Source organism: Phoca vitulina, unplaced genomic scaffold (genome assembly GCF_004348235.1).
Source record: "Phoca vitulina isolate PV1807 unplaced genomic scaffold, GSC_HSeal_1.0 scaffold92, whole genome shotgun sequence".
NCBI lineage: Eukaryota > Metazoa > Chordata > Mammalia > Carnivora > Phocidae > Phoca > Phoca vitulina.
The window spans coordinates 699870-837073 of record NW_022589795.1 but is presented as its reverse complement, the minus strand read 5'-3'; the positions used below and the strand labels follow the sequence as shown (position 1 = coordinate 837073).

The following is a 137204-nucleotide window of genomic DNA, read 5'->3' as shown; positions in this document are numbered from 1 at the left end:
TAACCTGGATTATGCCTTGTAATTTATTGTAATGGAATTTGCTGTAACAGAATTTTAAGTCAATTTTGAGAATACTAAAACATAAAGAGAAATCATATAGTACTTTTTAGTGCTTTGTAAACCTAAATCCATAAGTAGTTAATTCAGATGTATAAAAATGAATAAATATTTTCATGTATTAAAGATAAAACCATAAACATATATTGCCCAATATGCCTTCATAAATAAATCCTGCTGATTTTCTTGTTCTTTTTTGCTTATTACTTCTTACCTTCTCTGCCTCCTGAAAATGTGATCAATCTCATTTAATCCAAAATTATGTTTCCGTTTAGCTTCAGTGTATTTATCATTGCTGATTTTCTCTCTAATCTGTTTTATCACTGTGATATTGTTATGACCAGTTAGAATAATCCCCTTTCTTCTTTTTTTTTTTAAAGATTTTATTTATTTGTTTGAGAGAGAGAGGTACGAGCAGAGCAGGGGGGACAGAGGGACAAGCAGACCCCTGCTGAGTGGGGAGCCCAACGTGGGTCTCCATCCCCGGACCCTGAGATCGTGAGCTGAGCTGAATGAAGTCAGATGCTCAACCTACTGAGCCACCCAGGCGCCCCTCCCTTTCATCTTTTATGTACCTGAATCATATTTATCAAACCGAGATATTTAAAAAAATCATATAAATTTGGGGCCTCAAATTTAACATCATATATTTTATAACATGGCATCAGTAAATTATAGGATATATTTTTAAATTAAGATATAAAATGATTTGTTGCTTTCTTAATTTAGAACTAGTTACTTGATTGTGTTCTAATCTTTATCTGATTTTGGAGAACTTGGTTATTCTTACAAAGATAAGTCTTTCCCAAGTCTGTAAATCTTAAGATGATCTCTTTAAAGGAGCTCAAATATATGTAACATTCAAAAGACAATAAAAAAGATTACTTCTTTCAAAAGTTAACATTATAATTTTGTTTGAAACTCTTCAGTCTGCTTTTTTTTTTTTTTAAGATTTTATTTATTTATTTGACAGAGAGACAGCGAGAGAGGGAACACAAGCGGGGGGAGTGGGAGAGGGAGAAGCAGGCTTCCCGCGGAGCAGGGAGCCCGGTGTGGGACTCGATCCCAGGACCCTGGGATCATGACCTGAGCTGAAGGCAGACGCTTAGCTACCAAGATGCCCGTCTTCAATCTGCTTTTTGTTTCTTAGCTGCCAGAGGGCTTTTGGGGTTGTGTATGTATGTGTATTTAAAAATACTTCCAAAGTGAGTAAAGAAATTTATTTCAAAATTTTCCAGTAATTGGGCTACCAATCAAGGTAAGACTTGGTTAATATTTGTTGACTGGTGAATGAATGGGCTGTACAATCACATATACTTCTTAAGGCCAAATTAGATAACAACTTGCCCCATTAAACTATATTTGCCAGTGGTTCTTAACCATTTGGGGATTAGGGGACCTCTTGAGACTCTAATGAAACCATTGACTCTCTTCCCAATAAAATACACATACACATAAAATTTTGCATACATTTCAAGAGGTCCATGGACTCAAGGTTACAAACCCCTAAAATAAACAACCAGCCCTCCATTAATGCAGTAGTGGAAGTGGGGGGATATGGAGAAGAGATAAATAATCCAGATTTACAAAATGTGGACTTATTTAAAAACCTTTAGTCTGATCTTGTTACCTGAGGGCTCAGGAAGGACTTATTCCCCCCACCCAGGAACTCACTATCAGTCTATCTCAACATTTTAAGGTCTGTATTTCATTGCATAGCCCTAGCATAATTTAGTTAATCCACTAATATCTATTAGTGGATATTTAAGTTGTTTCCAGTTTTTCTCTTTTATAAACAACACTGGTGCAGATTCTTAGGTTGAGTGGGTTTTTTTGCATTTACTGGACCATCCTCTTAATGTAAGTTCTAGAAGTAGAGTTGCTGAGCAGTTTACATAGATAGTGCACCCTCCAAAAAGATCACCCCAGTCAACATGCCTACCAAGAACTAGTGTATGATAGGGATGGCATTTCCCCACATCTTCTGTAACTGAGTATTGATAACCTTTATATCTTTGCTAGTCTCTCATATTTATATTTCTTTGATTTCTAACAAGGTTAGTGTTTCACATGTTTATTGGCCATTTTGTTTCTTCTTGTCCTTTGCCCTTTTATATAATTAGCCTTTTTTCTATATAGCTGTTTGAGTTTTCCCAAAGATCTTTCTGTCTTACGTATTACAAGTAATTCCCTCCCGGTTGGGGCGCCTGGGTGGCTTAGTCCTTAAGAGTCTGCCTTCGGCTCAGGTCATGATCCCAGCGTCCTGGGATCGAGCCCCGCATCGGGTTCCCTGCTCCGCGGGAAGCCTGCTTCTCCCTATCCCACTCCCCCTGCTTGTGTTCCCTCTCTTGCTATGTCTCTCTCTGTCAAATAAATAAAATCTTCAAAAAAAAAAAAAATTCCCTCCTGGTTTTTTCTCTTTTCTTGCCTTTCAACTTTGTGTATTATTTTTTTGCAGTACCAAATGTTACATTTTTATGTTGTCTAATAGTTTTTTCTTCTCTGGTCTGGCTATTAAGACATGCTTAGAAAAACCATTTCTACACAAAGATTATAAAATTTTCATTTGTATTTTCTTTTAGAATATTTTGTGGTTATTTTTTTGCATTAAGTTTCTCCATCCATCTGGAATCTGTTTCTATGTAAGAAGTGAGGTGGGAATGTAGCTTTGTTTTTCTAAAAATAATACTAGTTATTGATCACTCACTATGTGCCAAGCATTGAGCTAAATGTTTCACATGTATTAACAGTTTTAACCTAAATCAATTCCAAATGGTGAGCCAGTTATCAAAAGAAAAAAAAAATCAACTATTTTCCACCAGCTCCCTCTTTCTCTACTGATACAGTACATGTTTAGCATATATTCTAAGTCCTCATATCTGCTCAGATCCACTGCTTCTCTGTTCTGTTGCAGAGATCAGTGTGTCTCTGAATATTCCCCATTGTTTTAATTATTGGACATTTTATTTGGATCATTACAATTTTTTCAGAGAATAATAAAGGTGAGAATTTTCATGGACTGCCTCTGAAATATGCATTAGGATAGATTTTTAATCTGACTCAAAATGAATTTCACATTCTTTGAGCAGATGGTAGATAATCACCAGTAGTTCCATTAAAGATACACTAGATGTAGTCTTAAACATGTGTTCCTATAGAAGTAGTAACAGATTGGTAATTTTTAAAAACAATAATCTGTCCACTTTCAACTCCAATGGTGTAATTTCATTCTCACATTTCAGTAAGTATAGTAAAACTTTATTTCTTTAATTTAAAAGCTTAGGATTGCTTTCAGAATGTTCTTCTAAACAAAACAGAAGGAAAATTATTCATGTTACAGATAAGACATATATGAACTAGAAAACTGTACACAGGAGTTACAAAGGGATATGTAAAATATTTATGTTACGGATAAGCACTGTCCACATAAAAATATAAATGCAATTTTCTAGTAGCTAGCTTTATTTTTTTTAAATCACCAATCTTCATTGAGAGGAAGAACTTCTGTTCATCAGAACCACCAATGAGGGGCGTCTGGGTGGCTCAGTCGTTAAGCGTCTGCCTTCGGCTCAGTGTCCTGGGATCGAGCCCCGCATCAGGCTCCCTGCTCTGCGGGAAGCCTGCTTCTCCCTCTCCCTCTGCCCCTGCTTATGTTCCCTCTCTCGCTGTGTTTCTCTGTCAAATAAACAAATAAAATCTTTAAAAAAAAAAAAAAACACCACCAAAGAAAAAAGCAAGCTACTGAGAAGATATTTGCAACATGTATAACTAGTAGCTACCTTTAAAAAAGCAAAGAGAAACAAGTGAAATCAATTTTAAAATATATTTTCTTTAACCCAGTATATTCAAAATATTGTCATTTCAACATGTAATCAATATAAAAACTAATGAGGTATTTACATTCCTTTTTCTGTGCCAAGTCTTTGAAATCTGGTGTGTATTTTATACTTATACCATATCTCAATTTGGATGCAAAATTTTCATCAGAAATGTATGAACTGGGTAAAAAATATATACACAAACTGTGTTCAGATTTCATAAGACTTTCAGTTAATGGAGTCACATACCCAAGTTGTCCCAAACATACTTGAAAGTTTTCCAATAACTAAATCGAGCATCAATTTTTTAAGTTTACATTTAAGTTTATTAAAATAAAATAACAAATTCAGGTCCTCAGTCATACTAGCCACATTTCAAGTACCAATTGCACATGTGGCTAGTGGCTGTCATATTGAACAGTACAGTTACAGGCCTAGTTCTAAAGAAATAAAATATAGGCTGGTCTCCGACTTTTAATATCTAGCCTGCAAATAACTCAAATACAAATAAGGTCTCTTGCCCTCTGGGAATTGAAGCCATTGCTCTATAAGGGAGCCAAAGCTACTCTTACCTAAAGAAGATGATACCCCTAAAATTTCCCACCAGACCCCCACCCCAAAATACACATACACAGATGCACTTCCTTTTTAAAAAAAAAACTGTTGCACTGGGATGCCTGGGTGGCGCAGTCGGTTAAGTGTCCAACTCTTGGTTTCGGCTCAGGTCATGATCTCAGGGTCGTGGGATCAAGCTCCACGTCAGGCTCCGCACTCAGCAGGGAGTCTGCTTGGGATTCTCGGTCTCCTTCTGCCCTTTCCTCCTGGTTGCGTGCACTCTCTCTCTCTCTCTCAAGCAAATAAATCTTAAACAAAACAAAACTGCTGCGCTGAGGTATGGTTGAAGCATTATCTACCTCCTGGAAGCCCTTCTCTTTTCTTAGGAATAGAAGACCAGTCTGTGCTGTGTGGCAGCTGGGATGGAGAACAGAGAGGGCTAGAGGGATTATTTGGTTACTAATGGTATCCCTGACTAGAAATTCTAACATCTTTTCCTTCAGAAACAAAATTATAAAAGGTAACTAGGTTTTGCAAGAATGTAGATCAGCTGAGGTTTTGGGGTTTACCTAGGTATTTTTCATCTCTTTATAACTTTGTTCCTATGGGAAAATATTCCATGTTCCAAACAACACATGTGCGAGTGCATTTTGGAATATGACTCCATTTTTAAAGTGACCAGGAAGAGGATATGGGGAAGATGTTTGAAGTTGCTTGTTGTTTTTATTACAGAAAGGTCAGGGGCTTGAGTATTGAACTTTGATGCATCAGCCTAAATTGTCTCTTGTCACCTATATGACCTTACTTACAACTCTGAAAACTAAAACATAAAACAGCCCATTCTGTTTTAGGTATAACTCAACTATCAAATCACTTTTAGGTAGATTTTTTTTGTTATTTTGTTTTCCTTCTGTGTGTGTTTTGTGTGTGTGTGTGTGTGTGTGTGTGTGTAAAACTGAATTTGCCTAGAAAAGAAGATCTTTTGATCTTAGCTACTATTCATTTTTATGGTATACATAAAGTTGATGCTTGGAATTTGAGATCTTCTGGTTACAGATGAAATTTTGTCCTTTCAAAAGAGATTTGACCCCCTAATATTAGTTTAGTCTTTGAAGATACTCCCCTAAGGAGGGGGGTAATTTTTAGTTCTCTGTAGATGAGGTGAGGATAACACCAACTAGGTGTGAAAGACTGAACAAATAGAGCTTCAGAAGACCAAATTGATAGATTTTGGAACCTAGGTAATGCCTAAGCCCCAGTTCCTGCCATTCTTCAGGCCTTTCTACCCTATCTATCTATCTATCTATCTATCTATCTATCTATCTATCTATCATCTATCTATCTATCATTTATTTTTTAAGTAGGCTCCACAGTGGGCATGGAGCCTAACATGGAGCTTGAACTTGTGACCCTGAGATCAAGACCTGAGCTGATATCAAGAGTCAGTTGCTTAACTGACTGAGCCACCCAGGCACCCCTCTACTTAATTTATCTTAATGGTCTTTTTAGATCTCTGATTCTAGAAGGAACCCTTGAAGAAATGGATAGAACTTCTATGTTGCTTTTTTTTTTTTTTAAGATTTTATTTATTTATTTGACAGAGAGCGAGCACAAGTAGGCAGAGAGGCAGGCAGAGGGAGAGGGAGAAGTAGGCTCCCCACTGAGCAGGGAGCCCGGTGTGGGGCTCGATTGCAGGACCCTGGGATCATGACCTGAGCCGAAGGCAGATGCTTAATGGACTGAGCCACCCAGGCGTCCCAAATAAAATCTTTAAAAAAAAAAATTCCTTTTTTTAAGAATATTAACAATAGGTGCCTGGGTGGCTCAGTCGTTAAGCGTCTGCCTTCAGCTCAGGTCATGATCCCAGGATCCTGGGATTGAGCCCCTGGTCAGTGGGGAGACTGCTTCTCCCTCTCCCACTCCCCCTGCTTGTGTTCCCTCTCTCGCTGTGTCTCTCTCTGCCAAATAAATAAATAAAATCTTTAAAAAAAAGAATATTAAAAATATTTCCTTAGAAATGAAAATTTAAGAGCATACAAGCAGTTGTTATGCTCCAGGGAATCTGATTCTTTTGTTTTAAAATTCATTATATTCATCATTATATTGAACAAAAGATGGTTGTGTTGAATTGAGAAACAGGTGGGGCATTTTCAAGTATTTCAAAATATTTTTGTTATACCTAGGTTTTCACTCTGATGGTACTTGTTATTTTAGTAGAATTTGACCTATATTTTATGCCATAGGAAAAGAAGAAACGAAGTGTTTGCTAGCCACCTACCACCTTGTGCTGCTGCTATGCATTGATAGGTAGAAACTTGAGTACCATTGAATTTTTAACTCTCTGCCCTGTATTTTTAGTACCTTGTAGAGATTGAATCTGCAAATCATCTTTGAAAGATAAATGACTTGATTTGAGTGTATCAAGCAGGAAAGCTATCTTCCATATAAAACTGTGTATCTTGGAAAAAAGCTAGACTAATACCACACTGAAATGATCTTAACTGTGGAATCCTTGATTAGACCTGATTTGTTTTGCACGTACTATATAGCTCCTTAGAGATGACCAGCTTTCAACGAGGATGAACAGATGTCCTGTTTTTATCAGAAATTGCTTTCACATTGCCATGCCTTTCTCAAAAGCCAGTCTTCACCCTCTCTGTTTGATTTTGTTGAGGTGCTTTTAAAACTTTTTTTCCAAATATTGGTTTGAATACACAGACTTTGCTCTTTACTAGTAAGATTCTCTAATAGGTGGTACCCTTTTCCCCCAACAGAAAAAAAAGGAAGAAAAAAAATTTTTTTTAAGATTTTATTTATTTATTTGACAGAGACACAGCGAGAGAGGGAACACAAGCAGGGGGAGTGGGAGAGGGAGAAGCAGGCTTCCTGCAGAGCAGGGAGCCTGATGTGGGGCTCGATCCCAGGACCCCGGGATCATGACCTGAGCTGAAGGCAGACGGTTAATGACTGAGCCATCCAGGCGCCCCGAAGAAGAAAATTAAAGGCAAAAATGAGAAAGTATAGCATAGTCTGTATTTATTTGAACTTTAAAGTGTTTAATACTAGGATCTAATTCTGTAAAATGTTTCTCTGTTTTTTTTTTTTTTTTTTTTTTTTTATAAAGATTTTATTTATTTATTTGACAGAGAGACACAGCGAGAGAGGGAACACCAGCAGAGGGAGTGGGAGAGGGAGAAGCAGGCTTCCCGCAGAGCAGGGAGCCCGATGCGGGGCTCGATCCCAGGACTCTGGGATCATGACCTGAGCCGAAGGCAGACGCTTAACGACTGAGCCACCCAGGCGCCCCTGTTTCTCTGTTTTGTTCACTGCTGTATCCTCAGTACCTAGAACAGAACCTGGCATCTAACAGATGCGCAGTAAGTATTTATCCAGTAAATACTTAACTGCTTCTGTGAGAGGGTTGATCCACTTTTGTTTATGGTAGGCAGTTACTCATCTTTGGTAATAAGCACTGGCTGGTGTTGAAGATACCTTAATTCCATTTATAATGGAATCTCGATACAGACGGTATATCCAGAGACTGCGTCAGCCTTCCAAAGGGCAGAAAGCATTGCCTTTTACTGTGGGAAAAACAAGAGGGCAAAGCCAATTCCCTTTGTTTCTTTTGCATTTTAGAGTTAGACCTGGAAGAAATGTGAGTTCACTAGGTGAGAACTGGCTTTTTATCCCCCATTAAAAAATGTGTGTGTATATGATAAATGTACCAGTTTAACCAGTGCCGTTCCATTAAGTACATTGACATTTTCAGTCAACTGTCACCATTCATCTCCAGAACTGTTTCATCATCCCACAGTGAAACTGTATGCATCAAACAGTAGCTCCCCACTCCCCTCTCCTCCAGCCTCTGGCAACCACCATTCTACTTTCTCGAAGTTTGACTACTCTAGGTGCCTCAGGTTAAGTGGAATCCTACAACATTTGTCCCTTTGTGTCTGGTTCTTTTTTCTTTTCTTTCCCCAGATTTTTTAGTTTTTGCTCTGTACCTAGACCTAGCCAGTGATGCATACAAAATAAGTATCCAAAGACAAGTTAATTCAGCAGCTTGTTGCATACCACTAGGGGGTTATTAAGGCTTTGAAAATGTGATTCCTAATCTTTATGTCTGTAGGCTTATCTCCTCCAGGTCTTGCTGATAAACCTGCACTGACAGTAATAGGAGAGATTAGTCTTTCTCCATGTTTCATAAAGCAAATTGTTCTCCTTCTTTTAGCCTGATGATGAACTGGAAAATTACTGGTACATTGTTGTAATTGTTTATACAGACACTAAGGCAAACTCTACATAAGGGACAACAACTGCAAGAGAGGAGGTTTTGATTGTAGCTTCATTAAGAAATTATGCTCATAACTTGTTTCTTTTCTATTTTCTTTTCTCATTATATCTTCCTTGTCCTTCCCTCCCTTTCCTTTCCTTTCCTTCTTTTTCCAGTCTATCCCTTCATCCCTCCTTTCCTTTCCCTCCCTCCCTCCCTCCCTCCCTCCCTTCCTTCCTTCCTTCCTTCCTTCCTTCCTCCCCTCCCCTCCCCTCCCCTCCCTTTTCTTCCTTCCTTCCTTCTTTTTCATTCTCATTTTTCCGAGTAGTTGCTACAGAGACAAGCAGACCCTATGGCCCAAGTATAAATAAAATAGTCACGGCTCTCTATCAGGCTACCTGGAAGGATAGGGAGAAAGAGAGTGAGAGAACTAAACCGAAGGAGGAAATATCCCTAATTTTTTTAAAGGACAGAAACTAACGTGTTGAGAGAAAAAAGATATATACTGTGAGAGCTGATGGGTAAGACGGAGAGCCTTGGAGAATGATTTGAAAAGCAACCAATGCAATTTAGATTTCAAGCAGGATCTTAATCTTTGGACTATTTTAGAGCCTCTTAATCAGAACATTAAACATAGGGCCAGTAAAGGTTTTCTAGCGTTGTATCCCTTGCTCAGTGACACTGGGCAGATGATTTCTGCTATCCTTGACTCCATTTTCTCACCCTGTAAAATGGAGGGTCACCAGTTAGGTTCAGAACTATAGGAGTTTGGGCCGAAGCCATTAGAATATGAAAGGCATTTTTTATTATTTACTTTTTAAAGATTTTTTTTTTTTAAGATTTTATTTATTTGACAGAGACATAGCGAGAGAGGGAACACAAGCAGGGGGAGTGGGAGAGGGAGAAGCAGGCTTCCCGCAGAGCAGGGAGCCCGACATGGGGCTCGATCCCAGGACCCTGGGACCACGACCCAAGCTGAAGGCAGACGCCCAACGACTGAGCCACCCAGGCGCCCCTAAGATTTTGTTTTTAAGAAATCTCTACACCCAATGTGGGTCTTGAACTCATAGCCCTGAGACCAAGAGTTGTGTGCTGTACTGACTGACCCAGCCAGGTGCCCCTGAAAGGTGTTTTTTAAATTCAATTTTTTTGATGTCTACAAATGCTGTTTGTGTTACTGTGCCAGAGACAGAAGTATTGACAATGAGAAATTACAAAACCAAGATTGATTTCTGTTAGAAAGGTGGAAGTAGTTGTCATGGAATTCAGTAACCTCAGTATTCTGGGATTTATATGACTTTCAGAATGTTAGGAGAATATTCCAGTCCTTGTTTAAATATGAATGGATATATATTGCAATTATTGCCCTGCCCCCACTTCTTCCAAATTTAGATTGGCAGTATTTATAAAGTTTACTGGTCACAAATAGCTTCTTACATCTTCCATTCCTTGTCATAGGGCCCTCTTGCAGTTCAATATGCTTTTATTGGCACTTACTTTGGTTTTCTTTACAGCAGCAGCTGCTAATTAGTGACAGCTTTTGAGCAAGCAGCTTGTCATTTTTGGCAGGGGTAGGGGACATCCATAAGAATTCAAGACTATATTTTCACTTACTAAATTTACTTTGCTTCATGGAATGACATCTCAAATAAAAAATAGTCTGTAGTCAAAGGTGGCTGTATTTACTGAAATATCTCCCTGAGTTGGCATTCAGTCCCATGGTTGAAGAACTCTCAGGAGATTAAAAAATAGGTTCAGTGTCTATCAGACCGATGGCATTAGTCCTGAGTCATCCTTCTAACGTTAATCTACATTCTGGATGTAGAACCTCATCATCTTGTTTTGGCACAATCATAAATCTTTCTGGATTGTATTTGGTAGTATGCATGGTAACTGAAGGAGTGAATTGTTGATAAATGTTGTGCTTTCCGTTTATACTCAGCTTCTTTTTTGAGACATAATTAAAGGAAAGAAACAGTTTAGTTTGCATAAAGGAGAAGCTTTCTTTGGAATTTCAGCTTGTATTAGCACCATCGTATTTCATGTAATTCTCCTCTTTGAAATTGCTGCGATGAGGTGTTAGCTCTATTTTACAAACTTGTCATGATGTTTATGGAATGGAACATGGCGATTATATTTGTCTTGATTAGCACCAATGATGAGTCAAAACCTCCGTCACAGTTTGTATAAAGTGTGATTCAGTCCCATTATTCCTGTAATAAGGATTCAAGTTAATGACTTCCACAGTGTCAAAAATAACATCTTGAAGAGAATAACTGACCTACCATTAATTTTCCCCAGTTTAGGTTCTTTTTGTAACATGGAGGTCTACCAAAATTATATTTAATTTAACACCCAATTATTGATTATGTACCATATATCAAGTACTGTGTTGAGGAAATCAAAATGAATGAGAAATGGTTCCTGCCCTGGGATAACTTCTAGTCTAGTAGTTGAGCAACAGATAACTCAAAATTGCTTTGGTTCTTATGCCCAGAGTGTAGTATAAATTCTAATTCCAGAGAGGTAAAGCATTCCATCTTCTAAAAATGGGATGTTTAGGGGTCTCCTGGGTGGTGCAGTCTGTTGAGTGTCCAACTCTTGATTTCAGTTTGGGTTGTGAGATCGAGCCCTGCATTTGACTATGTGCTCAGCGCAGTTTGCTTGAGATTTTCTCTCCCTCCTCCTCTCTTCCCCATTCCCCTCTTTCTCTCTCTCTCTAAAATAAATAAATAAATCTTAAAACAAATGGGATGATCAGAATGATAAAAGGCATGGGATACAAGTATTGTGTTGATTCTTTTTTTAGCTAGAGATATTAAAGATTGTATGAGTCACCTTTCATGAGAGTATGGAATGGCCCAGTGTCCTTGTCCCAAATTTTCCCTTTACATGTTGCACAACACTATTAAATTCAGAAGTTGTCTTCCACATATAGAGTAACTACTACTTAGTGGCATGGCTTAGTGAACCCACATGATCTCCTAATATTTGACTAATATTTATTCTGCATTGTGCACAGTAACATAATTATTTTTATATTTGTCATATTAGGGTGTATCAATTATCGCAGGAATTTATCATTCACACCTTGTCTGTAACTAAATATGCGCATCAGTGTTAGGCAAGTTGATGTTTAGTTATTGATGTAAGGTGAACAGTTATATTGAGATAACTGACTTTTTTTTTTTTTTAAAGATTTTGTTTATTTATTTGACAGAGAGAGATACACAGCGAGAGAGAGAACACAAGCAGGGGGAGTGGGAGAGGGAGAAGCAGGCTTCCCGCAGAGCAGGGAGCCCGATGCGGGGCTCGATCCCAGGACTCCGGGATCATGACCTGAGCCGAAGGCAGACGCTTAACGACTGAGCCACCCAGGCGCCACCGAGATAACTGACTTTTAAGAACCTATCTTACCCCCAGAACATTTCACTAGTTGTCTCATTTGTATTAATGATATTGTCCCTTTAATGAGAAATGTTTTCTGCCAGCAGAAAAACCTGAGTTTAGAATGATCTCTGGTGAATATTGGTGATGGACAGTAGTGTATCTAAGGGAAACCCAATAAGGAATTCAGGAACAAATATAACAAATGGAACCACTCTGCTGCTTATAGGAAATGTCACAGTGCTAATTCTGACCACAGGTGGTCAGGATCTAGGTTTTGGCCTCATTGGAAAGTTACCCACCTCTCGTTATTCTCCTCCCACTCCCTTTTACAATCTAAAGCGTTTAGCTGATTTCTGATTGATTTAGAGGAGTGAAGGTGAGCCACCAAACACCTTATATGGCTGGCTTCCTTTGATTGTGTTTGAAGGTTGGTCATCTGGATGATCTCTGACCTTTAGGAGAGGGGAGTCCCATTTAAAATATTTTTGGATTGTCAAATAATTTTTCATATCTATTTGTGAGTTGTACTTTGTGTTAATTCACTTTGTAGTTTTTATCATAAAGCAGTCTTGAGTTACAGATACCATGTCAGGAATTAGGTGAGGTGTCTTTGAGAGCATGAGCCCTGGAGGTGGATAGCCTGTGTGCTCATCCCAGCTCCTTCACTTACTTGCTGCAGGACTTCAGGCAAATTCCCTATTAAACCTGTTTCGTCATCTATTAGAAGGGGGATAATAATTGTGCTGCCTCATAGATTTGTCATGAGGATTAACTGAGGAAGCATATAACGTGCATACAACAGTGCATAATGTAGTAAGAGCTCCTTAAACGTTTACCATTACTAGCATTACTCTTATTACTCCTACTATGGTTTGTACCCTCTTTTTCTCCTTTCCCAAGCAAATTCCTTTCTTATTATTTAAGGTTTGATGATTAAGTATAGGAAAGGCTTGGAAATTTAATAGTTTATTTTGTTTCCAACATGAAACAGTTTCTAGTTGGGTAGCAGCAGTTAATTTAGCATATGTAATAAACTAATAAGTTTTTCCTTAAACCTCAGACTGTCTTCATTTCAAGCAAGGTATTCTCAAGAGTGGGTTACATACTCTCCATCATCAAAGCCTAGAATCTTTAGAACAAGAGCTTGTCTCAGAAAAAGCCTCCTGTCTCCATTGCCACCACAACCTGAAACTAAAGAGGTAGAAACCACACAGAGCCCTATGACATGCTGTAGGAGCCCTTGCGAAGGACCCATCACATTTTCTTTTAAGTTGTATGTAGGTAGCTACGCCAGAAATCCATCTGGTTGAGAAAACTTAAAAAGTCTTCATTTTGGGGCGCCTGGGTGGCTTAGTCGTTGGGCGTCTGCCTTCGGCTCAGGTCATGGTCCCAGGGTCCTGGGATTGAGCCCTGCCTGGGGCTCCCTGCTTGGCGGGAAGCCTGCTTCTCCCTCTCCCACTCCTCCTGCTTGTGCTCCTGCTCTTGCTGTGTCTCTCTGTCAAATAAGTAAAATCTTTTTTAAAAAAGTCTTCATTTTTCCTTCCTTCTCCTTTACTTTTATACTCAAAAGGACTAATTTTGTTGCCTCTAGAAAGATTGAATGTATGGATGCTTGCTTAATTTAAAGAAGTCTATGTGAGAATGCTGTGTTGTTTCTTTGGGGGGTGAGAGATCTTCAGTATTATTCCATAACTATTCAGGGTCACTACCTAAAGAAGATTTTAAATCTTATTTTCTATTCTCTTCTTTTTGTTATTAGTCATATAGTCTTTTTTCCATGTCTGATCTAAGAAACTATATAATCATTGTGTGCACGCTTGTTTATGCTACTGATTGTCAGCATTGAATCTGGCCGGTGTCTTAGCATGTTTGACGACTAATAGGACTTTAGTTTGAGAAGAGGAAGGCTAAAGGTTTATTTTTATATCAATCAACTGGGGACCTCATATGTTGTCACATTTATTATAGCCAAAATACCATTTTATTTTTAGGTGAACTCTGGAGCACTAGTATAAAATCTGGGATGGTTCCAATTCTGTTCTTTTCCTCATATTTAAGCCTCATTAAATCTGGTAGCTCTTAAAAGTTCCATTGCCATTTAAAAAATGTAGCTCCATGTGATCTTATTGTCTTATTGTCAAGTGAGACACTTTAGATTGCCTCGGTTCTGGGTCTCACACTTGCTTTGTTTTTCTCTGGAGCTTTACTGGAAACCAAATGCTCTTGCGTACTAGCTGCAGAAGCAGGAGGGGAAGTTGGCAAGAATTAACTGCTTTCTGTTTGGTCTGTCTGAGGCAGCTGACCTTTTGGAAGGAAATCGCTGCTCTTTGCTTCTTCCTGTAACAGTGCAGCCTGTGAAAGAACATACGCACCACCGTTATCCTGGCTGATGTCTTGAGGCGCAAGCTGTTAGTTAAGAGGCGGGAGTCTTTCACTGCCTCTGTTCTGTGGTGTAGGAACAAGCATTCAAGTTCACAGTGCTAAGTTGTGTAGATAGCCTGGTCAATATGTAGCAAGGAAGAACGTGTTTCTGGAAAAAGTAGTTTGTTTTAGCAAAAGTATTTGTATTGTATTGCAGAGTCCCAGTGTTAATGCTGTGGTAAACGTGGACAGTTACTTTGTGCACAATTTTAATTCATCTCAGTGTTAAACGTCTTGGTATCAGTAGTACCTCTTATCCTGGACAACCTTTTTTCCTGAGAGGCCAAACATTTTGATTTTCTAAGACGTGAACTTTTTATTTAAATGTCCTTTCATGGGGCGCCTGGGTGGCTCAGTCGGTTAAGCATCTTGGGGTCCTGGGATCGAGCCCCATGTTGGGCTCCCTGCTCAGTGGGGAGCCTGCTTCTCCCTCTCCCTCTCCCCCCACCCACTCATGCTCTCTCTGTCTCTCTTTCTCAAATAAATAAATAAAATCTTTTTTGAAAATGTCATTTCATCTCAGAATTAGCTTTTTTTTTAAGATTTTATTTATTTGTCTATTTGACAGACAGAGACCCAGCGAGAGAGGGAACATAAGCAGGGGGAGTGGGAGAGGGAGAAGCAGGCTTCCTGCCAAGCAGGGAGCCCGATGCGGGGCTCCATCCCAGGACCCTGGGATCATGACCTGAGCTGAAGGCAGACGCTTAACGACTGAGCCACCCAGGCGCCCCTCAGAATTAGCTTAATATGCCTGCTACCCATTGTTGGACCATCTTTTCTACAGGACTTGTTTTACTGAAACACAGTGAGTATTACACCCCACACATTGACATTATTTTCACGAAAGCTGCAGCTGGGCTTCACAAGTGGAGTATCAGCCAGTGAGTAACAAAGGAACCAGCTGATGGGATGGCTCTCTCTTAAAGAGAGGATTTTAGTCTTCCATTATTTTAACCAAAACCTATTTAGGTTCATATTTTATTTTATTTCTTTATTTATTTTTTTAAAGATTTTATTTATTTATCTGACAGAGTGAGACACAGCGAGAGAGGGAACACAAGCCGGGGGAGTGGGAGAGGGAGAAGCAGGCTTCCCGTGGAGCAGGGAGCCCGATGCGGGGCTCGATCCCAGGACGCTGGGACCATGACCCAAGCCGAAGGCAGACACCCAACAACTGAGCCACCCAGGCGCCCCTTATTTTTTTTGTTTTTGTTTTTTGTTTTTTTTTAAAGATTTTATTTATTTATTTGACAGAGAGAGACACAGTGAGAGAGGGAACACAAGCAGGGGGAGTGGGAGAGGGAGAAGCAGGCTTCCCGCTGAGCAGGGAGCCCGATGCGGGGCTCGATCCCAGGACCCTGGGATCACGACCTGAGCCGAAGGCAGACGCTTAACGACTGAGCCACCCAGGCGCCCCTTATTTTGTTTTTTGAAATGATTTATATTCAAGTAACTGTAAGCAAAAATGAAGTCGATTATGATAATTGGTAAATGCAGAGAGCACAGCTACATGAAAAGAGAGCAGAATACTGTGTTCTCCATTTAGTTGGGGTTCACTGGATAGGTGTGCTTTTCCAATGTATTATTGGTTTCTCTCCTAGTATTCACTGTTGATAGTAAAGGTTGTTGGGTGAGCATTAGTGTTGATGTGCAGAAAAGATATAGAGAGTAGCGTCGGGAGAATTATCTCGGGGTTTCCTTAGCAAGATTTCCCTACAGTATTTCTTTTCTGTTCTTGGAAACTGGTCCGATCTGTTCAACCTTCCTGAGATAGTAAAGAATCCCACAGGGAGTGCAAACCTTGCTTAGGCTTTGGGTATAGGTTCTTGGCACAAAATAAGTCGATATCAACATAACAGGAAGACTTTCCCCCAGTTCTGTTGGCCTATGAGCAGAGTGAGGAACCAATGGCTAAGGCTCTCCGGGATCTGATCTTCTAACTATAATCTTCTGTGGCCTTGAATTGTTACCTTTGAACAGGTAAAGGTAAAGGGCCTTTACCTGGGCCGGTTGTGTTCAGGTGCGTCATTAGGGATAAAGGAAGTATAGTTTTGAAAAGTAATTCTTGTGCTGCTGTGAGTGGTTTTCTGTGTATTTCATTCTGTTTACAATTGGTACAAGTTTGCAGGGACAGTTAATCATATCAAGGATGAAAAAAGAACCAAATATGAACCTAAGTATGTATTATTTCTTGTCTTGAAATATGACTTTCCCATTCTTCTTTTTTTCTTTTCTATTTTCCACATTTCTTTTATTTTTATTTATTTATTATTTTTTTTAAGATTTTATTTATTTATTTGAAAGAGACACAGCAAGAGAGGGAACATAAGCAGGGGGAGTGGGAGAGGGAGAAGCAGGCTTCCCGCCGAGCAGGGAGCCCAACGCGGGGCTCGATCCAGAACCCTGGGATCATGACCTGAGCCGAAGGCAGGCGCTTAACGACTGAGCCACCCAGGCGCCCCTTCACATTTCTTTTAGAAGTCACAATAAAACCTCCCAAATTCAAACTCCGTTACCCCTGAGATCACTAATCTTTAACCTGGTCTAAGTTCTGGTTTACCCTTTTTTTTTTTTTTACCCCTATTGGTATTCTGAACTTTTGGTATGAACATTTTCAAACACACACAAAATAAGAGAATAGTATATAATGAATATCTATAAATTCATCCCTCAAGTTCAAAAATTCCCAAAGTTTTGTTAATTTTTTTCTTCTACTCTCCACAAACACACTTTTTTGTTTCTTCTGAACTTCAGAAAAATACTTCAAAGTATATTTTTGTGCCATTTACTTTTATACAACTTCTAAAGAAAGGTTTATTAAACAAAAGAATAAAATGAACAGTTACTGAATGCAAGGCATTTTAAGGGATTTAAGTGAAATATAAATAGATGACAAAATTACAAATTGATCTTAGCCATTAATAGTATGAACTACTATTTTAAAACACCTTATGTTGCTATATATATTTGAAAGTGATAGAATTGGGGTGCCTAAGTGGCTCAGTCGGTTAAACGTCTGTCTTCGGCTCAGGTCATGATCCCAGGGTCCTGGGATAGAGTCCTACATTGGGCTCCCTGCTCAGCAGGGAGTCTGCTTCTCCCTCTGACCCCCCCCCATGCACATGCTCACGCTCTCTCTCACAAAAATAAATAAATTTTAAAATCTTTTTAAAAAGTTTTTTTTTTTTTTTTAAGAGATTTTATTTACCATTTGACAGAGAGAGAGAGACAGGGAGAATGGGAACACAAGCAGGGGGAGTGAGAGAGGGAGAAGCAGGCTTCCCTCTGAGCAGGGAGCCCGATGCAGGGCTCAATGCGGGGCTCGATCCCAGGACTCTGGGATCGTGACCTGAGCTGAAGGCAGACGCTTAACGACTGAGCTACCCAGGCGCCCCTGTACTTCTTTTAAAAAAAATTATGATTCTGGGGCGAGTCCCGCATCAGGCTCCCTGCTCCTTGGGAGCCTGCTTCTCCCTCTGCCTCTCTCTCTCTCTCACTGTCTCTCATGAATAAATAAATAAAATCTTAAAAAAAAAAATTGTTGCACAATATTCCATCAGATTAATAATATGTTATAGTTTAACCATCCTATTTTGGATTTAGGTTGTTTCTAGTTTCTTACTATTGTATATTATACAATCTAACTAATGGTTGTCCCTGGGAGTTGACCTAGTGCAAGGTGCTCTTCAAAGCAAATTTTGCTAAGTGAAAACTTGTTTTTTTTTGGAGTTTATTTATTTAGTTGACAGAGAGAGCACAGGCAGGGGTAGCGGCAGGCAGAGGGAAAAGCAGGCTCCCCGTGGAGCAGGGAGCCTGATGTGGGGCTGGATCCCAGGACTCTGGGATCATGACCTGAGCCGAAGTCAGCCACTTAACCGACTGAGCCACCCAGACGTCCCCGCTAAGTGAAAACTTAATAATGTAATTCTCAATGGCAAGAGGGAAGCTGTGAACTTGAATGAGGAAAATATTGGGAACATATGCAGATTTATTAATAACTTGCCTTTTTTATTTTATTTTATTTTTTTTAAGATTTTATTTGTTTGACAGAGCACAAGCAGAGGGAGAGAGAGGGAGAAGCAGGCTCCCTGTTCAGCAAGGAGCCCGATGTGGGACTCAATCCCAAGACCCTGGGATCACGACCTGGGCCCAAGGCAGCCGCTCAACCGACTGAGCCACCCAGGCATCCCAACTTGCCTTTTTTTTAAAAATCAAAACAAGAAGGAAGGGATTATCTTTCATCTAAATGGTACAGAGACTCAGTATATTGCAGTGGCTGAGGAATTTTTATTTCCTGAACTAAAGGATTCAAACTGTACAAAAGCCACATTCTAGGATGAGTTGGTGTTTTGTTTTTTTTTTAAGATTTTATTTATTTATTTGAAAGAGAGAGAATGAGAGAGAGAGAGAGAGAGAGCACATGAGAGGGGGGAGGATCAGAGGGAGAAGCAGACTCCCTGCTGAGCAGGGAGGCCGATGCGGGACTCGATCCCGGGACTCCAGGATCATGACCTGAGCCGAAGGCAGTTACTTAACCAACTGAGCCACCCAGGCACCCCTAGGATGAGTTGGTCTTGATTAACAGTATAAAATGGGTCCAGATATGAACTTTCATTAGAAATTCTGAGGCTAACATAGGGCTCCATGGCAGTCTCAGATCATTTCTTATTTTTCCATAATGCAGATGGTCATTATTTGTGGGCTATAGCAAAGGTTTTCGTTATCTGGAAAATGGTATTGATGTAGCTTCTTCCCAGATGGGTTGTTCAAGTTGCTTAATGGATTTCCACACAGAGATAATGCTAATGCATGTGTATTCAAGCTGCAGGCCCGCGTGGCATGAGGGAGCCCAGTTGGTTTAACAGTGTCCTACCAGCTTCAGCACAAGGTCTGAGAAGTCCAGATTTTTATGGACTGCCAGGGACAATTTCAAGATGGGACTCAAACCTCTACTCTTACTGTTTTTATTTGTTTGTTTGTTTTTTGCAATTTTTGCCCTTGATTTTGATTTTGAAAAACTTTTGAATTACTGAAAAATTGCAAGGATAGAACAAGGAATGCTCATGTACACCTTGTCTACATTGACCAGTTATTAATAGTTGTTACCTTTGCTTTATCACCCTCCCTACTACCACCTCCGCCTCTCTCTTTCCTTTGAAAGTAAGTTGCAGCCATCATGACCTTTTTTTACCCTTAAATACTTGAGTATGTAGCTAAGAACAGTCCTTTATAACCTCAATGCCATTATCAGTCTCAAGAAATTTAACATTGACGCAATAATATCCAGTATGTAGGCTATATTTAAATTTAATTTGAATTTAAAATTTTAATTTCTCATTGTCCCAGTAATGTCCTTTAGAGATGTAGTTTGTTTTATTTTTTAAATTATACTCTAGGTAGTTATTGTGTCTCTTTAGTCTCCTTTAATCTAGAATAGTTCCACATTTTTCTGTTTTTCATAAGAGTCTTATAATTTGGATTTGTCTGATTGTTCCATGAGTAGAGGTGAAACATTTAGTTTGTGTATTCTTTTCAGTAGATCACATTCGGAGGCATACGCAACAAGTGCCCCCTTATCCGCGGTTTCACTTTCTGGGGTTTCAGTTACCCACGGTCCTTCTGACATATCATCAGAAGGTTAATAGTAGCCTAACGCTAAATCACAATGCCTACATCATTCACCTCAGCTCATCTCATCATGTAGGCATTACCATCACAGGATGGATGAGTGCGGTACAATAAGATATTTAGAGAGCGAAAGAGATCACGTTCATATAACTTTTATTATGTATATTGTTAAAATTGTTCAATTTTATTTTTAGCTATTGTTTTTAATCTCTTACTGTGCCTAATGTATAAATTAAACTTTATCATTGGTATGTATGCGTAGGAGAAACATACTATATAGGGTTTGGTACTATCTGCGTTTTCAGGCATCCACTGAGGAGTCTTGGAACATGTGCCCCACAGATAAGGGGGGACTACTGTAATGTCAGTTTGTTCCATGATTGGGGATGTTTGATTATTTGGTTAAGGTGTTGTTCATCGGCTTTTCCACCGAAAATACACCTTTTCCCCTTTATGAATAATAAGTAATATGTGAGGTAATACTTCGAGACTGTGTGAATATCCTGTTTCCCAGCAAGTACCACCCATTGGTTTTAGTGGCTATGATGATCCTTGTCTGAGTCTACTCTCTTTATTTATTTATTTATTTTTAAAGATTTTATTTATTTATTTGAAAGAGAGAGAATGAGAGACAGAGAGCATGAGAGGGAGGAGGGTCAGAGGGAGAAGCAGACTCCCTGCCGAGCAGGGAGCCCAATGCGGGACTCGATCCCGGGACTCCAGGATCATGACCTGAGCCGAAGGCAGTTGCTTAACCAACTGAGCCACCCAGGCGCCCTACTCTATTTTTGAGATTGTGTTTTTGGCTAAGGTATCTTATATTTAGGTGAGAATTTTAAATATATGATAATCCACTGACTAAGACTTAATCTGTGTATTTAGCAGATAGCTCCCTTCCTCCCCTCTCTCTTTTTTCCCTCCACTTCTCCCTCTCTCCACCCCCACCCCCTTCCCTCTCTCTCTTCTTCCCAAAGTAGTATGTAATGATTTGGCTGTGACATGAAGATTTATGACTGATTGTCTTCCCAGAATATTATCATCTCTGTGTTGCCTGAGCAAATTTTTCCTTGTTTGTTTCTTTGTGAGCCAAATACTTTCATTCTTTCTGTTCTCTTCCCATCTGTTTAATAATCTGATTTTGTTAGAGAATTGCCTTTCTGATTGCTTATGAAGTAGTGTTTAGAGATTTTTTTTTTTTTTAAAGAGCAGATGGCTCTGGTATTGACCTACTTCTAGATAGGATAGTTTTACTCAAACCTTCTTACTTGATGTTAGGCCAGTTTTAATATGAGCAAAGTCTTAATCCATTATTATTGCTATTTAATATTTTTCTGTCCTTCCAAGTTCCTATTACTAGGTAACCACTAGCACTGAGTCTATGTAATAATGTTGGGATTGACAGTAGGGCAGTAAACATAACCAAGGAACTTGCTCTTTATAATATGTCCAAAGTCTTCAATCATTAAACGGTGCTGATATGGTTAACAGTTTTGAATCCTGGTTCCTTGCCTTAGACTTTTCTGATCAGAAGCAATGTTTATCTATCTTCTATTTCATTTGCCAACTAGCCTAAGCCTTTGCCCAAATCAGAGCCTTGCCATATTAGATTTCTTATTCTAATTTTATTCTTTTCTTTTTTAAAATTATGAAATAAACATATAGAAGAATGCAAAAAATAATATGACAACCACCACAAAGTCCTCAGGACAGAGGCCTCCTGAGACAGCGGTGGACTGCCCAGATCCAATGCAGACAGTGCCTCAGTAGGATGGGACCTGGAACAAATTTTTCACCCCCAAAAGAAACCCATACTTATTAAGAGTCACTCCCATTATTGCACCAACCTACTTTGTGTCTATGGGTTTGCCTATTCTGGACATTTCATATAATGGAATTTACAATACATAGCTTTTGTGTCTGGCTTCTTTTTTTTGTTTAAGATTTTATTTATTTATTTGACAGAGAGAGAGATAGCGAGAGCAGGAACACAAGCAGGGGGAGTGGGAGAGGGAGAAGCAGGCTTCCCACCAATCAGGGAGCCCGATGCGGGGCTCAATCCCAGGACCCAGGGATCATGACCCGAACCCAAGGCAGACGTTTAACGACTGAGCCACCCAGGCACCCCAAGGTGTCTGGCTTCTTTTATTTAGCATATATCAGTATTTCATTCCTTTCTATGTCTGAATAATACTCCATTTTATCCATTTTATTTTTTCTATTTATATCCATATTATCCATCCATTCATTGATGGACATTTGGGTTGTTTTTACTTTTTCACTGCCATGAATGAACTGCTTTGAACATTTGTGTACAGATTTTTGTGGACATACGTTTTCAGTTCCCTTAGGCATATACCTATGAGCAGAACTACTGGGTCATATAGTAACTCCATATTTAACCTTTTGGAGAACTGCCAGATTGTTTTCCAAACTTATACCATTTTACAGTCCTATTTAATTTGCTAAGCCTCGATTTCCTCATCTATAAAATAGGGATAATAATAGTGCCTACCTCCTAGTATTTTTGTGAGGATTAAATGAGTAGATTCATAAAAGCACTTGGTGTTATAAATAATATAGTAGATATTCAGTAAATGATAGTAAATTATAAATCTGGATGGTGGAAAATAACACTAATAAATGTTATTTAATTCATTTTTAATCATATTTCTGAAATTTTATTTTTTATTTTTTATTTTATTTTAAAGATTTTATTTATTTATTTGACAGAGAGACACAGCAAGAGAAGGAACACAAGCAGGGGCAGTGGGAGAGGGAGAAGCAGGCTTCCTGCGGAGCAGGGAGCCCAAATGTGGGACTCGATCCCAGGACCCTGGGATCATGACCTGAGCCGAAGGCAGACGCTTAACGACTGAGCCACCCAGGCGCCCCTGAAATTTTATTTTTTATTATTTTTTAAAAGATTTTATTTATTTATTTGACACAGAGAGCACAAGTAGGCAGAGCGGCAGGCAGAGGGAGAGGGGGAAGCAGACTTCCCGCTGAGCAGGGAGCCCGATGTGGGGCTCCATCCCAGGACCCTGGGATCATGACCTGAGCTGAAAGCAGATGCTTAACCAACTGAGCCACCCACGCGCCCCTGAAATTTATTTTTGTTTATTGGATGAATCAAAATATTTGTTAATAATTCATACTTTAATTAGTAGGAGTCAGTTGTGTCCTTGGAAGGAATAGGAAAAGGTACAGCTCCCTGCTGGCTTGGTCTTCTCTGTCAGAAGGGCACATTGGAATGGATGTTCTTTTTTTTTTTTTCTTTTAAAGTTTAGTATACTTAGACAGTCTTTCTCTTGTTATACTACCCTTCACAATTCTTGGCTCTCTCAGAAATGCGAGAACAGCCCTCCCAGTGCTTTCCCACCACCCCCCATCCATTCTCATCTATAGATGTCCGTCTGCCAGTTAAATTGACTAAGAAATTGGAATTCCATCTTTTAAAAGGAAGGTAAAGTTTATACTGCAGGATATTGGTTAAGGAGAGGGTAGCAAGAGCTCTTTATGGAGGGTTGACTTTGGAAAGGTTTATTGAAGTGAGTTAAAATTGGAGATGGGGAGAAGAAAGCCAACTTTGTAAGTTTAAGGTTGTAAAAGTCAGAATAATATTGAACAATTATGATGGACCAGGCACTGTTTTAAGCATTTATACAGATTAACTTATTTTTTACAACAACTCCCCAAGGGTCGTATTATTAGTACCATTTTACAAATAAGGAAACTGAGGCACAAAGGTGTAAGAGGTTAAATCGTATAGAACTCTATGTAGGTGAGTTCACCATTGTCTCCAAAAGTCTAACCTCATTTTAGAGACTTTGGTCCTAGGGTGTGATGGGATGGGGTAGTGGTTGTGGTTGAATGGAAAGTAGGAGTTACAAAATGCTTTATTTATTTTTTTTTAAGATTTTATTTATTTATTTGAGAGAAAGAAACAGATAGTGACAGAGATAGCGAGAGAGAGCATAAGCGGGGAGGAGAGGGAGAAGCAGTCTCCCACTGAGCAGGGAGCCCGACTGGGATCATGACCTGAGCCAAAGGCAGACACTTAACCGACTGAGCCACCCAGGTGCCCCCAAAATGCTTTAAATTATGCGCATGAGTCCAGTGAAACAAATCACTACACACATTTTAAACCCCCCACTCCTGCCCCGAGCTAGTTAGCATATATGCATTGGGAGCTTTCTGTTGTCATGTACTCTATACTTCCCCCTCAGTTTAACTATGCTATGACTTTGGCCACAGTGTTTTAGAAATCTTCAGAGAGAGAGATGTTTTTCTTTTTCTTTTTTTTAAGATTTTATTTATTTATTTATTAGAGAGAGAGCAGGAGCAGGAGGAGGAACAGAGGTAGAGGGAGAGGGGCAAGCAGACTCGCCGCTGAGCAGGGAGCCTGATGCGGGGCTTGATCCCTGGACCCTGAGATCATGACTGGAGCCGAAGTTAGATGTTTAACTGGCAGAGCCACCCAGGCGCCCCTAGAGTGATGTTTTTCTTGACAAAGGTTTATATTTTACTTTTAAAAGGGAAAGCATCTAATAAAAAGGTATCTATTATTGAGACAAGAATATTCCTAAATCCCACCCACTCCTACCATTTATTTGTTAGTGGACATTCATTTTTATAGTTTTCAATAAGCCTGTAACATTATACGCTTAGAATTTGGAGCTTTTTTAAAACAAGTGCCTGAAGGTCTGCTTTATTTGAGACTCCTAGGATTTATCCAGATATATAAGGTTGATTTCAGCACCTTGGGCTTTAGAAAGTACATTTGGCATCCAAGGCTGGTTTAGGTTGTTTGGAATGCTTATGAATACTAAGAATGCAACTAAGCAAAGCTCAGCTGGTTCTCATCTTTGGCTAAAAATAAGATTGTGCATCCATTTCCCAGTCTTTAGAGAAGCCCCTGTGAAGATTTACCAAAGATACAAACCACTTCCTTGTCAGAACATCATGCATTGAAGATGGAGCTGCCTGTAAATAAGCAAAAGAAAGTGTGTATTGAGGACAGAGGTGCAGTTACTACGTATGTGGAGTAGTATTCAATGGCAGGATAAATACAAATGTGAAAGGACAGGGACCCAGCTCATGCCAGGTGTAGGCATAGCTTAATAATGGGTGTGAAGAGTTTGGGCATGTACAAGGGAAAGTACTAGTTAGTTAGGTTCTCGCTTCTATTGATGCAATGGGGGTGGGGTGGTTTTTTTCTCCAAATTACATGTTTTCAATTGTTACGTGATAATTTCAGTAACTCATTTCATGTTCCATATGTATATAATTCTTAGTTAAAAACTAAAAGTAAAATGATTCTGTATTATTTACTGTACTCTTTTTATTTTTTACATTTTTGACTAGTAGTAGGTAAAATCTACTTTCCAGCTCTATCAAAGCATTTTTTTGTAGTGAAGTTAAAATAATTTGTGTTTTTCAAAATAAGGTGGTTACCACCTTATATTTACCAGCTGTTATTCCTCAAATGGCATTTTAGAAAATAACTATTACAACATGTTCATATTTAGAACCATAAAAAATATTCTGACAGATTCTAAGAGTTCAGCATTTCACTCTTTGTTAAAACTAAAAACTAGTAATAAAAGTTAAGACAAAATAGTGTGATTTTTTTTTTTTTAAGATTTTATTTATTTGACAGAGACACAGCGAGAGAGGGAACACAAGCAGTGGGGAGTGGGAGAGGGAGAAGCAGGCCTCCTGCGGAGCAAGGAGCCCGATGCGGGCCTCAATCCCAGGACCCTGGGACCACGACCTTAGCTGAAGGCAGACGCTTAATGACTGAGCCACCCAGGCACCCCTTTTTTAAAGATTTTTATTTATTTGATAGAGAGACCCAGCAAGAGAGGGCACAGAAGCAGGGGGAGTGGGAGAGGGAGAAGCAGGCTTCCCGCTGAGCAGGGAGCCCGATGCGGGGCTCAATCCCAGGACCCTGGGACCATGACCTGAGCCAAAGACAGACGCTTAACGACTGAGCCACCCAGGCGCCCCAGTGTGACTTTTTTTTTTAAGATTTATTTATTAGAGAGAGAGCGTGCGTGTGTGTGTGTGAACTGGGGGAGGGGCAGGAGGAGAGGGAGAGAGAACCCCAAGCAGACTCTGCACTGAGCATAGAGCCTGTCATGGGGCTCGATCCCATGGCCCGTAAGATCATGACCTGAGCTGAAACCAAGAGTCAGATGCTTAACCAACTGAGCCACCTAGGGGCCCCATATATGTGGCATATTACCATAGTACTTCTTTTTTAAAGCAATATTAGACACCTGTAATATGCTCAACCAGCAGGACATGTGAAATATTTACCAAATATGTATTTAGTCACTAGCATATATGTTTTGATTACTTACTTACCATGGTAAGCCACTGTACTAGGCATTAGGGACACAGTAGTAAATAAATGTGCTCTTAGAGTTCTTAGAGTTCAGTGGGGGGAGATAAACAAAGACAAATTAATAAAAACTAAAAGGAAAAATCGCAAATTGTGGCATATGTTATTTTTTTTTAAGATTTTATTTATTTGGGGTGCCTGGGTGGCTCAGACGTTAAGCGTCTGCCTTCGGCTCAGGTCATGATCCCTGAGTCCTGGGATTGAGCCCCGCATCGGGCTCCCCGCTCCGTGGGAAGCCTGCTTCTCCCTCTCCCACTCCCCCTGCTTGTGTTCCCTCTCTCGCTGTCTCTGTCTGTCAAATAAATAAAATCTTTAAAAAAAAAAAAAAAGATTGTATTTATTTATTTGAGAGAGTGAGTGAGAGAGCACGAGTGGGGGGAGGAGCAGAGAGAGAGGGAGAAGCAGACTCCTTGCTGAGTGGGGGAGCCCAGCCTGGACACAAGGCTCCATCCTAGGACTCCGGGATCATGACCTGAGCCAAAGGCAGCCACTTAACAACTGAGCCACCCAGGCGCCTTGTGGCATATGTTATTAAGGAACAAATAGAATATTGTTAATACAGACTCATCCAAATTATAAAATCTGTTCCATTTTCTTGCTTTGGTATTTCATACTTATATTTTCATACTCCATAACTTTGAAAAGACCTGATGGATTTGACCAAATTGTGTGTATACATTTATTTATTCAACATCAATAAAAAATTTACAGAATGCTTATGTGCCAGGCACTGTTCTAGGCCCAAGAGAAAGAGTGAACAAAACAAAGTCATTGTGTTCATGGTGATTTTACCCTAGTGAGAAGTCAGTAAACAAATATATGATAAATGTCAGGAAGTGATAAATGATGTGAAGAAAAGTCAAGTAGACCAAGAGGTTACAATGTGACCAGAATACAATTCTTTGCATGGACTGAGGGGTCTCTGAGGAGATAAACGTTTTCCCACAATTTTCCTTCTTTTGTCTCTTGGGTCAGTTCAGTTAATGAATGCAGGATTCAAGACAATTTTTGTATCTTTTGGTATTGTTCATATAATCATTAAAACAGCTATGGTGAGGTCCTACTTCTTTCCAGTTCCTTACCACTAAAAGAGATGAATGCCTGAATTATGTTCTTTATTCCTTCATTGCTCTTCCATACACTTAACTGCTTAAGCATCTCCACCCACCCATCCATCCTTTTACCTTTTATCCAAAAAAACATGCCTTGTATCTGTTCCAATTTTCCAAAATCTTGGGATATGATTCATTTAATTAAAAATTATATTGTACAATTAAATGTCTTCCAGATGTTAGGTTATAACGTGCGATTGCTTCTGGAGAGAGTTCTTTTAGCCAAGCCTCTCTCCTAGTAAATTCTCAGCCATTGAAATTTGATGTTTTGGATGATCTTACAGTGATCGCAGCCTTAATGCCCAAAAGCCCTAAATAAAATTGTACACTGCTCAAGTGTTCTATAGCATAGCACAAGTCTAAAATAGGTAACTGGCACCCACCCCATACCTCATTGTTGGCTAACTGACTTGTCCCATAAATAGCTCAGTGTTACACGATCGGACAACTACAACTAACAGAAGGGATTTTTGTTTCCCAACACACATGTGTAGTCTTTGGTAGTCCACAAAATCAAGACCTGATTCACTGAACCCTAATCGTAACATAGTTAAGAGACTGGTGCAAATCGGTAGCCAAATCATTTTGGATGGTTTTCAAGTTAGCCCTGCCTTCCACCAAATTTTACATTATGGATCCTAGTGTTAGAATAAGATTCAGTTTTTGTACCCTCTGTGTACATGAAAGTAATGTTGCTGCCACAATCAGGTTGATCCCAGAGAGTTTCTGCCAACTGAATTAAAAATTCTCAGGTAAATCTGAGAAGGCATCATGGTAGTTTTATAAAACTTTTTCTAGAATCAAGAGCATGTTGTTTTTTTTTTTTTTTTAAGATTTTATTTATTTATTTGACAGAGAGAGACACAGCGAGAGAGGGAATACAAGCAGGGGGAGTGGGAGAGGGAGAAGCAGGCTTCCCGCGGAACAGGGAGCCCGATGCGGGGCTCGATCCCAGGACCCCGGGATCATGACCTGAGCCGAAGGCAGACGCTTAACGACTGAGCCACCCAGGCGCCCCAAGAGCATGTTTTAAAAACCTACCTACTATTGGAATATAATGGTTCTTGTTTCTAACTCTTAGCTGGAATGTATTGTTTTTATGTCGGAGAGATTTTTTTTTTTTAAAGATTTTATTTGTAAGAGAGAGAGCACAAGCAGGGGGAGTGGCAGGCAGAGGGAGAAGCAGGTTCCCTGCTAAGCAAGGAGCCCGATGGTGGGACTCGATCCCAAGACGTTGGGATCATGACCTGAGCCTAAGGCAGACACTTAACCGACTGAGCCACCCAGGCATCCTAAGATCTTATTTATTTGAGAGAGACAGAGCAAGCAAGAAAAAGCACAAACGGGGAGGGCAGAGGCAGAGGGAGAAGCAGACTCCCCGCTGATCAGGGAGCCTGACACCGGGCTCTATCCCAGGACCCTGGGATCATGATCTGAGCCAAAGGGAGATGCTTAACCGACTGAGCCACCCAAGGGTCCCTGTCAGAGAGATTTTTAAATACTGTAATTTAACAGAAGATTGCTTCATAAATTCCTTAGCAGTAACTCAGAAGGTGAAACTTGGGGCATTTTTCCAGATAAATCTATGCCCTTCGTGTGTAAAGCATTGCAGCTTAGGTAACTGGAAATAATACATAGGGTTCAATTCATGTTTTAAATATTTTCACTTTTCTTTTACTGGGTCTTTTTCAAAATGGCAGCACGTTTATTGCATTTCTAGTCAAAATACCAAATCTAAAACAAGTGCTTTTTTTAATAGATTTTATTTATTTATTTGAGAGAGAAAGAGCACAAACAGGGGGAGCGGCAGGCAGAGGGAGAAGCCGGGAGCCCAATGCGGGACTCAATCCCAGGACCCTGGGATCATGACCTGAGCCACCCAGGCACCCTAAAACAAGTGATTTTTTAAAAAATTCCTGTGCTAATTATCTTACTGTTAAAATGCTCCTTATTGTTACTTCAAGTTTGGCACAAAAGTAAATATGTCTGTGATATCAGAGTTATAGGCAGTTCTTCCCCTAATTCTGGCTTTGTACTTTTACTCGTAGGATTTCAGTATGTTTTACAGTCGGCGCTTCATAGACCAAGTTATATACCTTTCCATGGCCACACTGAATGTGTACATTTTGAAACATTTTAAAGCTAAAATTCAGTTCCAGAATACTGATCTTTATTCTACCAAGAAGGGCTTAAAACTAGGTTTTTTAATTGTGAATATTTATTCTAGTGGATTTAAAGGGGGATAAAAAAAAAATCCCACCCAAACCACTAATCGTTTGTTTAACAGATTAAAACCATGGCTGTGTGGATACAAGCCCAGCAACTCCAAGGCGATGCTCTTCATCAAATGCAAGCATTGTATGGTCAGCATTTCCCCATTGAGGTGCGACATTATTTATCCCAGTGGATCGAAAGCCAAGCTTGGTAAGTGAACACAGTTTTTTCTATCATATTTAGTGAAGCACAAGCATATTGAAGTTTGATTGGAAGGATAACATGATGGAGGCTTTAAAAATTGTACATTTTTAAAAATTTATTATTTTTTAAAAGATTTTCTCTTATTTTTTATTTATTTGACAGAGAGAGACAGCGAGAGGGAACACAAGCAGGGGGAGTGGGAGAGGGAGAAGCAGGCTTCCCGCTGAGCAGGGAGCCCGATGCGGGGCTTGATCCCAGGACCCTGGGACCATGACCAGAGCCAAAGGCAGACACTTAACGACTGAGCCACCCAGACTCCCTAAAGTTGTACATTTTTAAAAAATGATGTGATGCAGGTTAAAAGTTATTTAACCCTAGCTTAGATTTTAGGGAGATGGAATAACTCTTGGGATTTTTAAAATAGGATTTTTTCCTATTTTATTTTATTTTTTCCTATTTCCCTTTAATAGTAAATTCTGGCTAAAAGCATTAGATCATTGCTGCTAATAAACAACAGTTGAAAAATATGTTTTGAGTGCCTATAAGGTGTAGAATTCATATGAACAGAGTAAAGCCCTTGTTTGTCCACAAAGAATTTAGTGCTTGGTGGGGCAGCTAAGGTATGCATATGCATATCATTTAATAAAATGTATTATTAACAAAGTTAACAATGGAGACATTGGTGTTTTTAAATTTATATATACACATAAAGACCAAAAGACAATACACCAAAATATTAACAATAATTACGTTCTTGGTGGCAGATTTAACAAGTGTGTTTTTACTTTTATTTTCCAAATTGCTGTTTGGAAATATACTCAGAAGGAAAATTATTTTTAAATTCTTTCAGAGTATAATGCAGTAGATTGACAACAGAGCTTTTGAATGGACATTACTGTGCACCAGGCTCAGGGCCTGCTCTGCTCAGGGCCTGGGAGCATGTTGGGTGGCCAGCAGCCTGTCCTTCTGATCGGACAGGCTCATCAGCTGCTTCAGGCCTCCATGGGGCTGGGGGGGCGGACAGGGCAGGGTCCACCCCAGCAGAGCCCAGGACCGGCGGCTGCTCTGCGACCGTCCGAGCAGGCCTGTGTACCTGTTAGGAAGGCCACCTTGCGGTAGTCGCAGTTGTGTGTTAGTAGCAGATTTCTGATCAGAAGCTAGGGAGCACCAAAGGAAGGCAATTTTCTGGGCAATTAAAAAAAAAATCTCAGCCTCGTGTAATGAAGTGAGAAAAAAAACCAAGCTAAACATAAGCACATCAGCTGCACCTTGCTTAGCGCTTTTCCATTTCTTTTTCATTTTATTTTCTGTTTTAATGATTTGGAGAGTTCAGAAAAACATCAGTAGGAAATTTCTGGTGATTTAAATTTTCATTTAGTAGATTCCCCATGTAGTTTCTTACCAAACGAATGTTAAAGGACTTGTGTTGATATCAAGGAAAACCTGAATTTTATTTAGCTTGGTTTTCTTAAGAACATAAAGATTTTAATTTAAAAAGATGTTCAGTTCTTCATGTTTAAGCTAAGAAAGCCTTTTTTTTCCTTTTTAAGTAGAGAATTAAGTTTTCAAGTGCCAGAACCAGTACTTGATTTCCGTGAGTTTTGCACAGAGACTGGATCTTCTCAAGAGTGGGTTCCTCAGATGAGGAGCATTAATGCCAGTGGAAACAGAGGTGCAGGGCTGCCCTTCATTCCTCCCAGGCTTTTATTTAATACACACTTTATTTAGTACAGAGAGGATACATATTTAAAATTTGGCTTTCTCCAAATAATGCAATATATGTTAAGAAAGAAAAAAAGAAGAAGAAGAATGTAGCAGGAGGGGAAGAATGAAGGGGGGGAATCGGAGGGGGAGAAGAACCATGAGAGATGATGGACTCTGAAAAACAAACTGACGGTTCTAGAGGGGAGGGGGTTGGGAGGATGGGTTAGCCTGGTGATGGGTATTAAAGAGGGCACGTTCTGCATGGAGCACTGGGTGTTATGCACAAACAATGAATCATGGAACACTATATCTAAAACTAATGATGTAATGTATGGGGATTAACATAACAATAAAAAAATTAAAATAAAATAAAATAAAATAAAATTTGGCTTTCTCTACTACCTTCTCAGAGTACAGATGTGGGCATATTATTGCTGAACTACATTATCATCAGTGTTTGGGCACACCTGCTTGTGCCTTTGTTTGAAATTAGTTGCTAACTGACTTCAGGGGTGTAGAGGTGCAGCCTTTTAGCTACCACTAGATCTCTTGTTTGGCTCCCGACCCGGTCAGCAGTAATTGAATGTTATTTCAATCTGACAGCTGTTTGGTTTCTTCAGTGAGCTGAGTTAAGCAATTTAATACTGCCCAATAGAAATTGTTGCCTAAATTGTTTGAAAAAAGAGAGTTGGTGAGGGGAGTGGGGGAAGGAGGGAAGGAAGGAATAAAGAAGAGAAGGAAAAGAGGGAGGGAAACTATCCAACCCTCTTGTCACCAGTTTAGTGGCTCTGAATTAATACCAAGTCCGTAGAGTGGTTTCTCTGCATCACTGGAAGAGTTAGCCTACAGGTCCCAGATCTGCAACCAGTAATTTGTATAAATACTTGCAGGCACCTTCTGTCTTAATATCTCATTTCCAGGGTTCCTTAGAAATAGCAGTAAGTGTGTTCCACCTGTCTTTACTTAAGAAATACTCTGTGAGGGGCGCCTGGGTGGCTCAGACGGTTGTGCATCTGTCTCTGCCTCGGGTCATGATCTCAGGGTCCTCGGATCGGTGGCATCCGGCTCCCGGCTCGGTGGGGAGTCTCCTTCTTCCTCTGCCTCTGCCTCTCCCCCTGCTTGTGCTCACTCTGTCTCTCTTTCTCTCTCTCTCTTAAATGAATAAATAAAATCTTTATAAAAAAAAGAAAAGAAAAAAGAAATACTCTGTGAAATTAGCAACACACAGAACTAGTCAAGGCTGGAAAAAGCATGTAGAACATTCTTGACCTTGTGCCCCCTTTCAACCCTTGAGGGGTAACTATAAATAGGAGGTTATCAGAGCCCTTGTTTCCTTCAGAGTACACGAAGCACTTTCCTTTTCCCTTCATTTCTAGAAGCAGATAGCATAAGCACCAGAGCAAGTCAGTAGAAGGAAGGAGAAACGGCAGTACATTGTAAAAAAAGGAAATATACAGTCCACTAAGCTAATTAGTGGGTTAGGGATAGATTAATGTAGGCATCTAGTCAGTTTGAATTGGACTGTTCCCTAAAATTTGCAGTGAGCATTATGAAGAAATCACTTCAGCTAAAGAAAAGGTTTGATGGGTTGAAGCTGCATTTATACGGGCTCATGTGCATGTATGTATACATATTGTGTAATTTTTTTCCCCTAGGGACTCAATAGATCTTGATAATCCACAGGAGAACATTAAGGCCACCCAGCTCCTGGAGGGCCTGGTGCAGGAGCTGCAGAAGAAGGCGGAGCACCAAGTCGGGGAAGATGGGTTCTTACTGAAGATCAAGCTGGGGCACTATGCCACGCAGCTCCAGGTGGGTGTGAATGCCGGGTCACACTTAATCCTTTTCCCTAGGAGAGACTCTTCATTTAGTACTTCCCTGGAGCTTTTCTTTCTCTGCTTCAACCCAGTGTTGTTGACTTAACCTGTTAGGTGTAAAAAGTTCTTATTGTCTGGCTTTGTGATTGTAGCCTTTTATTTTTAAACTTTTTATTTGAAAACAAGTTTGTAGGAAGTTGCAGGATTGATGCAAAGAACCCCTACATATGCCCAGATCCACCCATTGTTAATATTTGCTTTATCATATTCTGTCTCTGTACACACACATTTTTGTCACTTGAGAGTAAGTTGCGTACATCATGTCCCTTTGCCCCTAAGTACTTCAGTGTGCATTTTCTCTACATGGTTATAGTACAGTTTTCAACTTCAGTACGTGTCACATTGACAAAACACTGTTAGGTAATCATATCTATATTTCCATTTTGTCAGCTGACTCAATAATATCCTTTATGTCATTTTTTTTTTCCTTCAGCCCAGGACCACATATTGCATCTGGTTATCATGTCTCTTTAATCGTCTTTAATCTGGAACTGTTTCAACCTTTGTCTTTCATTACATTGGCTTTTTTTTTTTAAGATTTTATTTATTATTATTTTTTAAGATTTTATTTATTTATTTGACAGAGAGAGAGAGATAGCGAGAGAGGGAACACAAGCAGGGGGAGTGGGAGAGGGAGAAGCAGGCTTCTGGCAGAGTAGGGAGCCCGATGCGGGGCTCGATCCCAGGACCTTGGGATCATGACCTGAGCCAAAGGCAGTCGCTCAATGACTGAGCCACCCAGGCGCCCCTAAGATTTTATTTTTAAGTAAGCTCTACACCCATTGTGGGGCTTGAACTCAACCTGAGATCAAGAGTTGCATGCTCCACCAACTGAGTCAGCCAGGTGCCCCTGCCTTGAAATTTTAAAATAATTCAGCTCATCTATTTTTAAAGATAAAATGGGTTTGTGTGATGTCTCCTCCTCATTAGATTCAGGTTACACATCCCTGATCAGAATTTTGAGTAAGTGATGTTGTGTCCTTCTCAGGATATCACATCTGGAGACATACACCATCCATGTTCCCTGCATTGGTGGTAGTAATTTTGATTACTCAGTCAAGGTGGAGTCCAATTTCTCCTGATGTGGTCCTTTTGAAATTTATGTATCCTTTTTCTAGGAATGATGCCCGAGTACTTTAGGCATATTAAGAGGCAAGAAGTAAAATGATCTTACCTTCTCATTGTAATTGGGTTTCCTATGACATACTTTTCTTGCCCCCACTAGTATTAGAGGAGCAGCATTGCTTGTGATTATGCCGTCGTGTCTCCAGGAGTCTCCTCCATCATAAAATCTTACCCCTGCTCTGAGGTAGGGTTAGGCCCTATAACATGGTGTGGGACAAAGTGATGTCTGCTGTTGGATTCTTTCAGAACACGTACGACCGCTGTCCCATGGAGCTGGTCCGCTGCATCCGACATATTCTGTACAATGAACAGAGGCTGGTGCGAGAAGCCAACAATGTGAGTGTCCTATGGTGTGGAGAGAGGAGCTGGGAAGTCCTTCTCTCTGGACCCAGATTTCTTAAGATAATTCAGTGTGCATCTGTTGGTGTCTCTATAAACAGAGCACAAAACAGGGGCACAAAAGTAATTAGAATGGTCTCTGATCTTATTGATCCATAACCTTGATGAGATTATCACCACAAAACAATGTGGACAAGTGCAAAATAATTTAACCCCAACTGAATGGTTTTTGAGTAAAGGCATGCTCATATTCAGGTGAGATTACTTAAGAAGGATTTCTGCTGAGCCCCCTTTCAGCCAAGTGTTGAGGGAATGGCTGAGACCAGGTCACTTAAATGGCTGGATCCATAAAAGACTTGTTGATGCCTCCCCTGTAACTTCATTTTGGGGTCTCCAGGATGCTGTCTGTGAGAGGTTCAGCTTCTTCCCTCAGTTATGAGAAGGTCTTGAGTGAGGACACGGATGGTGTGTGTTCACGCAGCCTTGTTACACGCTGTGTCCCCAGCACCTCACATGGTCCATGGCATTGGATCGGTGAACGAATGTGGAATGAAGGGGTCATCATCTTTAGTAGGCAAACCCAGGTCACTCCTGGATGTGTTGAGTTCTAGTCTCTCCGAAGAGAGCTTAGGTGGACCCTGTTTGGGCAACTCAGGTGGAGGCCAGAGCTACAACAGAAGTTTCTGCTGTGCTTTATGAAGTTGTCCTAATCTGCCAGCTCACCTGTTTCCCCTCCTTCTTTCCAACTCCACACCAATTCTGGTAAATGACTATCCTTCCGACACAAGTTACCCATCTTACTCTAGATTTGGAGTTTGGGGTCTGTAGTATTAGTGTTCCCCAAAGACTGAGGTTGCCTTCCATCCTCACTGCTCAGCTCACTGCCGCCTGCACTCTCCCCAATCTGTTTCCAGGGTACTTCTCCAGTTGGAAGTCTTGCTGACACCATGTCCCAGAAGCACCTCCAGATCAACCAGACGTTTGAGGAGCTGCGACTGGTCACACAGGACACAGAGAATGAACTGAAGAAGCTTCAGCAGACTCAAGAGTACTTCATCATCCAATATCAGGAGAGCCTGAGGATCCAGGGTGAGGCTCGGGCGGCCTGGGCAGTGTATGTCATGAGGGCTAGAAGGAAGTTCAGGTCAGATTGGAAGAGAACCGGGTTTCTGTTCAGAGGCACTCCCCCTTCTCTGGAGTAGCAGGAATTTGCACTAACTTTGGGGCAGGGAGGAGGAGGCTTAGGAAGGGGAGAGGTCACAAGCTTGCCTTTGGGGAATGTGGGTCTCACTCAGGGTTCCCACACCCAGGGAGCTCCTGGTCTGTTGGGGATGACATTTCCTCCTGTGGGAAGAAGCTCATGGTCTAGTAAAAAACACTTTTGTATATAATTGGTGTTTCATAAATGCTGCTTTACTGAAATGTTAAATTCTCTATGCAGGCAAAGTATAAGGGCTAAGGGCTGTGTTTATGATGACAAATGTTTAATGTTTTTTGTGCGGTTATTCAGAGAGGTTGTCCTGGCACAGTGCATGCTAACGTGCCTCCCTTAGCCCTTATGGACAAAGCTCCCCTTCCTTGTGTAAATCCTGCAAGGTACTTGGGTACTGAAAACTTCAGCGTGAGGTTATGGAGCCCCACCGGTGCCCCGTATTGACCTTGTAAGAATTTGACAGGGTGACTTTAATTAATTTCTCTCTCCCTGCCAGCATGCCCAGCTGAGAATCTCAGAAAAGCCTCTACTTGATCAACTGGCTACAGACACATACTCACCTGTACACAAGTGCTCCTCTAATCCCATGCATGCGGCTCACACTTACAGCTGTATAGATGTTATTTATTAATCACTCCAGCTTCCTCACTAGAATATAAATTCATTGAGAAGGGATTGTGCCTTCTATCTCTGTACCCTGAGGCTGGCACATTGCCAGAATCATAGTAGGTGTTGAGTAAATGTTGGTGGGATGATTCTAGCATGTCTTCCTCTGAATCCATCTTGGACTGACCCCAGAGAAAGGGTGGCCCTCTTCCTAGATTAGGGAACAGGAGAATTTAGGCTGTTAGTTCTTTTTTTTTTTTTTTAAGATTTTATTTATTTATTTATTTGAGAGAGAGAGAGAATGAGGTAGGGGAGGAGCAGAGGGAGAGGGAAAAGCTGACTCCCCACTGAGCACAGAGCCTGACCCGAGGCTCGACCCCAGGACCCAGAGATCATGACCTGAGCAGAAGTCACACGCTCTCCTCCAGGCTGTCAGTTCTGCCCCAAGCCTTTGATGGTTGATAGTACTTCCAGTCCTATTCTTGGGTTTTCTGTTTCCGATTTATGGGTTTGGGTTAGGTTCTGCTTTGGGTTTGTACCCATCATGCAATGTCAGTTCAGTCTCATTTATCAAGTTCACTTATCAGAAACACAGACTATTGTTCTGTTTGTGCAAGAGAAGGCTCAGCTCCCTCCAGTGGAGCAGAGAATTGCCCCACACCTCCTGACCTCCCTCCCAGAAGCTTCTGCAAAGTGCCAGGAGACACGTAGGTGGGTCACTCACATAGGGAGGTGGGGCCCAGGTGGGGAATCACCGGCACCCCCGTGTGGGTGGCAGGATTTCTGAGGTGGCCTCAGGACCACTCTGCTGTGTGCCACGGCTGGACTGTAGTCTTCTCTCTCAGTCCCTGGCCGTGGGATCAGAACCTTGTATTTCCAGTTCTCTTCTAGTGCTGGGCTTTCCCTGGCTGTCAGGAGTTGCTTTAGTCTGTCCCAGCTTGTGTGTCCCTGAGGCAGGGCCTCGGTCGGTGTGACATGGCCCTCGACCACGACAGGCTGGTGCTCGCATCTCCTTGTCTCAGCCCAAGTGAGGACACGGGGATGTTCAGCAAGGTGATGGGCAGGCCGTCATAATCCCAGCACGGAGCATAGTGGTTACCTTTGGAGGCAGGGATGGGTTTGCAAGCAGGGAAGGATGTGCAGGTGACTTTCGCTGCGGCTTCTCAAGCTGGGTTACTGATACACGGGTGTTCCTTGCATCACTCTTTCTACCTTCCCTGGGTCTGAAGTATTTCATAATAGATTTTTTGTAGAAGGGTAAGGAGGCCTCCCTGACTCCCTATTCCTGCCGTGGAGGAGAGTCCCAGTGCTAGTGTGGGGAGAAACTGCCTCCCTCTCCCCCCCTTCTCCGTCTGTGCCTGTCTGTCCCTGTCTGTGCCTCTCTGTCTCCTTCGGTTGGTCAGCTGAGCTCACGGTCACCCGACCTGGACAAACCAACATGTTGGGCCCCCGCCAGCACCTAGAGAAACCCCTTGTTTCAGAGGAGAGGCTGCTGGGCTCCGGGGGCGGGACAGAGCGTGCGGGGCGGGGGCTCCCCCGAGGAGGCCCTGCCGTGTGGGGTGGGACTGAGCAGCTGCTGGTCTCTGTCACCCTTTAACCCGCCCTGGAAGCCACTCCCCAGGAAGGACTAACTCTCACCTAGAGCGCCCGCGTGCCGGGAGGTTCCTTGAGCCTTTTGTGGATCATCACTCCTTACTCCTCAGCGACCCACTGAGGCAGGGGCCGAGACTCTCCCCTTCTGCACATGGGCAGACTGAGGCCCCGAAGAGTGAAATGATTTGCCCGAGTTCCCCCAGTTAGTAAACGGTGAGGGCACACACGGAACCAGGCAGCGAGGCTCCGCGCTGGACCCCCGTGTGGCGTGGGCAGGTCTGGGCGGGCAGCTGTGCAGACTAAGGTGGGAGGGGAGGCCTCGGGGCAGGATCCTCCTCAGCTGTGCCCTCAGGCTTCCATCTGCACACTCCCTGAAGGGGAGATCAAAGTCGAGAGGCCAGGGCCCAGAGCCCGCTCACGTCTGGCACCCTTGGCTTCTAGAAGCCCAGGTTGCCGTTGATCAGATGTTGGGCAGCCCCCTGAGGGTCTTGCCTCCAGAACAGGTGTGTGTGTTCCGCTGGGCTTCGTGCAGGAAGCTGGGAGATGATGATGACAGGTGTCCCGTCCCCTCCTGTAGCTCAGTTTGGCGGGCTGGCCCAGCTGAGTCCCCAGGAGCGGCTGAGCCGGGAGACGGCCCTGCAGCAGAAGCAGGTGTCCCTGGAGGCCTGGCTGCAGCGCGAGGCCCAGACGCTGCAGCAGTACCGCGTGGTAAGTGGCATCTGCATCCTCCCCTCCCACGCTCGGAGGCCCACATCCCGAGCCGTCCGGGCAGCCCGAGAGAGGGCTAGGGCCAGGGAGAGAGCGGGACCCGGGAGAGCTGGAGGCCAGATCCTTCTTTCCTGTGGGGGGCACGGGAGGCAGAGCAGGTTTGGGAGAGGGGAGGGCCTGTGCCCGGGGCCTGGTCCCCAGCCCTGCCTCCCGAGTGAGGGCTGTTCTCTGGGAGCCCAGAAGGGCCTGCTGTCCCCGCCTGCCTTCAGGAGCTGGCCGAGAAGCACCAAAAGACCCTGCAGCTGCTGCGGAAGCAGCAGACCATCATTCTGGACGATGAGCTGATCCAGTGGAAGCGGCGGCAGCAGCTGGCCGGGAACGGAGGGCCCCCCGAGGGCAGCCTGGACGTGCTGCAGTCCTGGTAATGGTGTATGGGGGGCGGCCGGGGGGGCAGGAGTGCCGCCACCAGCTGCTCCTGCCGCTGCCCGCGTTTCCCCGAGCAGCCGGCTCGCGCTGGCCCGTAGCAAGGCTTCCTTCACCGGGGCTTCTGGCTCCTGACGCCGACCTGGGGCCCCCATCGTGTGCCACCTGCCCAGGAAGGGAGTCCCTGTGCTGGGGAGGGGGGCAGGGCTGGGTGTGCAGAGCGACCCTCGGGCGGAGTGGAGCCGGGTCAGGGGTGCTGCCCCGCGCCCCCGTGTTCCTGCCAGGCGGGGCGCTCTGCTCTGCTCCGTGGGCGGGAGCGGCGGCTCAGGGGCAGAGCCTTCCAGGGTGAGGGTGGAGCTGGGTCTTGGGGCATTCTCCCCAGACTGGAGCCCCTCGGCCTCGAGCCTGGGGGACGGGGTGACGCCGTTGTCCTCCCGGTGGCCTGGGCCTCCCGTGCAGGTGTGAGAAGTTGGCCGAGATCATCTGGCAGAACCGGCAGCAGATCCGCAGGGCTGAGCACCTCTGTCAGCAGCTGCCCATCGCCGGCCCAGTGGAGGAGATGCTGGCTGAGGTCAATGCCACCATCACAGACATCATCTCAGCCCTGGTGACGAGGTGACTGCTGCCTCCGGCCACGCCCGGCCCCCGGGTGGTTGGCATGGGGGGAGGCAGGGCTGCTTTGCCCACCGGGGTTGCCGCGGGCGGGGGTGGGGGCTCTCGTTGGAGTCCTTGTCTCCTTTGTCTCGGGCCCCCATCCCCCTCTGTCCTCAGTGGCAATGGCTGCTTGGTGTTGACCTTGCCCAGTGTGTGTTGTGGGCGCTCCGCGGACTGCCCTTGTCCCCCCGCAGCCTGTGCCGGCTGCCGAGTCATGTCACTGCCTCCCCTCCCACCACCTCCTCTGACTCTCGGTGGCCTCACTGGGCACAGGAGCTGTGCCGTGTGCCCTTCCTTTGCCTGCTGAGCCCCGGTAGCCTCCCCATGTGGGGGGACCAGGCCCTGTGCCCTGAGCCGGCATCATGTGTGGTCTGGTCACTTGTGTCCCCGCAGCACATTCATCATTGAGAAGCAGCCCCCTCAGGTCCTGAAGACCCAGACCAAGTTTGCAGCGACGGTGCGCCTGCTGGTGGGCGGGAAGCTGAACGTGCACATGAACCCCCCCCAGGTGAAGGCCACCATCATCAGCGAGCAGCAGGCCAAGTCGCTGCTCAAGAACGAGAACACCCGCAAGTACGTGGGCCCTCCCCCTCATGTCTGCCTCTTTCCTCCAGTCCTTACAACAGGATCAAAATGCTCCAGCCTCCTAGGCAGGACTCTGGATGCTGCTATTCATTGTAGGAGCCCCGTTAGACCTTCTGGCCTCTTTTGGATCTCAGAGAAAGAATGGGAGGCCTTCTGTGGGAAAAGTACATGATTTTCATTCATTTAGTAGGAATACATCCGAGAAAATTTCTTTTATGTAATGTATGTTTATATCTTGTATATTTTATGCAGCTAACATTTCCTCTAAATGACATCCATTTTTATAACCTTCTTTATTGGGTCCCCCCAATATATTTTCTACCCCACATTTACTGAGACACCGCATGGGTCTAGGGTCGAGTCTCTTTCTGTTCTGCAGTGACTACAGTGGCGAGATCCTGAACAACTGCTGTGTGATGGAGTATCACCAGGCCACCGGCACCCTCAGCGCGCACTTCCGGAACATGGTGAGGATGGGAGAAGAAAAGAACAAATCTTCCCTCGTTGTTTGAGGGGTCTAACCCCTTTATTTGTCTCCTTTGCAGTCCCTGAAACGAATTAAGAGGTCAGACCGTCGTGGAGCAGAGTCAGTGACAGAAGAAAAATTTACAATCCTGTTTGAATCACAGTTCAGTGTTGGTGGAAATGAGCTGGTTTTTCAAGTCAAGGTAAAGCCCTCCCTCAGCTGTGGGATGTTGTGTGTGTGTGCGTGCACGCACTTTGTATCACAAAAGAATTGTTTTGATCACCTAGTGTCTTAACTGTCAGTGGACAGAAAGTGGGAGACGTCATCCTTAAAACTATGTATCTTAGATTCTCTTAAGATCTATAATAACAAGCAATAGCAAATTGAAATAGCTGGAGATACAGGTAGGAACGAATCAAGGAAACATCACTCTGGATGAATTGAGTAACAGTTGTACTAAGTTTAAGACATTTGTTACTTGCTATTTTTTCCTAGAAATATCCCCATACTCTTTCTCTTTTCTCTCTTGTTCTCCATTTGAGAAACTTACTGCATCCTTCAGAAATATCTAAGCCACATCTCTTAAAATATCTAAAATTTCTAAGATTGCACCACTGTGAAGAGTCCCATGATTCCTGGAGCCATTCAGATTTTATATTCAAGTATGACATTTACTGAAACTTGAAGAGAAAATGAGTGTGTTGTAATAAAAAGAAGAGCAAGAGAGGAACGTGTCGCTCTTGGTGCTCAGCCTTTCTCTTTTGTCTTTCTAGACCCTGTCCCTCCCGGTGGTGGTGATCGTGCATGGCAGCCAGGACAACAATGCGACGGCCACCGTTCTCTGGGACAATGCTTTTGCAGAGCCTGTGAGTCGACTCCCTGGGCCTGTGGGTCTCAGGATTTTGATGCTGGTGTCATGAATCTCTTTCATGCGTTCTCCCCCAGAAAAGCATAGAAAAGTGTACTTTCTGGGAGGCAGAGAGCATGTGGAGAATGGAAAGAGCGTAGGCTTGGAGTCCGGCCAAGGGTTAAACTCACGTCCCGCCGTTTCCTCACGTTGTGACTATGGGAACTTCACTTTCTCTCTTTGAGCCTAAGTTTCCCTAAGTGTCTACACCACAGGGATAATAGTGCTCCTTAGCGCTGTTAGAAAGATGAAATTAGGTAACATTCAGGGACACCTGGCTGGCACAGTCGGGAGAGCATGCAAGTCTTGATCTTGGGATCATAAATTCAGGTCCCATTTTGGGCATATAGTTTACTTAAAAAAATAAATGAAATTAGGTAACATACAAAATACAAAATGCTTGTCACCTGGTCAATACTTAGTGAATATTCTTTTGAATCCTTGGGTCAGACCATGAATGGAATTTGGGACTCCAGAAGGTAGACCTCTCATGACGTTACTTATAGTTTAGCAGTTGCTTCCTGCCATCTTCCCTCCAATAAACGAGGGTGCCATTTAGTCTTTTCCAAATTTTAGGTTCTGTGATTCATGCCAACTCTCATGAAGAGTGAGATGCTTTGTCTAAGGGAATGAATATGATTTTGTGGATTTATGCATCAAATACTATCTGAATACCCCTAGTGTGCACTTGATGAGCATTTTCAAAACATTTCATCAGGAAGAGTTCTAGGTATTACACATTTCCAGGAGCGAGTACTCCATGAAAGCCTGGTAAAAGGTTATGGTTGGTATTCAGGGTGTAAAAGTATGTCCTCTCACATGACTCTAACGTGAAGAGTCTCACTGAGTTCTCTCAACAGTCCTCTTTACAGAAAATATTTTTGCTGCAAAGGTGAGATTTATAGCAGAAATTCTCCCATGCCCATTCTACAGATCCTGAGTTTGAGGCTTCTCTTAAAACTGTCTGCCTGCAGCATGTCCTGATAAGCCTCCTGGATAGGATTGCCACCTCTCCTCTCATTCCCCTCCCTGCCTGTCCACCGAGCTCATTCCTCATGTCACGTTGGCAGCTCTTGCAACATGTCGTTGCTAAATAAATTGCCTAAATTTAGGCAATGCCTAAATAAATAAGCATTTTTGGCATTTTCAGTTGTGTTCGTGACTAGTGTACATCTTAATGCTCTTTTAAAATAAGTACTTGTGGGGATTTATTCTACAGATATATTTCCGTAAGTGTCAAATGACATCAGTACGTTGCAGCATTGTTTGTAATAGCTAAAGATCACTAGGCTGATACACAGATGTCTGTCTATGGGGGCCTGGCTAACTATAGTATTGTTCTTCCATATTGTGGAATATTTAGCAGCCACAAAAGAACATGTGTTTATGTGCTGATGTAAGGTCTTGCAGATATTAAGTGAAAAAAGGGAGAGGTAGAACATGTGGATTTTTTGCTACCATACATATATATATATCATGACCTGAGCCAAAAATCAAGAGTCAGATGCTTAACCGAGAGAGCCACCCAGGTGCCCCCATTTATATTTTTAAACAGGAAAAATTATATATATTTCCTGGCATGCATAGATCTCTTTGGAGGCATACACAATAAACTAGGTTATATGCTCAGGGCAGAGGAACCAGGCTGCTGGGACACAGGGTTAAGAAAGCAACTTCAGAGGGCGCCTGGGTGGCTCAGCCCATTAAGCGTCTGCCTTAGGCTCAGGTCATGATCCCAGGGTTCTGGGATCGAGCCCCACATCTGGCTCCCTGCTCAGCGGGGAGTCTGCTTCTCCTTTTCCCTCTGCTGCTCTCTCTCAAAATCTTAAAAGACACTTCACTATATACCCTTCTGTGCTTTTAAATTTTATATTATGTGAAGCAATTGCCTATTCCAAAAAAAAATTTTTGTAATAATGAAAAAATAAAATGAAGTACCGTGGCTGATTGGGATGAAACACAGTTTATTAAAAATTCATATTGTAACCTGTTTCTCAATAACAAGTGGTCCAATTCAGTTTCCATCCTTCCACATGACATTTTTTTCACATTGAGCTGGAGTTCAAGGATCACACTTAATGCACACACACGCATGAGTGCACACACAATTCTCTCTGCCTGCAGCTAGAGACCCAGTCTTTCAGATTCCCGTTCCCCTGAGCTTACAGTGTAAGAGCCAGACCTTGGTCACGTTTTGTTTCTATGGCTCTTAGAATGTAGGATTAGACTGGAGGTTCAGCAGTTCATTTACAGAACACCATCGATAGCGCAAGAGTACCTTCTAAGTTGCGTGTGAAGAAGGTAAAATGGAACCTTCTCAATTTCACAGAGCTGCCTATTTCAAAAAAGTTAAAATTTATCCTCAGGCTCAGCAAGACAAATGTTTGTAACTGCATTGAGCCATCAGTGTTTTCATTTTGTGGGTTGAGTGAATATAAGTCATGCAACTGTTTTCTCCTAAGATTCTGGCTTCTCTCCGTCTCAGGGCAGGGTGCCGTTCGCCGTCCCCGACAAAGTGCTGTGGTCTCAGCTGTGCGAGGCGCTCAACATGAAATTCAAGGCCGAAGTGCAAAGCACCCGGGGCCTGACCAAGGAGAACCTCGTGTTCCTGGCACAGAAGCTGTTCAACAACAGCAGTGGCCACCTTGAAGACTATAATGGCATGTCCGTGTCCTGGTCCCAGTTCAACAGGGTGAGGGGCCCGCCACCAGCTGCCCTTAGCTCAGTCCCTCCAAACGGGATGCCTTCCAGAGACTTCCTGCCCTGGGCATTTGTTCTTCATGACTCTAATAAAATGTGCCCGAAGTAATAGAAAGCTCCTGAATAGATGGATAGGCACATACTTCTTATGTAGAAAATTAGGTCTTTGAATATTTAAGTGAACTGGGCTTTGTGTGCAACTAGTGCATTTTTTTTCCTTTATAAAGGAAACAGAGCAAAGCAAATGATAACCTATTTCACAAGAAGTAAAGCTTTTGTGATCAGAAGTCCATGGCTCTTTCCCATGGACTCTCTGATGCTCCCTGCTGTGTAATCCTGCAAGGCCAGGCTACCATGGGACCCTCAGCCCACAAAAGGGAATGCTGACGGAGGAAACCTCTCCTCCAGCATCGGGTAATTGAGATGTCACCCCGTCACATCTTTGACTTTAAACCCAACTTTGTTTCTTTGTGTACACCTCCATCCCCAGGTGTTTTAAATGCCCTAATTCAAAAACAGCAAAGAATGAGTCAGCCCAGATCCAGGTGAAGGTGTTTGTAGCAGGGGCCGCTGGGTTTGGCAATTGCTCTGTTGTATTTTTCCCCTCTTCTCTCTTCCTCCCTCTTCAGTTTTTTGACTATAGGACCTTTTGGTAAAACTCGGACAAGCATGTATATTTGTATGATTCTGACAATGTAGATGTTTGTTTTCCATTTAATTTTTTTCAGTTTAAGTATATGCAGGCAATATTCCAGGTGTTACTCTTGGCGTTCTTGTGTTCACTGTTCTATCTCCAACCAGGAGAATTTACCAGGACGAAATTACACGTTCTGGCAGTGGTTCGATGGTGTGATGGAAGTGTTAAAAAAACATCTCAAGCCTCATTGGAATGATGGGTGAGAACTGTCATTTCCTAAGTCAGCAATAGAGTATGAAGCTCTTTTTTCTGCTGTTAAGACATCACATCTGTTTCTCCTTCTTTGGCCTTTGTGATCCAGGGCTATTTTGGGTTTCGTGAACAAGCAACAGGCCCATGACCTACTCATTAACAAGCCTGATGGGACCTTCCTGCTGAGATTCAGCGACTCTGAAATTGGCGGCATCACCATTGCTTGGAAGTTTGATTCTCGTAAGTTCCCTCCCTTTTTAGAACATACCTTGGGGTGCCTGGGTGGCTCAGATGGTTATGCATTTGCCTTTGGCTCAGGTCATGATCTCTGGGTCCTGGGATCAAGCTCTGCATCAGGCTCCTGGCTCAGCGGGGAGTCTGCTTCTCCCTCTCCCTCTACCCACCCCCTCCCTGTCTCAAATGAATAAATAAAAAATCTTTAAAATATGTATATATACTGGTTATAGTTAGCTGCTTTTGTTGTGAAATTGCTTCAACAAATGACTTATTGAGCACTTATGGGGTCAGTTCTGATGAAGGGCACACAAATGGATCACCATGACGCAGCTGGGACTGATAAGGCAGCCTGTGTAAAATCATATCATGGGAAACACAGTCACTAATTCTGAGAAACAAATGTGTAACCCTGAAGTGGCCGTCATACAGCATTCTGTCCACAATCTCAGCTGCTTCCCTTTTGAAATGTCCACCTTCTTATTACTGAACTGTGAGCTTATTTCAGTGAAGAATTACTTGGATGAGTTGGGAATCATTAGACTGGAAGTAAGATGCTATTTTAATTATTCCTTTATCCTAATCAACGTAAAGCCATGGCCACTGATTATTTCCACCCAAGAACAGTTCTTTCCTCTGATCCTCACAATAAGATAAGAGTAGCTTGCTAGTTTTTTTGCAACTTAAAGATACTAACAGTTTTTCATAGCTCTCACGCATCCTCTGTGTAACATGGACATGCTTCCTGGCTCTCATATACTTTTGTACAGGGATCAAGGATTGGGGTCAATAAGAACTATTTCTTCTACAGAGGGACTAAAAACCATTTGAACTTGAAACTACCTGAGATCATTGGATCTCTAGGGAAGTGCTATATGCATTACCTGCTTATCTCCCATGGCTTTTATAAACGACTTGAGCTACAACCTGTGGTAATTTGGTCATTTTTTTTTTTTTAAGATTTATTCACATATTGGGGCACCTGGGTGGCTCAATTGGTTAAGTGGCTGCCTTCGGCTCAGGTCATGATCCTGGAGTCCCGGGATCGAGTTCTGCAAGTTCCGCATCGGGCTCCCTGCTCAGCGGGGAGTCTGCTTCTCCCTCTGACCCTCCCGCCCTCTCATGCATGCTCTCTCTCTCTCTCTCTCTCTCTCTCTCTCTCTCTCTCTCTCTCAAATACATAAAATCTTTAAAAAAAAAAAGACTTATTCATGTATTTAAGAGAGAGTGGAGAGAGTAGGGGCAGAGGGAGAGGGAGAGAGAACCCCAAGCAGACTCCCGGCTGAGCGTGGAGCCCAAGCCCTGAGATTGTGGACAGAATGCTGTATGACAGCCCCAATGTGGCGCTCTGTCCCACGACCCTGAGATCACAACATGAGCCGACAATCAAAAGTCAGATGCTTAACCGTTAAGACTGAGCCACCCAGGTGACCTATAACCTGTGGTTACTTTTTTAATTTATTTTTTATTAATTTTTTTTTTTAAGTTTTTATTTACCTTGACAGAGAGAGAGCACAAGCGGGGGGGAGCAGTAGGCAGAGGGAGAGGGAGAAGCAGGCTCCCTGCAGAGCAGGGAGCCCGATGTGGGGCTCAATCCCAGGACCCGGGATCATGACCCGAGCTGAAGGCAGTTGTTTAACCAACTGAGCCACCCAGGTGCCCCAACTTGTGGTTATTTTTAAATGGAGATCTTTATTGGGAGAGCTTTGATTTGTAGTATATTTGGGTTTTAAGATTTCCTGTTTAGAAATTGTGCTTAGAATATGATTATTCTGTTTATTGTTCTAGAGGAAAGAATGTTTTGGAACCTGATGCCTTTTACCACCAGAGATTTCTCCATCCGGTCCCTGGCCGACCGCTTGGGGGACCTGAATTACCTTATCTACGTGTTTCCTGATCGGCCAAAAGATGAAGTGTACTCCAAATATTACACACCAGTTCCGTGCGAGCCTGCCACTGGTAACAATGTTCGCATTCTGATTTGGTTTTGTTGTGATTTTAGTTTTCTTTTAGTTTTGTGTGTGTGTGTCTTTCTGTCTTGCATGAAAACCTACACAATTAGTATTTAGTATTAGTGTTTGAGCATTATTCAGGGGAGTTGTAAATCCCGGACTGTATTCTTCAGTCATATCTGCTGCTAACCCCAAATATCAAATTGAAGGGAATGAATTGCTTTTATTATTATTTTTTTCAAATTGTTTTTAAAACAAGCTTAGATCAAACAAAATTAGAAAGATAAAATTTGGGGCGCCTGGGTGGTTCAGTTGGTTAAGTGTCTGCCTTTGGCTCAGGTCATGATCTCAGGGTCGTGGGATTGAGCCCCATGTTGGGCTCCCTGCTCAGTGGGGAGTCTGTTTCCCCTCTCCCTCTGCTGTTCCCCTGCTTGCTCTCTCTCAAATAAATAAATAAAATATTTTAAAAAAAGATAAAATTTGTTTTTCAAAACAGATGGTTTTGTTTTCTGATCATAAAAGTATTCTGTATTAATTGTAAAATTTCCAGAAAAGTATGGAAAAGAAAACAGATATCACATAACATCTCTCATCTATATATTAACCACTGTAAAAAATTCAGTGACTATTGTTCCCATCTGTGTAGGTATATATCCTTCATTCAGTCACCAGATGCTTGTTAATACTTCCTGTGTGGAGGTTACAATCTAGTAGCAGAAGGAGGACAACAAACAAATATATTTATTTAGTGATGGATGCTATGAAGACAAGAAAGCATGGTAAAGAGATAGAGATGGGACAGGGAGGAGGATAGGGGTGGCATTTCAATAGAGTGGTCAGACAAGGTCTCTCCGAGGAGGTGCTATCAGCACAGAGCTGAATGAAGTAAGGAGGCTAACCACACAAAGATCTAGACAAAAAACCTTCTAGACTGAGAGAAGTTTAAAAACCCTGAGGTAGGAGTGAGGTTGTTGTGTTTGAAAGACTCCACGAGGGCCCAGGAGGCTAGAGCTGAATGGGCCGGAAAGAGGGTGTAGGAGGTGATGGCTGAGCAATAGGGAGGCCAGATCGTGTCAGGCTCGGAGTCCAGTAAATGTTTTGGGTCATAGCATATATCATCTTTTGTGACCTGATTTTTTTTCCCCACTTAAAAATGTACCATAGGCAGAGTTGCAGGTCTGTAAATATAATCTTACAGTATCACTTTACCGATTGCATAGAATTCCATTGTATGGTGCTTTGATGTCAGTTATTTGAGAGACTTACAATTTAGGTTATTCACCGTTTTCTGTTGTGAATTAATGTCAAGATAACCTGGGGCACCTTGTTGGCTCATTTATTAGAGCATGCAACTCTTGATCTCAAGATCATGAGTTCAAGCCCCACGTTGGGGGTAGCTTATTAAATACATACATACATACATACATACATACATACATACATAAACAAACTAACTGAGATAACCTGGTGCATGCATCCTGTTCAACTATTTCCCTAGGATAAACTCCTAAAGTAGAATTTGTGTCAAAGGGTATATATACCTTTTAAGCTTCTTGACACACATTTACAGAATCGGTAATATGTTCTCACTCCCACAGATGTCTGTTGGAGTACCTGCTCCTCCACCCCCCCTGCCAATCATAGATTCTGCTCACTGATTTAATGCTTGCCGATCTGATTGGCATAAAAATGTCTTAGTTCTTATTTTCATTTCTTTGATTCTAGGTAAGGTCACAACATCTTTTCATAATAATAATAGTAGTAACTAGAGTAATAATAGCAGCTAACATTTTCTGAGTGCTTACTATGTGCTGGGCACTTTTCTGAGCACATTTCATATACTGTCTCATTTAATCCTCAAAACAGGTATGCAAGGTAGGTCCTGTGACTCTCCTCACTTTACATATGAGGATTTGAGGCAAAGAAAAGTGAAATAATTTCCCAAAGTCCACACAGCTAGGAAGTGACCAAACCAGGGTTTGAGCTCAAACAGTCTAAGCTCCAGAGTCTGAATTTCTTAACTTCCATATTACTGGCTGTTTATATTTTTTCTGTGAAGTGTGTTTATATTCCCTGTTCATTTTTCTTTTGGAGTTCTGTTTTTTCCTAATGATGTCTAAGTATTTTTACATAGTAAATAAGCCTTTTATTATATATAGCAAACATTTTTCTCAGTATGTCATTGTTCTTCTAGCACTGAAGTTTTATTTTGCTAAAGTACAAAACTTGTATTTTCTATACAGCCCAATCCATCAACCTTTTTCCTTTAAAGTGTATGTATTTCGTATCATGCCTTCCCACCCTGCAATGATAGTTATATTTCCAAGTGGCAAAATAAACCAGAAGTTTTTAGATTTATGTGGTATTTTGTTTTTTTAAATATTTATTTATTTTATGAGAGGGAGTAGGGGAGAGGAGCAGAGGGAGAGGGAGAGAGAGACTCTTGAGCAGACTCCCCACTGAGTGTGGAGCCTGACTTGGGGCTCGATCCCACAACCCTATGACCATGACCTGAGCTGAAATCAAAAGTTGGACACTTAACTGACTGAGCCACCCAGGCGCCCCTAGATTTATGTGGTACTTTGGATTAAACCTGACATTGTTTTTTTGTTAGCACAGCTAGTCTAGATTTTTAAATCCTATTTTTTACAGCATTTCTTTGGTTTTTATCTTTTCTGCCAATCCATAAAATTCTCTATAAACTATAAAGCACAAAAAGCATGAAGTATTATAAAAAGGTAGCTCCTGACATTTGAAGCCTTAGAAGAAGCTGGTTAGGATAACAACTTGTGAACCATGTAGCATTTCACTATCTTGGACTATATCACTGACAAGCTCTTCATCCTCTTGACCTTAGTGTCATCTTCATTGTCTAACATTGTTAGGACTATACGTATTCCCATACTCATATAGCCAAGAAACAAGACTTCATTCAATGACTTCAGGCTCACTTAACTGGATTTCCACAGTCAGTCTTTTAAAAAGGTAACTACGGCTGACCAGACCACTCTCGGGTTTATCCCCTGACCTCCCACATCCCAGTGGGGACTCGTCGGAGGGTGGAAGAGAGACACACCAGCATTCTTCTTAACCAGCCACGGGGCATGGACAATACAGGATGAGTGATCATCAGATTACCCCCAAATGCAGAAACCCCAGGGAAACAAAAGAGCACACAGATATTTGAATGATACTCCCTTTCCTAAAAGAGGAGATACTCAAGAGTCAGAGTGACTCCAGGGACCATTAAGTCAAATTCATTCCTCTCTTTGATTTCTCAGTACAACGCCCTGACAAGTGTTTGTACACCTTCCGCTTAAAGGTCTCCAGTGATGGGAAATCAGTTCTTCCCAAGACAGCCCATTTCTTTTGTGGGCAGTTCTAATTATGACAACATTCTTCTTTCTATGATTGAAAATTTGTGGGGCGCCTGGGTGGCTCAGTCATTAAGCTTCTGCCTTCGGCTGAGGTCATGATCCCGGGGTCCTGGGATCGAGCCCCACATCGGGCTCCCTGCTCAGGCGGGAAGCCTGCTTCTCCCTCTCCAACTCCCTCTGCTTGTGTTCCTGCTCTCACTATCTCTCTCTCTCTCTGTCAAATAAATAAAATCTTAAAAAAAAAAAATTTGTCATCTTCTGCTCTCCTCCTAATTTTTTTCCCTGGGACACAAAGCAAATCCTGCCACTCTGCTGCATCTCTAGCTTTAAACCTTTAATACTTTTTCTTTTTATACTTACTGTATAATTAATACTTGGTTTAGATTTGTACTGAAGTATATGTTTTCTGTGGCTTGAAGAATTTATTAACACATCCAAGCCATCTCAGAAGATACTTTAACTTACAGTTTTAGTATTGAGACTTCTCCTAGACCAGGTTCTCCTAACAGATTAAAATATTAAGTGCTTGTATCAGATCCTAAGATAAAATTAGGTGGTTGTGTCCTATCCTGAGAAAAGTTGTAATTCTTAAGGGAGATTGTATTTTTATTTCATTGAGAACTTTGGTTCTCATCACCGTTCCCCCTCGGCAGCTAAAGCGGTGGACGGATACGTGAAGCCACAGATCAAGCAAGTGGTCCCTGAGTAAGTACCCAGGGTCCAGCTCTGGTCTCCTGCTGCCTCCTTTCTCTTCCCCCAGCCCCCCTCACCCCTCACCGCTGCTCCTCCCACTCACAGACCCTGCGTGGCCCAGCCCGCCCTTCCGCCCTGAAGCCTGGCTCAGCCCTGGAGAGGGAACTGGGCTCAGTCTCAATGGGACCAGGACCCAGGGCCCCACTCCTGCAGCTGGAGTCCCAGGCCCAGTGGGCACTTTGTCCTTCCATACCCCAAAAAAGGTGTAAAAATGCCCCCCGCCCACCCCTCCCCAAGTTACCTGCTGCCCGGAGGCCACTGAGACTCTGCTGTGTTTCTCCTGCAGGTTTGTGAGTGCGTCTGCAGACTCTGCCGGGGCCAGCGCCACCTACATGGACCAGGCCCCCTCCCCAGCCGTGTGCCCCCAGGCTCATTATAACATGTACCCCCAGAAGTAGGTTGTGTTCTCATGGGGCTCCGCGGGGAGGAAGTGGGCACCTGGCCTCACGCTGGGCCCTGGGAGGGCTGGTGGGCAAAGGGACCCAGAGCTCCTGTAGGTCTGAGACCACCCAAGCCGGGCTCCAGCATGTGCCCAGGTGGGAGATAGATTCAGCCAGAAGATATTGGTAGTTTAGAGTGGATTTGGGCAAATGTCATCTACTCCCCTCTCCCAAAATGGAGATTTTTCTTGTTCTGTATAAAGATCAGATGGGCTTTAGATGTGTGGACAGCCAGGGTTAGGGGCAACTGGGGTGGGTATTCTAGTTTGAGGCACTCTGTCCTGATAGCAAAGGACTCTGCTCTCCACTGTTTAGATCATGAGTGTCTTTTCCCATGAAGCCTAGGCAGAGGGTATAGGCAGTCTTGGGCCATGCACCTGGTGGGGTTTGGGGCTTGGGCTGGTCTCTGCTCCTCATCATTGGGCCTCTGACAACCTTTCCCTTCCCTTCATCTTTTCTCTTTTCCCTCGAAGCCCTGACCCTGTCCTGGACAACGATGGGGACTTTGATCTGGACGACACCATGGATGTGGCGCGGCGTGTGGAGGAGCTCTTGGGCCGGCCTATGGACAGTCAGTGGATCCCTCACGCGCAGTCGTGACCCCCGTCTCCATCTTCAGCCTCTTCATCCTCGCCAGAGGACTTACTCTTGTGGATGTTTTAATTCCATGAATCGCTTCTCTTTGGAAACAATAGTCATAATGTGAAGTGTTAATACTAGTTGTGACTTTAGTGTTTCTGTGCATGGTGGCACCAGTGAAGGGAGTGTGTGTGTGAGTGTGTGTGTGTGAGTGCGTGTGCGCACGCGAGTGTGTGAGTTTACACATGGGGCTGTTTCTCCCCCTTGCTGTGCAGAGTTTAGTCGCAGCATTGGGGCCACAAACAGAGGCTGTGGTTGTTTTAACCTTGTGAAAAAACGCTGTAGTTCCATGAACCCTGGAACTTGGCCATGTGTCCAAGTAGGAGAAGGACAAAGGGAGGAGAAAGCACCTCCGCTCCGTGAGATTTGTCACTGTGTCTGCCAAGCAGTTGATATATAACCGTGACTGTCTCTGCTTTCCTTTGAATTGTAGAAACTGCCTTTTGAAAAAGAAAGCCATCCTCCCACCTTCCCTCTCCCCCACCCCTGTTTTCCTGGGTAGGGATGGGTAAAGGGGGAATGTCTGGTCATTGTTGGGACAAGGGAAGTCATGGGTTGTCCGATGGGTAGTGCTTTTTAAATAACACTTAACCCATCTAACCCATCTACATGTTCTCTCCCTCACCCCTCCTTCCTTCCGCTCTGTGGAATTGCCACTCAGCTGTATGTGTGTAAACACGTGCAGACACGTTTGATGAACTAGAGAAAAGATGGTCACATAACCGCAGCTTACTGTGTTGATGTCCTTTGTATCATGGCCAGAGTGGAAGGCCCAGCCGTGACCCATGGGTGCTGAGGAAGTTGCCTTGCTCCCTGGGGCACCTGCCCTCTGGGCTGCCCATCCTTCTGCCCAAGTGCGGCTACCCCAAGGCTCATCGATGACGGCTGTTTGCACATGGTGGTGTTTTGTTTCTAAATTGAGACTTCTTGTTTTCCTCTTCCCACCCTCATCTGACATCACAACTCTTTCTTCCTGTGGCAGGTCCTGTGTCGTTCATACCCAAGTCACCTCGTTTCCCTTCACTGTTCACACGGGCTGTCTTGGGGAGGGGGTGGCAGGAACGCAGTCTGAACCCAGGGCCAGCATGTTCCACGAGGTCATTGCCCACTTGGTATGGGCTGCCGGGTGTCGGGCATTGGTCATTTGGGGAAATGCAGTCAGTGGGTTTCCTGGGAAGTTTGGTAAGCTGCAAAAACAAAACAAAACAGCTTCAATATAACGTCCACAATTTCTTCCGTAGCTTTACATCAGGTGGAAGGAATGGGCTATGGCAGTCAGGTGGGAAGAGGGGTAGCAGATAATAGCTTTTGGGGTAGGCCTACAAGCCACTCAGCCCTGGCCCCCCTCTCCAACAATGACTGCACCCAAGAGAGAATGGCCCTAAAAACCTTATTTTTATACATGTGAGTAAATAAACAGATATTTTTTTTACAAAAATGACTTCCGAATTTATCAGTACTTTGATGTTAAAGGAAAATATTCCTCTGTAGTAAATTATTTATTGGAAGATGACTTTTTAAAAGCTGCTGTTTGCCCTGGCTCGGTTTCATACACTGATTTATTTTTCTATGCCAGGCAGTAGAATCTCTCTGCCTCTGAGGAGCAGGCCGACCCCTCCATGATACCAGCATTGACATAGGATGCGGCTAAGCCCTTTAAGCCCTAAGCCCTCAAGATTTGATTAAAATTCCCCCCGTGAGGATCAGGGCAGTGGGGAAAGGGGAAAAGGAAGCCGGACTGCTCTCGGACCCTTACCTGCCCGTCCCTCGGGCTTCACCGACCCTGGCCTGTGAGTGCCGTGCCGGGAGTTCAGCAGCCCGGACGGGCGGGGCCTGCCACACCGTCAGCCCCGTAGCAGAGCTTGCCCTTTACAGTTAGCACTGGGGTTGCGGGTACTGAGAAGTGTGGCTGCCCTGAGTGTAGGGGTCCCGTGCTTGTACAGCTGCTGAGCTGTCCTCAGTTTCCCTGAGGCTGTGCCTATAGATGGGAGAGATTTTTGATTGAAAGGTGTGCTCGCTATCTGCGTTGTATTTTCTCTTTTCTCCCTGTTCCTGCAAACCACAAAAGAGGCGGTGGCAAGTCTTGACCACCTGCCTCTCACTTGCTCCCAGACACACACACACACACACACACACACGTCATCAAAACTTTTCAATGTGTGGTATGTGCAGGGTTTTGTAGGGGGGTGGGGAGACTAAAAGTGAATATAACAAAGTGGAAGTATACTTTTTATAATTTTTCTTTTTAAAACTTTGTGAAATTATTTCAGATACATATTTTAGTGTTGAGGCAGATTAGTATATAGCCACCAAAAAAGTATTGTGTACAATTTGGGGCAGTCACAAAATTGTGTATTTTATGTTACAATAAAGGCTTCCTCTGAAGGGACAATACTGAGTTCTGTTTTTTTTTTTCCATCAGGTGGTGAGAGAAGGTAGTTTTGATAGGGAAATATTTGAAATCATCAGTGTGACTGTGAAAAGCAGAACTAGTTGGGAATTGGCCTCAGAGAGGGTGTCTTCAGCTTTGACAGCAGAAGGGACATTTCTGACCTTCCTGTTCATAAGATGTTTTAAAAATTAGAATGATAGTCTGTATCTCCTGCCTCCTGATTCCACACTCTTCCCATTAGAAAGCTGATCCCTGGGGCACCTGGGTGGCTCAGTCGGTTAAGCGTCTGCCTTCGACTTAGGCCATGATCCCGGGGTCCTGGCGTTGGGCTCCCTGCTCAGTGGGGAGCCTGCTTCTCCCTCTCCCTCTCCCCCTGCACGTGCTCTCTCGGTCTCAAATGAATAAATAAAATCTTTAAATAGAAAGAAAGTTCATCCTTAAACTTGAGCATATTTCAAGTGCCCACCCTGTGCCGGGCATGGTATGTGGGACAAGAAATCGTTCTGCCCTCAAGAGGATTATGGCTGGGGAAAGACAGCCACACAAGCAGTCATGATAGGATATTGGCTCATGCTGCAATAAAGTTACCCTGAGGCCATTACTGAATACAAGAGAACATGGAAGAAGGGCACCAATTAGCTTGAGCTGACTCCTAAAGAACACACAGGAATTAAGGAGAGGCATTCTGCCAGAGAGACCAGCGCGGGCCGCAGCTGGGGATGGAGGAGGGCGGGATATGGCTGGATAGAGGGTGATTTGTGGTTCTCAGCCCAGGCGTGCATCAGAATCTTTAGGGGAACTGGTTAAAGCACAGATGGCTGGGCTGCACTCCAGAGTTTCCCAGTCAGTAGGCCTGGGGTGGAGCCTGAGAATTTGCATTTCTAACAAGTTCCCAGGTGGTGTGAGGGCAAGGACCACACTTTGAGAACTGTGGTGGGTGATGAAGCCTAGTGCACCAGGCTAAGAGTTTAAACTTCACATGAACATGATGGAAGTGAAGCAATCTTACCAGACTTTAAGCAAGGGGATGACCAGAGTTTCATTTTAGGAAATCCTACCGTGACAGTGTGTAGGACGGATTGGAGGGAGGCAAAGGAGGAAGCCAGGGATGGCGGGGCGGCGGCGGGGGGGGGGGGGCTGTTTCAACAGTCTGAGTCGGAGGAGATGAGGTTCTACAGATGACGATGCCACAGCAGTGGCCCTGAGGCCTAATGTGCAGACATAGTGGCTAATGTTGGACAGGACTGGAGTCTAGAATAATTCCAGGTTTCTGGCTCGGGAAGTAATTGATAGAGATGCTCCTCAGTAAGATGAGAAAGGGAAGATGTGGAAGAAGAGCAAGTTGAGAGGAAGGTTGGGTGCAAATCAGGTAAGTTGGAATGTCCAAGGAGACGTGTGGTTGTGAAGCCTAAGAATGATCAGGGCTGGAGCGCCTGGGGGGTTAAGCGTCCAACTCTTGATTTTGGCTCACGTCATGATCTCCGGGTCATGAGATCAAGCCCTGTGTTGGGCTCTGGGTGGAGCCTGCTTGAGATTCTCTCTGCCTCTGCCCCCCACCCCCCGCTCATGCTCTCTCTCTCACTCTCAAATAAATAATTTTTTTTTAAAAGATTTTATTTATTTATTTGACAGAGAGACATAGCGAGAGCCGGATCACAAGCAGGGGGAGTGGGAGAGGGAGCCCGATGCAGAGCTCGATCCCAGGACCCTGGGATCATGACCCAAGCCGAAGGCAGACGCTTAACGACTGAGCCACCCAGGCGCCCCAATAAATAAATATTTTTAAATATCTTAGAAGAGATGATCAGGGCTAAGAGATGTGTATGGATGAGGGGAGGGGGGCATGACAGAGGCAGGCTGTAAAACAGAACTTTGAATCCTTTAAGGAACTGACTTCATTTGCAAAAGAAGTTCAAGCTTAAGGGTATTCTCAAAAAGGAGGCTGTCGTGAAAGGCAAATGGCAGGAGAACAATAGCTTCATCGGAGATAGAGCCTGAATGGGCTCTATCTAGTGTGCTACAGAGAGATGGGGAAAGAGACAGCTGGGAGGAGCTCTCTTGGGGTCAGGACAAATCTCAAACACTGGCCGTGAAACTGTCCCTTCAAAGAAGCCTGAATTTGATTGGATCAGTTTGTGGAGCAATTTACTCCCCAAAGCATTGTTGAAAAATAGATAGCAATCAGCTAACACTGTGAGTAGCTTAACAGCTGGGTGTGGTCAGGGAAAGAGACAGATCTATGAAAATCACTGTCATGCTAGGGTGACTGTGGGCATACTCAAGTCTGTACCCCCTTACTGAGCAATATCAGGCTTCACACTATGTATGGGAGTGTGGGAAGTAGGTAGACTCCCTAAAATGATCTAGCCACTCACTAAACAAGTAAATAACAATAACAAGCCCTGGAAAATTCACAAATATATGGAAGTTAAACAATATACTCCTAAATAACTAACTGAAAAAGAATTTAAGTTCAAGTAGTCACACTTCACAATAAGCAAGTCAAAACTTACTACAAAGCAATAGTAATCAACATAGTGTGATACTGGCATAAGGATAGACATATGGATCAGTGGAATAGAATTCATAGTCCAGAAGGAAACCCATGTGTCTACAGTCAACTGATTTTTTTTTTTAAGATTTATTTATTTATTTGACAGAAAGAGACACAGCGAGAGAGGGAACACAAGCAGGGGGAGTGAGAGAGGGAGAAGCAGGCCTCCCGCGGAACAAGGAGCCCAATGCGGGCCTCGATCCCAGGACCCTGGGATCACGACCTGAGCCGAAGGCAGACGCTTAACAACTGAGCCACCCAGGCGCCTCTACAGTCAACTGATTTTTACAAGGGTGCCAAGACCATGCAATGGGGAAAGAATAGTCTTCTCAACAAGTGGTGCTGAGACAACTGGATAGCCACATGCCAAAGAATAAAGTTGGAACCAGACATCACATACAAAAATTAACTCAAAATGGATCAAAGGCCTAAATATAAGAGCTAAAACTATAAAACTCTTAGAAGAAACCATAGAAAGCTTCATGACATTAAGGGGCACCTGGGTGGCTCAGTCAGTTAAGCGGCTGCCTTCAGCTCAGGTCATGATCCCAGGGTCCTGGGATCGAGCCCCACGTCGGGCTCCTTCCCCAGCGGGGAGCCTGCTTCTTCCTCTCCCTCTGCCTGCCGCTCCCCCTGCTTGTGCTCTCCCTCTCTTTATCTCTATCAAATAAATAAATAAAATCTTTAAAAAAAAAAAAAAGAAAGCTTCACGACATTGGATTTGGTAATGATTTCTTGGCCATGACACCATGAGCAACATAAGATAAATTGGACCTCATCAAAGTAAAAACTTTTGTGCATCAAAGGACACTGTTAGCAGAGTGAATAGGCACCAAGATTGGGAGAAAATATGTGTAAATCATATGTCTGATAAGGGATTAATATCCAGAATATATAAAGAACTACAACAACAACTTCTTTTTAAAAAGATTTTATTCATTGGGGTGCCTGGGTGGCTCAGTCATTGGGCATATCTGCCTTCGGCTCAGGTCATGATCCCAGGGTCCTGGAATCGAACCCCACATCGGGCTCCCTGCTCGGCAGGAAGCCTGCTTCTCCCTCTCCTACTCCCCCTGCTTGTGCTCCCTCTCTCACTGTCTCTCTGTCAAAAAATAAATAAAATCTTTAAAAAAAAAAAAAGAGGGGCGCATGGGTGGCTCAGATGGTTAAACGTCTGCCTTCAGCTCAGGTCACGATCCCAGGGTCCTGGGATCAAGCCCCACATCGGTCTCCCTGCTCGGCGGAAAGCCTGCTTCTCCCTCTCCCTCTGCTGCTCCCCCTGCTGGTGCTCTTACCCTCTCTCTTTCTCTCAAATAAATAAATAAAATCTTTTTAAAAAAAAGACAAATAGCCCAATAAGATCCCTGGCTAAGGGAACTGAGAAGACATTTCTTCATAGAGTTATACAAATGGCCAATAGATACATGAAAACATGCTTGATCATTGGTCATCGGGGACCATGCAAATTAAAACAGACTCAAGGGGTGCCTGGCTGGTTCAGTTGGTAGAGCACATGATTCTTGATCTCAAGGTTGTGAGTTCAAGCCCCATGTTGGGTGTGGAGCCTACTTAAAAAAAAAAAACAAAAAAAACAGACTCAAGTTACTTTACACCCCACTAGGATGGCTATAATCAAAAAGTCAGATAATAACAAGTGTCAGCAAGGATGTAGAGAAATCAGAACCCTCATATACTGCTGGTGATGATGTAAAATGGTGCAGCCACTATGGAAACCAGTTCAGCAGTTCCTTAAACAGTTAAACAAAGAGCTACTATACGACCCAGCTATTCCATTAATTGGAATGTGATAAATCCCTTGCATTCATTACAGTTTTATGCAAGAAAAATAAAAACATATGTCTACAGAAAAACTTGTACACAAATGTCCATAACAGCATTATACATAGTAGCTAGAGAACAGAAATGACCCAAATGCCCATCACCTGATGAATGGGTAAATAAATGTGATGTGGCATATCCATACAATGAAATAGTATTTGGCAATAAAAAGGAATGAACTACTCCTACACAGTACTACATGGAAGAACCTTGACAACATGCTAAGTGAAAGAAGCCAGATACAAGAGACCACATGTTACATGATTCCACTTACATGAAATGTCCAGAATAGGCAAATCCATAGAGAGAGAAAGTAGATTTGTGGTTGCTTATGCTAGGGGTGGGGAGGTGGGAAGGGACTGGGGGGCGGTGATAGCTAAAGGATATGGGGTTACTTTCAAGGTGATGAAAATGTTATGAAAATGACTTTTGGTGTTACACAGATCTGTGAATATGGTAGAAACCATTGAATTGTCTGCTTTAAACGGGTGACTTTTATGGTATGTGAATTATACCTAATAAAGCTGTTCTTTTATAAAATCAAGTTCAAGACCTAAACAAGAAATTAAAAGGGGTGAGATCAAGGTGGGGCAGCCTGATAGCGAGAGCAGAACTGTGCAAAGGAGCTCCACTGTGAAAGGGAGAGAGAGCCCCTGGAAGACGGATGAGGGGTTGACGGGAGGGGTTTTAGTGTTCAAGAGCCTGGGTCCAGAGCACAGGAGCCGGGAGGGCTTAACCACAGGCGGCAGGTAGAACCTCATTCTAGAGCAGAGGTTCTCAAACTTCACAGTGGGAGGATAGGTAGGAGCCTAACTGAGGTGGGCACCTTATTCCAAGTTGCAAAAAGACGTCGTGTCATAAAGATGGGAGAAGTTTGTTTTTCCTTGGCATAAAGCCTGTTAGCTAACACCAATGGTGACCCCAATTACCAGGTAAAGTTGGGATGAGCTACGTGTGACAAATGGTGCTGTCAAGTCCCCTTCCCTGAGGACTAGTTACCGTTTATCTTTTTATTTATTTATTTTTTAGATTTATTTATTTGAGAGGGAGAGGGAGAGAGCTCGAGATCACAGGGAGGGAGAAATAGACTTCCTGCTGAGCAGGGAGGACCCCCCCCCCCCACCAACGTGGGGCTGGATCCCAGGACCCTTGGATCATGACCTGAGCTGAAGGCAGCTGCTTAACCCACTGAGCCGCCCAGGCGCCCCTAGTTATTGGACAGGTGTGTAATGGGTTCTGGCGGCTTGGCTAAGTAAGGGAGGGAGATTCTCTTCTGCCTTTGCAATCTCTCGGCCATTGCCTGTGATGTGCATCCCATTCTGGTTTGTGCTTATCCAACAACAAAAGTGCTTCCTTTCTCTACTACCTTTGTCAGGAAAAGCTCGTAGATCTTTGTGGAGAGGGTTTCTGGATTGGAAGAAAATTTTGTTTTTTAAGATTTTTTTTTTTTAATTTGACAGAGAGAGAGCACAAGTAGGCAGAGTGGCAGGCAGAGGGAGAGGGAGAAGCAGGCTCTCTGCTGAGCAGGGAGCCGGACATGGGGCTCGATCCCAGGACCTCAGGATCATGACCTGAGCCGAAGGCAGCCGCTTAACCGACTGAGCCACCCAAGTGCCCCGAAAATTTTGTTTTTTAAACAATTCTCAAGCTTGAATCTGCTCTTCTGGGGTGCGCCCTTCTCCCAACGCAAGCTGCTTCGTGGCGCTCTTTTCCACACTCAGCTTTCTCTTCCTTCACCTGCAGGAGTTTGAAGACCACACTTCTCCTGCGGGGAGTTTCCTCCCAGCCGCGGGCTTGGGCTGGCTCCTAGCACGTGGGCCCTTAGGCAAACTGCCCCTTTAAGAGCACCCCCACCCCAGCTCCTCCCTCAGGCCCGTGGCCGGATTTCCCCATCCGGGCCCCACCCTTTAAAGCCACGGCTCCATCTTTCTGGCTGGCCGTGTACACAAACCGGAGGACCCAGAGGGCCCTGGGTGCTGAGAGTGGGCACAAGTGGGCTGTGACAGGTGCATGTGGGGCGTGGAACCACCGCCCAGGGCTCAGGAGGGACCCGGAGCTGGGACAGGAGGATCCTGGGATGAAGCAGAGCCACTCACTCGGGAGTGGGCTGGACACGGCGCTCTTTGGGCAGCCTCTGTGTGCCAGGCACCGTGTCAGGCCCTTTCTGTAGCTTCTGCTGGGCTATTATTATTCCCATTTTACAGACAGGGCAACGGAGCCTGGAGCAGCTAGCTACTTACCCAGGGCCCTACAGCTAACCAAGTGGCAGAGCCAGGGTCCGAGCTCAGGTCAGTGGGACTCCAAAGCCTTGATGTCCTCTCCTCTGCATCACCTGCCTGACGGGTCCTGGCTTCCTCCCAGACTTCCTTTTTCCTTGGTTTCTTGTGTGGCAGAGTGGGGTTAAGGGGGGTGGGGAGAAATGGGTTATCCTCTCCTTCCCCCAGTTCCAGGACTTGGGTCCCTTCCTCCTCCCAGGAGCTGCTTGGAGATGCTGCTTCTCCTTCTCCTCCTCCTCCTCCTCCTGCTGATGCTGCTGCCGGCCCTGGCCATCCTCCGGCAGCGGCAGCCCCAGGATGCCCGGCCGTCCTGGCGTGCTGGCCTCCAGCACCGTGTGGCAGGGGGGGCCCTGAGCTGGGCAGCTGCGTGGCAGCAGCGGAGACTAGAGCAGAGCACCCAGCGCGCAGGCCGGAGCCAGCAGCAGGCCCTGAGGTGGTGTCTGCAAGGAGCCCAAAGGCCCCACGTTCCCCTCCGGAGGACCACAGGTGTGTTTCCAAGGGTCTGGGGAGGCGGCCCAAGCAGAAAAGCCACAGGAAGTCAGATTCCAGAACCTGAGGACTTCCCTCTCCCCTTCTACTGCCAGCCCAGAGGGGCCCGACCCAAAGACCCTACCCAGGCTCAGGGTTGTTCAAGATGCATGTTCCATTCCTGGGCCCCAGTAGCCTTGCCCCAGGCCTATGCTGGGTTCCTTCCTCAAGGGTCTTACCAATCTTGCCTGAAACTCTTGGGCAACTTTGGCTTCAGGACAAGTTTATGATGTCTTTGGGGCTACAGATACAAGCACCTTCCGGAACCATCTCCCTCTGACCAAGGCCAGCCAGGCCCAGGAGGAAGAAAGTGGGGGGCAGCTCCTGCCCCCTATGTCAACCCAGTACTACGGGGAGGCCTCCCTGCAGGTAAACTGAGAAGGCTGGTATCCAGCTCCACCAGAGACCCCTACTTGCAGCCCAACCCTCCCACTGGGGTGGGCAAAGAACCCCCAACCTGGGGGCTCAGAGACTGGCTCAAGCCCAGGGCCGACACCCTCTCTTGTCTCCCCCCCCAGGCCACCTTGCTGGGTCTGGCAGCCCTAAGCAAGGCCTACCCGGAAGTGCTGGCTCCGGGAGGCATTGCCTGTGTGACCCCTACATCCCCCTGGCCTCGCCCTCTCCCCTGGCCTTGGCACACCCTGGGCCAGGGTGTTAGGGCCCCTGGAGCCAAGCACCCTGGGGCCCTGCTGCTAGAGGCACTGAGGTCCCCAGAGCTGCGGGCACTGGAAGCTGGGACAGCCACTGAACTCCTGGACGTCTTTTCGGGCCTGGAGGCAGATGGCGAAGAGCTGGCTGAAGCAATGGCTGCCGGGAACCCAGGGCCACCTCTCCCCAGGCGGGCGGCGGAGCTGCGGGAGGCCCTAGAGCTGGGGCCCCGAGGACTGGCCCTCCGACTCTGGCCAAAGCTACAGGTGGTGGTGACTCTGGACGCAGGAGGCCAGGCTGAGGCTGTGGCTGCCCTGGGGGCCTTGTGGTGCCAAGGGTTAACCTTCTTCTCGCCCGCTTACGCCGCCTCTGGAGGTCAGCAGGACTCAGGGCCAGTGAGCTGGGGGCAGGGGTCAGAGGCCGCACAGCTAGCTGCCAAGTAGTGAGCCCTACACAGTCACCTCATTTAATCCCCCCAACACCAGCAGCTCCATTTTTCTGTGCAGAAACTGAGGCTCGTGGAGGTTACGAGGCTTGCACAGATTGACCCGGCACCAGCATTTACCCGGGGGTCTGCCGCCCCCAGAACCACTGCCTCTTCCCAATCAGGGCCTTAGAGGCAGCGCACTGAGCCTGCAGGAGCCGGGGAGGAGGGGTGGAAGGGCAGCGGTGGGGTCGGCTGCTCAGAGAATCGGGGCCCGGGGTCCAGGGTGAGGGGCTGTTCCCTAGCAGAAAGCAACAGTGCCACCAGCGGAAGGGTTGCTTGCTCCCCGCAGGGGTCGTGGGCCTGAACCTATGGCCGCGGCAACCCCATGGGCTCTACCTTCTGCCGCCTGGAGCTCCTTTTATCGAGCTGCTCCCAGTCAAGGAAGGAGCCCAGGAAGAGGCTGCGTCGCCCGTCCTGCTGGCCGAGGCCCAGAAAGGCAAGGAGTACGAGCTGGTGCTGACCACCCACACCGGCCTCACCAGGTGATCACCTGCCGACCCCCAGGTCACCTCAGGCCCTCTGCGACCCTACTGAGGGCCGGCGACATGAGCTAATGGGCCCTTGGGCCAAGCTCACCACCACCACTGCCCTGTCAGGTGCCGCCTGGGTGACGTGGTACAGGTGGTCGGTGCCTACAATCAGTGTCCGGTCGTCAGGTTCGTCTACAGGTAGGCGACTCCCCGGGGGAGCTGAGCGGCGGTCCTTGTGCCCTAGGCCCCTCTGCCTCCCCCTTCCTCCTCCCCAGGCTGGGCCAGGCCCTGAATGTGCGGGGAGAAGACATTCAAGAGGACGTGTTTTCTGAGGCCCTGGGCCGGGCCGTAGGGCAGTGGCCAGGGGCCAAACTGTTAGACCACAGCTGTGTGGAGAGCAGCATTCTGGGTGAGCTTCTCCATCAGCTCCTGCCCCTCCCCCGCGTTCTTGAGTTGGCTGCACCGCCCCCCCCCCATACCATACCCATCCTGAAGGAAGAACTCTAGGAAAGAGGTAAGACCGAGCCTCTTCTGCTGCTCCTCACAAAAGTCCTTCCCCATGTCTAACTCCCATCCCTCCTGCTGCAGTCTCTTCCCTCTTTCCTTTCCTGACCTGTTTCATAGCTACGATTAGCCTTTGGGTTCCTCCCCATCGACCCCCCTCTCTGCCAAGAAATTCCTTTTCTCCCATGAACCTCGGAGTGGGGTAGGACAGGCGGGGGACAGACATTGGTGTTGGAAGCCACCCTGTTCACAAAAGTATGTGTGCCTGGGGGTTTGTCTACAGATTCCTCCGAGGGCTCTGCTCCCCACTATGAGGTGTTTGTGGCGCTAAGGGGGCTGAGGAACCTGTCAGAGGAAAATCGAGACAAGGTAAACGAGACAGGGACAGGATGTGACTCCATGTCCCCTTCACTCTGCATGCCCCCAGGTGCCCGGGGCACAGCGCAGGGATGGGGAGGAGGGGGGCGGGGAGGAGAACCTCCCTGGGGGCTCGGGGAGGGGAGAGATGAGGCCCACGGACACATGCGTATGCACGAAACGCCTGTCGTGCACATGCTGACATCATCAGGCGCCCCCCATCCACAGAGCCACACCCCAGCCTCACCCAGGCCGTTCTCTTCCCAGCTTGACCACTGCCTTCAGGAAGTCTCTCCCCGCTACAAGTCCTCGCGGTTCTGGGGCAGCGTGGGCCCAGCCAGGGTTCACCTGGTGGGGCATGGGGCCTTCAGAGAACTCCGGGCCGCCCTTGCAGCCTGCCCCTCGGCCCCCTTTCCTCCTGAGATGCCCCGGGTCCTCAGGCATAGGCATCTGGCCCAGTGTCTGCAGAGGAGGGTGTTGTCCTGAGCTGAGGCCTGCCCACTGGCCCATCCCCCTTCATAGGCCACCTCGCTCTTTGCTCTGCGGCCTCTCTGGATGAGAACCCTTGGCCAGGGTCTTTGACTCTGTTACCTGCCAGGCCTTAGGGAGGTCCGACCTAGTCAGCCCATGCTGAGCAGCTGACGTCAGCTGACGTCGGCGGACGCCTGCAGGGGCCTGCCTGGAGCCCCGGGGCCCCCTCCGGAGGACACTGCTAGAGTTCCCGAACACGCCGATGCTCCCGTGTCTCCAGCCCAGTGCACTGCGCAGGCTGCAGGTGTTGGCAGTTAATGCTCCTGGAAGCCACCCTCTGTCTACAAGAAACAGGAGTTGGAGAAAAAAACCCCAGCGTCATTGTCCCTCAGTGCGACAATTCTGAAGTGTATTCTGCTCCAGTTGCCCACAATGATAACCCTCTCAATAACACAGTTCTTACTGGTTTTCCTTCCTTCCATCCCTCCCACCCCCACTCCCTTATCTGCTTTCTAGGATCATCTCCCAAATAAACCTCTTGCACCAGATTCTTGACTCAGGGCCTGCTTATGGAGAAACTGTAATAGTCCCATTGGCTCTGTTTCTGCGCCGCCTGGCTCCCCCCTCCACCTTCGGCTCTGGATACCAGGGCTCTCCCCCCACTCCCCACTCCAGGTCGGGGTAGGCCCCGAGTGTGTGTGCACCTCTTTCCACTCCAAGCTGATCCAAAATGTGGCAGGACTGTTCTCTAACTTCCCTTGCCCTGGCTTAGCACAGGTCCCTGTCTGGCCCAACACCCACAAATCACTTCCCTGGGTAGGGGCTGTACTGCAAATCATGAAGTATCCCAACAGGGAGCAATCCCAGAGACCATGTGGCTTAACTGTCCATCTTACCCATGGGGAAACTGAAGCTTCATGAGGCTGTGAGGCTCACCCAAGTCCCCACAGCTCCTCCTAAGTAACATGGCCTAGTTCCCGATCAGTTGCTAAGTCTCCAATTCTGTCTCTGAATTACTTCTGGATTCCATGCCCCCCCATCCAGGCCACCCAGCCCCCCATCAGCCCCACGACTCCTTCCTGCTAAAACCTCCTATGGCTCCCCAGTGCCCACAGGATCGAGACCAATCAGCTGAGCTTGTAAGACCCTTTGACCCACCCTGGTCCTCACCTGTCCAGCCACCTCTCCCCTGTGAGGGAAACCACAACTATGACAACCACACCCTACTATTCTGCATGAGCTAAGCACTGTCACCTCCAAGTCTTTGCTCACTTGTGCCTCCTGCGGAATGCCTTCTCCCCAAACTTACCTGATGGAAATCCACTTTGCATGCCAGGTCTTTTTGGGGTCCTTTCTCCCACTGAGCTATCCTTATGCCGGGTTGCCTCCCCACCTGGACTTTGGAGCTCCAGGAAAACTGGGCCAGGTCCAATGCACATTGGCCCTCCAGGGCCCAGTGCAGGGCCTGGCAAGGAGCAGGTGCTCAACAGACATGCCCCGTATCCAAGAGACTTTGGTTCCGAGCTGGCATAGTCCTGCCCCAGGGTGGCTCGCTCTTGGCGACTCCATCCCCCACTCCAGGCAGACTGACCAGGAAGGAAACTGGGCAGGTCAGAGGACAGCACCAGGTTTGGCTGCTTTCTTCCCCCTGCCCAGGTTCAATTTCCAAGATTTTCCACCTTGGAGGTTAGTGGAAGGAGCAGAGGGAAGGAGAGAGTTGGGGGGCGGGCGGTAAGAAGGGAGAGGCGGCTAAGAAGCCTTTTCCATGAAGAAAGAGGGCCCAGGAGCCTGACAGACCCCAGGGACAGCAACAAGGAGCAGAAGGGGGAGGCCTGCTGCCTGCCTGCCCTCCCCCCACCACACACACCATGTGGGGTGTGGGGCTTACAGCTGCCTTCTCTCCTGCCCTAATTAGCAGCTGCCCACCCCCCCCCCCCATTGTCCCAGGCCAGCGCCCCAGCCAAGGCCTCTTTTGTGCTCCCAGATTCCTGGGTGCAAGGTGGCCTCATTAGTGCCGGGAGACCGGCCCATCTCCAGGGAGCAGGCGGATGGACAAGGGGGGCACCAGGGGCACAATGATCAAACTCCCGCTTCTGAGAGCCTTGGCGGCCATTCTTTGGGTCCAACCTGGAGACGGCCCCCCTGCAGGAGGCTAATCTTAGACTTGCCTTTGTTTGGCCCCAGAGTGGACGCAAGTACCCGTCTGTCCCCCACCACCTCAGAGCACTATAAACCCGGGGCCCTTGATTGGGGGTCACAGTCAACGGCCTCAGAGTTCCTGGCTATTCGGACCACTGCAGACACCTTTCCTGGCAACCCCACTCTGAGCTTCAGACACCATGAACCCTCCCTCTACAAAGGTAAAGACCCAGGGAGAGAGGGGTGATTCATCATACCAGACGGGCAATGAGAATGCTTGCTCCGGGAGGTTGGGGGGGCTGGAAAGAAGGCTGAGGTGTCTCTGCTCTTGGTCTTTTCCCATGTGGGCTCTGAGGCAGGGGACTGGGTGGAGCTTAGGTGCAGAGCCGGCCTGGGCTAGCCCGGGACTGAGCGCCTTCTCCTGAGACCTCGGGGGCTGTGTTTGCACCTGTCTCGCGTCCGCCTCCTGAAACCTGCCCTGTAGGAATTATTTAATACCCGTTCAGAAGGGACGAAGGTGTGCCCCCTGAGAGGGTAGGAAACAGGTCCGAAGCGACAGAGTGCAGTTTCCCCGGCAAGGGAGCAGGCCGACAAGACAACTTGGAACCTGCCAGTCCTTGATTTGCCCGTGTTTGTCCGGGGAGGGACTATACAGGGCCTCTGTTTCCCTGAGTGAACAAACTTCTGGCGCAGACAGACTCACACACCCTGTTTTCAGGTGGAGTGGTGAGCGCTTTCATGGGGGTACGAGGGACTAAGGGTACCCAGAAAAGAGGGATTCACCTTGCCATGGGGGGCCTCAAAGGGCTTCCTGGAGGAGATGCTGTGCTGGGGCTTGAGCAGGTAAAGGAGCCAGAGAGGAGCCCCCCTACAGAGGCAGCATTGCGCAGCGGCCCGGAAACTGGCGAACCGCGAGGTAGGCGCGCAGGCGGGGAGGGGGCGCGGAGCTAGCTGGGCGGGGCCTGGGCGTAGGGGCCGGAGGCGGGCGGGGCGGGAAGACCCCCAGCGCCTGGCCTCCTGTCTCCCTAGGTCCCCTGGGCCGTCGTGACGCTGCTGCTGCTGCTGGTGCTGCCGCCCGCGCTGCTGTCGCCCGGGGCGGCCGCGCAGCCCCTGCCGGACTGCTGCCGCCAGAAGACGTGCTCCTGCCGCCTCTACGAGCTGCTGCACGGCGCAGGCAACCACGCGGCCGGCATCCTCACCCTGGGCAAGCGGCGGCCCGGGCCCCCCGGCCTCCAGGGCCGGCTGCAGCGCCTCCTGCAGGCCAGCGGCAACCATGCGGCCGGCATCCTGACTATGGGCCGCCGCGCAGGCGCAGAGCCAGCGCCGCGCCCCTGCCCCGGGCGCCGATGTCTCGCGGCCGCTGCCGCCCCCTCTGCAGCGCCTGGAGCGCGGTCCGGAGTCTGAGCCCTTGATCTTGCCCAGTTCTGGCCCTGCCCTCTCCTCCTTGTCCGCCCGGTGTCAGCCCTCAGAAAAAGGGCAATAAAGACGAGTCTCTTAATGTGGCCGGTCTCTGTTCTGTGTGGTCGCATCCCGTCCTGCAGGGGGCGTGAGAGTCCTTCGAACTATAAAGAGCCCGAGTGCCTAGAAGCCGGGCGCTTGGGCACCTCGGCTCTGGCGTCTTCGAACTTGAAACATAGAGCAAGGAATCGTGAGAAGAGGCCCCGTGGCAAGGAGAGAACATGTGCATGCTTGGAGGGGAGGATGGGGGACAGACAAGTCTCTCGATGCTCTACTAATCATTCTGTATCTTGGCCTTTACAGACAGACAGGGAAGGGAAGGAGAGCAAGGAAGTTTGCACAGAGGAGCGCAGTCTGGCTGGGACGGGATAGGAGCCGAGCTTGCCCAAAAGGGCAAGAATATAAGGTTCCACATGAATCTTCCAGAATGGCTGCTGCATGGGGGTTGACGGTGTGGGGAGCGGTGGGGCGTCGGAGGGGGAGGCTGTCAGTTGCCTGCAGCCTGGATTTTGAAGGCCCTCGCAAATCATCAAGCTTTACATTTCATTCTGAAGGTACCTGGGAGTCAGGAGAAGTTCTTAATCAGAGATGGGGCAAGATTTTCCTGCAACTTTAGCTGAATGCACCCTCCACCCCCAATTCATACGTTGAAGTCCTAACCCCCAGCATTTCATAAGATGACCTTATGTAGAAATAGAGTGATTGTAGATGTAAATAAGATGAAGTCGTACTGGAGGAGAGTGGACCTCTAATCTGATATAACTAGTGTCCTTATAAAAAGGGGGAATTTGGACGCACAGAAACGCACACAGGGAAAAACCATGTGAACATAAAGACAGAGGTGGGGTGATGCATCTATAAGCCAAGGAACACCAAAGATTTTCAGCAACCCACCAGAGGCTAGAAGACAGGCATGGAACAGTTCTCCTTCACAGCCTTCAGAGGAAACCAACCCTACCTCCTCTTGATCTTGGACTTCTATCCTCCAGACCTGAGACAATAAATTTCTGTTGTTTAAGCCAGTTTGTGGTTCTTTGTTTAACAGCCCCAGGAAACTAATAAAACACCAAAAGTAGAGACACAAAAGGATGTGGCACTTTTAAGCAATCTAACAGCCTAGATAATACCCAGCTCAGACTCTGGGGGTGAGGATGAGGAGCATCCGCCTGAGATGAGTACCACCCTATCTTCCCATTCTCACTGGCTTTAGCTGCTTCGTTCTGGGAAGCAGCCACTCTAAGCCACCACACTCATCTGCCCCTGTAATTTTCTGCTTTTGTAGTGAAAATATCCCATGTCTGGTGTCACTGGTTCCATCTTGGAAAAGATGGAGATCAAAGACTGGGCGCCTGGGTGGCTCAGTCGGTTAAGCGTCTGCCTTCAGCTCAGGCCCTGATCCCAGGGTCCTGGGATCGAGTCCCACATCGGCTCCCTGCTCAGCAGGGAGTCTGCTTCTCCCTCTGCCTCTGCCCCTCTCCCTGCTCATGCACTCTCATTCTCTGTCAAATAAATGAAATCTTAAAACAAAACAAAGACGGTCAGTACACCTTTGGAGATTTGCAAACTGACTCTGCCCACCCTGAAACTATCTTTCTTGTCCCCCAGCTTGCCTCCAGCCTCCTTCCCCACTCGAATGGCAGCAGCGAGGAGGGTTAAATCAAGACTACAGGAAGAGAGAAATTGCTCTCCAACACACTTACTGTGTACCAAAAACATGCATGATGCTATTAAATTCTCACAACCGCATGAAGTGAAAATTATTAGCTCTATTTTACAGATAGGGAAAGTGAGGCTTTAAGAGGCTAAGTCACACAATCAGTGAGTAGCAGAACTGGCATTCTACCCCATGGACTCCAAAGCTCTTTTCATCCACCCGGCTGCACTCTGAGGCAGAACTCGCTAGGGTTCTATCCCTATCCTATCCTATCCTATCCAAAGTGAGGCAGATTGAGGGTTAACCCATTCTAGAAGTTGAATTCCCAGCCTTCCTGCCGATCCTCCCACCAGCAAAACTAGTCTCTTTAACCCTTACTGTCACATACTGGAGCGCAGGAAACTGGGGTGCTGCGAAATATCCCAAGGCCAGCAGGCGGCACTGTGAACCAAACACCATTCCCAGCGTGGGCGGCGCGCGGGGAAACCCGCAAGGCGGAGCCACAAGGAGTCGCCGGGGAACCACGCGTGGGGGCGTGGCCACCCCGGGAAAAGGGCGTGCCTACTACTCAAGCCCCGCCCCACCCATTGGGTCTCGGCTCCAGGTGGGCGTGTCCCGAATTCTCTCTGCGAGAGACACGCGTGGGCCGCTCCCCTCTGGGAGGAGGGCCGCGGAGAAGGGTGAGGGTGTCGCTGGCGGCCCCTCCCCGTGCGGGCCACGTGGCGGGCGCGGGCCGAGCCCGGGGGAAAGAACTTGGCCCGTGGGGAGGTGGGGGGACCGAGGCGGCGCCAAGCTGAGCCGAGAGCTGCGGGATTCAGAGCAGAGAGGCAGCGGCGGCGGCGGCGCCGAGAGGAGGGGAGGAGGCAGGCGGGCGCATGGGGCGCCCCGGCCCCGCCGGCAGCGCGCCCCCTCCCTACCCGCCGCGCTGAACGCCCCCCAGCGCCGCGCCTCAAACCCCAGCCCCGAGGCCATGCCGGTCATGAAGGGGTTGCTGGCCCCGCAAAACACCTTTCTGGACACGATCGCCACCCGCTTCGACGGCACGCGTGAGTGGGGCGAGGCTGGGGCTGGGTGTTCGAGCTGGGGCCACGTCGGCTTCGGCGCCGGCGCGGGTCTACTGGATGTGGTGAGACCCGAGGCCGCGAGAGTGGAGTTGACCGTCTAGGAACTCCCGAAGCCGCGGGAAAGGAACAGGACTGGGAGTGCACTGCGAAGGGAGGCGGGAAAAGGGCCAAGAGTGCGGGGGGCCAAGGTTAGGGGTATGACTGGAGTCAGGAAAGGCTCTTTGAGCCGCAAAACGGAGGACAGGCCTTGGCAGCCGCCCGCTCCCAGGCAGAGCTCTGTTGGGAGCGTGTGTGGGGATATTCGAGACGCAGAGGTGGGACGAAGTGGTCAGACGCTCTGGAGTCTACTTCCAGAAGGCTCCAGCATCTCCTTCCCCCAGAAAAAAAAAAAAGAAAGAAAGAAAGAAAGAAAGAAAGAAAGAAAGAAAAAAGAAAGAAAGACAAAGATCAGACTTCAGCAGCACCTAGCTTGGATTAAGGTCAAGCGCCCCCAAATCTTGGCGCGTTTGTGTCTGAGGGAGGTGAGGCAGGCGTAGGGGGGTGGTCCGTGTGACGGAGGGAACTCTCTGCTCGCCCACCCCCAGTTTGGATTCCAGGTTCAGCACCTTGGACAGCCACACTCCTCCTTCCCAGCCTCTTCTCCCGCCTTTCTTTCCGTACTTTGGAGCAGAGACATCTCCCCCTGCCCCCTTCGGGCACCCTGACCAGTATCTGGAAGTGGGGGGAGCGATACCCGCGGGCGGAAACCGAGCCGCTGGAGCCCTAGCCGCCTCCCCATTCTCCCCCCACAGACACCTCCCTTGTTTCCATAGCTCCCATCACCGGGGCAACGGGCCCTGGGATGGAAGAAGGAGGCTGCTGCCCAGGGCCCAGAGCTTCCCAGGCACCTTCAGTCCCCATCAGCCTCTCCACCCCCACACACTCACCCCTCTTAGCACCCAGCACTGGTTGTGTCTCAGGCCCCTTCCCTCAGCTGAGACTCTGCCCCTGGATGGCCCACAGAGCCCCCCTGTGGCTTCCACCCATTGGAGCCAGAGGAATCCAACTCAGCTTCTACTCCTGGGGTTGCTGGGTTAAAAACTTCCTTGCCCAATATGCTGTCAGACTTTGAGCACTGGGACAGACCCCCTGAAATTACCTAAAGAGATGCTAAAAAGAAGACCTTTTCTGGAAGGCAGAGAATGAGGACTCTACTAATCACTGTCTCCCTCCCCCAACAGAGGAGATTTGTGAGTTCGTATAATATCCGTCTTCTGGTTTCCTATCAATAAAATGGGTGTGATGTCACCAGAATCTCTGCCCTGTCTACTCTCTAATAGGAGGACCGGATAGCGGCTATGCATGTGTTTTGAAAGCTGTGGGAACGTGGGGGAGTCGTTTTTAACTTCTCAGTATAGCACTTAGTATGTGCCAGGCTTTGTTCTCCCCAGGTAACGCACTTTCACAAACAGTCATGTGAGGAAGATATATTATGCCCCACTTTGCAGATAAGAAAGCTGAGGCACAGAAGAGCTCATTACCCCTTCTCCAAGGTTACAGTGGGAAAGTGGCAGAGGTGTCATTCTGGAGCCCATGCCCTTACTACTATAGCTCCCCTGTAATAGCTCACCAGCTTGAAGGCAGGGGGAAGGACCGCATGACCTTCTTCAACCCCCCACTGGTCCCTGTCTGGGTTCTAGGCCATCCTTAAGTCCTTGTCCTTTTGCTCTATCTCTTCTTACTCTCATTTCAGAATAGCCCAAAGGGGATCCAGGAATCACATGGAAGCCTGGGAACCTTCTGGCTCTGTGACCTCTGACACAGCTTGGGGGAGGTACTGCCCACCTTGAAGCTAAGCTCCCCTCCTGGCCTTGACCTAACCTTGACCTCTTCTTCCCACAGACAGCAACTTCCTGCTGGCCAACGCACAGGGCCCACGGGGCTTTCCCATTGTCTACTGCTCTGACGGATTCTGCGAGCTCACAGGCTACGGCCGCACTGAGGTCATGCAGAAAACCTGCAGCTGCCGTTTCCTCTATGGTCCAGAGACCAGTGAGCCAGCCCTGCAGAGGCTGCACAAGGCCCTGGAGGGTCATCAGGAGCACCGGGCTGAGATCTGCTTCTACCGAAAGGATGGTAAGGGGGCCTGGCCTGCCCTGCAGGCCTGCGCAGATCCTGGGCCATACGCAGAGTCCACCTGGCACAGTGGAAGCCTGAGTGCTGGTCCCCACACTACCACAAGCTGACTATGATACTTAGTGCATCCCTGATCCACTCTAGGCCTTGCTTCTCCTATCGGGAAGGGAAGGAGTCAGCTGACATAATCTCTGGGGTTCTTTCCATCTCTAAACCTTTGCCAAGCCCTTTGACCATGCCCAAGAACCTTGGGTGATCAAGGGGAAAAGGGTGTCACGGGCTGCTCACCCCCTCCTTCCGTCTCTCCACATCTACAGGCTCGGCCTTTTGGTGCCTCTTGGACATGATGCCCATCAAGAATGAGATGGGAGAAGTCGTGCTTTTCCTCTTTTCCTTCAAGGACATAACTCAGAGTGGAGGCCCAGGAGTTGGCTCCCCAGGAGGCCACGGGGACAGTAACCATGGTAACTGCAGGTCTGGGGAGGAAGCATGAATGGTCAGAGGTTTTTGCTGAAGGTCACACAAGACATCTCCTTACCCGGTCTCATGGGATGTGCCCCCACTTATCTCTGCACCCTTCTTCCCAACAGAAAACTCACTTAGCAGGAGGGGAGCCGGCTCAAGACTCCGATCTGCCAGGAGGCAGAGCCGTACTGTCCTACACCGGCTGACTGGCCACTTTGGCCGCCGACGCCAGGGAGGCATGAAAACCAATAATGTGAGTCCTATCTCCACCCCAACATCTCCCAGCTGTGATTCTGAGGTGCCCTTGCTAATGTCTCCCTGTCTGTCTGATCTCCCTCCAGTGGCTTGTTCCTCTGTCCACCCATTTCTTATGTGCGACTCTCTGTTTTGTCCCATGTGCCTTCACATCTTCTTCCAACCCCACCTCCCTTGCTTCCTTATGATTGACATTACTTTACTCTGACGATGTCATAAGGGCAGGGATCTAGCAGCAATTATATCACCTACCTCTGAATGATAGTGTTACCTCATGGGGGGTGAAATCACAAACTGTGGTTCTAGGGAGAAAGCCCCCATTAGGGTCCTGGTACCCAGCCCTAGGACCCTGATAAAGCCACGGGATCAATTCTCCAACTCTCTGTGTAGTTTGTGGGGGCTACAGGGAATGGAGTGTGCTGTGCCTCCCTTCATCTCTGGGATATCCCCATCCCCCACAGGGACCCCAGATTCCAAGCAAAACTTGAGGGAGAAGTTAGTGACCCCTGGGTGGGTGAGGTCTAAGGCATGTGCCTGATTTGTCATAATCTCCTTCTCAAGCAGGGTGAAGGTCAAGCCTTATAAATCCCTCCCACAAAACATGATTGATCTAAAGGGGGCCCGAGCAGTAGATTGGCAGAGGAAGGAAGTGTCAGGCGCCAGCCCATGAACCCCTTTCCCGCACCTTCTATCTCCTCTTGTGGTCATGCCTGCAGCGCCCACTCCCCCCCTTCCCCCTCCCCTGCCTCTCCCTTCCCTAAGCTTTGGCTCCCCTTTCCCTTAAATGTCCCCAACCGCCACCCCTCTCCCCCTAGAACGTGTTTGAGCCAAAGCCATCAGTGCCCGAGTACAAGGTGGCCTCCGTGGGGGGGTCCCGCTGCCTCCTCCTCCACTACAGCGTCCCCAAGGCCGTGTGGGACGGCCTCATCCTCCTCGCCACCTTCTACGTTGCGGTCACCGTCCCCTACAATGTCTGCTTCTTGGGCGATGATGACACCCCCATCACTTCCCGACACACCCTTGTCAGCGACATCGCCGTGGAGATGCTCTTCATCCTGGGTCAGACCCTCTGCCCCATATACCTTGGCGGGTGGGCTAGGGGAACCCACTCATCCAAGCTTCGCTCCATCCTGAGCCCGCAGGACCCAGGCATTCAGAGCCCAACCATTTCTGGGTCTTTAAGTCCTAATGATCCAAATGCCCCGAGCCTCGAGCCCTTCAGCCTTTAGACCACTCCTCCCTAAAGAGCAGCCAGAAGCCCAATCTGTCTTCCCCATTCCTGCCTCCAACTCCATTCTGGGTCTCAGGCTTATTCCCAGCTTACTCAGTTCCTTGGTAAGCCTAGTAACGAAGCCCGCTGGTAACAGCCTCTTGCACCCCCAGATATCATCCTGAACTTCCGCACCACCTATGTGTCCCAGTCCGGCCAGGTGGTCTCTGCTCCTCGTTCCATTGGCCTTCACTACCTGGCCACCTGGTTCTTTGTTGACCTTATTGCTGCTCTGCCATTTGACCTGCTTTATGTCTTCAACATCACCGTGGTGAGTGACCCCTGTCCCACCCGGCAGCCCAGCCTCCCAAATTCAGCGCAGCATCTCACACTAAGGGAACCCCAACCCAGACTCAGCCCTTCCCATCCATCCATCTGCAAGTAGTCGTCAGGCCCCTGCTGTGGGCCGAGCCCCGTGCTAGCTGCTCAGAAGGAGCTGGGAGGGTCTGTGCTCTCGGGGAGCTCAGCTCACAATCACTGAGGGAAGCTGAAACAAATGAAAAGCTAACTAGGGCTACCAAGGCGGCGTTGGTCTGATGCCAAATGAGTGGTACTTTTCACATTTTTATTTAACAAACAACTGATGAGCATTTAGCTGTCTGCAAAGCACTGTGTGGAGCATGGTCACTGTGGGGGAAAGGGACAAGGATTCAGCCTCCAGGCAGCTAAGCTGGTGAGGGGGCAGGACTGTTGGAGGGGACAGCAGGAACAGAAGAGGTGAATGGAGAGGAAGGTGGGGCCCAGGTATTGCTGGGGGCTGGGCCCGGAGCTAGCTGATCTTGGAGTTCCAGGCAGGAAAGTGGGCATGCATGAAAATGATCTGATGATCTGAAATCTAGCCAATGCTTGGGAGGCCAAGGCGCCCCAGCTGGGACAAAGGCCCAGGTGGTCTGGGAAGGACTCCTGCAGGAGATAGAGCAGAGCTAGACCCTAGAACAGAGAGCAGGATTTGGCTGACAGGGGATGGGGAGAGAGCATCTGGGGGGAGCATAGTAAGCCAAGACACGGAGGTGGAGGCTGTGGGGTGGGTTTGGAGGCAGAGAGTGCCAGGGCCTGGGTCCTCCCATCTCCCCGGGGACTGCCTGGAGGTGCCTTGGGTGGTCAGCTCTGCAGCCAGCCAGCAGATAGCAGGTGCTCTCTCAAGTCCAGGGTGAGGGAGTCCCACCCTGTGTCCCCAGACTCCCTTGGCTGTTGGGTGGGGAGGTGGAGAGCAGTTTCCCTGTGCGCTCCGCTCTCTGCCACACTCAGCTATAGCAGGAAACCACCTACACGCAGCCGGATTTAACTAGCCGCCGACGGGCTGTGGGCCTCTTCTCCTGCTCCTGGCTGCGCACACGGGTGTGCACGCTCCCACACACGTGCCTGTGTGTATGTCTGCCCTGAGCTCCGGCCACGCTGAGTAGAGCTACCCACCCCTCCCCGTGAGCGCACTCTCCCATCCCATGCCTCCCAGGCTGTGTCAGCAGGCAGACAGCTGTCCCTGGGGAGAGGGAGAGCTGCAGGGAGGCCCCTGTCCCTCCTCCCAGGCGGTCCCGCTCCTCTGGTACCTTCAGGGCCACCTTTCACTTACTAAGTCCTTTCATGCACATCATCTTCTTTGAGTCTCACAGTAACCCCTCTGGGCAGATTCTCTTTTTCAGAGGTAGACGCAAAGGCTCAGAGAGGTTAAGCAGCTTGCCACAGGTCACAGAGCTAGAAGTAGCAGGCAGGAGATTGGAACCAGGTCTCCAGACTTAGTCTACCCCTCCTTCCACCACACCACCCTACTTCCCAGGAACGCAAGGCCCCCGAGTGGATGAGGTGGCACAAGGGGAGATGAGGAGCAGTGCTGGGCTGGAGGGAGGCAGAGCAAAGATAGAGGATGAGTAGGCATGGAGAGAGCTGTGGACTGAAAGGAGCCAGGCCTGGGACATTCTGGTCCAAGGAGAAGGAGAGGAGGGCCCCAAGAGAGTGAGGCGCAGGGGCAGGTGACTAGAGGCAGCCCTGAAGGATTCAAGTCTGGAGGCAGAAACTCTGGGAGCTGGGGGCAGGCGTTAAGCCCTGGAGACGGTCCATGTGGAGGAAGCAGGGCCACCTCCTTTCCAGCTCCTTCACCTAAAATTAGAGAAAAGGACAGGAGGTGGCTCAGGAGCCGTGTAGGGCCAAGACTATGGGGGATGATGCTAGAGGCTTCTGGAAGGGCCTTCATATTAAGTTCCCCAGGCCCTGCCCCAGAGCCCCCAGCCCTGGCTTCCAAGCTGCCCCCACCCAGAGTACCTGCTCCTCTTCTCTAAAATTCAGAGGGCTAACTGAAGCATTAATGACCACAGTGAAAACAGGTCAGAGTGGTATTTTTGGTGACACTTACAGGATGCTTACGAGGTACCACTAGCTCCATCAGCCCCCACCCAGCCCCACAGGGGCTAAGACCTCAAAGCCCAGCGCTGAGGCTCCCTCAGTTCCTGGTCTCCTTCCCTCAACATTCCAGCATGCCCCCCTCATCTGCAGCTGACCCACCCTGAGAATAGCCCCTAACTTCCCCAGTCCCCAGGCCTCTTGTCTGGTCCCACTCTCCCTTGCTTCTCTGTGTCTCGAGGGATGGCTCCCTTCACAGATGCTGTCGTCGCCGACAACCAGCTCTCGCCCACAGTTGATTGTGCCTAGGACTTTGGGGGTGTCAAGCAGGGACCAGAGATCACTCCTTACCTCTGACCAAGACTTGCTTTTTCACCAGCCTACGGTGCTAGAGGCAGCACAGCACAAAATGGACTTGGGTAGCTGCTCAGAGGGAAGTCCCAGCTCCATCGTTTCCTCGGTGTGTGACCTTGAGCAAATCACTAGCCTCTCTGAGCCTTAGTTTACTCATCTGCAAACTGGGAACAGTGATGATAATTGAACTGAAGGCGTGAGTTTTTTCATGAGGATTATAAATGCTTAGCCCAGTGCCTGACGCACAGAGCGAGTACTTATATAAGTAAGCCAGTCCGCGCGGAGTAAGTGTTAGCCTTTATTAGCGTTGGTATTATTCTCTCCCTGCTGCATTCCCTGGTCACTTTCTCAGGACAGCAGGGCCGTTGTTCCTGCTGCAGCTTCCCCTGGCTCCCGGGCATCTGGTGACAAGGCGCTGGGAGGGGCCCTGGGGGCTCCGAGGAGGTGTGCCCGCTGACAGCCTCCCCCGCCGTGCTCCCGCAGACTTCGCTGGTGCACCTGCTGAAGACCGTGCGGCTGCTGCGGCTGCTGCGGCTGCTGCAGAAGCTGGAGCGTTACTCACAGTGCAGCGCTGTGGTGCTCACGCTGCTCATGTCCGTCTTCGCACTCCTCGCCCACTGGATGGCCTGCGTCTGGTACGTCATCGGCCGCCGGGAGATGGAGGCCAATGACCCGCTGCTCTGGGACATCGGTGAGCCACCGGTGCCAGGCTTCCACTGACACCCATCTGCCTGCCCTGTCTACACTGGCCCCCAAGCGGATGCCTCCCCCAGCACCACCCCCACCAGCCCACGTTCTTCCCTCCATCCAACAAACGTGCATTGAGCTCCTTCCCGGTCAGGCGTGGGAGTACTGAGTTGAAGACCAGGGGTGGGACCAGGTGACCTCACAGCCTAGCAGGGGAGCCAGACCAGTGACAGACCAGTGATCAAAACAGTACAGGAAACACTCTGATGGTGGAGAGGGTGTTTGGGGCAGAGGGAGCAGTACCCTGCCTGGACCCTGTCAGGGGCTCCGCAATGCCCTCACAATCAAGTCCGCACTTGGTCCGCACCCTGCATAGCCCTGCAGCCTTCTCTCTCCCCACCTGGCTTCCCTTTCTCCCCTGCGCCCTCTGCTGCGGCCACACTGGCCTCCTTCCACCCCCCGGGGCTGTACTGCTTTCTCACAACGGCCTTGAACATGTTTTCCTCTCAGGAATCCTCTCCCTCCCTTCTTCCCCTAGGTGACTTTTCTATTCCTTGCAATCTCCACTAAAACCCTCTGTCCTAAGGGAGCCCTTCAGGAACCACACCCCCCCCAACTGGGTTGGCTCTCCCTAACCCATTATGGCTCCTGGACGCCCTATTCTTCCCTTTGAGTAGCTCACTGCCCACCTGCAATTTATTTCATGTGTCTTTCCCCTCCAGACTCTAAGTTCCACTAGGGCAGGGAGAATGTCTGGCGGGTCAAGTGCCAGCACCCTGTACACAAGGGGTGCTCAATAAGCTATTAGAGAGCCCCCCCTTCAAACAGTCAGCAGCTCAGCAGCTTAGCCTTGGTTACTGCAACTGTAACCAGTTCACTGTGGGGACTCCCAGGCCCAGGCTGCTCCTCACATTTCCTGTGCCTGCGGGTGCAAACCTCCCCTTGCCTTTCTAAATACTTGCCCAAGGTCAAGCGCAGGCAGCTCAGGGAAAGCCAGCTCTACCCCCCCGCCCCCCCCAGCCCAATGCAGCTGCTCCTTGCCTCCCTCCGCCCCCCAGGCTGGTTGCACGAGCTGGGCAAGCGGCTGGAGGAGCCCTACGTCAACGGCTCGGCGGGCGGCCCGACGCGACGCAGCGCCTACATCGCTGCCCTCTACTTCACGCTGAGCAGCCTCACCAGCGTGGGCTTCGGCAACGTGTGTGCCAACACCGACGCGGAGAAGATCTTCTCCATCTGCACCATGCTCATAGGCGGTGAGGCCGGGCCTGCCAAGCCCCGGGGTGGCCCTGCTAAGCCCAGCGCGCAGCTGGGGAAACGGGCTCAGAGAAGGCAAGCTGTCCACCCACGTCCAGACAGTCGTTCATTCATTCATTCATAGCCGTTTCCTCAGCACCTACTACATGCTGGCCCTGGGGGCCATGCCACACAAAAGGCCTAGCCTCTTGCGAAGGGGGTGGGAAACCCAAGTTCATGACGGGGGGGGGGGGGGGGGGGGGGGGGGGGGGGGGGGGGGGGGGGGGGGGCGCCCCCCCCCCCCCCCCCCCCCCTCCCGGCCGTCCTCCGCCCCCCCCCCCCCCCCCCCCCCCCGGGAACCCCGGGGCCGGGGGGGGGGGGGGGGGGGGGGGGGGGGGGGGGCCGCCCCTCACGGGCTGCCCGCTGCCGCCGCTGCAGCGCTGATGCACGCCGTGGTGTTCGGGAACGTGACGGCCATCATCCAGCGCATGTACTCGCGCCGCTCGCTCTACCACAGCCGCATGAAGGACCTCAAGGACTTCATCCGCGTGCACCGCCTGCCGCGGCCGCTCAAGCAGCGCATGCTCGAGTCCTTCCAGACCACGTGGGCCGTCAACAGCGGCATCGACGCCAACGAGGTAGTGCGCGGGGCTCCCGCCGTGGGGAAGGAGGGGCGGCCGGCGGGGTCCCGGGAGGCGAGGGGCGGCTCGCGGGGGCGTGCACCCACCCAAATCCACATCCCTTCCCCTTTGCGCTAGAATACGGGAGCTGAAAGGGAGCTCAGGGCTCAGCTAATGCCATCCTCCCCTCAGGCCGCATTTCCTGAGCACTTGCTTTGGGCCAGCCTCTGTGCTGGACACGGGGAGTTCAGAGATGATGACACTCAGCCCTTGTCCTCAGGGAGACACCAGTTGGGTGAGGGAGGCGGGCAGGTAAAAGAAATAATTACGCAGTGATTGGGACTCTGCTGGAGGGAGGCCTGGAGGAGTCAGGGAAGATGGCACAGAAGAGGGGACGTTGTGAAGGGCAAGAAGGAAATCAGCCTGCTACCAGAGGCCATTCCAGGCAGAAAGAGCATTATTAGGAACAGAGGTCCGGAAACGTTGACGTAAAAAAGCAGGGCGAGTTCAGGGAACTGAAAGTCCTTCAGTGAGCCTTCAGGAACGGGTGTGTGAGTGCTGTGGAGGGAGGAGGGAGACAGGAGTGCAAGAGACAGGGCTGGAGAGGCGGGCCAGCCCAGCTCATGGACGGTCTTGAATTTAGATTTTAGCCTGCAAAACTTTTAGGCTGGTGAGTGGCCTGGGGCTCTAGGAGGTGTTTCTGAGAATAGGAGCCATGGGACCCGGTGCTCAGCTGGTTGCAGGAGAGGAGCTCAGAATGAGTCCCAGGTTCCTGGTTTGGGCAAAGGGGTGTGATGGAGGCATCGCAGGAGGAAAGTTGGACTGTGGGGTGAAAATGACCAGGATGACGGTGTGGTGCTTGTGGGAGATCCAGGTGCAGGCTGCTCCATGGGTAGATGAAAACACAGGTCTAGATCCATATGCAGGGCTCCGGGCTCGCCAGGAGTAGGGAAGTCATGGAGCCGGTTGCCATGATGCAGGAAGAGTATGGAAAGTTACAAGAGGAGCCTGGGGAGGAAATGGGGGAGAGGGAGAGGTGAGCAAGCCAGAGTGGTCTAGGGGCTCCATAAGATGAGGTTGGCTCTGTGAACGTTAAGTTTGGTTCCTTGAAAGTCATTGGTAATGTTCAAGGCCTAGTGTAACCCTGCATCTTTACAGATGAGGATACAGAGGCCCAGAGAGAGCAAATGGATTGCCCAAGGTCCACAGGGATTTAGGGGCAGAGCTGACTTCTAGTTTCCTGCCTCTTGGTTGAAAGGCTGACCCACCAGGGCTGGTCCTTGTGTGGGGTTGAGCAACCAGGACATGTGAGTGACCACTGCACATAGTCATGGGCAGTGGACAGACAAGAAGAGACCTAGTCTCTGCTCCAGAACTTGGGTTGGGAGGTCCACACACAAGCAAAATTGAGGTTTGACACACACGGGTCTTCCTGAAGGTCAGAAAGGGGTCACTTCGAAGCAAAGGGCAAGTTGGAGCTCTCCCCTTGGAGACAGCTCAGCACATTTGTAGAACTCAAGTAGCAGCTGTAGGGGGACGGCTAGAATGACCTATGCCCCTTATGCAGTTACTGCGTGACTTCCCAGACGAGCTGAGAGCTGACATCGCTATGCACCTGAATCGGGAGATCCTGCAGCTGCCGCTGTTTGGAGCGGCGAGCAGGGGCTGCCTGCGGGCCCTCTCCCTGCACATCAAGACCTCGTTCTGCGCTCCAGGCGAGTACCTGTTGCGCCGTGGGGACGCCCTGCAGGCACACTACTACGTCTGCTCCGGCTCGCTTGAGGTGCTTCGAGACAACATGGTGCTGGCCATCCTGGGTGAGGATCCCACCACCACCTACTACCTACCCCGGAACCTTGCCCCAGAGGCCTTCGGTGTGGCCAGGAATCTAGGGACTGGGAAACCCCTAATGGATATGTGGAATTCCTGCTGAGGAGTCCTCTTTCCTGGTTCCTTCACCCTACTACTATCCCCTTTCCACCATACCCTCGGACTCTCCCCTAATCCCATTGGCCATCAACCCATCAACCCTCCCCCAGTGACTCTCCCCCAACTCAATTGGTCCTTTCCCACTGCACCATCTCCCAACTCCATTGACCCTTCCCATTGACCCTCAACTCCATTGACCTTTACCCTTTAACTGACCCCTCTGGCCATTCTTTACTGATCATCCAATTCCATTGATTATACTGACATCCCCCATTGACTGTCTCCCAACTTCATCTGTCATTCTCACTGACTTTTTCCCAACTCCATTGATTATTTCCACCAATCCTATTGATTGGTCCATCTTCGACCACACTTCAAACACACTGACCACCCGTCAAATCCATTGACCACCTCCCGCTGATATCCTCTTGGTCCCTCTGCCCCAGCTGACTGTCCCCATCCCTTACCCACAGGGAAGGGGGACCTGATTGGGGCAGATATCCCTGAGCCGGGGCAGGAGCCTGGGTCAGGGGCAGGCCCAAGCTGCGTGCTGAAGACCAGCGCTGACGTGAAGGCACTGACCTACTGTGGCCTGCAGCAGCTGAGCAGCCGAGGGCTGGCTGAGGTCCTGAGGCTCTATCCTGAGTACGGGGCTGCCTTCCGGGCTGGCCTGCCCCGGGACCTCACCTTCAACCTGCGCCAGGGCTCTGACACCAATGTATGTAGACCCCCTATGGCCTCCATCTCCTCTAAGGTCCCCTCCTTCAGAGCAGGGCCCCCCCCCCCGGCCCGAGAGAGAGCCTCACGCATCTCCTTCCACCCTGAGAAAATCGTTTCTCAATCCCAGGCACCCACTTCCATTGTCCCTTCCATGCTTGACATCTTCCATCCCCACCTGACCCTTCTCCATTGGCCATCACCCAACCCCATGGACCATCTCTCACCACTTGTACTTCCAACTCCTCTGACCCATCATGTCCTGTCAGCCACCCCTCAGCCTCACTCCAGACTCCTCAGAGGGCCCTCACTTTGGAAACAGTACCCCTTGTGGGCTCCTCCTCTGTCAAGTCCCTCTCTGAACTGGGGCATCATCCCCTGGGTTTCCTCTTCTGCACTCACCAAATATGTCCTGAGCCCATTTTGGCTTAGGCTCTGGGCCTTTGTCTTTCACTGCTTTTCGGATTGACTTTGCCACTCAGATGTCTCTGAGTTGGAGTTGGAGTTGGAGGGATCTCTGACTCAGTTCCACAGAAAGGCCCCCATTCTCAAAGCCCACAGCTTTGATGGGTAGGACTAGGAAGTGCTGCAGCAGGGGAGGGGGGAGGTGTGAGTCACCTTGAACCCCCCTGTGTCCCCACAGGGCCTCAGCCGCTTTTCCCGGTCTCCTCGCCTTTCCCAGGTAACACCACCTTCCTGGGTAGGGTTGAGGTTACATGGGGGAGAGTCTGGGAGCTGGGGGCACCTTTCCTTGGCTCCTTTGCTGTGGGAGAAGGGAGGGGGATGGCGAGCAGCATCTGCCAGTGAAGGCTGTAGCTTAATGAAGGGGCCTATTGTTCACTGTCCTGACATCAGCCGCCCTCTGCCCACAGCCCCGCTCGGAAAGCCTCGGCTCCTCCTCAGACAAGACCCTGCCATCCATCACAGAGGCTGAGACTGGGGTGGAGTCTGGGGGTGGTTCTAGGCCCCGCCGGCCCCTCCTGCTGCCCAACCTCAGCCCAGCACGACCCCGGGGCTCCCTGGTCAGCCTCTTGGGCGAGGAGCTGCCCCCATTCTCAGCCCTTGTCTCCTCCCCTTCCCTGTCCCCAACCCCTTCCCCTGCCTTGGCTGGCCGGGGTCACAGGCCCTCCCCTCATGGCCCCCCCAGGGGCTCTGCTGCCTGGAAGCTCCCCCAGCTTCTCATTCCCCCACTGGGAACCTTTGGACCTCCGGACCTCAGTCCCCGGTGAGATGCCAGCCTCCCCTGCCTTCCCCATACCCCTGCTGGCTTCTAGAACCTTCTCTGGGCTCTGTCCCCAGCATTCCAACCAGTGCTCGTCCAGTGCTCGTCCTGTCTCTGCCCCATCTGCCCATCCGCCCTTCCTGATCCACCACACTTGCACCCCCACCCCTCTTTGACCGCCGCTCCTCCCCATCTCCCTGGCACTGCTGTCCCCGGTTACCCTCTGCCTGCTCTGCTCTGGCCCTTGCCCTCTCCCCATGGGACTGATGATCACTGCCCCCATCCCAGGATAGTGGATGGCATCGAGGACTCTGGCAGCACAGCGGAGGCCCCTACATTTCGGTTCAGCAGGAGGCCTGAGCACCCTAGGCCCTGCTCACAGGCCCCTCCTTCAGGTAAGGGCCAGCCACAGACTTCACCTCTCAGTCATCCATTCATGCGCCATCCACCCATCCCTTCAGCCGTCCATTCCACATGCAGTAAGGGCTGACCACGTGCTGGGCTCTGTGCTGGGCGTACACAGATAAACCAGACCTGGCCTACATCCTTAGTGAGCTCCTAATCCAGTGGGGGACACAACTGTGTCCTGGGATAAATGATTCCAGAACAGGGTGTTAAGTACCATGACTGAGACAAGAACAAGGCTTTGAGGTACGAGAAGAGGGCACCCCTAACTCTCCTTCTTAGAGGAGGGGACACTTGTGCTGGGTCTTAAAGGCTGGGCAGGAGTTTGAGGGGTGGAGCAAAGCAGTTGCTGGAAGCCATAAAGGCAGGAGAGAAGAGCATATTTTGTTTAGGTGCTAAAGAGAAGCTTCTGCGTATAGAGCTGGGGCAGGGGTAGAGGGAAGGGGGCAGGGAAAGTTATAGGGCCTTGAAACCAGCTTCAAGAGTCTGGGTTTCCCATCATCCTGATCCCAGAGCTCCCTCTCCCCTTGTTCTCTGCCTGCCCGGCAACAGGAGGGCACCCAGCCCAGGCTGTGGACTCCTGCCCCCCACATTCACCCTGCATCCCTTCACCCCATTCTGCCTGCAGGGACCAGGCCCAGCCAGGAACTGGCCACGGAGGCTGAGGAGATGAAGGAAAAGGTCTGCAGGCTGAACCAGGAGGTAGGTGGGGGCTGGCTCCTCCCCTCCAACCTTGGAAAATACCATCTTGGGAGATGTGCCTCATAGTAGAGCATTTCAGGTTTTAGACCCAGAGTCCTGAGTTCGCATATTCACACTAGCTGGGTGACCTTACGCAAGTCCCACAACGACCCTGAACTTCAATTTCCTCGTCTAAAAATGGGGAAAAGGATATGTTTTTTGCCAGAGTCGTTGAGGATGAGGTAAGAGCACACCCGTGCCTGGCCAGTCCCTGGCCCACTGTAAGCACTCAGTGACCCCTTCTGCTCCTTCCCAGCTGCTTCAGGTCCTCCCGCCTGTGAAGAGAGCCTCTCCTCCCTCCACCACCGTCGGGTTCTCTCCTTTAGGGACCTGCCCCCTACCAAGTCCTTTTCCTCACCCCAGCCCTGGGAAGTGGATGCTCAGTGAACATAGGGGCCAGAGGATAGGGAGGGGGGAGGTCTTCAGCCCTGGGAGAGCTAGATCCTAGTGTCTGAACCCTGGTCAGGAAGAGCCCAGATCTTATATGGCCAGGCTCTGCCTGTGCCTCCTCCCCGGGGATCTCTGAGCTGTCACCAGGGCACTGCCAGGCCCAACCCTTTGGGAGTGGGCCTTCCCTGGGTTCTGATAAACATAGGAGGCATCCCAGGAGGGCAGCCCCTGGGCTGGGCGGGCCCTGGGGATGCGGGCAGGACCAGGCCCCGGTTTAGCCAGCTGGAGGGCCAGTCCCACTTGGGTCACAGTTCTAGGCTTGGTGATTCCCACACTTGAGTGTCTGCCGGCACCATTAAGATGGGGACTCCCGAGCCTCACCCAATTTGGAATGTCTGGGGTGGGGCCCAGGAATCTGCATTTTGACAAGTTTCTCAGTTGATTCTGTACTCCCTGAAATTTGCAAAGCCCTGAATAGACACACTTGAGCGTGTGTGTTGGGATCACCTGAGACTAAGCCTGGGTCTGTCACCTCCAGCTTTGTGGCCTCTTCGAGGCCCATTTTTCTGCCTCTTATAAAAGTCGGGGAGGGGGGTGTTGCAATAGCCACAGTCCCAAATCCTTTTTGGAAAGAGGCTGAGTGTTTACATCTTGACAAAGATAACCCCTGCCCTGCCCTGCCTTTTTCTCAGGCTGGGAAAGAGTTTTGTGAACTGTGTATGGGGGGGTGCATCTAGGAGAGTGGTGGTTGTTGTGACACCTGGGGAACAATTTGTTATGTTTTCAACAGATCTCCCGTCTCAATCAGGAAGTGTCTCAGCTGAGCCGGGAGCTTCGACATATCATGGGCCTGCTACAGGCCAGGCTGGGTCCCCCGGGCCACCCAGTAGCCTCGGCTTGGCCCCCAGACCCTCCTGGTCCCCAGCTGAGACCTCCGTGCATCTCTCCCTGTCTATCTGGACCACTGCCTAGCCTCCAGGATACTACTCTCGCTGAGGTCCACTGCCCGGCCAGTGTGGGGACAGCAGAGATGGGGGCCACGCCCCCCAACCTGAGACCTTCCATGCTATCCCCCTACCCCTCAGAGCCTGAGTCTCTGGGACCCTCCCCAGTGCCAGAGGCCTCACCTCCGACCCCAAGCCTCATGCGGCAGAGCTTTCGGTCCAGGCCAGACGCGTTCCACTGACCCAGGCCCTGGGCCCAGGCCTGTCTGGGGTGGGCACTGCTGCCTGCCCTCCAGGGAGGGGCTGGGCCCCTTGGCCTCCTGCCTCGGGTCAGCAGCCACTAGCTGGTCTGGTTGGCTCTGCATTCTCTGGACTTTTTTACAAAGCCTGGTCACTTCTGACCCTGTTCCCTTTTCCAAACCTTCCCCTGTCCTTCCCCTCTGTGAGGGGAGCCACCTGAGGCTGTGGAACCCAACAGGCATGAGACGGAATGCAGTGCCGATTAGGCCGGGCAGATGACATGTCCTGCTTTCTCCCCAGGACCCGGAGGCAGGTAGATATGGGGGAGCATCGGGGGCTGGGGGAGGGTCCCAGATCCAGCGCAGGAAGTGAAGGCAGAGGCAAGAGCAGGAAGGATCTTGGTGTCTAAGACAAGCGGGACAGATTGCAGATTCCACTGCAGAGATAGCTTCGTGATATCGTGAGGCCTTCTGTCCCAGCCCCTTGTCCCCCGGGGCTCTGCTGGAGACCTTGGAAGCAATGTCATCTTGAGAGGGATGAGGTTTGAGATGGCTGGCATCTGAGCAACCCAAGACTCCTTAGACCTCCCACTACCAGCCCGGGCTGGAGGGGCTCACCTCATCTCTCAGCCCACACAGGAAACAGATGATGACCCCCCAGATATGTATTCTTCTATTCTCATGGCTTTTTTTTTTTTTTTTTCAAAATATGAATGAGTTGCCAGCACTAAAATTCAGGAGAGTTCACATAAATATCCAGATATTCCAGCTTCTCTAAAAAAAAAAAAAAAAACAATGTGGGGCCTCTGGCAATCCGGGGCCAACATTCCACCTGGCAATAATCAACATGGTGTTGAGTGGCCATCGTCCTCTTGAGATGGGGCCTCTCGAGATCATCTGACACTGAGCTAGCTTCTCTCATTTGAATTCTTTGGTCTCTGTAGGTATTTGGGTTTGCAGTTCCTGCCTTAGAGTGTCCTCCCAGGTTCCTCTGTTCCAGCGGGTGCTTTTTGGGCCCAGCAATGTCTTTTTTTTTTTTTTTTTTAAGATTTTTAAATTTATTTATTTGACAGAGAGAGAGACAGCGAGAGAGAGAACACAAGCAGGGGGAGTGGGAGAGGGAGAAGCAGGCTTCCCGCCTGAGCAGGGAGCCCAATGCGGGGCTCGATCCCAGGACCCCGGGGTCATGACCCCAGCCAAAGGCAGACGCCCAACGACTGAGCCACCCCCGGCACCCTGGGCCCAGCAATGTCTATTTCTACACCTGTGTCTGGGCCTGTCAACATCTCTGTTTCTGTCTTTCTGCAGGCTGTCCCTGAAGGTGGTCTCTTCTGCTGCCAGCAACTTGAAACAGTCCCCACAGCACTCTCTATCCCTCCCCCTGCACCAGACCTCAGTCAAGCCTGTTCTTCCCACATCCAACTAGGTCTCACTCAGGGCCCTGACTTCTCACAAACCCACCCTGGTCTCCAGCTCTCCCTTACCACCCAACACCCAGGGCTCACTTTTGGATAGGAAATAAACGCTTTATTTTTGTAGTTGTTGGCTCTGGATGTTTCTGGGGGTTGGTCTGAGAGCCCCAGGGCTTTGGAGGAGCCTACAGGGCAGTCATTCCCCACCACACCCCAGGGCCCTGTTGTTGTCTCTAGGAAGGGCAAAGGCGCCAAGCAATCCACTTGGCACCACATTCACGCCACCAGAGGCCCCAGGGATGAGGTAGAAACCTTAATGAGTCACTGTGGGCCCGTTATACCCCGTCCTCCCCTTACCCATCACAGCCTCAGATTCAGACACAGTATGTGAGAGGGACAGAGTGCCGGCTCAGGCCCACCTTCAGCCCATGGGACTCCCCACTGATCCTGTATAATTGATCCTGTACCTGTTGCAGGCTAGGTACAGCAGGGGCTGGGGAAAAAGCTTGTCACTAGCCAAAAACCTGCTAGGAATTCCACTCGGTCCCGTCTCCTTTGCTCTCCTAAGTCTCTCTTCCCTCTTAGCTTTCACTTCTCAGATAATCACTGCAGGGGTGCAGGGGTGGGGAGATGGGGGTTACGGATATTGTTAGAAAGAAGCACCCTGGTGACCAGATGGAACTAGGTGTGGGCAGTTTTATGGCAGGCTGTCCCAGACAGGTTGATTCTCCAGCTCAGGCTCCAAAGTATGATTGTTGTTAGTGGGTGTCACAGGAACAACGTCCACAGCACTGAGGGCCTGAGCTTTGATTCCATATCAGGTTTTGAGTAGTGTTCCTGGGAGTGGGAAGCCAAGGCAGAGTGGATACCGGTCTGTGTTGGGGGATGGGAGTGGGCGGAAGCAGAAGTGGTCCTAATCCGTATTGAGGGAAGGAAAAAAACAGAAAAATAGAAATAGTCCTGATCCATATGGAGGTCAAGGTGGGGGAGGCAAACAGAAGTGATTCTAATCTGTATTTATGGATGGGGAGAGCCAAAGCAGAAGTGGTCCGGCTCTGTTTTTGGCATCAGAGACAAGAGCTGGTTCTGTTTGGAGGTGGGGATGGCAGAGGTAGAGGTGCTCCTGGTGTGTCTTGGTGTCCAGCCAAAGGAGGAGGGTCCTGGCTTAGGGCTGACAAGTGGCAGGAGCTCTCCTTTTGATCTCACCCGGTAGCCTCCAGAGAACCCTTCCTATAGCACTTCCATCACCTTCCCCGTCACAGAATGTCCCCCACAGTCGGCCTCCCCGAGCTGACTTGGCCCGAGAAAAGTGCAGACAGGGGCTTCTCCGGTTTAGCCAGTGCTCAGGACTGCGGCCTCATGTGCATATTCATTCACACCATGTTTTTCCTTTTCCAATTCTGCACACACAGCCGTCTGCCCTCTTCCAGCGCTCCGCCACCCGCCTCCCCTCGAGGCTCCTGGAACCCAGGGTGACGCGGGTGGCAGGCCTGGCTTTAAAAAGTTCCCGGTCGGGCTCCGCCTCGCCGGCAGCCGGCTCCACCCTAAGTCTAAATCCCAGGCGGCCACTGGCTCCTCCCAGCTCTGTGAACTACAAGTCCCGCCGTCCCTCGCGCGCGCTCTCCCGCCTCGCCCGTGTCCCCCACAGGCGTCGACCGTGAGTCGGCCAAGAGTGCCTCCCATTGGTCTCTCGGCCCTGTCAGTCACCTGGGCGTATTGAGGGGCGGGTCTGAGGTGGAGATCCGGATCCGGAGCGGCTGAAAGGCGGAAGTGGAGGCCGGAGCCTGGGACACCGCCGGGGGGTAGAGGAGCGGAGCCCGTCCGAGTCCCGGCCCCAAGTAACGCCGCCGCCCCGGAGACGCCGTGAGTGTGCCTGTCCTGGGACCTAATGTCTCGCTCGCGTTGAAGCCTCTTCGGGGCAGCACTTCCTCCCGCCCAGCGCCGGCTTAGGGGGATACTGACCCCTCCCCCGACCCGTAGCCCCCTCTTAAGGGGCTCCCCAGGCGTCGGGCCAAAGTGGGGGCCCTTCTTTCCTTCCCTTACCTGCCTCTTATGAGCCTTGGGAAACCCCCAGGGCTCTCCTCTGGCCTGTCCAATCCAGTTGTGGGAGGGAGAGACCCCAAATTCTGCTCCCTCTGCTCCCAGAACTGGAGGAATCTTTCCTAGGTATGAAGGAGCTTGTCTTCCTTCTCTATAGAGGTGGCGAGGAGTGCTGTCTGTCGCCGTTTTCCTCCCCCCCCCGCCCCCCCCACCGTCCCACAAAAACAATTGTCTCCTCCAGCCCTAGAGAAATTTTATCTCGATTTCCTGGGGGGGCAGAGGGGTCCTGGGTGAGAGCCTTCCACACGCACAGGCTCCCACAGCTCCTCACTTCCTCTCTTTCCTCAAGCCAGGGAGCCAGCCAGGATCTCAGCAGAATTTAAAGTCTGGGCCACTTTTTAGGAATGAGCTGTCTTCTCCTTGTCTTGCCCCCTCCACCCCCAACCCTGTCCTCTAGTTATGTTCTCTAGTTGTGTTCTCTGGAGTGTATCTCTCTTCCTGCCTCTGAAAAATTTAGCTGAGGTTTGCTTAATCCTAGCTACAGATCACAGATCAGGGTGGATCTGTCCATTCATTATCTTCTCTCTCCCCTCCTCTCCCCCTCCCCCTTGCTCCAGGCTCAGCCCTGTCCTCCCAGAGCACGTGAGTGGTTTTCAAGCTGCTTCAGAGGGACTGCTCCTCCTGGGACTGCTGTCTGCTGGTCTTTAGGGAGTAGGGGAAAGACCAAAAATGAGGAGTGTGGAATTGAAGGGTCCTGGCCTGTCTCTTTCCCACTCTCAAACACACACACACACACAGACACACACACACACACCTCCTTGATCAACAGGTCTGTGTCACTTCTGCCTAGTCTCAGGGCCTCTCCAATCCCTTCTGGGCTTGGACAAATTGTAGATTACAGAGGAGTAAATTGAGACCACAGTGGCACCTCTGGGTTCTTAATGTGCTAACTTTTGTAGCCCAAGGAATTCCCATGCATGCCAGAAAGTACTGATTCCCCCACCTCCCCCGCAGCCTTTCCAAGAGGCAGCCTGTACTGACATCTGATCCTTGTCTGTTGCTTGGGACTTAGGTGTGTGAAATGGCTGTTGTCTCAGACCAGGCTCGCAGGTTTTGTTATGTGGCCAAAGTACAGGCCAGAGACTGTTCCTTAATGAGAGTAGCCTGACTCTTTGAGGCCGTGGCTGACCCTTGCTATCTACAGGCAAGGGAGGGAGGAAAGACCATGCAGTCTTTGGGAATTTCTGTAGCTCTTCAGTGTTCTGGGCCATCTTTACTGCCCTTACAGGTGCTAACCATTTTTTGTCTTGGGACCTTTTTGACTTCTTCTGGACAGTCACCAGTGTCTCACACCTACAAACTTTTGAGCTAGACCTGGGATACATTCATTTCATTTTTTATTGGACAACAGGAAAGCCTACCTTAATTAGGGCCAGTGGTTGGATCACAAGCTCTCTATCTGTGTGGTCTTCTTTGGAGGGTCGTTGGAGACTTCTTTGGCCAGCCACGTTTCTCTAATCTGGTCATCCTGTGCCTCTGAGGCGCAGGGCCAGAGAGGCCTGCCTGCTCATTGGCCGTTGGTCTCTAACCAAACTTACCTCCTTGGTAGTGAGCTGTGGTTTCTGGAACTCTTTGGGAGTCCCAGGATGAGGCTGCCAGCCTTCTGAGGGGACCTTCTTTGTCTGGACATGCTCTCCCAGCTAGGATTCTGAAACAGGTTTTTTTTTGAAGGAGAAGCTCTCCCTTTCAGGGAGACGTGGAAGGCATCAGTGCCCCGGGTAGTTAGGCAGCCACTTCTGGCATCCAGGGATTGTAGAGTTCCAAGCAGTGATCTGACGTTGCTTGGCAGAAAGAGGGAGGGCTCTGTGTGACACAGAAGCCTCTCCTCTCTTGCTTCTTCCAACTAGCTGTCCTTTCCTGCCTTCATACAATAGAGAGGTGGTAACAACTGATTTTTATTTTATTTTTATTATTATTATTTTAAGATTTTATTTGTTTATTTGACAGAGAGAGACACAGCGAGAGAGGGAACACAAGCAGGGGGAGTGGGGGAGGGAGAAGCAGGCTCCCTGCGGAGCAGGGAGCCCGATGTGGGGCTCAGTCCCAGGACCCCGGGATCATGACCTGAGCTGAAGGCAGACGCCTAATGACTGACCCACCCAGGCGCACCAATTTTATTATTATTTTAAAAAATTTTGTTTACTTGAGAGAAAGAGCAAGCGAGAGAGCATGAGCAGGGGGCAGGGAGGGGCAGAGGGAGAAGCTGACTCCCTGCTGAGTGGGGAGCCTGATGCGGGGTGATCCCAGGACCCAGGGATCATGACCTGAGCTGAAGGCAGACGCTCAACTGAGTGAGCCACCTAGGCATCCCAACAACAGATTTTTAGAAATCATTTTAAAGTTGCAGTTTTTGGGGTGTCTGTATGGCTCAGTAGGTTAAGCGTCTGCCTTCGGCTCAGGTCATGATCCCAGGGTCCTGGGATCGAGCCCCACATCGGGCTCCCTGCTCTGTGGAGAGCCTGCTTCTCCCTCTCCCTCTGCCTGCCACTGTGCCTACTTGTGCTCTCTCTCTGTCTCTCTGTCAAATAAATAAATAAAATCTTTAAGAAAAAAATAAAGTTGCAGTTTTTTCACACATGTTTCTCACAGGAAACAAAGTTCACACCTATTCCTCACAGAGTCCTGGGAGATAGTGGGATTTGTATCTCCGTTTTAAAGATGATGCTGGGGCGCCTGAGTGGCTCAGAGGGCGCCTGAGTGGCTCAGTCATTGGGTGTCTGCCTTCGGCTCGGGTCATGATCCCGGGGTCCTGGGATCGAGCCCTGCATCGGGCTCCCTGCTCTGCGGGAAGCCTGCTTTTCCCTCTCACAGTCCCCTTCCTTGTGTTCCCTCTCAAGCTGTGTCTCTCTCTGTCAAATAAATAAAATCTTAAAAAAAAAAAAAATAAAGATGATGCTGAAGGAATTTAAGTAGCTAGCCTTAGATCATCCAGTTAGAAAGTGGTAGAGCCGGGGCTTGGGATTTGGGATTCGATGTGCCTCATCTTCCCGAAGAGTGAGCCCTCCTTGGGTCTGTTTAAGGAATGAGCATGTAGGATGAGCAAGCAGAGGCCCCAGGCAGACCCTTAAGCATCCCTGTCATTGATGCCCCTCCTCTGCTTCCATTTTCTTCCCCACCCTCCTGTCCTCCTGGATCCCCATCTCCTCTGCCTCTGGGGACCATGGCAGTTATGAGTCCCAGGTCAGTACTCTTCAGGGCCTGACAGTTTGCTGACATCTGTACCATTAATTCTTGGAACCTGAAAGTCCTGATGGCTAGAAAATGAAAGTAAAAGTGAGTGGGCTCAGGGGTCTCTCTGGACAGGGTTATGGGTAATGGGAGCCAGCAGAGGCGGCTTCTGCTGCCCGCCCCCCCCCCCCCCAATTCCCCTTGGTGCTGCCGCTGCTTGCAGGTGGGAAGACTGTGGCTCTCCACCAGGAGCTCCTTTCACTAGAATTTACATGGAAACAGCGAGATCATAAATTTAACCCCATGAAGCAAGTACTTCTTAGAGAGAGCCTTCTTCCTCTGACCCTTGCCCAGTAAACAGGTGGTATGGTAGGGGGGAAAGTGCAAGAGCTTTAGAGTCAGCCAGAGCTGAGTTGTCATCTGGACTCCCCCATTTACCAGTCACAGGGCCTTGGACTTGTTCCGTGACCTTGTTGAGCCTCTGTTTCTTCCAGTAGAATGGGGATACAAAGTATTTTGCAGAATTGGAAACAGAGGGTAAAGGAGCTAGTCCAGGTCCTGGCAGAGGATAGATAGACACAAATAGCAATTTTGTGGATTGGTGGGGTTTTAAAGGCATATTATAATTCATCATATGTACAGATTCAGCATCTGTACCAGGTGTTGCTGTGATGCCTTGTGCTTTGCTTGATGGTTTCACATGTTGTCTCATCTCATAGATATTGATCAAAATTGCTGTGGGTTGTCTTCCCATTTTACAGAAGAGAATGCTCAAGCCTTGGCTGTGCTTCTCCCACTGGGCTTCTCCCACCCTGCTGGGGTCATGTGCTGTGGAGTCTTCTAGGCGCTTCCGTCTTCATCTTAAACATTTTTGCATTAAAACAGTTCTGGATCTATTACAGATTAGAATGCAAAGTTTGCCTGAATCTAAGCTAAAACAAGAAACTCAAAGAGAATATTTTGGTTGTGGCAGGCTGCTTGGCGTTCAATTCCCAGATTCCTAGGGTTTTGCGTTTCCTCTCCCCTTGTTGGGGCTATTTAAGAAGCACTGCTTTCAGGTAGGATTTATAAACTGGGATGGCACCAAGGTCGGGGGCTTTCAGGAGCCATGGCAGAGGAGAATTGGTATATCTCTTAAGGGACTCCTCCGAATGAATAGCCTGGTATTTTAAGAGAGTAGTTTTCAGATTATATATCCACATCTCCTGTATATAGGAACAATAAACAAGTAAAAGCGCACCTCTTTGAGCTTTGCTGTGTGCCAGGTACTCTCCTCAGCCCTTCCATGTACTGACTCCTTAATCCTTAGGACAACCCCAGGAGGGCGGTACTGTGTTTCATCCCCTTGTTAAGGTGGGGAACTCGGCAGTCAGGAGTCAGAATCTAGTCTGTGCTGGGATCCCAATGCAGCACAGCCCCTCTCCCCCCATCTCTGGGCTCTGTGCTCTTCCCTTTGCCTGGAGGGCTCTTCTTCCCCTCCCCTGCCTGGGAGCCGCATCTCCAGACTTTGCTTTCCAAGCACAGGTGGAAAGTCACTTCCTCTGTGAAGCCTTCCCTTCCCCCAAGGGCTGAGGGCTTCTCTCCTCTCTGCACTTTCCTCTTAGCACCCCTTGTCTAGTGCATGAGCCCTGTAGGGGCGCAGATCATGTCCTGTTTTATCTGTGCATCCAGTCCTCGCGTGGTCTCCAGCATGGATGCCCCCTCCTGCGGTTGTTAAAGGAAGGGGCAGACATTCCTAGGTGCCCTTGATGCCCATGGCTGGTTCATGTCCTTGAACACAAACTTTCTGAGCTACACAGCGTAGACCTGGTGAACCCGGGAGTCACTCGCATCCATCTGACCCCAAAGCCTGGGCTGTATCTTTGGCCCGTCCTCTAGCAAGTTGCTCACAGACCAAACAGGTGAATGGGATGAATGTTACAGTGCAGATGACACAGGGGTGGGGATGGGTCACAAACTGAATTTCCAGAGGGGAGCGATCTCCCAATCTCAGTCTTTCCAGTGAAGGGTTTCGTCGGGAAAGGGAGGCATGGCTTTGGCCATCCACAGTTCCGTGGGCCACCTTCTACAGCACGTGTATCTGGTAGCTAGGCTTCTGCAGCGTCTTGTGGTAGGGCGGCACTGACGCCAGGCTAGGACTTAGCAGGGATCACCGGGAGTGACTTTAACTCTGGTCCAGGGGTGCTGCTTTGCGTATCTGCATAGGCTCATTCTTGAGACCGTGGCACCAGCAGCTGTGTGCACTGGCAGTGGTGAGAGCAGCCTTGCTCGTGGAACCTCCTGGCGTGGCCTTTCAACTCCCAGGCCCCGGGCCTGTGGAATGCGGTTCTGGGGACTGTTGGTGCGGCTCCTGCTGCCCCTCTTCCCGCACGCCCCCAGGGCAGCTCCGTGTAGAGTTAACCTGTCTTAGGACCGTGAGTTTATGGTCACTGGAGTCCTTGAATTTCATTTTGTCACAAGATGAGCCACTGCCTTTTTTTTTAAAGATTTTATTTATTTGAGAGAGAACGAGAGAGAGAGCACAAGCAGGGGGAGTGGGAGAGGGAGAGGGGGAAGCAGGCTTCCCGCTGAGCAAGGAGCCTGACGTGGGGCTCGATCCCAGGACCCTGGGATCATGACCTGAGCTGAAGGCAGACGCTTAACGACTGAGCCACCCAGGCGCCCCAGGATTTTTTTTTTAATAAACTTTATTTCAGGATGGTTTTAGAACAAATGCACCCCGTAGTACAGTTTTCTCACCTGCCCACTGTCCACCATTATTAACATCTTATGTTAATGCTGTACATTGGTCACAATGAATGAATCAGTTTGGATACATGATTATTAATGAAAGGTCCATACCTCATTCAGATTTCCTTACCTTTTTCTGTTCTAAGATCCCATCCAGATGCCACACTGCATTTAGTTGTGCATCCTTAAGGCTCCTCTCAGCTGAGACAGTTTCTTAGACTTTCCTTGTTTTTAATTAGCTTGGCCGTTTTGAGGAATACTGTTCAGGTATTTTTTAGTGTGTTTTTTTCAGTCGGGATTTGTCAAATGTTTTTCTCATGATGACACTGGGGTTAAGAGTTTTGGGGAGGCAGACCACACAGGTGAAGCACTGCTGTCATCACGTATCAAGGGCACATACAATTAACATGACTTATCACTGTTGTCAGCCTCGGTCACCTGGCTGAAATGATGTGGGTCAGGTTTCCCCGCCGTGAAGTCACTGTCTCCCCTCCCCTTTCTGTACTGTCCTCTTGGGAAGGAAGTCATTCTGTGTAGCGCACACTTGAGTGGGGAATGGCGCCCCTCTCCCTGAGGGCAGTGTATCTGCATGAATTATTTGGAATTCTTGTATAGGAGAGATCTGTCTGTTGTCCCTCATTTCTTTCTTTCTTCATTTATTTATAATGGTGTGGGCTCATGGATATTTATTTTCACCTTCAGTTTATAATCCAATACTACTTTGTTGTATTGCTCAGATTGTTCCAGGCCTGCTCACTGGGAGCGCAGTCAGCACCCTTGGGGCCACCCCCATTTCATTTTGTGAGCACTTCTCCACTTCTTGGCACTGCAAGATGTTCCAGGCTCACTTTGCCTATCTCCTGCCCCAGTCCTAGAATCGGCTGTCTCTCCAAGACCACATTGTCTTCTTAGTAACCATTTCCGCTAAGTATGTTGATATGGAGCTGTGTGTATGGGTTCAAGCTGTGTCTCCTCTTGGTGGCTAGTCACCGAAGACACCAGAGTTAGACAAGGTGGAGATGCCCCCCCAGGGAGATGTGGGTGTGTGAGAATCCTGGCAGTTGACCCCAGTAGCAGGGCCATTGCTTCTTGACTCACCCATTCATACTTCTCGTAACCCTGCCTGATGCTTTGACTGATCCAGCGATTGGACTGATCCAAAAATGGTTAGATGTGGTGTTTACTCTGGAGTTTACTATCCAGTAGGGAAGATTAGATATATCATCATCCCGTATTTCAGGTGCTAAGTTCTCCAGTCCAACTTTCCAGGGCTCTGGGTCTTATAAGAGAGTCCATGTGGTCCGGGCCAGCGTTCTTCTGCTGCCGTTCAAAAACAGACCTCCCCTTCAGGAGGGTTTGTGGCTCTAGGCAGGCCCAGGGCAGGCTGTCACTTTGAGCTGTGATCCTGAATCATTGAATAGCTTAAATCCTTCTGTTGTACTGTCAGCCCTCTGAAGACATGTAACTTGAGCCCTTCTGGAAACACTAACTTGGGATCTTAACAGGAGTTGGTTTACAAGCCTCTAGTCATTCTATTCATAGCTGCATGTGTGTCCCCTTCAGGTGGCTCTGTCAGAGCATCCTGGGCGTGGGGGAGGCCGTGGGTGGCCTTCCTCACCTTGGCTGCTCTCCTAGTCATCATTGCTCTCTGAGCTGCTCAGAGGCTGTGGTGATTAATGACGCCAATTTCCAAACCTCTAGCATTTCCAGCCTGGTTCTTTAAAAGGAACTCTGGTTTCTTTGTCAGCTGTCCTGGTCCTGTCCCCTCCCCCTCTCCACAACTGAACTACTTCTTCCCTTTCCTGAAAGAGGCTTTGAAATGGAAGGAAGGGTATTTGGGTTTTAAGATGCTTTCTCTTGTGGGGCTTTTTCTTTCTTTCTTTCTTTCTTTTTTTAAGGGGTTATGGTTTACCTGGTTGAGGGTTCAACTCTGCTGATTTTTCTGGATCGTGGTGGTCTCCTCTCCATTCTTATGGCTTTGGAAGCCAGTCTCCAGATAATACAAGGTTATGGTTATTGATAGGACACAGGACATCAAGGGTAAGCTGGTCCTTTTTCTAGGACACTGTTGAGAGTTGTTGTCTTAGTCTGTTCCGGCTGCCATACCAAAATGCCACAGACTGGATGGCTTCTAAGCAAGGAAATTTCTCTCTCACAGTTCTGGAGGCAGGGAGTCCAGGATCAGGGTGGCAGCCGGCGTGGTCAAGTTCTGGTGAAGGCCGCCTTCCGGGCTAGCTTGTTGCTGTGTCCTCACGTGGCGGGAGGGGTGAGGGAGCTCTCTGGAGCCTCGTTTAAAAGGGCACTAATCCCGATCATGAGTGTGCTGCCCTCGAAGCCTAATCACCTCCCAAAGGCCCCACCTCCAGATAATATCACATTGGGATTAGGATTTCAACATAAGAATTTGGGCGGGGGACGACACAAACATTCAGACCCTAGCAGTTGTCCTGTTCAGCGTTCTCTCCAAATGAGGGGCATTGAAGAGTGGGGTCCAGGGATACTGCAAGTAGAGGAATGTGTGACTAGTGGATGAACATACTGATTGAGGATCCGCTTCCTTCGTAGGGACTTCCAGGGCCAGGGGCTTCTCTGCCCCAGCAGCTTTACCGAGTGCTTGCTCAGAGCGAGGCCCTCCACTGAGAGTCTTTCCCGTAGCCTCTTCCCAGCAGCCCTGAGAGATGGGCGCACTAGTCTCTCCATTTCACGTGTAAGGAAGTGGGGGCCGTGACACAGCACCAGGTCACCCTAGTACATGGTGGCTGTGGGAGTGGAACTGGAGTCGTCTGACTCTGGCACTTGTGCTCTTAGCCCCTGTGCAAAAGGAACCTAGTAGGTCCTGTCTGGGGTAGTGAGGAGGCTCCTCGGCTGGGCTGCGGCTCTATGAGTGGGGGTGAGCAGTCTGGCAGGTGGATGTGGATTTAAGCCTTCAGCTGCCCCATCCCTTGCCAGACCCAACCAGGCCTGTGTTGCAGGCTCCATTCACCACATTTATGAGCACCTACTGTGCGCCAGGCACAATGTTAAGTGCTGTTAAAACAAAGGAAACCCAGGGACGCCTGGGTGGCTCAGTCGGTTAAGTGTCTGCCTTCGGCTCAGGTTATGATCCTGGGGTCCTGGGATCGAGCCCCACATCGGGCTCCTTGCTTAGTGGGGAGCCTGCTTCTCCCTCTGCCTGCCGCTCCCCCTGCTTGTGCTCGCTGTCTCTGACAAATAAATAAAATCTTAAACACACAAAAAAACAAAGGAAACCCTTAGTGCAGCCTTTGAGAATTTTGTTGTGAGATTCTTCTCTTCTGCAACAGTGCCCTTAATTTCTCTACCTTTTCACTCCTAATCCTCAAGCCCCCAAGTTATCCAACCTCGTGCCACCCATAACAGCCTTATGATAATTTGGGGCCGTGGACGTATTAGTGTGATTCATTCACTGAAACTCGTTTAGACCCATTCATTGCCTAGTTTCTTCACCTGCCACTATTTCTGCATTTTGTTCAGCAAAGATTAAGAAAGAAAAAGTCAGTCTAAAACATTGTGCTTTGGTCTCCGGGCTCCTGAGAGCAGCCCTGGTCCCTCAGATCTGACAGTGAGAACTTGAACCTTGTTTCTCGTTCTCTGAGCAGCCTCTGATCACAGTGTAGGTGGTGTCGTAAGCCAGAGGAATTGGGTTTGCTGGTGTCTGATACTTGATTCTCTTTTCCCCGTTCACCTCTCAAACACAGTCTCTGCTCTCTGCTCTCTGTTTAGGAGCTGAGGGCAGTGAATTAAATTGGCTTTCTTTTGTTTTCGGTTTTTTTGTAAAGACAGGAAGCGTTTGTGAGGGGTGTCAGTTGCACTTGTTGGTACGAGTAGCCGGGTGAACAGGTGTTGCCGATGACCCTGACATTCACAGAGGTTCTTGGTGTCTTTCTGGGCCTGGGCAGCAGCCGAAGTAACAGCTGTCCCAGCTGGTGCTGCTGGCCCCTGCAGAGACCCTCCCAAGCCAGAGGGGAAGATGGGCCCTGCATTGCTGAGATTCCAGTTAGAACCATCCTAAGCAAACAGTATAGTAACTGCAGGAGCAGAATCAACCAACACAGGGTAGTTGTGAGGCTTGTGGGTCAGCAGGGACCCCATGCCTGTCCTCACTGGCTTTCACATTACCCGTGCTCCACCCTGGGGCTACGGCAGGTGTGGGTGGCTCTGGGGAAGCCCCTGTGCCTTGGCTGGCTCTCTTCTCATCATCTCACCTGGCACTGGCAGGTGAAGAGCTGGGTGGTGGGGTGTGAGCTGCCCCTCAGCCTCAGGCCTGTCCCCACCTTGCCTTGTAGCTAGGTGTGGATTTGTGCTGCAGAAGGTGCCGGACTTCACATCGAGCTCTTGCTTGGGGCTTCTTACATAGCTGCCCTGGTTGGGGCTGGGGAATCTGCCACAGCCTTGCTGACTGGGCTGTGCTGAGTTGGAGACTGGGCCCTCTTAGGGAGAAGAGTCTCTTAGGAATGTCATTGTGAGTGCCTGGGGCCCCTGGTGCCTCTTAGAATCAGGAGGCAGGACGAGCCTTGTCTGGTTGCAGCCGCAGGCAGTCCCCTGTGTGTCTGGCCTTCCTCACTAATCTGCCACCCAAACGGTGGCCAGCAGGACCCGGGAATGAGGATCTCAGAGCTGCCCATTGACTCCTGGGGCCCTTCTGTGGACAGTACAGGCAGCCCACACTGACCAAGCTGTGTCAGCAGATACGTGTTGTAAACCCCCCACCCCAATCCCACCAGCAGTCTTCCTCCCTGTGGGCGCAGGAAGAGAGGGAGCAGGGCCTGGAGGTTTCCATCCTCCGCCTGAAAGTTAGCGCTTGCTGAGTTGGCTTCTGTCAACCTCTCGGGGACTGTCTGTTATGGAGAGCTGAGAAAGCAGAGCAAAGCTCAGGGAAGGCTTTCTTGCTGGGCCAGGGCTCCGGGAAGCTGGGAATCTGTCCCTCAAGGGTGGCTTCTGCCTAACTCAGCTTGGCATCTTTCTGCCCAGGGGAAAGGGCTCTAGAGCCCCAGGTTCTGCCTGGATGGTGGGGAGGACCACTTGTTCATGTGCATCTAGGGCTTAAGCGTCCTGGAGCCCCCACACCCTGGCCCCTTCTGCAGGTATTAGAGCAGTTAGTGGCCTCAGCTGGCACTCCTGTGGACTCCGCCAGGGCCCCGCTGTGGTGGGGGAGTCCAGGCAGCCAGCCCCAGAGGGGTGTTCTCGTTGAAAGGGGAGTAAGATGAAACTGATCAGGTTAAGGGAGTTGGGCAGGCTGGGGCAGATTCAAGGGCCTGTTGCAGTGAGAGGGGAGCCAGCTCACTCAGAGCCCCTCTCTGGGGTGTTTTACCTACCTCCCCCCTGGAAAGGGAGTCCTCTTACTGTGACCATGGAAACGCAGCACCCCCTTCCCCTCCTGCTGCCAGTGCTCCTAATCCTGAAGCCCCTACTTATCGGTGGGATGGGGAGCCCCGGCCCTGGCCCAACACACCCCATCAGCGTTCTCCCCAGATCTCAACCTGGGCTTTTAAGCTTCTGGCTTCCAGGGCCAAGATTCCTCTGTTACATTCCAGGTGGGACACAAGTCCTCTGTGTTGCAATCCCATAGTCCTGGTTACACAGGAAAATGCTCCTCCCTTTGATTCCATCCCCTGACCTGCATCCCTAAACCCCTTGTCCTCGGCGCACACACTGTGGACTGGTTGGAGAGTGCAGAGCACCACTGTTGTAACCCTTCTTCTCACTGAAAAGACATAAACGTCACCTTCTCTTTTTGTTATGAACTTTGAAACAACTTTAAAATTCTTCAGCCCACAGTTAAGTACAAATACATTCTTAGTATGTGTGTAGCAGTCCTATTTGTATTGAATTCTATTTGCTTGCGCCTTGTTAGGTGGGTACCTTTGTTCTGTCTCGGCCTCCTTTTTTTTTTTTTTTTCAATTTTTTTTTATTTATTTAAGTAATCTTCACACCTAACGTGAGGCTCGAACTCATGACCCTGAGATCAAGAGTCGCGTGCTCCTCTGACTGAGCCAGCCGGGTGCTCTCTCTTGGCCCTCTTCGAATTCAGGCATCATCTTTTTTATCATCTTTATTATTCTGAATTTTGCTATACTATAGAGGAGGCAGAAGGTATCTTACATACAGGAGAGCTAGATTGGTTTCATGTCATTTGTAAGCTTTAATTTCTCACTGTTGTATGCAAAATTCTATACCAGAAACATTCCTTACCTTTTTATTGACCTGTAACCTACATGTTACCAGCTTTACACATCTCAGCTGGCTAGCTTGATGGATTTTTACATTTGTGTACATATGTGCGTCTACCTCCCAAATCAAGATAGTAGAATTTTTCCGTCTAGCAATATTTTTTTTCAGTTTGATACAAACTCCATTTTCCATTGTTATAGCCATAATGCTATGAAAGCCTACATAGAAGGTGGCAGCCCCTCTTATTTGTAGCGGCTGTAATAACACCGTTAATATTCTTGGGTTTTCTATCAGTGATGGGGGAGCTCTGCTAGAATTATGAGTCCTGGGCTTGGGCTCTGCCACCACCTGGCTGTGACCCTGGGCAGGCCACCTCACCTCACCTTCATCTCCTCTGTAATTGGAAAGAGGAGGATTAGGTCTTCCAGGACTTTGTGCTTTGACAACCAGTGAGTCAAAACTAGTTAGGCCCTTAGTAGTATAATAAACCTGTCATTTGTCGGAGCCTCACCTCCAGCCTCATACTGTGTTGTACGCACTATGTATTGTTTCATTTAACCTTTACAGCAACCCTATGCGATCAGTATTAAACAATAGCATTTTATAGATAAGAGACTGAAGCTGACAGCAGTCGCTTGTCTGACTTGGCCAAGGTCACTTGGCTAATAAACAGTGGAGCCAGGCTTTAACTGAATTCAGTTCAGTCTCCCACGTCCTAACCTGCCACTTGTGCCGGGGAAGGATGAGTGGGTATCTCATGTGGCTCCTGGCTTGTGTTGCTTCAGACTTTTCTTCCCTCTGGCTCTGCCACCAGCCAGAGGCCCGGGTAGTCCTGCTGTGAGTCTGCCCTCTGGTCCTCTGTGCTGGTAGTGGTGATTTTCCCCCTGGGGAAGAGCTGTGTTCCTGAGCCTACAGGTAAATCATCTCCTCCCCAGCTTATTTGAGCTTTTTAAGGTCTTCTACTTTCACCTTTGAACCTAATTACCTCTGCTCCTGTGCCCCACGTTTGGTTCTCTTTAAGCTAACATATTGCTTCTGCTCTCATCTTTTCTTGCCCAGCTCTTGTGATGGTAAATATTCAGGAATGCTTTCATCTAGAGTAAAGTAGAGCTGAAGAGTCACTGGCCAGAACTACCTTTAGGGGGCCCTGGGCGGGGTGGGGTCACTTGGTTCTCAGTCCTTCCCCCTCCCCTCCAAGGGCTAACCTTGAGTGAGCCCTTCTCAGCCTCTGGTCAACAGAGTCTGATTGGTTTCCCTAATCAGCTCACTATCCAGGCTGTGCCAGGCCTATCAGCTAGAGGAAGTCTCTGAAGCAAACAGGAAACACGAGAGACACCCATCAGCTGGAATTGCTCACCCTTTTACCAGGAAGGACAAAAAGTATGAAGTGGGTGACTTCATGGTTAGAGAAGAGACATTTCTAGTGGAGGCTTGGGCGAGGAGCAATGGTCCAGCGGCGGCTGGTGTCTTGAAGGCCTCAGTAGTTGAGTGAAGCCAGGAACCAGCCCCCACCCCCAATCTGAGCCACCTCTGTTGTTCATGGCGCTGATCTGGGGGTGCCTTACTGTCTCTCGCATTCCTGCCTCCTTCCTGTATCAGCTGTAGCTTGCGTGCTTGAATTGGCTGCTTAGAATCCCTGGGGGAACTTATTTTAAATCATTTTCTGGACTCCACCTCTAGAGATTTTAATTCAGTTGGCCGGGGTTATTTTTCTAAACACCCTGGGTGATTCTGATAAAGTTTGGTACCCACTTACCCATAGTGTCCCGAGTAGAGAAAAACCAGAGTAAGGAAGGAGCAGCGTTTTGCTCTTTCTCTCTCTGCTGCCCTCAGCCCCAGAGCTGGCTGGTATATGTTTAGGAGCGCAGGTCCCTTCTGCCCTTACATGTGCATTGTTGGGGAAAGTGTAGGGCACCCCCCAGTCCTTGCAATCGCTCCCATTTCCTGTGAAGTTAATGAGGTTGGGGATGGTGCTTATCCTCCATGGCCTCTGAACAAACCAAGGTTGAGATTTGGAGGGTGAGGGGACCAGGTCATGTCAAGGAGAGTCTTTTGTCATGGGTCTGAAGCTCTACCCATTTTAGCAGCTTCATGAAAATATCCGGGAGGAAATCCATCCTACTTGTGTGTTTTCCCTGGTGTTGGAGAAACTGGTTTAAAAACTAAAATCTTTCGCTCATTCTGTCTCTTGTAAGAAACTCTGACTACAACTTTGGCCCTTTTTTTTTTTTTTTTTAATCATTTTATTTTTTTTTTAAAGATTTTTATTTATATGCCAAAGAGTGAGAGAGCACGAGCAGGAGAGCAGCAGAGGGAGAGGGAGAAGCAGGCTCCCCGCTGAGCAGGGAGCCCGATGCAGGACTTGATCCCAGAACCCTGGGATCATGACCTGAGCCGAAGGCAGACGCTTCACCGACTGAGCCACCCAGGCGCCTGGTTTTGTCTGAAAGAAGACTTTTATTATGGCATTCGTGGTTATAATGCCATCACCTGACTACCCGTGGACAATTCTTGCCATTGGTTCAGAAGATTCCCCACAGTGAGACTCCCTCCCCCAGCTGGCAGGCCAGCTCAGTGCATGAATTTACCTTTGCTGCCTACGGGGGTGCATCCTCAGCTTCCCGGTCTTGGGAGCGGAGGGCATAAAGCTTCCTGGGGTTCTGGGTGTGGCCTTCGCCTGTCTTAAACGCCCCCTTGTCTTCGTGTGCCCTTTGGGGCAAAATCAGCTTCCTCCGTGCTTTGTTGTCTGGGAAGGTTCAATACCTTTGTTCACATGACTGCCAAGGGGGCCAGGAAAACCACGAGGCAACGCAGGCCATAGAAAGTACCATGTGTGTCTGCTCAGGTGTCTCCGGAAGTCAGGACCCGCGTCTAGGCAGAATGTGTCACCAGCCAGTGTGTGCCAGGCAGAGCACCTACAGCACTTTAAAAAAAAAAAAATACAGGGGCGTATGGGTGGCTCAGTCGGTTAAGCATCTGACTCTTGATTCCACCCCAGGTCATGATCTCAGGGTCGTGAGATCAAGCCCTGTGTCGGGGCTCCCCACTCAGCGGGGAGTCTGCTTCTCTCCCTCTGCCCCTCCCCCTGCTTGCTCTTTCTCTCTTTCTAAAATAAAGAAAGAAAAAATCTTTAAAAAGATTAAAAAAAAAAAAAATACAGAGACTAGGCCCTCCTCCAAACTTTCATCGGAACCTCCAGGGGCTGGCTGCACAGGTGATTTTGATGAGCAGACAAGGTCAGGAACCACTGGATAAGAGTTATTTGTCCCTCCTTCTGGCTTGTTAACAGTACCAGGTTCTGTCTGGGAAGGCTTGGAAACCCACTGATTGGATAGGGACAAGACTTTGATGTTACCTCTGTGTTTCTTGACTTGTGGGTGCTGGTTACTCCCCACCGCAGTAGCTCAGCCCCAGCCGCTTTGGTTTTGTTGGAATCAGGGACTTCATCTTCTCTCCCCATTCCTATATACCTCCTCCTGTAGTGCCCCAGCCACACTCTGCCTCCCAGCCACGATGATTTGTCACGTGGATTTGTGGTAATAACCAACTCGTAATTCCATTGTGGTTTCCCTCTGCTGCTGTCGCCCTGCCTGGCCCTGGGCGGCTCCTCCCACTGTTGGAAGTGCTCGGGGCCTGCAAGCTCCCTGTGACTGTCAGCTGGAGCCCCACTTTGCAGGCCAGCAAAGCTGCTGCCACAAAAAGGGGGTCTCACTCACCAGCAACCAGAAACCAAAGACGGGGGGGCGTTGTCTCCAGCATTCTTCCCACGGCAGGGAGATGGGCAGGGAGATAAAGGAGCTTGCAGGCTACCTGCGTCCAGCTCTGTCACCTATATGTTGGATGGCCTTGAGCAAGGCATGTAACACCTGAGCGTCAGGCTCTTTATCCGAAAAAAAAAATGGGAGATTGTTTTAAAGCTTAAGGGAGATAATGGTTGTGCAATCACTCAGTAAATGCTAGCTATCTCTGGAAATGATTTCCTTGGTGAGCACTCTGAATTCCCAGTATGTAAGTAGGCCTTGTGAGGCAGGCTCTCAAAGAAGCCAAAAGCACTTGGGCCGCCTGGGTGGCTCAGTCGGTTAAAGGGGCCGGATCTTGATTTTGGCTGAGGTCATGATCTCCGTGTCCTGGGATCCAGCCGGCACTGTGCTCTGTGCTCAGCGGGGAGTCTGCTTGAGGATTCTCTCTCTCCCTCTGCCCCTCCCCCCATGTGTGTGGGCACACGCTTGTTCACTCGCGCTCTCTCTCTCAAATAAATAAATCTTAAAAAAAAAAAAGAAAAGAAAAAGCCAAAAGCACAGACCCTGCCTCAAAGGGCCATAGAGTCGTGCAAAGATCAGTGACTGGGGTGAAAAGAGACGCCGTAAACTGTGAAATATGGTAGAACTAGCATTTCTTGTCCCTCATCGAGATCCCCCCCAATAGTGCCTTCCTGTATTGTTGGGGAAGAAGTGGCTCCCATTTCAAACCTCTTTTCCTTTGGCGCAGTCCAGAAAGGAAACTGTTGTTCCTGGCTAGTGAATCATTCTTCCTGAAGCTCACTTTTTAAATGAGTTGCCAGGAGGACAGAGATGTGAAAAAGGATTTCAGATTGAACAAAGCAAGCCCTTTGCTGTCAGCTTCTTGCGTGAGCACAGCCCATGGCTTCCCACAGATCTATCCTTCTCTGCATTCACGCCCCCGTCCTCTGACTGCGGGGGAATGCACCCCTAGCTCAGGGGGCAGGTCAGGGCTGGACTTGGGATCTGGTTCTAAAGACTTCTCCTGCATTGACTCCATTATGCCAAGGGCAGTTGAATCAAAACTTTTTCTTTCCAGCTTGGGTTCAGATGCTGTACAGATGCTCAGGATCAAATACCTCCTCTCAGCACTCATCTGTAAAACATTGTGTATATGTTCTAGTATTTTTTTAGTATAAGTCTTCTAGAGGCTTCTGAAGATAGGCTCCTCATCCTTCTTTGCACCTCCAAAACTATCGCTAACAGTGACTAAGCTTTCACCAGCTGCTGGGGGTGCAGGTCTCAGTGTACCTTGTTTGTCTCTGCCCTCCCGTACCTCCCCAGCTCTTTCCCTGCGTCACCCTCCGCCTCTGCCAGTAGAGAATGGAACTGAGGTCTCTGTTCATAAGGGAAATTTGGCAGCCGTTCTGACTGCCGGCGGAGCTCTCTGGCTTTGGTGTGTGTTTGGTTTTGTGTGTGTTTTGTGTTTTAATGTGTATGAGACTCCTGGCCCATCACAAATGAGAGAACTGAGGGAAGAGGTTCAGGATGGAGGAGTGAAATGAGGCTCTGATCCCGGTGCACAGTCCAGCCTCAGACTGAGAAAGTTGGTCGGTCCTTCTAGAGATGGCAGGACAAAATGGCTATCTTGATAGCAACTTGCACTGGCCAGGCCCTGGTCCCTGAGTGCCCACAAGGTTGACCAAGCACCTTGTCTGAGGATGAGCTTTTTTTTTTTTTTTTAAAGATTTTATTTATTTATTTGAGAGAGTGAGAATGAGAGAGAGAGAGAGCATATGAGAGGGAGGAGGGTCAGAGGGAGAAGCAGACTCCCTGCTGAGCAGGAAGCCCCATGCGGGACTCGATCCCGGGACTCCAGGATCATGACCTGAGCTGAAGGCAGTCGCTTAACCAACTGAGCCACCCAGGCGCCCTGAGGATGAGCTTTCTAATGGGACTCCCCGTGCCCTGGTCAGCCTCACCACCCGCTCTGGCTTTGCACAGAGGTGGGCTGTGATCTTAGCTACCGGACCACAAGTTCATTGTTTGTTCACCTAGATCCTAGCGTCTTCCCGGGTGGTTTTTTGGGACCCCAAGGAGACTGTTAACTGTCACCAGGCTGCCATATGCTCGTCCTCCCTGTGTGTGTTTAATTTGTATGCACACGTACATATTTGGGATTGGGAAGTCAGTATGTTTGCTCAGAACCATGAGCCTAAAGTTGGGAGACCACTTTCACTGCTCAGATGATTGTAGAGCAAATACATATGTAGTACATCCTAGCTAGGGCCCTTCTGCTAACTTCTGGGGCCGGGGGGCCGGGAGTTGGCTGGAGGGGAGGTAGTCAGCTCCCTTGGGGAGCGCAGAGGGAAAGACCTGTGATGGAAGAAGGCCTCACTGTGCGAGCATCTCTGGCCTGAGCAGTACTGCTAATCTCTCTTGCAGTTGGAGGTCCCCTCCTCACTCAGCGCCTCTTCACACAGCGCCGGCCCCTGCCCCACGCTCACTGGTACCACTACAGCAGGACGGGCCATGGCGGGTCGGGGAGGTGCAGCACGACCCAACGGACCAGCTGCTGGGAACAAGATCTGTCAGTTTAAGCTGGTCCTGCTGGGGGAGTCTGCGGTGGGCAAATCTAGCCTCGTCCTCCGCTTCGTCAAGGGACAGTTCCATGAGTACCAGGAGAGCACAATTGGAGGTGAGTGGGCACAGGGGAGTGGGGGTGGCCTCAGGAATGCCAAAGAAATGCCTTGGCCTTGAGGAGAAGGGAGCCGCCTGCCCAGAGAGAATAAACAAGCCGGGGGCGCCAGCACCTCTTCCTCAGCTGGGCCCTGGAACTGAATCCAGCAGCCGATCTCCCTGCCAGAGTCCCAGCAATCATCCGTTAAAAGTTAGCTCGTGGTCAAAAACTGGCTGCTTCTCCTAATTATGCCACTGGATTATTGTGTGGTCTTGGCTAAGACTTCTCCACTGACCTGGCCTCTGGGAGGGGAGAGGCTGGGTCTGGATCTCTGAGGGTCCTTCTTACTGTGCCAGGCAGTGCATCTGTCCTGGCCTCTCCTACTTTCCAGAATGGGGAAATGGCCTGGTGAGTGGACCAGCGTTTCTGAAGTTGACCTTTAGCTTTGAGGTCAGAGCACGTCGTTGATTTCCCAGTAGTCAGCATTTAGCATGAAACGGTCTGGACTCAGTCCCCTGTCTCAGTGGCCAGGACAAACCTTGAGGGGCCAGGGCCGACCTTGGGCTTGAGTCATCCTTTCTCTACCCTCTTGGTAGGAGGTTTCCAGGCAGCTGGAAGCTAAATGGGCCGTGTCAGCAGTCTTCTGCTGCCTCCTCAGCACTCAAGTCAGGAGCCGGAGAGAGGGAAGTGAGGCAGCTCCCAGGCCCCTCATGGAGGTGGGGGGAGGGCAGATAAGGAGAGCGGGCTTCCACACAGGGCTCTCTGGGATCCTCTCTTGGGTCCTGCGGCAAAGGGGACTCCCACCTGCCTCTCCCAGCTCTGGGACTCCTCCTCTGAGCATATGCACAAGCGCCACAGGGCTCCTTGTCTCCTCAGGCCAAAGATAGGGTGTGTGTGTGTGTGTGTGTTCCCTGAAGGTCGAACCACAGGGTGGCCAATCAGGAATGGGTCAAGGTCAAAACTGGGGTTGGTAGCTAGCCAGCATGCCTGGAGGTGGCAGGGGCAGCTGGGAAGCCAGCCACCCAGCCTCCGCCTGGCAGTAGAACAGCGTGTACTTTCAGGCGTCCCCAGTGTAGCTAAGTGTGTGACAGTGTCCTCAGGAAACCGAAGGCCAGTAACACCCCTGGGCTGGAGCAAACTGAGGGACTGTAGAGGTTTCCAGCTGGACTGTTCTCTGTGAGAGGAGGGAGGAGGGGGAGGAGGAGGAGGAGGAGTGGGTGGGTGGGCCCACCCTTCTGTGCTTGGAGTCAGCTTTCCCCTGGGTTTTGCCACTCCTGCCCCTTGCCACATGCCTCCTCAGAGGCTGCTGCCGAAATGGCTCACGGGCAGGCTGACTTCCCGCTGCCCTTGCCTGGTGTGGGTCTGTAAAGCCTGTGTGGCCCCCTGCCCCCTCGACCCATGACAGAAACAAACAAGCTCCGCCTGCCCTGCTCGGACCTGGTTTGGCTGCTGGGCTGGGGGCTTCTCTGGGCCCATCTCAGCAGAGGGCCTCTAAACGCCAGAGCTCAGACAGAGTACTAGAGGTATGTGGGGTGGCTTCTGGAGCTCCTTCCTGCCTGTAATCCTGCCTTCCCTCTTCCAGCGGCCTTCCTCACGCAGACGGTCTGTTTGGACGACACAACAGTCAAATTTGAGATCTGGGACACAGCTGGACAGGAGCGGTATCACAGCCTGGCCCCCATGTACTATCGGGGGGCCCAGGCTGCCATCGTGGTCTATGACATCACCAACACAGTAAAGATTTCCCCTTACTTCTCGACACTTTGTTCCTGGATGGGGTGTGGGCAGATTTCCTCTGTCGTTTGGGGGTGTCTCACCAGAGTCTTCAGGGCCGTGACCTCTTAGACACCTTGGCTCTGCCAGTTCGAGCTTCTCTAGTGAGTGGCCCTGGGCAGAATGCCTCCTCTGTCTCTTTGACCTTCTGGCCTTGTCTCCCCAGGATACATTTGCACGGGCCAAGAACTGGGTGAAGGAGCTACAGAGGCAGGCCAGCCCCAACATCGTCATCGCGCTTGCAGGGAACAAGGCGGACCTGGCCAGCAAGAGAGCCGTGGAATTCCAGGTAGGGGGATGGACAGGACTTGGCAGGGCGGAGTAAGCCAGCTCCACTCGCAGCTCAGCCTAGCCTGCTCTGGGGGCTTTGTGATGGGCCAGGCTGGGAGGTGGCCTGGGAGCTTTGATCTGCTGTCCCCTCCTGACTTGAGCGAGGGCCTAAAGCAATTGTCTGCCTCCTTGTTCTTGTCGGTTGGTGACGTGTGTATGCATAAGGATCGCTGAAGCTGCTGCTTATTTTTTGTGTAAACTCACTTTTTAATGAAACATACTGAAAAAGAATTACTTTTTTCCACATAATACATGCACAAATAAAATTTACACAGTACAAGAAGGTATATAGAACGAAATGTAAATCCCTAACCCAGAAACTCAATCTCCCTTCCCCCAAATTCATCAGTTTATTTTTCTAGAAATGTGCACATATGTATGAATCCCCCCTTTTTTTTTTTTAAGATTTTATTTATTTATCTGAGATTGGGAGAGAGAGGGAGGAGGAGGGGAGAGAGCTGGGTGGGGGAGGAACAGAGGAATGAGTACACTGCCCACTGAGCAGGGAGCCCAATGTTGGGCTCGATCCTAGGACCCTGGGATCATGACCTGAGCCGAAGGCAGATGCTTAACCGACTGAGCCACGCAGCTGCCCCTGAATCCCTTTCTTTACATAGATCGGAGTGTGCTCTATATATTGTGCATTTTTTTTTACCAAGCCCTAACCGATGGACTTCTAGGTTGGTTGTAGCATCGAAAGACTAGAAAGAGCACTACAGTCAACATCCACATACTTTTGTGTTTTTTCTATATGTGCGAGTGCATTTGTAGGATAACTTTCTAGAAGTATTTCCTAGCTTAGTGATTTTGAAGAGCAAGAAGGCAGAATGGACCTAGGGAAACCTGAGTGAAACATCTGCCAATGTTTGTGAGCTGAAAGGTGCTGTACATGAAGTGGGGGCCTTGGGGTTATGGTGCAGGTGTCTGCGGTGGGGGGCACCCAGGGCAGGAGAGCCCTCGGCCTGAAAACCCCTGCATTGTCTCTGTTGTGTATAAAGCGACTGTGATGAGGGGAGATTTTTATCCTGGGCCCTGGCCCCTGCCAACTGTCATCATTTCCCTCCTACTCACTTTCTCACCTCCATCCAAATCAGGAAGCACAAGCCTATGCAGACGACAACAGTTTGCTGTTCATGGAGACATCAGCAAAGACTGCAATGAACGTGAATGAAATTTTCATGGCAATAGGTGAGTTGCTCGCCTCCTCTCCCCTGACCTGGGTCCTGTCACTTGCCTGCTGTCTGTAGTATGTAGTAGGTCTGTAGGATCTCTTTATCTGATTCCCAGATGTAGATAGTTCACCCCAGAAGTTTCTAAAGCCTGGGGCCAAAGTCTCTACATTTTACTTTCTGACCCTTCGGCTTATCACCCATCCTACATGACCCTCCCCCTAACCTAATACTTAGGATTTTTAGGCCCATCTGGCTCTGTAGTGAGTCATCCTGCCCAGATTCAAATCCTTGTTTTATTACTTAACTCTGTGGTTCTGGGCAGGTTATTTAACCTCTCTTTGCCTCAGTTTCCTGAATCACTCAGAATGCACGTGGCACATAGAAGCAGAGCCCTCAATGGGTTATCGCACATGGGGTGGTAAAAAGGCCAGCTTCCACTCAAGTGGACTTGGAAGAGCATTGGGGTACCCCCACAAACACATTTTTCCCCTCCTCTTCCAAACAGCTAAGAAGCTTCCCAAGAACGAGCCCCAGAATGCAGCTGGTGCTCCGAGCCGGAGCCGAGGCGTGGACCTCCAGGAGAACAGCCCAGCCAGCCGGAGCCAGTGCTGCAGCAACTGAGCCCCCCCTGCCTGCCCGCGGCCCCCGCCTCCTCCGCCTGACCGACCCGACTGGAATCCACTCTAACCAATCGCACTTAACGACTCGGGCTACCACTGGGGGGGGTGGGGGCAGGGGGAGGGGTCCGCCATGATTTCTCCATAGAATTTTGATCATAGGCCGGAGTGAGTTATTCCACCTGCACCTTTCTGTACAAATACTAATTCAATTTTAAGTCTTAAGTCACTTTTTTAATATATATGATCTTCTGCTCTTCCCACTTCCAGCCCTTTCTACTGCTCTCCCACTCTTCCTTTGCCGGTAGTAGCCACGTGCCCCTGTTCCCCCCTACCCTTGTATGTGGGGAGGCGGGGGTTGGAGCAGTTACCCTTCTTTCCCTCTTGCTGATTAGCAGACTCAGCAAGAGCATCCATATCCTTACCATGTTTGGAGTGGGCTTGGTTCTGGGTGGTGGGGCAGGCCCTAGGGGTGAGGGAAGGGAGAGAGAGCTCTTCCCTCAGCTGGCTGTCATCAGGCTGCAGCCCCCACTCACCCCCTGACTCACAGCTGGGAGAGAAACCACAGCATTACCACAGCATTATTGTGACAGCCACCAACCCATTGCCCACAACCTGCCCCCCCCCCCCCGTCACCCTGACCTCTGGCTCTGAGCCCTGTTCTGACCAAATCACGATGATGAGTATTTGGGGATGGGTGGGTAAGGGGGGGGGGACTGGGAGGGGATGGAACCAACTTTTTCTGTATTTTGTATTGTATGTTTTCTTCAACATGTAACCAATCAGTATCTTGTCAATATAGTCAGCCGATCGATCGACCTTCCGCTTGTCTTCCTTGTCTTTCTCTGGCAGAGTTTATCAGACCATATCCGCTCTAGCTTACTTGAAGTTAATTTAAAATGAACCACTGAATCTTACGGAACAAAGGCTCCCCCCCCCTCCAAAAGTGAGAGGATGCTTGTGGTCATGGTAACCAAGAGAAAGAGGCCCTTAATGGTACCAAGTTGGGGGGGGGGGGGGGGGGTGAGAGTGACCTGGGGCTGAATCTCACCAAGTTCGAAGTTGAGGGACCTGCATTTGCCTTTCCCCCGCCCCCCTCCAGATTATATTGGGGTGATGTGCAGTTTGTATTTGAAAATAGTCGGGTGCGTTCAGGGTGGGACGGCCGTAGACTGAAAATAGTTGGTCTCTGAAACACCAAAACAACCTCTTTGGGGTTTTTTTGGTTAGTCTGTACCTTGTGAAGGGCTGGGTCCTCTCACCCTTTCCCAGGTGACCTCTGGAACCTTGAGCTGGTCATGAGGCCAAGGCACCGCCCTACACCAGGTCCAAGCCATCTGTCTGGTCCCTGGTCTGTCCGGGCCCTCTGCTGCTTGTGGAGCCTGGTGCCCCTGTAGGCCTCCTTGGCCCTCTGCTGCTCCCTGCTGGAGCTCTTGCTGTCAGTTGCCAGGGGCTGGGCTGTTGGTCCACTGAGCTCCCCCAGCTTCTCCCAGGGCCACAGAGGCCTGATTCTTGGTGGACCACCACCTTAAAGTGCCTTTCCTGCCTCCCGGGACCCCCCACTGGCCCTCTCTGTATCTCGTTATGCCTCAACCTCTGACCCCAGCCCCAAGAAAAGACCACAACACCAAGGCTGCTGCTGCACACTACAGTGGTTGTTTACTGGGTCAGGCTAGGTTGGCACTTGTTAGAGCCACGGCCCCGGACTCTCGGGGATGGGCCTTTTTGGGCTTCAGGGGAAGGCAGCGCCCGGCACGGGCCTCGGACACACAGCTGGCCCAAGGGGGTCATGCTGCAGGTCATGGAGGCAGGATCCAGGTCCGGCGGTAGTTGCATCTGCCGGTGCACCCTCTGCGCCACGCGGTAGCTGGCCCCATCCGGGCTGCAGCCCTCCAGTTGTCGCTGGCCGGTCACCATCAGACATTGGCCGTCCACTTGCACCACCAGCTCCTCGGGGGTAAAGCCGTAGGCATCCACCTTCATCTGGAAGCCATCCTCTGCGTGGACGTTGTTCCGCACAGCCGCCGCATCGTCCCTGAGCAGCCGTACCGGCAGCGTGGCCACCTGGTTCTGTTCGGCGACGGCCACGCTGGGACTGCGGGACGCCACCCGGCTCCCGCTGGGGAGACCGCTACCGACCCGCTGCATCCGAGGGAGCAACTGCTGTCCAAGGGCGCGTGGCGCTGGGCGTGGCGCTGGGCTCGCGACCGCGGCGCGCACACCCCGAGAGGCCCTTGCGCGGCCCCGCTCCGAGCAGCCCGGCTCGGCTCCCCTGGGGCCGGCCCGGGCGGTCCGCAACGCGAGTCCTGCCTCCACAGATCAGGTTGTCAGCCGCCCTGGCGCGCCGCTGCTGCTCTTGTCCTGGCGCCTGCCCCTTTCTCAGGCCCTTCCCCAGCTCCGGGCTGTGAGGCACCTGCGTAGGCTGAGGCTGGACGTGGAAGCCAGACCCTGGAGCGCTCACCAGCACAGGGCAGGGACAAGATTGAGCCGCTGGGCTCTTGCCCTTCCAAGAATCGGGCCTGAGGACAAGAAGGATTGTCCCCTGAACAGAGCCAAGGGGTTGTGGCCTTGGGGTCTTCCATTCTCCGAACGTCCTTTCTCTGACCCCGCACATGGGGCTTGGGAGGTGAACGCGGCTTCCTGGTTTCCTTCGTGCATCAGACCCTGGGTCTACTGTGGCAGGCTCAGGGCTGGGCTCTGGGGCAAAATGAAGACGCGGGCCCTGCCCTCGAGGTGCCCACGGTGTTAGGGGGAGAGCCGCTCACATACACTAGGATGTGCTCTCCTTTACTTCTACCTCATCCTCATCTCGGTATCCTGCTTCGTGACCATGGCCATCCTCTGGCGCTCAGTGCTTTTGTAACAATCCTTTACTGCTGAAGTATAACGTTATACAAAAAAGTGCACCAGAGAGTACAACCGAATTATCCCACGGAGAGCACACCAGTGTAACCCCTTCACGGGTCAGGAAATAGAAGTGTTGCTTCTTAATCTCCGCTGTAGCTGCAATTCTATGTCTGCAGACGCGTGGGACAGGGCCGGGGTGGGCGTGGGAGGGGAATGTGCCGGGAAGCCCACACAACTCCAGACCCCAGGGCGGCACTTCTACCCCCAGGCTTGGGAGGTGGGCAGATTCCACGATTCCCCTCAACAGAAGCCTGTTTTCTCAGATGCTTCTCCAAGTCCCCAAGAAAACAGCAATCTTCACTATCCCGCAGGCCTTCAAAGAGAGATTAGAAGTCAGGAGGAGCCAATCTGGGGTAATGGCTCAGGGTTCACTTGCTTGTCTGGGACCCAAAAACAAGACAGAAAAGTCTGGAAGCTGGAGGCTAAGGGAGCGGCAGTGGAAGACTACAACTCCCATCATGCTCCGGTGCAGCGACGCCTGCGCACTGAGCGCCGGTTGCCCATGCGGCCCTAGGGCTGGGAGCGCCGCGCCGCGCTCCGCTGCGGGGGAGGCCATGGCGGAACCTTCCCAGGCCTCGACCCCGGCCCCGGCCACGCAGCCCCGTCCCCTTCAGTCTCCAGCCCCTGCCCCAACTCCGACTCCTGCCCCCAGCCCGGCTTCAGCCCCGACTCCGGCTCCCACTCCGGCACCAGCCCCCGCCCCAGCTGCAGCGCCAGCCGGCAGCACAGGGACTGGGGGTCCCGGGGTAGGAAGTGGGGGGACCGGGAGCGGAGGGGATCCGGCTCGACCTGGTCTGAGCCAGCAGCAGCGCGCCAGCCAGAGGAAGGCGCAAGTCCGGGGGCTGCCGCGCGCCAAGAAGCTTGAGAAGCTAGGGGTCTTCTCGGCTTGCAAGGTGGGGGCGGGGCCTGGGGTGAGAAGGGGGCGGGGCTTGGGGCATCCCGGGGCTTGGGTGGGAATGGGGGCAAATCTGTGGCTGGGGATCGGCTCCCCGTCCCCAGTTACAGGACTATTGACTGAGTCTTCTGCCGCCAGGCCAATGAAACCTGCAAGTGTAATGGCTGGAAAAACCCCAAGCCCCCCACTGCACCCCGCATGGACCTGCAGCAGCCAGCTGCCAACCTGAGCGAGCTGTGCCGCAGCTGTGAGCACCCCTTGGGTAAGGCAGGTAGTGCCCTTGGAGCTGGGGCGGGGCAGGTGCTGGATCCTGCTTGGACAGGATGATTTAAGTGCCACAGAACTATATCTGTGAAGCCAAAAATGCCTCCTTAAGGAGGGATTGGGTTGGGAGCATGTATTCTCCCAAGGAAGAAACAGGAAGTTTGCCAGCCCAGAAGAGACAGGGTCCACCCACGGGCTCACGTAGGAGCAGCCAGTCTCATTGCTGGTCACACTGGTTGGAGGGACTGAGGCTGTAAATTGGCTGGTGATGAAGAGGGGCAGGGAGCTCTGGTGATGTTTCCATTCTTTCCAACCCTACCACCTATCCTTCTTACAGCTGACCACGTGTCCCACCTGGAGAATGTGTCAGAGGATGAGATTAACCGGCTGCTGGGTATGGTGGTGGACGTGGAGAATCTGTTTATGTCTGTTCACAAAGAGGAGGACACAGACACTAAGCAGGTCTATTTCTACCTCTTCAAGGTGAGTTTCCTCCAAGTGAGTGTGAGTGAACAAAGGAGGTGGGGCTGGGGAGTCTGCAGCTCCAAGCTCCACTGACCTCTACTCCTCCCCCTTCCTCTTCCTCTAGCTCCTGCGGAAATGCATCCTGCAGATGACCCGGCCTGTGGTGGAGGGCTCCCTGGGCAGTCCCCCATTTGAGAAGCCTAATATTGAGCAGGTGGGATGAGGAAGGTGGTAAGAGAATTGGGGGCATGTTGGAGGAGTAAGGAGCCTATGTTCCCCATCTTCCTCAAGCTGAGAACAAGGGATAGGTTCAGAGAAGGGAGGATGTTTTGGGCTCAAGATGGGCGTGGGGGTGGGAAGGGGGCAGGTATTTTCTTCACAGAGAGCCCCAGAGTGAGAGGAGAGCTTTAGCCTGCCCTCAGGAAGCACCAGATTTTGGGTAAGAAACCCCTGCTGGCTGCTCACATCTCCTTCCTGGTCTTGTTCCCTGCCCACTTCTCAGGGTGTGCTGAACTTTGTGCAGTACAAGTTTAGTCACCTGGCTCCTCGGGAGCGGCAGACGATGTTTGAGCTCTCCAAGATGTTCCTGCTCTGCCTTAACTACTGGAAACTTGAGACACCTGCCCAGTTTCGGCAGCGGTCTCAGGCCGAGGATGTGGCTACCTACAAGGTCAATTATACCAGGTAGGCCTAGCCAGGGCCAGCAGGGGGGAGGCTTGGAGGCCCAGCCTGGGTCCAGCATGTCCGTTCTCACCTCCCACCTCCCCACTGCCCGCAGATGGCTTTGCTACTGCCACGTGCCCCAGAGCTGTGACAGCCTCCCCCGCTATGAGACCACTCACATCTTTGGGCGAAGCCTTCTCCGCTCCATCTTCACGGTGACCCGGCGGCAGTTGCTGGAGAAATTCCGGGTGGAGAAGGACAAGCTGGTGCCTGAGAAGAGGACCCTCATCCTCACCCACTTCCCAAAGTAAGGCTCGTTCTGGCCGATCAGGAGTTTTCCCCAAGTTCATATCCTCCCTGTTGTCCCCTTTTTTCCAGGAAGGCTTCCTGGAATGGTCCCTCCTTCCCCTCCATGAGCCTTCTGGGATCTGGGTGTCTACCTGGCAGACTTGTCTGGGGCCCAGATGCAACTTGCTGGCATTTGCCTTTGCGTGTACTAGTCTGGGGATGGCAGGTACATGGCCCGAGTGCTAACATTACCCCTGCCCATGCCCCTGGTAGATGTGACTAACTGTTTCCCACGGGGCCTGGACACGGCCTCAGAATCCTTCCCAGCACAGCGTGCCAAGAAACCAGAGCTCACGCTTGAGGTGAAACCCATTTCCACTCCTATTATAGTCCTTTCTGTAAGATTTCCCTCCCTTCTGCTACACCTTCCTCTCGTTTTAAACCTGGCTCATAGCTTCCCAGTTTAACAAGCCTCCACTGACTAACGCAGGCCTTTCAGGGCCCCTTCTGCCGCCAGCTGGGAATATGAGGTGGCAGGAGGGGATACTGAGGCCCAGGGTGAATTGTGCCCTTGGCCCCATAGTTCAGGATGGCACCAGCTCAGACCCTGTCCCCATGTGCTGCACACCATGGCAAACTGGGCCTCTGGTCTCTGTCCTGGACTGCCCTGTTCTGCCTTTGACTAGGGGCTCCCAAGAGGCCGGGGACTGCGTCTCCCCCTAGTCTGAAGCCTGCCTCCGTTCTTCGGCTCCCAGTTCCCTGACAACAGGGTCTCTTTGACCTGCCTCCAGTTCTTCTGGTGTCTGGCCCAGGCTGCTGCCTTGGTTGGAGGACAGAGTTGCGAGACAGCCTGTCCCCTCCCCACAGATTCCTGTCCATGCTGGAGGAGGAGATCTATGGGGCAAACTCTCCGATCTGGGAGTCCAGCTTCACCATGCCGCCCTCAGAGGGGACCCAGCTGGTGCCCAGGCCGGGTATGTGCCACGGCAGGCTCTTCAGGCTCTCAGCTTGGCCTCCGTGGGGACATGCAGGAGGGTGTGTCTGGGGGGGTTCCTTTTTGGGACCACCACCACCTGTGACCCCCCCCATCCCCTGATTTCACTCCCTCTCAGCTACGGTGAGCGCGGCAGTCGTTCCCAATGCCCCCATCTTCAGCCCCACCATGGGTGGGGGCAGCAACAGCTCCTTGAGCCTGGATTCCGGAGGGGCCGAGCCCATGCCAGGTGGGTACTTGACCCCTTACCTCTGACTCTCGTTCAGCCCTCCCCTAACCTCTCTTGCTGTCCACCGGAGACCCTGCCAACCTTCCCAGCAGGTGAGAAGAGGAAGCTCCCAGAGAACCTGACCCTGGAGGATGCCAAGCGGCTTCGCGTAATGGGCGACATCCCTATGGAGCTGGTCAACGAGGTCATGCTCACCATCACTGACCCTGCCGCCATGCTGGGGCCTGAGGTGGGGCAGCCCGGCTCGCGGAACCGTGTGGGGAGGGGGCCTCGCCAGGCTGAGGCCCCAGCTCACCACCTCCTCTGGTGCCCAGACGAGCCTGCTGTCAGCCAATGCAGCCCGGGACGAGACTGCCCGCCTGGAGGAACGCCGCGGCATCATCGAGTTCCACGTCATCGGCAACTCGCTGACGCCCAAGGCCAACCGGCGCGTGTTGCTCTGGCTTGTGGGGCTGCAGAACGTGTTCTCCCACCAGCTGCCGCGCATGCCCAAGGAGTACATCGCCCGCCTCGTCTTTGACCCGTGCGTCCCCAGAAGAGCCCCAACCCGGGGGCGCCACGCCTGTCCTCTGCCCCCACCCCTGCAACCTGTGGGAATGCTTGCTCCTCCGCTCCCAGCACTAAATACAGCCTGGGCGGCATCTGGGGAACAGGTAGGGGCAGTGACCTGTCCCCTCTCCCCTTAGGAAGCACAAGACTCTGGCCTTGATCAAGGATGGGCGGGTCATCGGTGGGATCTGCTTCCGCATGTTTCCCACTCAGGGCTTCACGGAGATTGTCTTCTGCGCCGTCACCTCAAACGAGCAGGTCAAGGTGAGTGCGTGTTCCTGGCCCCAGCCCCATCCCACCACCTGCTCCGGAGTTTGCTGGGTCCCAGCCGCTGTCTCCCACTCTTCTTTCAGTGGCCAGGCAGTTCCTCGCAGCCCCACAAGGTGGCAGTCGTCCTTTGGTAACTGCATTAAGGAAACACTTGTTGACAAAAAGGTTCCAAAATCAATACCGCCCTTATTTTATTTTTTTTAAGATTTATTTATTTATTTTAGAGAGAGAAAGAGCGTGCAAGCACACAAGCAGGGGGAGGGGCAGAGGGAGAGGAAGAGACTCTCAACCAGACTCCCTGCTGAGCACAGAGCCCGATGCAGGGCTTGATCTCACGACCCTGAGATCATGACCTGAGCCGAAATCAAGAGTTGGCCACTTGACTGACTGAGCCACCCAGGCGCCCCAGCTTTTTGTTTTTTTTAAAAAGATTTTATTGATTTATTTTAGAGAGAGAGAGCATGTGAGCATGAGCAGGGATTGGTGGGGGAAGGAAGGAGCAGAGGGAGAGGGACAAGCAGACTCCGAGCTGAGCACAGAGCCCATCTTGGGGCTCGATCTCACGACCCTGAGATCACGACCTGAGCCGAAATCAAGAGTTGGCCACTTAACCGACTGAGCCACCCAGGCACCCCTATCCATAATGCTTTAATTTAATTCATTATTTTTTTTCAATAACACTTTTAAATGGACCTGAATTTCCTTCATCACAAGAACATTCACATACACTGGGGAGTTAATAATCTTTACACCAGCCTTGCGCTGGGTGATAGTCCTGGGTTCTGTCCTTGAATTGGCCCAACAGACCACAACCCACAGCTGGTAGGGTCCCCGGTTCTCCTGGTTTATGTAAGCTAGATTTGCATGGTGCCCCTAGGTCTTGACGTGTGTGAGAGATGCTCGCTCTTCAGGGTTCAGATCTGAAATGACTAGGGCCCTTGTGATTCTTCTTTCCCTTTCCGCCTAACTCTGAGGCCCAGGAACTGGGAACCAAGTGGCATGTGGATGGCAACTTCCTGGTTGGGATTTCAGTCCTGGCCTTACCGTGGCTGGCTGGCTGACCTTGGACACATTTCCTAACATAGTTGAGTTTCAGATTTGTTTTTTTTTTCTGTAAAATGGTGATAAAAATATTTTATCTTATGGATTAACTTGAGAGGTGGTCCGTAAAGTACCAGGCACCACACCAGGTCGAGAGTAAGCGCTTAGAAACCCAGTGTCCTTCACTTTCTTCCTACAGACGCCCCTTCCTCTGCCAGTTGCCCTTCGTCCTCCCTGTCCTGGGTCCCCGGGCTGTCCCGTTCTCCTATCCAGTCTGTTCTCTCCGCTCTGGGCCCCCCTGCTAAGCCCTGCTCCCCTCCCCCGCAGGGCTATGGGACTCACCTGATGAACCACCTGAAGGAGTATCATATCAAACACAACATTCTTTACTTCCTCACCTACGCAGATGAGTACGCCATTGGCTACTTCAAAAAGCAGGTGACCCTCGCCTCCGCCCACACTTGCCTGCTGCCTGGGGTTAGGGGTCATTCTAGCCCGCTGGTGTGGATGGGATGGGGTGGGATGCTCCCTGCTCCATCCGGCACCTGCACTTACAGCATCTACGGGGAAGTCTTCCGCGCCCATCTGCAGGCCTCCTGCTGCCGCCCCAGTGAGGAGGAGGGGCCTGCAGGGCAGTGGTGCAGGCTGGAAGAACTGGGAGGCTCTGGATGGGGGAGGGGGAGGGCGCAGCTGACCTGGAACCTTTCTGGGGACAGATTGAGCCCACACAACACAGTGCATTGTACCAGCTACCGCAGAAGGTGATCCGGGAACGGGAGAAGGGGACACGGCCCGCACAGCCCCTCAGGGGGCTTCTGGGGAGGGGTCATTCAAGTTGGAAGGGCCTTGCTGACGGATCGGGTCATAACTGTCCACTCCCTAGGGTTTCTCCAAGGACATCAAAGTGCCCAAGAGCCGCTACCTGGGCTACATTAAGGACTATGAGGGTGCAACGCTGATGGAGTGTGAGCTGAATCCCCGGATCCCCTACACGGAGCTGTCCCACATCATCAAAAAGCAGAAGGAGGTGTGTGTGTGTGCATGCACTCAACCCTGGGGCTTTTCATGTGCATGTGGGGGTGAGCACACGTGTGGATGTGTACCACACGTACGTGCACGTGTGAGATGGGCGTGGGCCAGGATCTTAGTTCTTGCTTTGCCTCTCAGGGAAGTTAGGAGGTCAGGGGCAGGGCCTCTGACTATGGCCCTGGGAGGGTTGCTCCTGGGGCTGGAGTTGGCCCCTCAGACCCTGCCTTCCCTCAGATCATCAAGAAGCTGATTGAGCGCAAGCAGGCCCAGATCCGAAAGGTCTACCCTGGGCTCAGCTGCTTCAAGGAGGGTGTGAGGCAGATCCCTGTGGAGAGTGTCCCCGGCATTCGTGAGCAGGGGTCTTGGTCGGGGAGGGGGTACCCTGCTTGGGGTGTGTTTTCAAATTCTTAGGGATGCTCTCCCCACTCCCCACTTTGCAGGAGAGACGGGCTGGAAGCCACTGGGGAAGGAGAAGGGGTGAGTGTTGTGTGGAGGGGGAGGGTTTTGCGGGAGGCAGAAGGACCAAGGGCCTCAGACGTGGCGTCTCTCGCCCCAGGAAGGAGCTGAAGGATCCAGACCAGCTCTACACAACCCTCAAAAACTTGCTGGCCCAGATCAAGGTGGGGAGACGAGGTTCCGTCCTGGGGGTACCTGCACCAGTGGCTAGGACCCCTTCTGGGGTGGGTGGTGCTCACAGGCTGGGCTGGGGGCGCAGTGGGCCCGGCTCCAGCTCGGCTTTCCTGTGCAGTCCCACCCCAGTGCCTGGCCCTTCATGGAGCCTGTGAAGAAGTCCGAGGCCCCCGACTACTACGAGGTCATCCGCTTCCCTATCGGTGAGCACGCTCCATTCCGACCCCTTACGCCCCCAAATCTGCTCCTGCCTTCCCTGCGCCCCACGGCCCGCTGTCCGCCGGACGGCCCCGCTCCCCGCAGCCTCCTGAAAGCGCGCGCTTGCCCCCTGCTGCCCCAGACCTGAAGACCATGACGGAGCGGCTGCGCAGCCGCTACTACGTCACCCGCAAGCTCTTCGTGGCCGACCTGCAGCGCGTCATCGCCAACTGCCGCGAGTACAACCCTCCGGACAGCGAGTACTGCCGCTGCGCCAGCGCCCTGGAGAAGTTCTTCTACTTCAAGCTCAAGGAGGGGGGGCTCATCGACAAGTAGCGCCTGGCTTTGGACCGCAGCCCCGACCTGGACTGTCTCCACCTCGGGTTCTGATCCGATTGCGAGGGGCGGCCCTGGCGCCCACGTGCCTCTCAGCTTGAGACACTCCAGCCCCCGGGCCCTGCAGCCCTTTCTGGATCCGCGGGCGCCCCCACGCCTGCAGACTGAGCTTTCGTTGTATCTGGCCTTGGGGAGGGGTCTCCTGGGGCTGGGGTTCAGCCCCTCTAAAGTGGCTGGTGGCTAAGGATAAGCCCTGCCCAGCCTTGGTGGCCCCCAGCCCTGTCCCCACAGAGCCATGGAGTCCGGCCCACTGTTTCCTCAAGGGTCGGGACTGCCCATTTTAGCTTGAGGGAGGGGGCTCCAGTGTTTGGAAGTTCAACTGGGACTGGAGGGGCCATGCCTCACCCCTCACCCTGCACTGTTCTGTCTGTCCCCCAGGGGTGGGGGGCCTGGGGACCATTTCCTGGCATTAATCCCTCAGAGGGAACAATAAAGCTCTTTTTTTTTTCTCTGTGTGATTGTTTCTTTAGTAGGGTCCTCAACTTTAGCAGGTTGACCCTGTTCCTGCCTGGACCTCCTGCAGAACTGGAGCCTATTAATAACCTCAGATGGATGGGGCACCTGGCTGGCTCATGATCCCGGGGTCCTGGGATCGAGCCCCACATCGGGCTCCCTGCTCAGAGGGAAGCCTGCTTCTCCCTCTCCCACTCCCCCTGCTTGTGCTCTCTCGCTCTCTCTCAAATAAATAAAATCTTAAAAAAAAAAAAACCACAACAACTCAGATGGTGCTGGGGCCACACTCCCCAGCCAGCTTCCTGCCTAGTCCCGTGCTCCTGGGGTGATGGCACGTGCACTGCTGCAGCCCCCATTTCTCCCCACTGCTGGCTGCTCCTGGTCCAGGTGTGGGGGCTGCAGGGGTCCCAGTCTCCACCTGGCCGCCTTGCCCTGCCTGGACATGGTTGCAGCTGGTTCAAAAGGAGTGGAGGCGGGGCGGGGTGGCGGAGACTGGGCTCTCGGGGGAGGGGCCGGTAGGACCCAGGAGGAGTGAAAGGGTGCTTTCCAGCAGCTTTTCTGGGGGAGGGGGACAGAGCGGGGAAGGGGAAGAAGGGGAAAGGAGATTGCTAAGGTTGAGCTCTGCCCGAGTTGACTCCTCCCTCAGTTTCAGTTTCTGTTTTCGATTTCAGCACAGCTCAGTGGCACCCGGCTCGGCTCAGAGCTAAGCTAAGCGGGCCCCCCTCAGCGCCTCAGCACCTCGGCAGGTGTTGCAGATAAGAACCAACAGGGCAGAAGTCAGGTGTAGTTTGTGTTACTCCCACCTGTCTTGGCCAGATCAGGCTCCTGGTAGGTCGTTTCCGTGCCCTCCCTCACCTCCCTCAAGCCGGATGGGGAGGTCTCTGCACAAGATGGCTTGCCAGGAATGGGGAGGGGGCCGGGCTTGGGAGGTGGCCAGGTGGGCCAGGGGTCTGACTTTCCTTCCATTCTCAGAATGGAGCTGCGACCCTACCAGTGGGAGGTGATCATGCCTGCCCTGGAGGGCAAGAATATCATCATATGGCTGCCCACGGGGGCTGGGAAGACCCGGGCGGCTGCTTATGTGGCCAAGAGGCATCTAGAGACTGTGGACCGAGCCAAGGTGGTTGTACTGGTCAACCGGGTGAGTAGCCCGCACTCCCCTTGCTGGGGCCTCAGCTCCTCAGGTGTCTCCCAAGACCCTCCAGAACTCAGGAGCTGCTGTGGTCATCTCTAAGCTCACCTGCCTTTTCTCCCATTCCTACCCCCAGCCAAGTCCTGGGGGGTCAGCTTGCCTCCTCCCCATCCCCCTTGCCCCCAGCCCAGCTTCCTCTCCGCACCTCATTCTCCATTGGCAGGTGCACCTGGTAAGCCAGCATCGTGAGGAGTTCAGCCGCATGCTGGACAAAGGCTGGGCCATTATAACCCTGAGTGGGGACATGGGGCCACGAGCTGGCTTTGGCCACCTGGCCCGGAGCCATGATCTGATCATCTGCACAGCTGAGCTGCTGCAGATGGCGCTGACCAGCCCTGAGGAGGAGGAGCACGTGGAGCTCAATGGTGAGGGCGGTGAGCCGTGAGCGAGGGCGGAGAGTATGCCCCTGAGGCACCCTAGCTGCCACCCCCAGGGCACCTCTTCTGGTAGAGCTGTTGGGACATTTGGTGGCAGTGAAGGGTTCCCCATTCACCAAACCCTGGCATACGGCCTCGTAGAAGTAGGCCTGGCTATGGTGCGGGATCTGGGGCAAGTGTCCCCAACCACCACCACCGCTGAGCCTCAGTTGCCTAATCTGTAAAATGGAGGTAGGTCACCCCTGCCTAGGCTGCTCTCTGGAGCCTGGCTGCAAGTTGTAAAAGGAGGAAGGAGTGAGACGACCTGTGGGGGCTACATGCAGAAAAGCTTATGGGGGAGGAAGGGCTTTGCAGATGTCGGTCACAGCCTTGCCCCATGTGTCCCCAGCCTTCTCCCTGCTCGTGGTGGATGAGTGTCACCACACGCACAAAGACACCGTCTACAACATCATCCTGAGCCGGTACCTAGAGCATAAACTCCAGAGGACACAGCCCCTGCCCCAGGTGCTGGGTCTCACAGCCTCCCCAGGCACTGGTGGGGCCTCCACGCTTAATGGGGCCATTGACCACATCCTGCAGGTCAGCTGGGCCCCTGTGACCCCGCCGCCGCCTCCACCAGCGCCCCCTGCCCCCCGGCCTGCCCCTCGCCCAGCAGCCCTCCCCAGGCTCTCCCAGGCTCTTAACTCCAGCCTCCACTGGCTTCTCACTGAGCTTCGGTTAGGTTAGACCCCACCCTCTATACGGTGGCTTAACAAAGTTCCATGGGACCCAGCCCTGCCTACCTCTCCAACCTCATTTTCCCCACACCTCACTCCTACTCTGCCAGCCTACTCTCTGGATCTTGAGCATATCGCATCCTTCTCGGGACCTTTGTGCTCGCCGTTCCTTTTGCCCTGAATGCCCTTCCCCCTGCACTTGACCTGTCTGGCTCCTTCCTGTCATTCAGGGAACAGCTTAAATGTCACCTCCTCAGAGTCTTCCCTGGTCACCCCCACAGCATGTCCCGTCATCCAATTTTGTCTTCAGAGCTCATTAATACTGCCTGAAACCCTCCCATTCTGTTACTCTTTACTGGTTTATCACCTGTCTCCCCAACTCCAAAGTAAGACTCTGGATCCCCACTACCTACCACAGCACTGGGCACAGAGAGGGCGAGCAATAAATATTTGTTGAGTAAATGAATCCCCACTTCCAGTGGCCCCGCTCAATTGCAGCTGGGATCTACCCTGTCTCAGAACTCTGCCCATTGTCCTCAGAGGGCTCTCCCCCATTCGAGTGAACCCCTTTCTCTTGCCCCAGCTCTGTGCCAACCTGGACACGTGGCGCATCATGTCACCGCAGACCTACCGCCCCCAGCTGCAGGAGCAGAGCCCTCAGCCCTGCAAACAGTACAACCTGTGCTGCAGGCGCAGCCAGGTGAGTGGAAGGCGGGGTGTGGGGCGGAGGTGGGGTCAGGTGTGAAGTTAGGGCACCTGGCGTTGAGCCCTGCCTCCACCCCCACGAGCTCCGTGACTTCCGGTTACTTGCTTATTTCTCTGCGTCTCTATTTCTCCGTTCTGTGAAATGGGGGAAGATGCAGCCCGTGCCCACAGCCTGCTGTTTGGTTTGACTCCGAGGCCTCTGTGGGCATCTGTAGAAACCCCGTGGGGTGCTTTGCGAACCACACACCTCGGGCCCTCTGTGCGGAGGCTCTCGGGCGGCGCAGACTCCGGCGTCTGCTGTGGCAGGGCCGCTCGGGGACTTAGACATCGCTGTGCTCAGGCCAGAGGTCAAGGGCGCGGAGGAGGTGGAGGCAGAGCAGGAGCCAGGGGCAGGCACCTGACCCCAGCCTCCAGCGGGGCCTCCTTCACAGCCCAGAGGGCTTCTCTCTGGAGCTCCTCTTCTCAAACACCGACGTGGCAGCAGGAGCCGTGCGGCTTCAAGCGGAGATCAGCGCCCCCACTGGGTGCTCCCTGCCCCCCACCCCCACGTGTATGGGAATCCCTTCACGCCCTCTTCCCATCCAGGACCCGTTTGGGGACAAACTGAAGAAGCTCATGGACCGAATCCACAACCGCCTGGAGATGCCCGAGTTGAGCCAGGACTACGGGACGCAGAATTACGAGCAGCAGGTGGTGGAGCTGAGCCGGGCTGGTGAGAGGGGCCGTCCGCGCGGGGCGGGGGGCGGGGTGGGGGCGAGGAGGCCGGGACCTGCCAGGGTGAAGCCTTTTGGGGCGGAGCTCGGCCTCTCGGGGGGCGGGGTCTAGGCGGGAGGAGGCCTGGAGGGGCGTGGCCGCTCAGACCCTGCGCGCCCCCCTCCCTCCTTCCCTCCCTCCCTCCCGCGCATCCGCAGCGGCCAAGGCCGGCCTCCAGCAGCGCCGGGTGTACGCTCTTCACCTGCGGCGCTACAACGATGCGCTGCTCGTCCACGACACGGTCCGTCCTGTGGACGCCCTGGACTCGCTGCGGGATTTCTACGACAGGGAGCGCGCCACGAAGACCCAGGTCCTGCAGGCCGAGCGCTGGCTGCTGGCGCTGTTCGATGGTGAGGCTCGCGGGAACTGGACTAGACCAGGGCATCGGCGCCAACGAGGGTACTGGGACCCTGTATTTCTAACCGAGGGTCAAGGCGGTGGATAGGACAAAAGACGTATGCCCTCATTTGTGAAGGGTTGTGTAGACATGAAAGCTAATTAATTTAGTTGGGGGACCGTCCCTTGAAAGTCTGGGGGGTGTGGTACCTTTAAGCTGGGAAAGGGAGGTGGTCAGAGAGTGACATTTGAGGCTAGAGGCCTCAGCAAGCCTGAGGGGCGGGGCAAGGATCTTTCTGAAGGGACCTGAGGTTGAGTTAATCCTGGGTAGCTGAGGTCCGAGGTATGTCTGCTAAGAAATCTATACTGTAGGCCCCTGGTGTCAGGCTGGCTGGGTGGACAGAGCGTGTCCTTGAATGTTGTCTTGGTGCCGCTCAGGGGGAATTGGGAGCAGATATCCTCAGGCTCCCTCTACACCCCCACCCCCCTGCAATCCTGTCCCCGTGGGCCACACCCTCTCCCATGCATGCCGTGCCCACATCCAGGCCTGAATCCTGTGCCTCTGTTTTGGGCTTTTCTGGCAGATTACAAGAATGAGCTGGCCCACCTGGCAACATGCAGCCTGGAGAACCCAAAACTGGAGATGCTAGAACAGATCCTGCGGGAGCAGTTTGGGAGCAGCGACAGCCCCCGGGGCATCATCTTCACCCAGACCCGCCAGAGCGCTCACTCTCTCCTGCTTTGGCTCCGGCAGCAGCCGGGCCTGCAGACCATGGACATGAGGGCTGACCTGCTGATCGGCGCAGGGAACAGTAGCCAGAACAGCCATATGACCCAGGTGTGGGCTTTGAGGAAACGAGCTGGGACTGGGGGAGTTCCTAGAGGGGAAAGGGTGGGGATAGACTCTTCACAGAGCTATGGGGGACTGATTTCCCCAGGCAGAGGGCAGAGAACTGGGGGGGAGAGGTGGACACTGAGATCCCCAGGACTGGAGGTTTTCCTAATCTAGGGGTCCCTGGAGACAGAGAGGCTGAAGCTTGGGGGATCTGCAGGGAAAGAGGTAAGTGATGTTTTCAGGACAGAGGATCAGAGGTCTGGGGTCCCTTGCTGGAGAAGAATAGGTCCTGAGACCTCCTAGCGTAGACAGGTGGGGGCCCTAAAGAGTCTGTAGGGGAGACGGGGGTTAGGTGATCGGTCCACTGGCAAGACGGGCAAGGTCCTGGGGGTAGTGGTGGAGACTCAGGCTCCCTAGGAAAAGGGGCCAAAGGGGCCAAACTCGTTGAACCAGGTGAGGCTGGGCTGGCGGGAGGCCAGGCAACCCACTTGGTGTACCATCCTCTTTCTCTTCTCCCACCCCAGAGAGACCAGCAAGAAGTGATCCGGAAGTTCCGGGTTGGCACCCTGAACCTCCTGGTGGCCACAAGTGTGGCAGAAGAGGGACTGGACATCCCCCAGTGCAACGTGGTGGTACGCTATGGGCTCCTGACCAACGAGATCTCCATGGTCCAGGTGCGTGAACCCTGTGTGGCCAACAGCCCTCAAAGATCTTTGTGGGACCCTAGGCCCACTCAGGCCCCTTGCTGTCTGCTTCCTCAGGCCAGGGGCCGCGCCCGGGCTGGTCAGAGTACGTACTCGTTTGTGGCGACCCGAGGCAGCCGGGAGCTGCGGCGGGAGCTGACTAATGAGGTGCTGGAGACGCTGATGGAGCGGGCCGTGGCTGCCGTGCAGAAGATGGACCAGGCCGAGTACCAGGCCAAGGTCTGCGGGCAGCCTGCACGCCGTGTGGGCCGGGGGGTGGGAGGGTGGGGGTGCTGAGGATGCTCTGCCTGGAAGGTCTCTGGCTGCACACACACACCCCTGCTTCCCCTTTCTCTGGGGGCTAACATGGCCCACCTGGGGAGGTGTGAATGGAGGGGAGGTTAGAGGCCAAGGGTGGGGCTGCCTGGGAAGGCAGTGTATCTGTGAGAGCTGCCTTACGATCCTTCCAGCACCGGGCAGGGGGAAACAAAGTCACGTGCACAGAATAAGCCCAGAACCAGGACTTAAATCGGTTTCCCCTGAGGCAGGGTCACCGTCGTCCAGCTTCACCCAGGACGATCCCTGTGTAGCCCTGTCATCCCAGCATAATTATTAGTGATGCCCCATGTGAGATTCAAAGAAGCAGCTTTGCACAAAATCCTCCAAAGACGAGGCAGAGACTCGGCCACAAAGCTCACCCTGCTCCCAACATTGCCCCTGCTCCATATTCTTTTTCTCCACAGAGCTGCTTCTCGAAGCTCCAGGGAGAGTTGAGGGAAGTCCCTTCTGGGTACTATGATCTGAGGTCTTTGCGAGCCCTTAGACCCTGAGAGCATTCCAGGGGTCAGGCCTGTGGGGCCCCAGCTTTGCCCGGTGTCCCCAGCTCTGCCTGGTGTCCCCTCTGACTCCAGATCCGGGACCTGCAGCGGGCAGCTGTGGTCAAGCGGGCGGCCCGGGCAGCCCAGCGGGAGAATCAGCGGCAGCAGTTCCTGGCCGAACAGGTGCAGCTCCTCTGTGTCAACTGCATGGTGGCCGTGGGCCACGGGAGCGACCTGCGGAAGGTGGAGGATGCCCACCACGTCAATGTGAACCCCAACTTCTCGTGAGACCAGGGGAAGGGGCTGGCAGGATGAGAGGGAGGGAGGGGTGTGATGGGGGACAGAGAACTCCTCCCATCCAGACCGTGCTCTGAGGGTTTGGGAGCCGAAATGGCATTTTGACAAGTACCGAGTCTGCATTTTTCAAGAGGCTGGTTAGACAGGTTTTATCACCACCCCATTTTGCAGGCTCAGAGAGGCAAAAGGACTTGTCCAGGCTCCCACAGCCACTGTGTGGTTGAGCGGGAGTTGGAGTTCAGGACACCAAATGCTGAGATGCCACGAACTGGGCTCTCCCCCCCTCCTCCACCCTGTCCCACCTACTCTGAAGACAGAGGGGCTGCTTGTCCCTGAGCTATCCTCTCATCCTCTGTCCCCTAGAGGGTAACCTTCCCCCACCCTCCATCCGTCCATCCACTCATTAAGTATTTATTAGGGAGCCACTCTATGCCAGGCCATGGGGCCAAGGATCTGCACACCAGCTTCTCTCATTTAAGGAGGCAGCATTTCAGCGGGGTCTTGCAGGATGGATCGGGCTGGAAGGTGGGATGAGCCCAGGCAGGGATGATGTACCAGCGTGGCCTCTGGCTGGCTCGAGTGGGAAGGACCGTGAAGGATGAGACTCTGAGGAAGACAGGCTGGCCTGTGGAGAGCCGCCAGGGTCAGGCCTGGAAGTCCAGCCTCATCCCATAGGCAGTGAGGAGTCTTGGGTGGGTTTTGAGCAAGGGAACGTCAAGGTCAGATTTACATTTTTAGAAGAGCACCCTGGCAGTTGGCAGAAGGACGGTGTGGGTTGGGAGTGAGGATGGAATGGGATGGAAGGGTGGAGCTGGGAGATCCGCTGGGGGACTGTGGGAATCATCTGGGTGGGTGTTGCCGAGGCCTGAACGTGAGCAGAGGGCACGCAATGAAGCTGCACGGGCAGAGCTTATTGGAGGGCGGATCTCCTGGCTCTGGGAGGTCTCTGTGCCTCTTGGGCAGGCAGAAGAGCCCGAGGCCCAGGTAGAGGCCCAGCAAGCAGGAGGGTGCAAGCTCGGGGGTGATGGGGGGGTGTCATGAGGACTGACTCCCATTCCCCTCCAGGATCTACTACACTGTCTCCCAAGGGGCTGTAGTCATTGACAGAGTCTTCAAGGACTGGAGGCCTGGGGGTACCATTCACTGCAGGAACTGTGGGGAGGTAAGTGTTGGGGCCATGACCCTTAACAACAGTCTTCAGAAGTCCCCAGTCTGAGAGAGGAGGCCCAGCCTTCTGCCATCAGGACACCCTCCCTGCGATGGGGGAAGCAGCTTCCGCCCCAGGAGCCCCCAGTCAGAGGAGAGAGATCGAACTGCTATCTTCGGGAGCCCGCGGTGTGATTGGGGAGACAGCCCTGAGGTGGGAGACACAGGCCCTGCATTCATGGATCCTCCACCTTGAGGAGAGAAGCCCAGTCTGAGGACAGTGACCCCAACCCAGCCTTCTCTGTTCCATCCTCAGGCCTGGGGTCTGCAGATGATCTACAAGTCAGTGAAGCTGCCGGCGCTCAGGGTCCGCAGCATGCTTCTAGAGACACCCCGAGGGAGAGTCCAGGCCAAGAAGTGGTCCCGCGTGCCCTTCCCAGTGCCTGACTTCGACTATCTGCTGCACTGTGCCCAGAACCTGGCCAGCCTCTCCCTGGACTGAGCACCTTGTCCCTGCAGTGCCCGCCTCAGGCTGCAGGGGGCAGGAGAAGCCGCAGCCGCTGTCTTCTCCTGGGCAAAGCCTGCCTCCAAGCCCCTCCCGCCTGAGTCATCAGCTCGGGGGTGTGTGGGGGGGGTGGGGGTGGGTGGCATGCTGACCAGCCACAGCGGAACCTGGGGCGCCCAGGCTGGCTCAGACTCCCACACTGGGGAAGCAGCTCGGGGGCCACAGCTCGGCCCCAGGTCCCCCCTCACACCCACAGACACTCAAATGCGCTAGATGGAGGGAGAGGTTGGGGGGATTGGGAGGGAAACTGGGGCAGGAAGCTGGCCACACTCTACTAGCAATGAACACAGTTTCCCGTGACCCCTTGACATTCCTTCCCTTCAATTTTTTCAGGTTCCTCATAAATTGAAAATAAACTGGTAGAAAATTGCTATAGAAAAGATGTGGTGGGGTGCCCAGGTGGCTCAGTTGGTTAAGCATCTGCCTTCGGCTCAGGTCATGATCCCGGGGTCCCGGGATCGAGTCCCGCATCGGGCTCCCTGCTCGGCGGGGAGGCTGCTTCTCCCTCTTCCCTGCTCATGCTCTCTCTCGCTATCTCCGTCTCTCAAATAAAATCTTAAAAAAAAAATATTTTAAAAATAGATTTGTTGAGGTATAATTGACATAAAATACACTGTACATATTTATAGTATACAGTTTGATAAATTTTAACCTATCCTCCACAATCAAGATAATGAACATAGCCATCACCCTCAAAAGTTTCCTCGTTCCCAAGTTACCCCTCCCCTCCCCTGATCTGCTTCGTGGTATATTTTTAATGTTAAAGTTGTTTTGTTTTGTTTTTTTAACCAACCTCTTTATGGCTCTCATGTAACCTTATTTAGAAAGAGCATCACAAGTCTAAATTTGAGAGCCATCCAGAATGTGAGGCCCCCCCCCGCCCCCTCCACCTCATTAGAGGTTCCAACCCCAGTGGTGCCCCCTCCATCTTCCCCTAACCCCCAGGTCACCTCCCTGGGCTGGGGAGAGGCTGAGATCCAGGACTTGAGGGGTGGTGCTCAGGTAGGCATGGGAATGGGGGAAGTTGTAAAGGCCTAAATTTTCTGTTCTCATTTTAACAAGAAAGAAAGAAGAGAGAGAAAGGCAAGATCTAGGTTGATTCTTCAGGGAAAGGGCTATTTCTGTAGTAAGAGGCCCAGCAGGCAGGAGTCACCTTCAAGAGGAAGGGAGGGGGCTAGGGCAGAGATTTGAGAGCAGGATGGCTGTCCTTCCCGCCGTCTAACCACCTTCCCTCCTGCTACATCCTTGGTCCTGCCTAAGGGGTAGACCAGGAAATGAAGCCCTCTCTTTTCCCCAGCACCTTCTTTCTCCAGTCTGTCTCTTGTCTGATGGAGGCTGAAATTCCAGTTCCAGTTTCTCTGGTCTCCGTCCCCCCAAAGGGTACCCCTCTCCCCCGGGCCTGTCTTCCTTCTAATCTCCAGTGTCCCTTGGCCTTGGTTCCAGAAGTCACCCTTCTCCCTGCTGTCACATCTCCACCTCCTGGGGCCTGTCTTCTGCCCATCTGCTCCCCACTTCGCCTTCAGTTATCTCCCCTGCCAGCAACGTGCCTTTTACAGGTCAATAAAATTAGCGACTGGGGGCAGAGGGAGGGGGGCCCGGGGCCCGGGGGTGCTAAGCTCAATGGCCTTGAATGCGGCTGGGCGCACGGAGTCTGGACGCCTGTCATTCCAGGGCTAAACGGTGACAGCTGAGGGGCTCGAGCTGGCGTTCGGGGCAGGGGGTAGTGTTGCAGAGAGAGATGGATGGAGGATAAAGACGACCTGGCACCTAGTGGTCCCCCCAGTGGCCTGGACCCCTACACAGCTGACCCCTGGATGAGGGACCCTGACTTTAGAGGGGGTGACCTATCTCGCACCCACCTTGCCAGGCTGGGAGAGCTTTCTTGAGCTAGGATGGCCACGAGAAGTTCCTAGGCTTTCTTTTTCTGGGGAAGGGTCTTCATGTGGGTTAGGCTGCCTGAAGAGGGGATTTCGTGGGGTTCTCAGGACGCAGGCATCCTACCTTTTCAGCCCTCAAGAAGCCAGAGCTCCAGACCCTCCCTGGTGGCCCAGAAGCTCTCCTCGCTTTCTGCCCACCTGAATGAACCCGCCCACCCGGCCGGCCGCGACTCAGGGAGGGGCTCGGCCGCGGCTCCCCCTCCCGGGCCCCGCCCCTCCCGGGCCCCGCCCGCTCCCCCGGTCAGCCCCAAGCCGCCGCGCTCCGGAGCGCAGCGAGAGCAGGTGGCCGCGGCGGGCTCCGTCTCTGCCCTGCAGGTAAGTCAGCGACGCGGGCTGGTCCACGCTGAGGACCTCGAGGGCAGCGCGGGGAGAACAAGGCAGCCCCCTCCACCTGTCCTGTGCCCTGGTCTCAAAACTGGGGGACCCCAAAGGACAACCCTTTGGCTCTGCGCACGGAGGCTGGGCATCTAGCGGGTGGGACTAAACTCTGGAGAAGTTTAGAGGCTCCCGGCTGGTTATCCCTGATGCTGGGGTGGGCTCTGAGGGATGAGAAGGGACAGAGCCCGGCATTAGGCACGTAGCTTTCTGCAGGAGAGCAGGTTGGGGATAGTGACTGCAGGGCTCCCGCTGAGGACCCACTGACTGACTGGGGTGCCCCGGGCCTCATCCAGGTGCAGCATCCTCTCCCCACCCTTAGGGAGTGATGAGGGTGACCCAAACATCGTCTGTTCTATGGGTAAATGAGGTAAGAGTGCATAGCTGAGCTGGGACCTGGGTTTTCCCGTAAGCCCAGGGCACCCGCATCATTTGTTACACCTGGGTACAGATACGCATGGGTGAGCGGGAGGGAGCCGGGGATCATCCAGATGGTCTGGGGAGCCCAGAGAGCCTGGGGACTGCCTAGATCTTTTCTGTGTTCATGTCCCAGAGCCAGGTGGAAAAGGTGATTACCGAAGGGAGCCTTACTGCAGACGCGGGGTGCATTTGTACGCTCCATGTTGGGGTTTGGGTTGTAGGAAAAGGGTCCTGCCTCCTAGTACTCAAGGAAGGCTTCCTGGAAGAGGAGGTCTGGGGCTGACAGCTCAGATGTCATGCTTAGAGCTCTGAGCCACAAGGGAGAGTCAGACTTTGGGCCTTGGTGCTGGGCTGGGGTAAAGCAGAGGACCCCAGACTGTAGAAAAAAGGGAAGTCAGGATGCTGCCCTCTGGATCCAGCCAGGACCCCACAGACCTTCTAGAGATCATCACAAGCCCAGGGACAGACAGAGATCCAATGCAGGTGGGAGGGCTTCCTGTGTATGTCTAGTTTCCCCATTCCGTTGTCTCCTTCCACCACACAAACTATCATTGTCAGAAAGTTCTTTCTCATATCTGACCTTCATCCCTTCTGGTTCTGTGCCTGCTTCTTGCTTCTGGGAGGCAGTGTGCTATAGTGGAAAAAGCAGGGTCGTTGTGGTCAGTTAGACTTGAGTTCTATCACCTGTACCTACCGTGTGACCTTGGGCAAGTTACTTAACCTCTTTGAATTTGCTTCCCCACCTGTAAAATGGGGATAATAATAGAACCCACCTCATAGGGTGGCTGCAAGGATTAAATGAGAATACGCACGGAGAGCGCTTAGCATAGTGCCTGGCGCCTGGTGAGAGCTCAACAAGTGTAA

The 137204-nt window shown here is 50.5% G+C and overlaps 8 protein-coding genes across 16 annotated transcripts in view; 7 read left to right on the top strand and 1 right to left on the bottom strand.

The window, feature by feature from the left end:
• The window catches only part of STAT5B (signal transducer and activator of transcription 5B), a 68786-nt gene extending 13135 nt beyond the window's left edge, over positions 1–55651 (top strand). The window contains exons 1-19 of one of the 3 annotated variants that reach the window (XM_032396439.1): positions 7769–7807; positions 29948–30084; positions 33438–33594; positions 35031–35120; positions 36038–36212; positions 39113–39243; positions 39513–39664; positions 40126–40281; positions 40714–40893; positions 41285–41372; positions 41451–41573; positions 42145–42237; positions 44764–44970; positions 45780–45874; positions 45977–46107; positions 47890–48060; positions 52084–52135; positions 52470–52577; positions 53097–55651. In XM_032396439.1, coding sequence (XP_032252330.1) covers positions 29957–30084; positions 33438–33594; positions 35031–35120; positions 36038–36212; positions 39113–39243; positions 39513–39664; positions 40126–40281; positions 40714–40893; positions 41285–41372; positions 41451–41573; positions 42145–42237; positions 44764–44970; positions 45780–45874; positions 45977–46107; positions 47890–48060; positions 52084–52135; positions 52470–52577; positions 53097–53223 — 2364 coding nt within the window. In that variant the 5' untranslated portion in view covers positions 7769–7807; positions 29948–29956 and the 3' untranslated portion in view covers positions 53224–55651. Of the gene's footprint in view, positions 1–7768; positions 7808–29947; positions 30085–33437; positions 33595–35030; positions 35121–36037; positions 36213–39112; positions 39244–39512; positions 39665–40125; positions 40282–40713; positions 40894–41284; positions 41373–41450; positions 41574–42144; positions 42238–44763; positions 44971–45779; positions 45875–45976; positions 46108–47889; positions 48061–52083; positions 52136–52469; positions 52578–53096 lie in introns of those variants that run through there. The other 2 variants (XM_032396438.1, XM_032396440.1) reach the window with 2 other exon arrangements.
• A 6303-nt stretch (positions 55652–61954) lies between these two features.
• Positions 61955–68037, top strand: GHDC (GH3 domain containing). Of its 3 annotated transcripts, none has more exons than XM_032396487.1 (10): positions 61955–62053; positions 62252–62335; positions 62523–62809; positions 63099–63220; positions 63370–63874; positions 64276–64468; positions 64583–64654; positions 64732–64865; positions 65244–65329; positions 67973–68037. In XM_032396487.1, exons 3-10 carry the CDS (start codon positions 62536–62538, stop codon positions 68018–68020), a joined length of 1434 nt encoding a protein of 477 aa, XP_032252378.1. In that variant the 5' UTR covers positions 61955–62053; positions 62252–62335; positions 62523–62535; the 3' UTR covers positions 68021–68037. The 3 variants fall into 3 exon arrangements, with proteins under 3 accessions (XP_032252378.1, XP_032252376.1, XP_032252377.1); XM_032396485.1 differs by lacking the exon at positions 67973–68037 and adding an exon at positions 65585–66330; XM_032396486.1 differs by lacking the exon at positions 67973–68037 and adding an exon at positions 65840–66329.
• A 90-nt stretch (positions 68038–68127) lies between these two features.
• On the top strand, positions 68128–69374 carry HCRT (hypocretin neuropeptide precursor). The gene is made up of 2 exons (XM_032396422.1): positions 68128–68148; positions 68957–69374. Exons 1-2 carry the CDS (start codon positions 68128–68130, stop codon positions 69329–69331), a joined length of 396 nt encoding a protein of 131 aa, XP_032252313.1. The 3' UTR covers positions 69332–69374.
• A 2533-nt stretch (positions 69375–71907) lies between these two features.
• Positions 71908–89561, top strand: KCNH4 (potassium voltage-gated channel subfamily H member 4). Of its 3 annotated transcripts, XM_032396492.1 has the most exons (18): positions 71908–72085; positions 73985–74218; positions 74536–74682; positions 74809–74936; positions 75754–75997; positions 76322–76479; positions 78922–79002; positions 79380–79587; positions 80642–80836; positions 81255–81454; positions 83004–83253; positions 83839–84083; positions 84726–84764; positions 84955–85307; positions 85593–85699; positions 86338–86411; positions 87631–88337; positions 89332–89561. In XM_032396492.1, exons 1-17 carry the CDS (start codon positions 72010–72012, stop codon positions 88024–88026), a joined length of 3135 nt encoding a protein of 1044 aa, XP_032252383.1. In that variant the 5' UTR covers positions 71908–72009; the 3' UTR covers positions 88027–88337; positions 89332–89561. The 3 variants fall into 3 exon arrangements, with proteins under 3 accessions (XP_032252383.1, XP_032252384.1, XP_032252385.1); XM_032396493.1 differs by lacking the exon at positions 78922–79002; XM_032396494.1 differs by lacking the exons at positions 87631–88337; positions 89332–89561 and having other exon boundaries at positions 78784–79002; positions 85598–85699.
• A 1602-nt stretch (positions 89562–91163) lies between these two features.
• RAB5C (RAB5C, member RAS oncogene family) lies at positions 91164–114750 on the top strand. Its single transcript, XM_032396495.1, has 6 exons — positions 91164–91298; positions 109788–110040; positions 111605–111756; positions 111962–112084; positions 113220–113313; positions 113803–114750. Exons 2-6 carry the CDS (start codon positions 109875–109877, stop codon positions 113916–113918), a joined length of 651 nt encoding a protein of 216 aa, XP_032252386.1. The 5' UTR covers positions 91164–91298; positions 109788–109874; the 3' UTR covers positions 113919–114750.
• An 805-nt stretch (positions 114751–115555) lies between these two features.
• On the bottom strand, positions 115556–116112 carry HSPB9 (heat shock protein family B (small) member 9). The gene has a single exon (XM_032396656.1). The coding sequence runs from the start codon at positions 116060–116062 to the stop codon at positions 115574–115576; it is 489 nt and encodes a 162-aa protein (XP_032252547.1). The 5' UTR covers positions 116063–116112; the 3' UTR covers positions 115556–115573.
• A 1215-nt stretch (positions 116113–117327) lies between these two features.
• Positions 117328–125162, top strand: KAT2A (lysine acetyltransferase 2A). 2 transcript variants are annotated; one of them, XM_032396580.1, is made up of 18 exons: positions 117328–117714; positions 117855–117978; positions 118318–118463; positions 118570–118659; positions 118948–119129; positions 119224–119415; positions 120264–120370; positions 120509–120619; positions 120712–120848; positions 120934–121142; positions 121306–121432; positions 122807–122917; positions 123363–123506; positions 123743–123857; positions 123949–123985; positions 124065–124128; positions 124257–124341; positions 124479–125162. In XM_032396580.1, exons 1-18 carry the CDS (start codon positions 117376–117378, stop codon positions 124670–124672), a joined length of 2514 nt encoding a protein of 837 aa, XP_032252471.1. In that variant the 5' UTR covers positions 117328–117375; the 3' UTR covers positions 124673–125162. The 2 variants fall into 2 exon arrangements, with proteins under 2 accessions (XP_032252471.1, XP_032252470.1); XM_032396579.1 differs by having other exon boundaries at positions 120709–120848.
• Positions 125163–125822: 660 nt separating this feature from the next.
• DHX58 (DExH-box helicase 58) lies at positions 125823–134062 on the top strand. 2 transcript variants are annotated; one of them, XM_032396581.1, is made up of 14 exons: positions 125823–126013; positions 126158–126326; positions 126541–126742; positions 127143–127333; positions 128054–128170; positions 128761–128887; positions 129087–129278; positions 129849–130102; positions 130274–130324; positions 130624–130773; positions 130861–131022; positions 131694–131884; positions 132963–133059; positions 133360–134062. In XM_032396581.1, exons 2-14 carry the CDS (start codon positions 126159–126161, stop codon positions 133543–133545), a joined length of 2088 nt encoding a protein of 695 aa, XP_032252472.1. In that variant the 5' UTR covers positions 125823–126013; position 126158; the 3' UTR covers positions 133546–134062. The 2 variants fall into 2 exon arrangements, with proteins under 2 accessions (XP_032252472.1, XP_032252473.1); XM_032396582.1 differs by lacking the exon at positions 130274–130324 and having other exon boundaries at positions 125824–126013.
• Positions 134063–137204: the final 3142 nt, after the last annotated feature.

Coding starts and splice junctions, on each gene's coding strand:
- GHDC (XM_032396485.1), top strand. CDS start 62,536: ATGCTGCTTCTCCTTCTCCTCCTCCTCCTCCTCCTGCTGATGCTGCTG. Junction 64,469..64,582: donor ACCCACACCGGCCTCACCAG/GTGATCACCTGC, acceptor CTGCCCTGTCAG/GTGCCGCCTGGGTGACGTGG. Junction 64,866..65,243: donor TGTGGAGAGCAGCATTCTGG/GTGAGCTTCTCC, acceptor GTTTGTCTACAG/ATTCCTCCGAGGGCTCTGCT.
- HSPB9 (XM_032396656.1), bottom strand. CDS start 116,062: ATGCAGCGGGTCGGTAGCGGTCTCCCCAGCGGGAGCCGGGTGGCGTCC.
- HCRT (XM_032396422.1), top strand. CDS start 68,128: ATGAACCCTCCCTCTACAAAG. Junction 68,149..68,956: donor TGAACCCTCCCTCTACAAAG/GTAAAGACCCAG, acceptor CTGTCTCCCTAG/GTCCCCTGGGCCGTCGTGAC.
- KAT2A (XM_032396579.1), top strand. CDS start 117,376: ATGGCGGAACCTTCCCAGGCCTCGACCCCGGCCCCGGCCACGCAGCCC. Junction 120,371..120,508: donor CCAGCTGGTGCCCAGGCCGG/GTATGTGCCACG, acceptor ACTCCCTCTCAG/CTACGGTGAGCGCGGCAGTC. Junction 120,620..120,708: donor AGGGGCCGAGCCCATGCCAG/GTGGGTACTTGA, acceptor CAACCTTCCCAG/CAGGTGAGAAGAGGAAGCTC.
- RAB5C (XM_032396495.1), top strand. CDS start 109,875: ATGGCGGGTCGGGGAGGTGCAGCACGACCCAACGGACCAGCTGCTGGG. Junction 111,757..111,961: donor TCTATGACATCACCAACACA/GTAAAGATTTCC, acceptor TTGTCTCCCCAG/GATACATTTGCACGGGCCAA. Junction 113,314..113,802: donor TGAAATTTTCATGGCAATAG/GTGAGTTGCTCG, acceptor TCTTCCAAACAG/CTAAGAAGCTTCCCAAGAAC.
- KCNH4 (XM_032396492.1), top strand. CDS start 72,010: ATGCCGGTCATGAAGGGGTTGCTGGCCCCGCAAAACACCTTTCTGGAC. Junction 74,219..74,535: donor CTGCTTCTACCGAAAGGATG/GTAAGGGGGCCT, acceptor CCACATCTACAG/GCTCGGCCTTTTGGTGCCTC. Junction 81,455..83,003: donor GCGGCATCGACGCCAACGAG/GTAGTGCGCGGG, acceptor CCCCTTATGCAG/TTACTGCGTGACTTCCCAGA.
- DHX58 (XM_032396581.1), top strand. CDS start 126,159: ATGGAGCTGCGACCCTACCAGTGGGAGGTGATCATGCCTGCCCTGGAG. Junction 126,743..127,142: donor GGAGCACGTGGAGCTCAATG/GTGAGGGCGGTG, acceptor ATGTGTCCCCAG/CCTTCTCCCTGCTCGTGGTG. Junction 128,888..129,086: donor GGTGGAGCTGAGCCGGGCTG/GTGAGAGGGGCC, acceptor GCGCATCCGCAG/CGGCCAAGGCCGGCCTCCAG.